Source organism: Diadema antillarum, unplaced genomic scaffold, assembly GCF_040938485.1.
Source record: "Diadema antillarum isolate AM-2024a unplaced genomic scaffold, OU_Dant_1.0 seq00000513_RagTag, whole genome shotgun sequence".
Lineage (NCBI taxonomy): Eukaryota > Metazoa > Echinodermata > Echinoidea > Diadematoida > Diadematidae > Diadema > Diadema antillarum.
The window spans coordinates 19,277-163,455 of NW_027271467.1; the positions used below are offsets into that span (position 1 = coordinate 19,277).

At 37.8% G+C, this 144,179-nt stretch overlaps 3 protein-coding genes and 1 long non-coding RNA gene across 5 annotated transcripts in view; all 4 read right to left on the reverse strand.

The window, feature by feature from the left end:
- Positions 1-17,773: 17,773 nt before the first annotated feature.
- Positions 17,774-70,348, reverse strand: LOC139734213 (guanine nucleotide-binding protein G(o) subunit alpha-like). 2 transcript variants are annotated; one of them, XM_071645016.1, is made up of 9 exons: positions 70,157-70,348; positions 63,243-63,385; positions 59,773-59,815; positions 45,907-46,048; positions 38,009-38,169; positions 28,199-28,327; positions 24,847-24,976; positions 21,917-22,070; positions 17,774-19,186 (listed from the first exon to the last, which is right to left on the reverse strand). In XM_071645016.1, exons 2-9 carry the CDS (start codon positions 63,358-63,360, stop codon positions 18,999-19,001), a joined length of 1,065 nt encoding a protein of 354 aa, XP_071501117.1. In that variant the 5' UTR covers positions 63,361-63,385; positions 70,157-70,348; the 3' UTR covers positions 17,774-18,998. The 2 variants fall into 2 exon arrangements, with proteins under 2 accessions (XP_071501117.1, XP_071501115.1); XM_071645014.1 differs by having other exon boundaries at positions 69,925-70,348.
- A 2,876-nt stretch (positions 70,349-73,224) lies between these two features.
- On the reverse strand, positions 73,225-76,266 carry LOC139734205 (uncharacterized). Its single transcript, XR_011711147.1, has 3 exons — positions 76,169-76,266; positions 74,468-74,556; positions 73,225-74,011 (listed from the first exon to the last, which is right to left on the reverse strand). It is a non-coding gene; the product is annotated as an uncharacterized lncRNA (long non-coding RNA).
- Positions 76,267-96,871: 20,605 nt separating this feature from the next.
- Positions 96,872-130,400, reverse strand: LOC139734214 (uncharacterized). Its single transcript, XM_071645017.1, has 8 exons — positions 128,426-130,400; positions 120,300-120,401; positions 117,318-117,385; positions 108,368-108,430; positions 107,397-107,527; positions 100,397-100,443; positions 98,506-98,579; positions 96,872-97,563 (listed from the first exon to the last, which is right to left on the reverse strand). Exons 1-8 carry the CDS (start codon positions 130,281-130,283, stop codon positions 96,958-96,960), a joined length of 2,949 nt encoding a protein of 982 aa, XP_071501118.1. The 5' UTR covers positions 130,284-130,400; the 3' UTR covers positions 96,872-96,957.
- Positions 130,401-142,592: 12,192 nt separating this feature from the next.
- Positions 142,593-144,179, reverse strand: part of LOC139734217 (deoxynucleoside triphosphate triphosphohydrolase SAMHD1-like) — a 22,038-nt gene continuing 20,451 nt past the window's right edge. The window contains exons 15-16 of the mRNA XM_071645020.1: positions 143,235-143,372; positions 142,593-142,709 (exon numbers count right to left, since the gene is read on the reverse strand). Coding sequence (XP_071501121.1) covers positions 142,593-142,709; positions 143,235-143,372 — 255 coding nt within the window. The remainder of the gene's footprint in view (positions 142,710-143,234; positions 143,373-144,179) is intronic.

Consider the following 144,179-nt stretch of genomic DNA (forward strand, 5'->3'; position numbering starts at 1 on the left):
TCTCTCCATAGACTAAACCGTCGACAGTTATCGTTTAGTGAGAAAAATAGTGATATATCCTTGTATTTTAGGCTTTCTTACGAAATCTTTCCATGGTAGGATGTTCTGTGATACAACTGACCTACACACATGCATCAAATGTGATATCATGAACATTTTTCAAATCACTGCTTCCCATGGTAGACAGTACCTTTGAGAGGGACATGCGAATCCAAACCCAAGTTGACATCGATGAAAAGAGAAGAGTCAAAGAAGGAAAACTGAAAATTCATCAAAGTCGAGCAGAATGTAAGAAAGTAATTGTAAAAACAAAAGAAAAAATCCAGTGTATTAGCGATGTTTAAATCAATCAGGTATCAAAGAGATAATCATATTAACAATCACAGCTACGTTTATAAAGATTACGTGATGACGTCATCGCCAGGCTACTCTTCCATTGGTTTGTCCCTATAAAGACGTATCTTGTTTTAATACAAAATAATTATGCATTGTTGTGTCAATAATTCTAGCCATTGTTAGATTTACGAAACTATTGCTGCAGCTCAACAATGGCGGGGAATATATATTTTTTTCCCTTTCAGTTCATTATTTTCAACAAATTCAAATTCAACTGGTTTGCCAGCTACTTCGAGACTTTTGAGGAGATAGCATCATTACCTCTCATCATTTATATATATTAAAGGCCGCTTTCACTCTGTCGCTATACGATGCTAAATATTAAAATCCCGTTAGATTGGTGCAGCTTGCACTGAACTGTGCCTTTCTAGCCTGCAGAATATCAAGATTCAAAAGATTCTTCATCGGCTTAGAGAAGTACAAATGAGCTAATAGATAAATAAATAGATGGATGGATAGATAGATAGATAGATAGATAGAAAGGTAGACAGATAGATTGATAGATAGATAGATAGATAGATAGATACTGTAGATGAATAAATAAATAAAGAAAGAAAGAAATATGCGCGCGCACACAAACGCACACACACGCACACACACGCACACACACACACACACAAACACACACACACACACACACACACACACGCACACCTATTGAAAAAAAAATTATCAAACAAACTTTCCCGGCAGCTGTAGACAAACACATAGACAACCAGCACATCTGCAATATTCAGATACATAAAAAACGTAAAGAATCGACTTCGACACTATAAAACTGGTCGCTTGGTATCTATGTGCCTGATCTTTACATTATTTCCCCTCTTTGCCTCTTCTTGTCATGAAAGTACGTGTACCAGCGATAGTCACATTGGTTTCAGACATATTCTTAATTCTACAAAGTAACTCCGTTATACTATCATCATGAGACTTAAAATGCACTAAACAGAGAAGACGACCATTATCGAATATATACCTATTGATTGAAAATGTTCAAACAAGATTATTTTGAATGGGGAATTTGTGTTATACCATCACATCGATGTATACAATGTATATATTTCATAGTAATGCTCAAATAAGTTTCTTTTGGTTGGAGATTTTCTTTTGTCAAACCACCGTTTTGTATATCATATTGCATGATCAGTCTATATACCTCAATTCTTATTACTTCCGAGCAACAGCAATTTATACTGGTTGTGCCAGCCCTGTTGTAAACTAGCGTGAAGCATTTTCCTCACTCTATTGTCCCATGTCCTTTTCATGTGTAATGTAGTTTGTATTTGTACTGATCGTACTGTATTGTTTCTTTGTCAACTGAATAATAAATGATAATCATGATGATGATAATAATGATAATAATAATAATAATGATAATAATAATGATAATAATGATAATAATAATAATAATAATAATAATAATGATAATGATAATAATAATAATAATAATAATAATAATAATAATAATAATGATAATGATAATGAAAATGATGAATAGCAATGTCTGATGCTGTTATTCTGACCTCATCACTGACGTCAACTACCCGAACATTGCCATAATATCGATCCATTATTGTACCTGGTGGGTCAAGAGGGACTAAATGGGTACAGCAGTTTGTCGAGGGAGGGAGCGTATGCTCTTGGTATGGGGATGGAACCTGGAATCTCTTGTTTCAGAGTCCGGCGTCTCTACCACTCTGCCGCAAAATCATGTTTCCACAACGTGTCCACATAACAGCGACGATCACAAGAGCGGTGACACAGATTTGCTCCTTGAGTCACACGCCAAAATGATTACCAGCAGATATCAAAATGTAATCATCTGGCCGCATTCTTGGGTTTGACTTGGACATTCTTGTTTTGTTTGTTTGCTTGCTTGCTTGTTTGTGGTTTGCGTTAGTAATATGTAAGACCTTTTGGTAATCCAAAAGTCACTTGTGTAGGCTTTAATCCTAATATCCCCAAAATGGGTCTCTGATAAGATAAAAAGCACATAAAGATACCGTCTTGTATTTAGGCTAACTTTGGTCAAGAAATTCTAACTTTTTCATGACTTTCATGCTCGTATATTATATTCCCACACCCAGTCATTATCTGATTGGTGAAACTTGGAAACTGCTACGGGCACAGGACAAAAACAGGAGAAAAAATATACTATCTAAACAAAGTGTGGATGCATCTGTTCGTATATTCTTCGTATTCTAGTATAAAAAGACTGAACATGCAACTTATTTCGCAGTGACTGTGTATAAAATCGCGCGTCTTTTCATGGAGCCGTAAGTACGATATACAGCCGTATTTTGACTTTACTGCCGTTGGTTGCATTGATGTAAAATAAAGCATTTCGCCTGAAGACGATTGATGGCTTACACATTGTGCATTTTGACGAAGAGTTAAGCACCCAAATTTCACTTTATTTTGCCTCAGGTCAAACTGTAATATAGACTTGAATACCTATATCGATGAAAGTCTGGGGAAAACTGGGGAGAGGTGTATTTAAAAGGGAATAACTGACTTTGAAGTTCTTTTCGCATCATTCTCCGGATGTTACAGTATCCTGGGGAGATCGTCATTTTTATTCAAACAGCCTCTTCATTGCGACAACATCAAGCTCTCATCTAATATGAACCCTTTGCACTTATAGCTATGCAGTTAGATGTCATAGTACTATTCTTGTTACTATTTTCTCCGCTCGTTTTATGTTCTTACTCAAGTGTTTTATGCTCTCACAAACCGATTGTTCGTTAACTGTACCATTAGTTAGGTTCGTTTTGTTCTTCTTTCATTGTGTGTGAACACGTAATGTAATGTATATCGACGCAGGGCTCCCTTGTAAAGCAGGCCTTTGTGGCTTTGAATGGGGCTACCCTGCTTTCAAAGAAGACTTAATGAATTAATTAATCGTCGTTAAGCCATTCTGAACGGTGTCCTTTACAGAATATTGTTATTTACAATCTTAACAATCTGAAATACGATGGATTAACATGCTGTTATTCTTCATCCGTTGCTCAAGATTTACTTGCGTGTTCTGACAAGCTGCGGGAAAAATGACCCTCCCATTCACCTCCTCGTCCACCTCCTCGTCACGCTCACCGGTAGTACCGAGATCGTAATGTTACCATCTTAGTTCTGTGTCACCGTCATTGTCGTTACCATTCTGTAGTCGTCCGATTACAGCCATCTTTAATTAACGCGCATTACACGCATAAGTAGTCTTCACTAGTCTATGAATGCGGTGCACGCAACCAAGTGAATGTCGCCGAGGAGAGATGAACGTTGATCAACATTCATCGACAGTGATCTATGTTCCCTTGATTCGACTTTTTTTAAGGAGAAACAAAACAGGGAGGAGTGAATGAATGCATAATCACTTATGGTTGACTTCATCCGCGGATCACAGGACTGATTTAGGAGGCTCTTCTGTGTGATATGCATCGTATGGCAACTCGATGACAAGCATCTACAGCGATGTTTTAATGTACGTATAGCATGCAGTGCGAAAGACAAAGCAGAGTGGAAGATTACGTAATAGAGCCAGATGTCTCACCGACGACTAACACTGCCTCCTTCATCGTTTTGACTTTTATTCGCATAAAATTCAGCGATGATGGAAGCTTCATGATTGTCGTCCCTTATTTTGTTGTAAGCAGCAGACGTGCAAACAGATCCACCGCACCCGGTTTTTAAGGCGGTTGCCATGACAATTACATTTGCATTGACGTCACAGCTGGCGGGCAGGCATCTAACAATGCAAGGAGCCTCGAGATCAGCACGAGGAGGCAAGATATGGAAAGGTGAGGGAGAGAGGAAAAGAGAGTGGCCGAAAGTGAGAGGGGGAGAGAGGGAGAGTGGGGGAGTGGAAGGAAAAGGGGCAGAGAGAGAAAGAATGCGGGAAAGAAGGCGAGGGGTGGGGGAAACGGGAAAAAGAAGAAAGAGGGATGTTCAATGGAAACCGAGAGAGGACAGTAAAACAGATTACAGAGGGGAATATTATTTTCTTGTGTATTTGTGTTGTGTGTGAATGTGAGTGTATGCGTGTGCATGTGTGTATGTGTAGCTGTTCCTGCGTATTTACAGGAGAGTGTGTGCTAATGAAATGGATGGTCCAGGAAATTTAGCATTCTCAGGCAACGGTTTGCAGATCAAATAGTAAGGGATAATATTCGGTGTTTAAGTCATTTTCCCGTACACTGTTGTAACTATATAACTCTATTCTAAATGTTCTACGAAATTGACGTCTTCCTGACGCGTTAATTATAAAATGTGCCCACGAATAAAGAGCGAAATATAGATATAAGATAAATATATAAATAGATAGATAGATAGATAGAAAGAAAGATAGATAGATAGATAGATAGATAGATAGATAGATAGAGAGATAGATAGATAGATAAACTGATTACTAGATTGATATATTAGATAGATATGAGAGTGATACTTGCCATCAAAGTAAATGGAAATTGCACATCCATGAAGCTAAATATACACGATATATATCATTCTCTCTCTCTTTTATTTGATATATATATATATATATATATATATATATATATATATATGTATGTATATATATGTATATATACATTTAAATATATTTATGTATTGAGCTATAGAGCAAGAAATACAAGATTCAAAGACAAATATATAAAGAGAGAGAAGGGAATAGATGGGGGAGAGACGAGGGGAGAGAGAGGGCAAGAAAGGAGGGTATGGAGAGATAGGGAGAGAGCGCCATTCAATGTCGTCGTCTGCCCGGGATGCGTGGGTGTTTAATGGTACCCTGGTTCTGGTTGCGTAGCAGCACGTCCTGACTGTGTCTACCTCATCTGTTTTAGTTCTCGAGGAGAAGACCCAGGTATCTTCTAGCTTTACCGTTCACAAGGTCGCTAAAGGCCTCGTGCCAGGACGAGAAGAATAGGTGAGATTTACCCGCTCGTTTTGACGTAACTCGGCGATACCCGAACATTCTCCGTCACCTTACAACACTCCATGTGCGCTATGCACATGATGTGAGATAGTACTTTCTGTAATACGGTTTCCATTCATGCACGACCAAGTGGATAACTCCGAGGAGTATATATATACACTGCTTGAAGCTTTAATGAACTCTGGGCATCATTAAATGCGCAATGCTTTCATTTACAGGGGTAACCATTATCTTAACAACACCCTGCATTTTAAAATCGTGGTATCGTTCCGATGTGTGATTAAATGGGTTAATGAGACTAAATAAAGACACTTTTTGGTTTCAAACAGAACGTATTTTGTCAGGAGATGAATTAGAAAACATAGATGGTGTCGCAAATTTTGCACCGCATGATTGTTTTTCTCCCTCTTTGTGATTCATGCAGAAGTCACCGACAGAGTGATTAATAATGGTGTGTCATAGGAAGGGTCAAAGGTCAAACATACCACAATATATCGCTGCTGGATATGTCATAGGGTATACAGAACATAACTTTTATAAACATTTTACGAGTTATATGAGGCCCTATGGCATGAAAAATTGTGTTTATTTCCATAGGATTAAAACTGAGTTCTATAGATAAGCTCGCAGAATGTTCGAATCTAACACTGATATACCTATTACCACAACGTGAAACGCATTCACACAGTGACATATATAGGAATAAACTGAGTTCTAAACGATGAAAGTGAAGCTTACAGGATTGTATACGATTACTAGTAAGTTCTCTGCTTAAAGTAAATCAGAGAGGGTCAATATAATAAACAAAGGCTCACTGGCGACTGGCTCGCCAGAGAATAACCCGCGTGCCTGAATGAATGTGAACTTGTCATTCGCGATAGGAAACTGCACTATTCTACACGTACATGTGTTTGTACAGATTTATAAACAGTTCATTGCATTTTTCTGAGGACAAGTGTAGAAATTGTGTTATCATGCTGAGGTAAAAAAAAAATTAATTCACAAGTCTCTTCTTTTTGTCTAAGTCATTGTCACGTGATATGGTGTATTTTCATGCGCACAGATGAAGACTGGAGAGTGAAGGATGTGAGGGGGGGGGGGTGTTAGCCGTGAGGAGAACAATGTAGATTCTGTAGGGGGGATTATCATAACAAACATCAGCCTCGAAATGCTGAGAATATTCAAAGCGGTTTCAAAGTGCGCACAACAATATTCACATTTTATTTCCCCGCGCTATGAACGCATGGCGATCCGCATTCTGCACGTCGTCCGTGTGACGGACGCGCGGTAAAAGATTACGACGTTCAGCTGCACCATATGACCCGCGTCACGTTCACGGCAGTTTAGCGACAACTCCCTGTATACACCCCTCCAGCGGCGGCAATGCAGTTATGATTGACACAAACGAGGCTGACAAAAGTGCTACCGGGTGCTCCGATATGACACCAGTTTTGTTTGGCAGGTGTTGTTGTTGTTGTTTGTTAAAGAAAGAAATCAAACAATCTTATTCTGTGAAGTCCTATGATGCATACAAAATGTTGAACATAACGAAATGTATAATATGCGGGCATTGCCGTTGTCGTGGGGGGGGGGGGGCAAAATAATAATTGTTCACGTTTCATGCTTTTGTATACACATCACATGGTGGAATCGATGGGTTATGATTCCACTCGGTATTTACATCTGGTATCGCCGTATGACTGCGATTAACAGGTGATTTCAAATTTTGTACACGACTTGTATACTTACAAATACTCAACAAACTGCTCAAAGAATGACAATTCTATTTTATGAAACACTCACGCAAGGGTCAATAATTCGTGAGATCAGTTGATAACATATAACTTTCCAAGCATTTGTAATTGCTACTTGTGCTGGGATTTTTTCTGATGCTGAAATATCGAATATAGACGAAATTACAGCACGTCGAGCTATGAACCATAGGACATTATACCATTACTTTATGTTTTCAGTCTGAAATGATGCCATTTTGAGGAGAGCCTTCGATAAACCGGTTTCTGTGTAATAATGTCGAAAACCCTTCGACGCTATGCCGTTGATATCCATAAATTAGGTTTCACACTGTACTACGGCCTGTAAGACTACGAAGTATCATTAACTACAGCTTATAAGATATTCCAAAACATAAATCATTATACTTTTAAGCGTTTGTTTTGCTTTTGCCACTACACCCCCCCCCCCCCCCCCCCCCCACCGTTACACATTGTCGGTTATGAAGAACGTATGTAAAGCGAGAGAGAATAAGCTGAATCGGGTTTTGAAGTTAGTGTAAATGAACTGGGAGAAGGTGTAAAATGTTACTGTCTCACAGAGAGGAACATAGACACAAGTAAGACAGAACCGCCGTAGTTTTGACCATGTTGACTTGTGAATATTTACAATAATCAATACAGTGAATATTTACAATAATCAATACACGATAACCATTTATGTTAACAAAGACACTGCCGGCAACCAGGGATAGCCTGGTGGTAGTGTCGCTGCCCGGAAAGCAGTAGATGACAGGTTCGAGTCCCGTGGTTCCTTTTTTTTTTTTTTTGACATGTTTGTAGTCAAATTACAGATCAGCGGTTGCGATCTGACAAACATTATTTGTAGAGGGAGACAAATTGAAGAAAAATTCACACCTCAAAGACACTCTATTATCAGAGGTTGGCAATTGTTTTACATCGCCAGGCTTTCAAACCTGTTGCAATGTGAATTTGTGTTACTTCAGGAATGCTGCTGAGTAATACCTGCCCTAAGTAATTCATGCTAAGTGCTAATTCCTTTACATGCTACTTGGGTTTTCATGATAACGTCCCGCTGAATATAACAAAGACAAGTTTCTTCTGTCAAACGGGAAAACAAACGCAATACATAGGCAACCTTCCATTCCAATGTATTTCATCATGTAAAAATCCTGAGTGAAAACGCCCACTAGTCCTGCCTGCTCAATTTTTATACGTACTTGCTATTTAACTTGGAAAGAAAAAAGCCAACGACCTGAAAATGACATCTCACAGTAATAATTATGATGGCGTTAATGTCACATCCTAACAGAGATGTGAAAGGCGCTAGCCGGACGTACAACTGATGGATAAATCTGTCACGCCCCCTCCCTCCATTTCGCCATGATCTGCCTCCCGATGCCCCGCTATCAGGTGCTACGCTGTACTTTGCGGCGCCACCCCGAGCGCGATCACGCGAGAGGGTCGCAAACCCACCTGTACCATCTGAGGTAACAGCGACGCTCTCCTCCCCCGCTCGCTCTGCGCTGACAATCTAATTATTGCCCTCACTACAACAACATCATGCAGCCCCCCTTACACCGTGTGCGTCCGTGCTCTGTCAGATGTAATAATATGCAGCGCTGACTTCTCTCGCGGTTGGCCTACCCGATAAAAAAAGCGCGCACGCTCTAGAATCCACCATCACGGCCATTGTAATGGACGGCTAAATAAAGAGACAATTAACGGTCCGGGTTATGGACGGAGTGACTAGATCCCACTTTCGTCCATTAATACTGGGTGCAGTCACTAACAACACACTCCACAAAGCAATTAGCGTCATTATGCATGTTAGTCGATCATCCTCCACCAAAAGCTGTAATACTCAAACAAATCTATAACAACAAACAGTACAATTGAACACATAAGGTTTCGAACAAAGAGTGGGCGGGCTGTCGGCTATCGGGATTTTTTTTTTTTTTTTTTTTTTTTGGGGGGGGGGGCTTGGAAATGTAATCCTTTATACAATTTCTTCGAAGTCTAAGCTTTTGGTGACGAGCTAATAAAAGTCGATGTAGTGCATACCCTTAATATGTCAGACGATTATCTGCGTGGGTTGGAATACAGAAGGCACATTGCTACTTTTGTGTTTGTTTAATATCTGAGGAGTAGGGAATCCGGTGTCGAAAGAGCTCACATCTAAAGTAGATTGAGACAGAAAAGTACTGGTAGAGTTATATTTAGTGGAACTAAAAATGCGTTGGTGAAGAGGGAGTGTAGGGTTCCAGATTCTAGGTTAAAAGTCCTGATCGTCTGATCAGGGAACGAGAACTGTATCACATGTTGCATTTTAGGGGGTATATTCGCGTCCTTCTGTACAATCTTTATTCAGTGGTCGGAAAGGATTATATATATATATATATATATATATATATATATACATATATATATATATATACATATATATATATACATATATATATACATATATACATATATATATACATATATATATATGTATATATATATATATATATATATATATATATATATATATATATATATATATTAAAAGAGAGAGGGAGCTAGGGAGGGAGAGAAAGAAAACGTTATTGCTATCGTTACAATTTTTTGTTATCGCTGTTATTTCGTTAGTGTTGTTTCTTGTTGCTGTTGCTGCGGCTGATGCGGCTGATGATAGTAGAAACAAGCAATATATCAATTACTATGTTTGATGTGAAGTGAGTATAATAGAGCACGCAGCACGAAACATAATAGTATATGCTGGAAGAAAGACACTTTGTCTTGTGGGCTCTTCCGAAGACTCCTAAACTTTTACCTATCTTAAAGGGGACCATCGGACTGATAAGAAGACTATTGTTTATTATTTTTCGTCTTTTTTTCTTTTTGCTTTAAAGATATATGCCAATGAATTTCTCTTTAATTAGAAAACCAAGAATTATTAAGGGCGTTTACGGAATCTATTGAATATAATAATTTCGCGTGCGCCTGTTTGTGCAGTTTAATGATACGCGTAGGCCCCTATGTTCATATAGCTTATATAAGCCAGTTCATTGTTCCACTTTGCTCATGAGCAGAAAAAAAAGGTATTTGTGCAATTAGGCATGTTGGTTTTTAAATTCACTGAGAAAAGCATCCGTTATGAAATGATTATTCATGCAATCCTTAGATATTGTGTTTGCTATGATGGCCATCGACATCAAGCCTGGTATTGGGCAATATGAATAGAAAAAAAAAAAGATTGTTGATACATTCATTAAAAAAAACAATGAAATGGATGCTTGCCGAAGTGTCACTCACTGATGGACCAGGGCCCCATTTCATAAAAGATGTTAGGATAACAATTCTTGCTGGAATGGCAAAACTTCCCACATAGCAACAGCCAATCAGGATGCTGGATTCATGTCGTTACCATGAAAATTGCCAATCCAGCAAGAGTTTCTATCATATCAACTTTTTATGAAATGGGGCTCTGGTCACCAGGTCTATGCTATACGCAAGTTCATTCTCTGTTTGAACATGAAATCCAAAAATTGTTACGTGGTTGTTATGGTTTTAAAGCGAGTCAGGTGCTTAACCAACTGGTTAAAAAGAAATGTCATTTGCATCAATGTGCAAACGAGTTAATTGTGAATTGGCTTATTCCTTTTAAATCATCGGGTCGACTGATATATCGATAATGGAAAAGTATCGGCCCTCAGTATATAGTTGCGACTGGGTTCATGCGATAACCAGCAATTGCATTTGGGTAATGTGTTTCTGCGGAGTGTTGTCAGCAGCAACAAAATGTGGTCCTTTTGTGGAGTCTGTATGAGTTTCTTTTTTTTTTTTTAGATGGAAGTACGGTTCTGATTATGTTTATGAGCTGTGCATCTGTTATCAAACAAACTCCTGGCGTGACGTTACCCTTTAACCTCTGTTTAACGACAAATATCTCAATGACATACATCCAATTTGAGATGGAAATGGCACCCCTCCCGTTTGAATAATGAGAATCGAAAGTGGTCCTCTGACTTGAATTGGACTTACTAATTCATTTTAAATGTTTGGGACATCGTCACGTTTCCATGGGAACGGCGGCTTCTGATTTCTCCCTGTAAGCTTGCCTTCTGATATTTGATTTCTTTTATGTTTACAACTTCTCCCAGCAAACTGCATGTCATGGGTATTTGCGTGTTCGAGAGCTCCGTAGATGTACAGCCGAAATGATGTATTATGATGCCTCCTTTCTGCACACAATGCGTTTCTCTAATGGTTAAAGAAAAATAAATGATGTCAACCTCTAGGTCCTTTTACAAACTCTCAAGATGGTCTAGTCCCGGATATCTGTGTCAATATACATGTATTAAGATTACCTAGCTTTCTCTCCCTTGTTACTACTGTTATCAACTGCTGTTGAAGCTACATACGGTTAAAGCCATGTACTGTTTGCGATTGGGAGCAGTGATTAGAAAAAAAAAATGTTTGAGTTATCACATTTGATGAATACGTATAGTTTAGTTGTATCAAAAAAAAAATCATATAAAACTTTTGCCATTAAGCCACAAATATATGGAGATATCACTAATTTTCTCAATAAACCATAACTGTAGTAAACTATTTTGATAAAACTATTGTTCACATTTTGTATACGTAAATTTATATGTAACAATACTTAACATTGATTATACTGATTGACATTTTTACATTGGTTGTTTTATATCCCTTACTTACATTTTAGGACTATTTTGAAGCACTAGAGCTCGATTTCTTTTTTTTTTTCATCTGCAAACGGTAGATAGTGGCTTTAACACACAAACCTTTTTATAGGTTGGGTACGATTGCAAAGTAAAAGGAAATCAAAGAACCCAAAATGAACGAGCTGCAAACACGCAAATACGCAGAAAAACTAACACACTAAATATGAACTGTTCAGGTGCATTCATAGTCAGCATATTATGGGCCAACGATTTCATCCCAACTCATTTCATGCGGCTGAGGAGCCATGACTTATTTTCACATTCGTAACGTGTAATTACACAGGCTAAATATACTTATACTTTTTCCTCCAGCGAATGTCTACGCCAACGTACATGATGTCGATGCAGGCATTTTCATGAAACGTTACTTACTTTTCGAGACTGAGGTGACGCAGGATATTATAGAAATATATACTTTGCCTTGAGAGTTTCTCATTAAAACTCGAAGTTAGGCAGAGTATATTTGTGTTATATTTTGGATCAAAAATCTACACAAAAAGGGGGAATGAGGCGAGAAGTCTTGTGGTGGATGCGATGTTGTGAAGGGATCCTTTAGTGGCCGCACGAAGCAGGGCGCAATGTCATAATTACTTTGTGATGTTATGTAAAGTGACCGTACAAAACAGCGCGCGATGTGAGAATTGCTTTTGGTGTCACAATAATTGTTTTGTAACATTTCACAAAGTGACCGAAACAAAGCAACGTGCTATATCACAGGTGCTTTGTGATGTCACATTTGCTTTGTGACATCATTTCACAAATAGTGTACTATTTGGAAAATGTCTTAAAAAGGAGACGTCATTTTTTTTTTCAAATAGTATATCATTATGTCAAACATGTCAACATTCTGAAATAATAAACTATACACATTATCACAGGACGCTCCATGAACCAATCACAATGAGATTAAATATCTTATACAAGAGATAAATCGCATTATTTCAGCATTGCTTGACTCGATGTGCAGTGGGATGGCTGGCGACGAGCCTCATCACAATTTGATTACGTGACAGCACACTGGTAGTCTTTCTAGACAAGTCACAGACATTCATCCTCTTGTGGCGAAGGGAAAGAAGAGTTCACCATTTCTTATGTGTTCGATGACAAAACCAAGCACTGTTATGCTCTGTAGATTTTACCCCGTTTGACAGTCACCTACAACTTTCGTAGTGAATATAATATATTATCCTTTCCTCTGATTAAACATAATTTGACATTGCTTTTAACATAAAAAGTATATGTCTTTAAGTACAAGGAAATTAGTGAGCGTAAGGGATGGCTGTTCATGATAGACACACACACGAAAAACTGTCATAGAAACATGCGCGCGTACATACAGACGCAAACACAAAATTCCACACACACACAAACATATAATATATACATCTATATACATACAGTATATATGATATCATATATTGATTTTGAACTGTGTGTGTATGTGTGTGCTTGCATATTGTTCCACAAAGAATACTACATGAAACAAGTTGTGATAATCGTACAGTAAAGTACGTTTTATTAGTTTGCTGTTCATCATCTTCTGTACAAAAACAACCTTTCAGGACAAGTAAAACAACATGGAATATAATTGGGTTTTTCCTTCACTAACAATCAATATCTAGATCTTGTAACTACTATAAAACATCGGTCAATCTGGTGCGGTTTGCTCACCCTTCGATTTCAAAGGGTGGGCTAAATCAATAAATGTGTACTTGAGGTTAGACTTCTTTTGTAGGCGCTACAAGTAGACTACTCATATCCAGCTAAGTATACTCGACCATAGCTTACAAAACTAATGCTGAAATGGATAATGTGACTGGTAGTTGCAATCTATCGTATTTTCGAATCACACCACAGTTGGTCCCTTCTCGCATATGCTCGATACAACGATGCTCTTTACATGTCGATGTTTGCGGATTTTACGACAAAAACATACCAATGAAGGGACGGAAGAAATGCCAATACGCAAAAATATTAACAATCGTGACGATATATTTGCCAGGGTAAAGTTATCTATTCAGAAATATTTGTCTGTCGATACCACTCGTTTCCATAAATTTGCATCCTGTGAACTAGCACGTGTAGCCGCCTAAATGCACGCGTGATGAAAACGGGTAAAAAGAAATATGCTCGATTCGATTTTTCTCGATCAAGCCCGATTAAGACTTTAAAGACACAATGATTTGCATATGAATTATCAAAAAATGAAATAATAAACGGAAACTGTTATTCAAGATCAAAACCTTAAGCGTGATGTTGGCAACCTGATCTGCTGATTTCACAAATTCATGGCTCACGACGGAGCACCGAACGATAACTTAGTGTGGTTCTTTTTTTGTGTGTTGGGTTTAATTGAGGCTTGCGTCAATATGCCTTGTAATATATTGTGTATGTCGTCCCAGGCACTGTTATGAATCAAAGCAAAAATACAAATAATAATGATAATAATAGACAGATAGATCGCCTATACAGATCCTTCAAATGCTTTGTATCAACACTGGAATATCCCTGCATTTCCGAGCTCTGTTAATATTTCACCGCATCCAACTACATGCAATGCTAACTCTGAACTCGTCGTTGTGATAATCAAGAGAACAGTGTGTGCGGCTTGTTGAATTCACGACTTCAAGAATGGACGAGTCTAGTTACATCACAATCTACAAGACATAAGGTAAGATTTATTCACTAGTGCATGGACCAATTTGATCGATTGCAGCATGTCTTTTATTCTTCTTCTTTTTCTTCTTCCCTAGAGTCGCAACGCACTCAGCGAGAAGTTCTGGCTAAATGATAATGGAGATGCAGTGTCGTCGTCATACCCTGTGATATTTCAATTTCTTATCATTACTCTGTTTGCAAATAAACTTTTTTATCTAATGCTTCCAAGAAAAACGTGGAATAAATAAGAATGGTGGCAATTTAAATCAACAGTTATTTGTTTTGAAAAAAGGATTGATCGCGAAGTCTACGCATGATTTATATAATCAATCGTTTAATGTGGTTAGTTGTTGGTTGACTTATTTTTACTTTCCTTGGCATGACGTAGGACGACCTTTGACACGACCTTTTAACGTAACTTTTTTTTTCTTGCCCTTTTCATGAAATCCACGCAAAGTTTCAAGATTTTTTTTTTCATTTTCTTTTTTTCACTTTCTTTCAAGCTCATATGAAAGTATAAATACATTTAACACCACGTCTTAACAAAAACAAAATATTCAGATCAAACATACGAAAAATGAATTTCTGATTTAACGTCTTCTGTTGAAGGAAAAAAAAATGGATCATGCACGGCTCACATACAACTATCATTTCCTGTTTTTTTATCAAACGAAAGGATCTTTAGATATCCTTCGCTGTTGTTTTTGTGTGTACTTTTTCGTAATTTCGGCTCTTCCATATCAGGGACACATTGCAAAACGCTTCATTAGACTTTTTTCTATCAATCAGAACGAAATTTTACTTCGCCAGTTTCTAACTCAATAAACGTACCTTCCTAAAACTATAGTGGATGTACTGGACCATCTGATCCAATATACTACACAAGCTAGATGCTGCATCATCTATACAAAGAAAATTAGGTGTATGCTGCCATAAGACACAGTCAGAGGAATTCCCATAGAAATAATGTGCTCTACAGTGGACCTACGGACCCAGTGACAAATATAAACCACTTTCGTTCCGTGTCCAAGTGCGCGTGGTTTCGACAGAAAGGCGGTTTCAAAAAAGAAAAACGAAAAAAGAAAGAATGACAATGGCAATGACATATACAAATGGAGATAATTGTTTTTGCACTCTTATCATTCATACCAGCACCATTATCTGATTCATCGCTGTGAGCATGGTATATGACTCGCCTGTGGTTTAGTTATAGTGACTGTTGAAATATCGATATCATTGGATTGAAATGAAACACTAAACAAAAACAAAAAAAGAAATGGCCATGGTACAGATGAGACTAGTGATTGCAATGCCCCCGTCTGCCAAACAAGAGTATAAAACATGACAGAAATATTTGTTCCACGTATACATTATGTGTATATGTGTGTGTGTTTGTGTGTGCATGCGTGCGTATAAATATATACATATATATATATATATATATATATATATATATATGTATATATATATATTTATATGTATATGTACATATACATATATATATATATATATATATATATATATATATATATATATATATCTCAGAATTAAAAAAATGTATCAGCACAATTTATTGTATGCATGTATTTCTGAATGTCTCTGTATGTAGTGTGTGTGTGTGTGTGTGTGTGTGTGTGTGTGTGTGTGTGTTCGTCGTTTCTTCATTCACATATTGCCAGTTCATCATAATTACTAACCAGCTTTTATTGCGCCGTGTGCCGCGCCCTGGATGACGTGGCCTGTCAGGTTTTATTGGCTGGCAAACGCGCGGGGAGTTGGTAGGGACAACCACCGGACGGGTGTACGACTATACCTATACGGCTACCGGGTTATATACTGCTTTGAGCGTATGCTCCGATGAACAGCCCCCTTGCTCATGAGTAGAGATTGGTTGGGGATACAGATATAGAAATACAATGCCCGGAGAACAGGTAGTCAGATTGACAGAGAGAAAGAAAGGCAGATAGACATATAGATGGATAGATAGAAGGAAATCGTTGGACCCACATGTATACTCGCTTATGCATACAAAGGTACACATGCAGATGGGCATGACTCCTTCACACACAATCATGCATTATACCCCAGCAACGCGTGGTCACATTCAAGAAAATAATAGACCGACACAGAAGAATTAGCCCGTAAAATCGCAAACTGAACAAATGAGAATATGTTTAAAATATACAGATACACAGGTAGATAGAAAGACAGACAGACAGACAGACAGAGAAAGAGAGAGATGGACAGACGGATAGACACAGACAGCTGGACAAAGATTGAGGAAAAATGGAGAAAGAGAAGGAGATAATGCAATATTGTAAGGGAGAGAGATTATAGAGGATTATAGAGAAGTAACAAGTTGACACAGAAACAGAACAGAGATCTAGGCCTATAGGTAGATAGATAGATAGATAAATAGATAACAAAAGACAGGCGGAGAAGGAGGAAGGGGAAGAGAAGGAAAGCCAGAGAAGGAGGAGGGGGGGGGGGGGGTAAACAGTTTGTTCAGTTACACTGTGTGTGGCAGGGAAGTGCGTTCGACATGGCCGCTGCCGTCAAGGCGTGGTTTGGGGATCGAGGTAGACGCTGGCTGCTCGTGTCACGAACACTTCTTGCAATAGGCTCTTCTTCTTCTTCTTCTTCTTCTTCTTCTTCTTCTTTCTTCTTCTTCTGATCTTGTGTCATCAATCATTTTATTGATGAACCGACTTGAGCAACAGGAAATATGAAAATTTACTGCAGCTTGGCATGACCTTTTTATATTGCGCACTCAATTGACACTTGAAGAATTCCTATAAGAATGCCCGCATGTGATTTGCCATAGGACAAAGATTCGTTTGTGTAAATGCACGTTGGCAAGTGAGTGAGTGCTATTGTGTAGTGATATCGTAATTTCCGTAACGTGGCCAATGTCACGTACATCCACAACAGAGTGATTTGATTCAGAAAAAAAAGTTTAAAAGCAACAAACAACGCTACATATTTTAAAGATACCTAGAAATTGAAAAAGTTTTATATCCAGACTGCAAAACACGCGCATTGCTGATTCGACCGATACTGCGCTATGCTGCCGAGGATGATATTTTAGATGAGTAAAATATCTTTGATGTAACCTTCTTCGGTCACAGGAATGTGCAGTTCATATAAAATCAACAATACAACAGCAACATGTATGATTGAGTTGATTAAAAAACATATTCACTACGTTGATATTGATATAATACAGGAAGGGTGGATTAAAATGAAAGGAAGAAAACAAGTTATCAATATAAAATTGAAGTCATGACCAACTACAGTTTTTTTTTTATAAGAATCATGTGATAAGTGTAGCAGCAACAGAAAAAAATATGAACAAATATGACCTATCGTACATCCATCCCATTGCAATATGCACCATACGAAATAGCTGACTTCATTGGTACACAATGTGTGTATACAATTATAACAACACCAACACTTATAATATGACCCAGCCACTCAACAAATAAATGTGTTTTTTTTTTTCTTTAAATCTTTAACCATCAAGTTCTTGGTCCAATACTACGCTACGGTCGAAGTTTAAAGCTGTCTTGTTGCCAGTCATGACGTAAAATGAGGTCAAGTCGAACGAAGTTGGTTTGGAATCTAGCTCTTTACAGCTCTTTCGTGTCGGAACTGGAGTGGTCCTAGAGAATCAACTTAAAGTCCCCTGGTCGATGCGAGAGTTAAGTTCTCTCAAAGTCGGTGTACGTGGCGCCAGATCGTGACGCCAAGGTGAGGTGAGGTGGTACACCAGTACATAACATGTCAATACGTTCAGTGATCTCCATAGAAGGCGTTAAACGTTAAAAGTCGTAGCAAAATATATACACATTTGTGTCCATGAGATCGTACGACATGACATAGTGTGACGCATGGATATGCTTATAGAAACAATGTTACAAAAGGTTGTACGCTATTTACCCATGAAGTCGCAGGCCCAATCACCAAAAACGAGTAGAGCGTCGTTTCATGGAGGCTTGCTAGTATCATGCTTCGTTTTCGCTCGTGAGGCTTTCATCGCGAGATGATACGGAACGCAGAGGTAACACGTGATCAGTATTAGCCAATCAAAGTATGGGACAGGTGAGTAACAGTTCTTTCCGCGCATTTTTTTTTAATACTATCCTTTGTGTCAAGCTGGGGCGACTGACAGTTGCCAACAACGTTGTTTACACGAAGCAAACACTCGTACATTCCATGTATCCAGACACGATCAAATGTATCACATCCATGTCTCCATTTAGATTCCTCGCACCTGATTAAACTGCGTTATGGTGCTGATTTCTCCTTGGAATTATTATGAAAGACGGATGTTTGCACCTGTCTCCGTTATGTGCACCATCTCCAGAAGCAGGAGCGACTGGGTAGAGTGGTAGCTGCATTCTCTCCGCTATACCTTTCCATTGGCCGAAGGAAAACAAAACAACAAAAAACATGATAAAGAACACTGGATGAAAGGCTGGCACAACTCACGAGCAAGCCACCACGGATGTCTACCTACTAGTCTCAGTACAAGCCACACCCTCGTAGATTGTTGGCTATTATCGTGTCAGTGACGGCATCAAATACAAATTGGATATTGTTGGTGTCCGTTGCACAGGTCATATGCGTATAGATTTCCTTGTTGGCGCTTTTGTTCAGGGCTTCGAATTGTAACTGGATGTATCCCGCAGCAGGTAGATACTCGTTAGCACCTGTAAGGACATTGCAAAGGGATTAAGAGAGGATGCTTTTAATGACATGTGTGGGAAACTTTGGAGTAAAGGCCCGTTTACATCCGAGGTCTACATCGAGCACGATACGGTCAACGGGCCGGGTTTTTTATGGTGAAACCGTTGCTCGTACCTTGCTCGGTGTAAACACGCCATAGGGGTGGGTACGGAAAAATAGCATGATCTGCTGGTAGAATATCGAGTTAGATATTAATTGTAATTTCTGTTAAAAACCAAAACAATATCACATATTTTCTTACAGCAATCAATCTTCTTACATTTTGTAAACATTTTGAAAACATACATTTTCGACTATATTTGGCACACTTGGGTCAATTCTTATATTCAACAATGACGACAACAGGTAAACAAACCTTCCTCTTTAAGTGCTTGACTAAACATTAAGTAAAGCTGAAGGTAACATAAGTACATTTTTCAGCTACCCGCTGAATGAAAGATAACGACTTACTTGACTGGCCTGAGGTTAAAGGACAAGTTCACCTTCACATGCGGATTGAGTGAATGCAGTAATATTATTGGAACACATCAGTGAAAGTTTGGGGAAAAGCGGACAATCCGTTCAAAAGTTATGAATTTTTGAAGTATGTGCACAGTCACTGGTGGATGAGAAGACTACTAGAGTGTATGATGTCACATGCGTACAACGATATAATGAAAATATAAAGAGAATTTCCCAAACTTTTACTTTTTGAAAAAAGTGCACATTTCCTCGACTCGTCATTGACGTATGTTAAGGGTAATTATTCCCCTTGCCTTCTTTGAAGGAGGGAAGTCAGGTGTTCTTTTATTATGCGAGAAAAGTGAAAATATCTTGAATTGTACTTATATTCTCTTTATATTGTTGTACTCATGTGACATCACAAGCTGTAGTAGTCTTCTCATCCAGCAGTGACTGAGCAGAAACTTCAAAAATTGATAACTTTTAAACGGATTGTCTGATTTTCCTCAAACTCTTGCTGATGTGTTCTATTAATATTGCTGGATTCACTCAATCCACATGTCTATGAAGGTGAACTTGTCCTTTAAGACAGCGACGAAGGGGGTTAAAGAAAAACAGGACATAAAAGTTGACGGAAGCCAATCAAAGGTTTTGGCAGGGCTTATGCAAGTGTAAAATTCCCGTTTCATTTCCAAGAAGATTAAAGGAGACTTTAGCACTTGAACGACTATGAATTGGTTATACTGGGTTTCAGAGTTTTTACAATCATTGCGATGATTAATGACAATGTCTTGAAAATTCACAAAAAGTCATAATGAAGGAGAATGATGACATAATAACAACGCAGCTTCACAAAAGAATGCCTGATCGGCTGCATGCTCATGAAAGTAGAATGAAAGAAGAAATTGTGCATAAATTCTACACAGGTTAAGTTGTTGAGCAAGTGGTATGGTAATGAATTACATTGCTACATTGCTGGAATATGTGAGCCTCCTATATCATCATCCTTGTTCAGTGTGTGTGTCCGTGAGTTGTTTTTTTTTTTTTTTATTTAAGGACGTTCCTCAGTTACGTTTGTGTGCATCCTAGCTGCGCAGGTTGGGCGCGTAACTTTCGGGCGCGTAACTGAATCTGAAAGGAACAAACTTGAAAATTCACCTACGAACGAACGTGCTTGTATACAATTTCTTTTAGCTCTATTTCTGGTTTTATAGAATATTTAAAAACAAAGCAACATATTCCCTAATTTGGAGGGGGGGGGGGGTTCTGGGTCACTCACCACAACGCATACAGAGACTATTACTGGTTTTGTTCCCCTCCCCCCCCCCCCCCCCCTCCTTCCCCCTCTCTTTCTCTCTTCTAACCCAATACACATACTGCACATACACAAATTAAGTCTTATCTGAAGAAACGAAGAACATGAATAACTTGACTTGAGGACTCGCGTTAAGTCTTCCAGTGACGTTTCGGTTGAATTCGGTTGCTTTAGTCTCAGTGCATGACGGTGTTTTATGCATCAGAGTTATGATGCGACACTATCTATATACACCGTTCATATATTTATATGAATATATATATATATATATATATATATATATATATATATATATATATACATAGGTGAGAGAAAGGATGAGACGATAGACGTAGCTTGCATCCTCACAGTTTGATTTTTATTCTCAAGCTTTCGGTCCCTGCCCTTTATCAAGAGATGTGATGTACAATTCACATTTGGGCTGGTTGGAAGCCGGCAATCAGTTGGCAACCGGTTGCGGGAAACATTTAGTGATGATGGGCGGAGGTAGACGTGCTGAAGTTACTGTGTATTTAACTTCAGCACGCCATCATTACTACATGTTTCCCACAACCGGTTGCCAACTGATTGCCGGCTTGCAACCAGCCCAAATATGAATTGTACATCACATTTCTTGATAAAGGACAGGGCCCGAAAGCTTGAGAATAAAAACCAAACTGTGAGAATTCAAGCTACGTCTATCGTCTCATCCTTTCTCTCACCTACACACTACTAAGATGCGACGGCCCAGGGGTTTAACAACTGAAAACACACCTTTCACACTCACTATATATATATATATATATATATATATATATATATATATATATCCACAGACACACACACACATCTTCTATTATACGAGATAGAATATATGTGTATATATATACATCTTCTATTATATATATATATATATATATATATATATATATATATATATTCAGCACTTGTTTCTTACCAGTGTATTCTGGAAAGCAGATGACAAGGGGCGACTTTTGGATCTTCTCCTCGAACAGGTCCTTCTTGTTTAGGAAGAGGATGATGGAGGTATCGGTGAACCACTTGTTGTTGCAGATGGAATCGAACAGCTTCAGGCTTTCTTGCATACGATTCTTCGCGGGAAATGAGGGAGCAAAGTGCAGACGGGAAGACAGTAAATATCAGCATGCACTTTCCTTTTTAACATCCCTATCAGGCAAGTTAAGCACACGCTCCCTCTCTCTCTCTCTCTCTCTCTCTCTCACACACACATGATGTGTCTGTAGATATATATATATATATATATATATATACGAATTAAAGTGATTTAATATATGATTCATGTAGGTGTAATATGATGATAATAATGATTTTAAAAAACAAAGGTGTAAATACATGTTTTTTTCCTTTTTTCATTCGACAAATCAACTTTCAGTTGTTGTCTATCTTACATTTGAATGTTCGAAGTTTACAAAAGAGTATTCTGATGAATTTCAGGTATTATTGTCTTCTCTAAATCATGAATTCATTTTTATTGCTGTGTCGGAAATTTGGTTTACTTCCTCAACTTCAACTGAAATATATGGTATTTATGCTTATGTTATTTATGTATGCTGACTAAACCGAACAGGTGGCGGTGTCGCCCTGTATGCATAAGAAAAGATGTTGAATGTGAAATCATGGTTAATTTGTAAACTGCTTGTCAACTGCCAAATGATTTTGATTTTGACTCGTCAATCAAATGAACTGCATGCGCACGCCGTTTTAAAAGCTCACTGCAACCAACTATATACACTCAGCAAAAAAAAAAAGTAAACACTTTTTCAAGTTTATATTTCTCATAGAATATTTGGCGAAAGGTTACTGTATAAATACCATATGAAAGGTAATTTAACTGGCTATCAGCCTAGTTAGGTCAATGAAAAGGGAAACTTTACGCATGAGTGAACACATTTATATTTCTCTTCCAAGGCGCAAATGTAAAAATTGCAAAAAAAAAAAAATGAAGTTGTCATTCATGTGTAAGTGCTCTTCCATGTAGCAATAAACAATAAAAAAATAACACAATAAAAAACGTGAATTAAGTTGTAAGAATAAATCTTTAATCTCTATCAATAACAGATCAATAAAAACTAAAAAATAATGGAGGAAAATGAAGAATCTTCTGTCAAATTCAAATTCAAATAAATTAATAGAAGAAGCAATATTAACAAAAATGGTAGGAATTTGAATTAATTTCTCAAATTAGGAAAATTGTAAATAATATTTGGTTCGTGACTTCGTCTCATGAATTCTTGAATTACGAAAATAAACAATGAAATATAGATATTCTGTTCATTTAATCAACTTTGTGCCCTTACTCCCTACTCATTTGAGATTTGAGTTGACAGAAAATTCTTATTTTCCCTCTTAAGTGTCCCATTTAAATTTGATTTTGTTTGAGGTTATAAAGAGATAAAAAGAATGAAAACTTATTTTTGCTATTCCATCTTGTCTCTCATTGTGTTAAACTGGTCTTTTGTTATCATTATCTTGAAGTGCATTTGCAAATAAAAGACAAGATGTCAATTTTTTGTAACTTTTACTTTTGTGCCTTGGAGGACAAAGGCAAATGTGTTCACTAATGCGTAAAGTTTCCCTTCATGTGACCTACTAGGTTGATAGCCAATTATATTACCTTCAATATGGTATATATTATACACTTGATTGATAACGTTTTCTTAACCAATGAATTAGACCCCTAAATATACACCCGTTGTTAGATATGTCTGGCATGCAAGCTGGACACTTGCTGAACAACTTTTGTTACTTGTTCTACATTTGTGATCCTTTTCTCCTATGGGTTGACATTAGTCTGGATAGATTTACTGTTGTAAACACACGCGTGCGCATACGCACGCTCACGCACGCACGCACGCACACACACACACACACACACACATACGGCAAGTTAACCAGTTAAATGTTTGCTTTAAACACATGTTTCTATAGCGAAGGCGGAACTACTACAACTGATTAATTTAGGATTACACACTCAACACAATGGAAATCAACACGTTCACGGATTAAAAAAAGAAGAAGAATGTTTTGAATTGTCGTTCATTGCCCCTTTAGCTACATTTCAATACCGACAAGTATACCGGATATTAGAATTTCCCTAGCCGTCAATTCAATGCATTCACCGCCAGAGGGTTAGCGAAGGGAACAATAGATGCGGCTATCTGCCGCATACACGATATAAACATATCCATGTACTATACGTAATGTGTAAAAAGTGTAAATATATATAAACGTGTGTGTAACTGTGCGTGTGTGTATGTGTGTGTGTGTGTGTGTGTGTGTGTGTGTGTGTGTGTTGGAAGTAGACGTGTCTGCTTTAAGAAGTGGTACAGTTTTATTTCTGACCAACTGCATCTACAGGTCCAATCGGTAAAAAAAAAAGATATACTATAATCATATCGCAAGTCAATAAGGAAATACGATACTGTTATACACATTTTGACTACAAAAAAGCGCGATAGACAATGCAGAATTAATTTCAACGCTATATTAGATCCAAGAGAATTTTTCCACGATTCTTTTGAAACAGCAAAAATCGATTTCTTTATACAAACTAGAGAAAACATGATGTCCCATGTTCTCTAGATCATGAAACATGGCGGGGGAAGTTGTGATGATAATCATATGGCCCATGCGTTGAGTCATGGTTAAGGTTTAGTCAAGGCCATGATTTACAATATTACATATTTTATCGATATTTTGACTCGGCAAGGACATGTATATCTTTTCAATTTTTTTTTTTAGGCGCCATGAACACCGAAAGATGGACCTGTGTGCTATACCAGTAGCCGCTATCACTATTATTATCATTAGTAGTAGTAGTAGTAGTAGTAGTAGTGTTGTTCTTACCGTTACGTCATCCTCCAACAGTCGTTGGTCGTAGCCGCTGAGGGCGACACAGAATATGATTGCAGTGACGTCTTCGAAACAGTGTATCCACTTTTTCCTTTCCGACCTTTGGCCCCCGACGTCAAATAACCTGGAATATGAAAGTTGGTCAGTTTCTGAATTGCACCAATGATGGAATTAAACTCACTCCAATACAACGCATAGATACGAAAGGCACGACTTCCTCCAGTGCGTACCCTTCCTCTTCATTGCGCAATGTACATGATCACGTGATTTACGAAGTGGGCGGTAGACGGACTTACAGTAAGATTATCGTTAAGATGACTCAGTCTGAATCTATTGTGTATGAGATAATTGAAAAAGAAATTACATGCATTGAAGACATTCAAAAGTCATAACACCCGTAGTCGCTGGTAACCAGTATTAAGCGTTTATGATATAAAAGCAGTAAAAAAACAGAAAGACTTTAAAGGGGAATTCCAGTCCAAATATAAGTTAGTCTGATAAAAAAGAGTAAAATCTTGCGAGTTCAACAGTAAAAATTTGACTGAAATCGGACGAAAAATAAGAAGGTTATGACATATTGAAGTTTTGCTAATTTCTGCAAAACAGTTCTTGTACAGTGGATATGAATATGCAAATGAGTGAGCTAACCATGTCATAACCTCACAATTTTCCATTGATCCTGTACAAAAAAAAAAATGACGAAAAATCAATATTTTTGTCCCTGAAGTCTGAAACATGACGTTATTCCTGATGAAATAACTGCAGAATAGTGATCAATTGGATATACCAAGATTTGAGCCTCGGGCATAATTGCGTTTGAATGAAAAACTGGAAATTTCAAAATTTTATGTACAAACTATATGCAAGTTGTGAGGGTATGACATGCTCACTTTGCCATTTCATATTGATCGTTCAACAACTGTTTCCTGAAAAATAAGTGAATCTTCCTTATTTTTCACCCGATTTTGATGAAATTTTTACCATTGAACTCGTAATATTTTACTCTTTCATATCAGACTAACTTACATTTGGACTGGATTTAACCTTTAAAGAATCCATTACCATCTGAATCAAAAACAAGTGTTAGCCTACTTGAAAAATACATGCCTCAACAACAAAAAAAAAAATGTGCTAAATTTGCCGCACTTTTATGTTAAAACTAGTAATTGCGACCCTATGCCACCACCGGTCTATATTGCATTTTCTCCCAATAGGTCTACAGTGCATAATACATCTTGACAAAAAATTGCGAGACGACAGTTTTACTTGCTTGGCAAGAAATTGAAGCGACATTGAAGGCACAACCCCAAAAATGTATTGAGTGGTTCTCTATACGTACATTCCTTGAACCTAATTTCATTTGAAATTTGACCCTTCACCTTTGACCCCATGGCCAGCACAGCTCTCTTCCAAAAATCACTATCAAATATGATATAAACACTTATTCTTGTGACGATACTTTAAACCATTTTACAAAATACGGGAAAAATAATGAATTTTTAAAAGCATTTTTACTTGACCTTTGACCGCATGGTTTAAATCTTTGCATACCAAGCTCAATCACATGTATACACTTTAATGGTCACTGCCTACTATGGAAAAAATAACCACACGTGTAATTTCAATATTGGATAGTAGTATTTTAGTCTGACCTTTGACCCTCGACCTTCGACTCCATGACCCAAAATTTCAAAGAATCATTGTCAGACAATACATGTAGCCCTATATTAATACGTTTCACGAAGATAACTTAAGACATTTCAAGAGAAATGGACAAAAAAGTGAAATTTCATCATTTTCACTTGACCTCTGACCTCATGGCCCAAAACTTTTACTAAAAATTGTTTATATGATATAATACATGATGTACGTATATATGATGAAATGATTTTTGGGAAAATACCTCTAGGCGTTGCAGAGGCAAGGGAGTGGGGAGGGTACTAAAATTTTAGACTTGACCATGACCTTTGAACGTTGATACTGACAGCGTGCGCCCGCATTGATAGGCACACGTTCGTCCACTCATACAAGGTTACATTATGCCAAGATTCATCTGAATACCTCAAACGGTTTTAAGTTGAGTCGCCCACAAAATCGATAAGGACGGACGGACAACTCGAAAACATTATGCCTTCAGCGACATTTCGCGGCGGAAGCATGAAAAATAACGACGTCTAAAGGTAGCTGTTGATAGGATAAAAATTATACTACTTTGTCGCACTTTTATTTTGAAACAAAGTAACAATGTCCAACGGTGAAGAGAAATAGTCAAATCCTGTTGAAAATGGTAACAAGAATTCCGGGCTTATTTGTTGCGCTTTTACGTTGAAATTAAGTAGTAATGTCCAAAAGTTAAAGGGACTGTACAGTACTGGTTGAGACCTAATTTCAGGTTTCTAACATTTTTAGGTGAGATAATAAGAAATCTCATACGAAATATGAAATAGCATGCAATTCTATGAGGAATTCAACGTTTATTTGATAAAAATTGGTTTTGAAATGGCCGAGATATCCAAAAAAGAGCGATTCTAATAAAGTGTGGGACCCACACTTTGTAACGATCGCTTTGTTTTACTTTGTTTTTGGATGTTTTAGTTATTCCAAACCCGATTTTCATCAAATAAACTTTGAAATGCTCTTAAAATGGTCTGCTCTGTGCTATATCATAAGTGTTTTCTGGTATCTTGCAAAAATCTAAAAGCCCAAATTCTCATCTGAACCAATACTGTACTATCCCTTTAAGATAATAATATTAGTCAAAAGCTGCTAACAGGGTGTTCATCTATATCTGCTTATGAAATGTGACAAACATTTGGGCGTTAATGATATGGTCACTGACTTCCTCTTATTTCTTTTTAATAACCAATAATTCTCAGGTCACAAAACAAATCAACACTGAACAGATTGATGATCTTACAATTATAGGAGGTTAAGGCTCTAACCAACTTTTGATACTTTTTGCTGGCTAGCTTTCGTCCACTCCTGTGGACTTCTTCCGGCCAAGTGGTTACATCGTTTCTCTTGCGCTGCCTAATTTTAAACACACACACACACACAAAAACAAACAAACAAACAAACAACTGCAGGTCCGCAGAAGCCTTAAACTCTTATTTTATGATCATCCCCCAGTGATGAAAGTTTTCTGTATCATGTTGATGATCTGTTCTTGATGAACTGCAAACCAATGCCCGCATATCGAACTTTTGTGTCACAAAGCATCTTCTTTTAAAAATAAAGAATTAGAAAAAACAGGTGTATTTATTAAGAAAATTCAGGTGTATTACATCCCTACTGATTAGTATGTGCTTGTGTTTTTTTTCCTAAATCACTGTATTGTGAAACTTACCTGAAGTGAAGATTTTTGAAAGTGAAATGTGTTTCTACGATTCCTGTAGTCTTTACTCGAGTCCTCAGGATGTCCTGTTCATTGGGAAGGTAGTCTGGTGAACCAATTCTATCAAGATTATCTAGAAAACTGGGAGAAACGTAAAAATGAAAAGCATTAAGAGACATGCATCATATTCTGCCTTCGGCATCTCGCATGTTTTTTGTTCTGAATCTTCGGCAGAATATACACATTAGTGAAGTCATTTTCATGCACAAAATAGAACCTACAGCCATATCTACATTTCCTCCTATCCTACCATCATGATTCCAAAATGCACCGTGTGTGCAAAATATATATGTTTCTCTTTTGTTTTGTTTTGTTTGTTTTAGCGAAGCCCTGCATACTAGCGACATGCCAAAGATCTATGATTTACAACTTCGTATATTTTTTATGCGATCGTGGCACGCTAGAATGTCGTAAACAGACAACGAAAGAGGAACAGCCACATACAAACGGTTCAATTAGTTCACGTGATATCAAATATCACAACTAAACCATCTGCCGTGTCTGTACGAAAACCATTTCCTTTCATTATGAAAAGAAAACAATATGATAAATTTCCTTTCCCCATAACCACATAAAAACATCGAGGTTAATGCTTATTGTGTCTGGTGTTTGTCGTGTGTGGATGATGGTAAAGAAATGAATTACATAAATGTTATCTGCAACGAATTTGCAAAATAACTGCGTGCGCCTATCAGAAAAGCTTTGCTTAGAATGTCATCAAGTATAGACAGGGGTACACCAGCAACAAATCTGCTCCGTAATGAAGGTGTGTCAATACCCCTAAATCTTTCAAAGAAACAGCATTGCTTTCAAAAGTAACAAATCTTTACTGCATTTAGGAAAATGCCACAGATCGATCAAGAGAGACCTGCATTTAACACCTCAGGAAATACAGCTGCATTTGTATCTCTATTTATGCCCTAAAACCAGCTCTCCTCTCTAAATGTATATCCCTGTGTATGACTGGTGAACAGAGGAGCTACTTGTTTCTGCAACTCGTCAAAAGGCCCATGATTTTATTCGACAATTCCGTAATTATGCAGGGGAAGCGGAGGAAACAAAATTCCGTCCTAGGTGAATATCTAACAAAAAATGTACGTCTGTCCTGTGTCTCATCAATAGAAGCGTGAGACCCTTTCCGACAAACTATCGCGTGAATTCCTATACTGCAAAGCATCTTAGGATTGACGTCATAAAGAGTGCCGTGACGTCATGTGGAAAGATTATCGCCATTTAGAGCGTTCTTCTCTGTTATGGCGCGATTTCTTCGGCAGGTGACGGCAACGAGAAGGGAAAGTTGATTAAAAAACGAGAAATTCGAGCCATGCGGATGTTAATCTTCTTTATGCACGGGTGTTAACCTTAGCGCATGGCGCATTCTCTGTATATGACAGCCCATAGTAAATTTACGGCTCTTCGTTAATTCTTTAGATGACAGCATCAGTAAGACAAATCACTGGACGGTCCTTAAAATTATTTAAAAAAATATGAAAGGCATATTCTCCCACCAAAGTCTGCTTCATCACGCCATAACCTCTCCCCGTGTCAAATAGGATTTTTTTTAGGACTTGCTTGGAATGCATTTGATATTAAAGATTCCAAGCCATTGTGTGCTTCAAAACGTCAGAAAAGGTATCATAGTGACATAACCATTACCATTCAAGGGCATATAAGTTGATATGGAATTAGTGTCAAAGTTTGTTCTCTTCAATCTTAAATCAGAATATATCAACAAAAGATTGAACTTGATAAAGTGCTACTTTAAAATAACCAATGAAATATAAAATATGAACAATTCTTTCTGAGCCTTAAATTCTCGCCTATTTTTCACTGAATTTCGTATAAACTTGTGAGACTCTTCTATATAGAAAACGAAGAGATAAAAAACGGATGAGAGAGGAGAGGAACAGTATGAAGCAATATTGTAAGTTAATCTACGACCAAGTGAATTACGGTTCATTCTACAAGAGTTACTGGTATCTGAATAGATGAAATGGTGTATAGACTCAATATTGAATTGTACTTGTTTGTCTAAGTTCACGGATCTGTATTATGTTATTTTACCAATGTTTTGCATACAATGTACATACTTTGTGTGAAATCATTTGTAATTCAACGTCGGGCTGAAATGAATGATTTTACTGAATGAAATGTAGATACCATTGAATAAATCAATCATCATCATTATTATTCAGGATAATTTTACACCCATCAGTTTTAATCTATCCATCATATAACAATCTGTGCATGTATATCCACTTTGGTCACCATAATATAAAGTCAAGAACGGAAGAAAACAGGCCTTTGTACTGACAGAGTCTTAGAATATCTTCACCATTACACGTTATTCAAAGATAAACATAAATTTAATAAACTCCATTTCTTTATCCTTTTTTTTAAACTTGCTGAGGACGTTGCAGGTAAAATTCGTATACTATTCTGGGTAAGTGTTACGCCATGCTTGTTAAATTATTTGTGCAATTAGGATATCTAAAATTAAGTTATTGATATATATATATGCATGCATAGTAATTTCAGTACGTGGTCCTGTTTATCTGCTTGCTCAGAATATTTCAGCTAAAATTTGCACTATTCTGGAAAAGCAACCGCACACATACTTTTTTTTTGTACTTGTACATGAATGCATGTACGATTGAATGCTTGCACTTATTGTAGATATATATATATATATATATATATATATATATATTTACATATATATATATATATATATATATATTTATATACATAATCTATAATAAAGATTTATTCATAAAACTTTAATTCTTTTTATACATAACATTAAACATCTAAGCACAATCATGTTAAAATGAATATAAATATGATTATAGGCCCTGTATACGATACGCAGGTCCCTATAATGTGTATGCGTTCATGTCAATGACGCAATATAAGGAAAAATAAAATATGTCTCTTATTTCGTAGTAACAAAGTATATATCCCAACATCAGGTACCTTCCTATACGAACGTTTGTGGCAGAGGAAATAAGCATTTTGCCATCAGAATTTACTGAACACATTTCTCGTTTTTTTAGCCACACAGCTTCAGACAGCTGGTCTGTCGGGTAGAGCCACGAGTTCATCTCTTGGCAAGGCGAAAAAAAAAATAGACATCAGTTCTGCCTTGAGGCAAGGCTATCAAGTGCGACACGACATACATAATGTCTTGTGTTTATATGATGCTCTTGCGTTTGCGACGAACTTACTAGTTTGTTTTGGGGTTTTTTACGACATGAAGAGCACTTGACTTCTGTTAACTTCAGTATAGCGCGAAGTAGTGACGTCACAAATAAACGTCTTAACTATATGAGGACATAGCAAATACTGAGAATTTTTCTCTCATACATTTCGGAAGTTATAATGTATGGCATATAAGCTCATTCTGTTCATAAAAAGAATCTCTATTCTTTCTTTTTTCTCAGCAAGCTCTAAAATTGCATTTTTTTTTTTACAAAGAAAGGAAAGATTTGATAAATACTATAGTTTAATTCCCATGAATGTCATGTACAATAATTTTCAAACAGGATATAGTAGTTCTACTTCGCGTGTACTCTAGTTCGGAGTAAAGCATAGCGCTCTGAGCCAATGGGAATGGTGCAAAAATACTAATTGTAATTATGTATCATAATATACATACAGTCATGATAAACATAATCATAATCATATACGTATTGTGTATACCCGTGTGTGTGAATATAACTATGTAAACGTAGATATAGATATACGCAGGTGTGTGTTTGTGTTTGCAGGTGGAGTGCAAACAGAGCATTAGCACAGTACAGATGTGTGTCACAGACAATTGGGCCTATTCCGTTATGCTTTCCTGAGTTCTGAGTTTATCGATCTAAACAATGCTGCGGCAAGAGCTTTGAGTTACGATTAATATTTCGGAGAGTTACAATCCATTTATATTTCTCAATCTATGAAATCAGAAGTATGCGTGATATGAAACATTTCTATGTATACCTATGAATAGATTTATCTACACGTGGACACACACACACACACACACACACACACACACATATATATATATATATATATATATATATATAAGTATGTATATATATATATATATATATATATATATATATTAGGACATAAATGAGCGTATATAAAGGCATTTGACATGTTTGTTCGTATAGATATATGATACAAATCCTTTTAAGTGTGTTTACTGTCAAGTAAATATGGGGGAAGAACAAAAAAATGGCTTCATCACTATTTAAAAAAAAAAGACTTTCCCTGACCTATCGTGAAGATCCACAAAACACAACACATCAAACATAAAGACATATACAGACACACACTCTCACTCGTTTGATATCATGCATAAATATGATTATATACGTATATATATATATATAATAATATGTATACACTCAGTAAAAAAAGAAAGTAAACACTTTTTCGAGTTCATGATTTTCATAGAAGATTTTGATGAAAATTAATGTATCATATACCATATCAAAGTTAATTTAATTGGCTATCAGGCTAGTAGGCCAATATCAAGGGAAACGTTATGCATGAGTGAGCACATTTGTTTTTGTCCTCCAGGGCACAAAAGTAAAAATTGCAAAAATTGACATATTGTCTTTCATTTGCAAATGCCCTTTAAGATAACAATGATAACAAAAGACCAGTTTAACACAATGAGAGACACGAATGAAATAGCAAAAATAAGTTTTCGTTCTCTTTATCTCTTTATAACCTCAAACTGGAGGGGGGAAATAAGAATATTCTGTGAACTCAAACTTCAAATGACATAGGGAGTAAGGGCACAAAGATGATCAAACGAACAGAAAATATTTATTTCATTTATTCAATTTAGTAATTTAAGGATTCATGAGACAAATTCAAGAACTAAATATAATTTGGAATTTTCCTAATTTGAGAAATCAATTCAAAATCCTACCATTTTTGTTAATATTGCTTCTTCTCTCATTTCATTTGAATTTGGATTTGACAGAAAATTCTTCATTTTCCTCCATTATTTCTAGCCTTTATTAATCTTTTTGGGCTTCAAAGATATAATAGAGATCATAGGTATATTTTTGCAACTAAGTTCATGATTTTATTTTGTTGAATTAATATTTTTTTTCTTATTGTTACATGGAAGAGCATTTACGCATGAATGACAACTTGTTCATTTTTGCAGTTTTTACTTTTGTGCCCTGGAAGAGGAAAACAAAAGTGTTCACTCATGCGTAAAATTTGCCTCTTTATTGACTTACCAAGTTGATAGCCAATTAAATTACCTTTCATATGGTATGTAATACATTAACATTTTTAATAGCCAAAAGTTCTATGAGAAATATAAATTTCAAAAAGTGTTTACTTTCTTTTTTTGCTGAGTGTATATATAATATATATATATATATATATATATATATATATATATGCATACATGCAGTAATCTGTACTGTGCAAATGCTCTGTTTGTACTCCACCTGCAAACACAAACACACACCTGCGTATATCAACGTTTACATAGTTCATTTACACACACGGGCACACAAAAGTACGTGTGATAATGATTATGTGTATCATGACTGTATGTACACATTATATGATCGACAAAAAGCGATACAAACATAACAAAGAGAAACAAGATGACACATAGATGACTGTGTTCCAGTAAGTGTGTATAATATAATTTGTAATTCATCTATGAAATTATGTACATCTCTCAGATTCCATGATCATAATATTCAGTATGATTTGAACTCAGTCATCCTGTTGGTGTGAAAAAAGCAAATAATCAGTATGCAACATAACATGTTCGACAGGCGTGCTCCAATTTGATATTGGCACATCTTCGTCTTCGCTTGTCTTACTCAGCACTTTGACACTTAGGCGTGATATGTTGATATTTGTGTGATGCCCTTGCCTGCATGCCTCTAGCACGTACGCTGTGGCGTCGGCCAGCGAGAAATGACAGTGTATGAGTCACTGCGCCGTTCGTGAGCGCGTTTTCTGGCTTTCGGGTCAGGCTAAGGTTGAATTTCGCGGAGCCGCCGCATTATTTAAGACATTCATATTACGTGATTTCCAGTGCTTCGCCGCCATGCGGAATACATGACCAGCGACACAAAGGCACGCCACGCGGCGTGAATTTCGGGTTTAGGTCCTATTGCATTACCATAGCATTTTTTTCTGTCTCTCTCTTTCTCTGTCTCTCTTTCTCGTATTTTTCTTTTCTTTTCAGGCGAACATTTTCACCGAGGTGCGGAAGTGAAGTGCTGATTGTCGGTGAATATTCAATCATTAATTTCAGACCCGTCGACAACAGGGAGAGAAACCTACAGGTCTATGACACCGTGGAAAACATGCTTCAGACGTCAGACAGATGGCAGCTAACTGCCCATAAAACTCCATTAGACTCAACTCGGCTTGTCATTATACATACTGTGGGAAGCTGTCATGTCTCTCTCTCTTAGCACCAGACCTATTTTGGTTTGACGAGTTTTGGTGAATTGAATTGATCATCTTACCTTCGTCTTTTCCTAGAGCGTACAAATTTACATGAGAATATTAAAATAAATATTGATGATACAACACGAGAAGGAAGGACCAAATTATAATGTTGAAATAATGTGTGATTCAAAAATGTTCGAGTTATCACATTTGATGCATATATATGTTTAGGTTACTTATATCACACACACACAAAAAAAAAAAAAAAATCTCAGTGCACCAGTACAAAAAAAAAAATCGCAATGAAGCCTAAAATATAAGGAGAAATCACTGTTTTTCTCAACTACCCATAACTGTACATGGGTTATTCGAGAAACAATTTTATTTTTTACTATTGTTCACATTTTCTATATTCAACAATACTTACCATTGATTATTCTGATCAACATTTTAAATTGGTTGTTTCTATCCCTGTAACTCACATTTTAGAACTATTTTGAAGCATTAAAACTGGGCTTTTGTTTCATATATATATATATATATATATAATTTATATGCAAATGGTAAATTATGCCTCTAATGTTATCAAATACAATATAAATTCATGTTTTCTTTTACAAGCATTGCACCAATCCCATCGGCTTCTTTTGACAAGGTCGAATGGGATCGTAACGAACGATTGTTGCCGATGTACAAAATGCTTAATATACAATTTTATTGTTAGAAAGGACTTATCGTATTACACATTTTGTTTTATTACAATATCTCTCGTTGAAAACCTCGATTAGTATCACTGACTCCACCGTAACTTTCTATTTACTTGGGACATAATATGAATGCATTCTTTTAAAACGTGTGTTTACATGTGACTCTATTTCTTGAAATATTATGTTCAGTATAAAAAGCGCAGTGATGTGTACTGTGAAGCAAATGTAAATACAGATATACAATGTTCTTCTACATAACAGAAAAAGAATAAAGTCATTGAAATCGAAAAGGATTTTAGCATGACTCAAGACGGAATTATGAACACTTGTGATCAAACAACACTGCAAATTTTATTTTTGGTACATCAAGTAATACGTGTAAAGATTATAGTTACCTAATTGGCTGCACTTCTCACATCAACCTTTTTTGCTTCTTTGATTATTTTGTGACTTATTAGCCTCAATGACAGAATGAATATATACATTGATTTCTTTTTCAAGCCTGTTCGTGGGTGTGGCTGTTTGTAGTTAGGCCTAATAATCAGAATGGTATAGAAACGTCGGATTAATTCTTTATTTCACGTATGACGTATGATCGCATGATATTCATATCTACAGAAGATGACGTTTTGTATACGCTAGGGAGGGTCGGGCAACGCGATTACAATTGTGAGAAAAACATGTCTTGTTGTGTTGTCTTCTGTGGCAGTAAACTGCTTTTTCCTTTCACGAGTGAAACAGTAATCACACTTTAAGAAAGTAATGATAACCAGGAGATGAAGGTGTGGTGCTTGACATATAAAGCAGGCATAATAAACCGTTTTCTTACCCTGTAAATGACGTTCGTTCAACATGCATGCAACAAGGCAACGCCTATATGAAAACAACATATACCCCTCTGAAATCTTCCGCTCGCATGACGTACACAATGTCATGAACCCTACACTTTTAGGTATGGGATTTTGACATCTGTGTTTTTTGGACCTGAGCAGATTATCTAGACTTTTATCTCTATAATTTTGCTTTTTTTTTCTGATATTTTTCTGGCGGGGGGGGGGGAGGAGGGGGCAGGGGCTGTGTGTGTTTTGATTTTTGTTTTCTGAGTAGACACTGCATGTCTCCATCTCTTTTTTTTTTTTCGAAAGATGGACTGATTTATCGCGGGATGTATATAAAACGTTACCATTGCATGGCTGGCCCGAGTTGTGTTCTCACTGCATGGCCATGGTGAACATACAATGTGGGTGTATTATATTCAAGTGTCTCTGTTCGTGTACTGGCACATACATGGGGCGTGTATATCAAAAGCCAAACGTCTAGCACTGCCCAATATCTTACTGCTATATGTTGAAGTGCATAGCTGCAATGATATAGATCCATATGTATTCATCCATCTACATGTCGTGTAAAGGCTGGACGATACGAATGGTGATCCATTTATAAGATCGTCTACGCAGTTTCTAGAAACCTCAGCGGAGCTTCATTATGGGATTTTGTTCATGTCGTTTCACACAAAGGAGATTGCAATTTGTTTATACATGGGTGATGTATAATACGAAAAATAGTCACTATTTCATTCCACAAAATGCAACTTATATATTACAACACCGTTCAGCAATGGACAATTCAATATCAACACATTAAGTCAACTGTGCATATAAAAATACCTTCAAAGCGACCGTGTATAGAATTGTAGTGGTGCTCTAATTATCAATTTAAATGCAAGGGCTGTGCTAAATTTATTCATTCAGTTCTAAAATTCTTTTGTTTGAAAAAAAAAAATAATCGTTACAAGTCATACAAGTATAACATCACGTTTTTGCGTTGCACGAACAAACTATTAAAAAAAGGAAAAGGGTTGTGAAGAGGATGTATTCAACCAAACACAAGCCATCGCACCTATACAGTGCCGATGATGTCTATATTGTGCAAAACACACACACAAAAAAAAAAGACAATGTTCGATAATAATATGGAAGACGTATCATATTAGCGATAATCTGGGGTTTCATTCTATTTTTGCCGTAAATGTTTTATTGTTGTTGCTGCTGTTGCTTCTGGGTTTTTTGTTTTGTTTTGTTGTTGTTGTTGTTGTTGTTGGGTTTGTTTGTTTGTTTGTTTGTTTTGTTTTGTGGTTGGGGGGGGGGGGTTGGGTCCCTTATTTTCAGGACAGCCTTCTGTTTAACTGTCAGTACATTATTTGCCTACCCAAAGTTGCCATACTGAATTCTCTGGGATGGTATAGAGCAACAAAAAAAAGATGTACATACATGTGTAGACTCTCTATGGGCATTACTATTCTTTTTGATGGCCGGGATCATTATAAACTAAGAGGAGATGCCTTTAATAAGCCATATAGAACTTTACTAATTTCGTCCAGGGCGTTGACCATAGACCATCTATACAATGCGTCTGAAGTGATTTATAATGCTCCGCAGGGTAGAATTCCAGAGGAAGTGGATAAAACCACGGCATGCATGCTTGACCGATCCGGCTGAAGGGGTCTGGTTGTTGTTTCTTTGTTGTTTATTTATCTATTCATTTATTTTGTTGTCTTTGTTGTTGTGGTTGTTTATATTGTTGTTAATCTAAATTAAAGAAATATAAGGTTACTTACTATTTGGCTGAATCGTTGAGTTGATATTCCCGAGCTCTGTTGAAAATCTCTTGGAGCCCGCTGTCTGACCACAGTCTTTGGAGAGCTGATGTAAGTGCCGGAGTGTACGGCTCAGAGTCCTGAAGTTTACTGACTGTATCATAGACCAGTTTGGCGTCCTCCTACAAAGTTTGATAACACAAGAGGTAACTTTTTATCGCCTGATTCAATTTCATGTGTGTGAGGTTTTTTTGTTTGTTGGTTGGTTTTTCTTATAGTACAAACTCCGTTCCCCTTTGTAGTATTCTCCCCCTTTTTGCTTAATACCTAGTGCACTTGACACTGTTAATATAAAGTATTTTTGGTCTTCATTGAAGAATTGCAAACCTAGCTTCTTCCTGGCCTTTCTTCTCATATGTGCCTTAATTGTGAAGTCCAAAGTATCTGTTTGTTTGTTTGTTTGTTATGTATATGTATGATTTTGTTTCGGTTGGTGAATGAAATGTCTGAATTGTGTACTGATTGTGCACCACAAAAGAAGCAGAGTATCCAAACCCAATGGGCGATATAAAAATATGGAACCAGTCTATTCAGTTATATTCGGGTCATTTTCATATAGACTATAAACATGAAGTAAGAAAACAAAACAACTACCTGGTACATCATTGCATTTCTTCGTGTAAACTTCAGAGATAATTCGTTTCCCGGTAACAGGCAAAGTTGTAAAATGATTTTACATCGACATTACAACAGCACGTCCAACAAGTTCATGTAATCATAATCAAAGCCTCATGTATGTCTTAATCCCTCTATACCATTGTTAACATTTCTCTAATATCCGGAAAGTTTTTCTTTGTTTGTTTCATTTTCCATCTGAGAAGATGGCTGAACATGGCCCATATTCAGCTGCACTATGGCAACGATGACTAGCTGGTCTTCCATTGGGTCCAGTTGGATGTGTGGCGGGAGCACTTCACAGGGTTGTGCACCCTGTTCTTTGCGATTAATGAATGAACGAAGCGTTTTTTTTCTTTTTTTATTTTTACGTGCACAAGAGTTGTGAATCTTTTCCACACACGGGACCGTTATTTTATAATGTTCTATCCGAGGTTTGCCTCTTACTATATAGAGTCAAGATGTTTTTCAATTTCAAAATCAAGCATGTGAGAAGCATCCGCATTGCGAGTAGCAGGAGAATAATTTGTACAGTTTGAAACATGATCTTCACAGTGATGACGCCGTCATAATTTAAGCAAGAGATTTACCACTTTAGGGTCAAGCTCACATTTTCAAACAGCATAAAACACCAGAACAAAGCTAAGATGACGCAGCGACACTTTGTTCGTGCAGGCTATAAAATGCGTGCGGCAAGATACGGCATATAAAAACAAGCACAGATATAATCGTTAACTTTTTATTAAGCGCTGTAAATATAATTTATTACTATCAATTACTATTATCCATAATGTTGTGGACTGTTCGTCAAGGATAACAAAGTTTTGTAAATTGCAAGTTCTTATAGTGTTTATGTAGCCTTCGTCATGCAGGCGGAAGCATGTCACACAAACCTCGTCATAAAAAGTCTTCTTCAAATACTTATTGCGTGGACATAAGCCTGGATCCGGCAATGTGTGCTATTTTAATTGACACTCTCGGCATGCTGATGTATCGATTTGTACAACTTAGAATCTGTATACATTATACGTTTCGCGAGTTAACTGAACACAAATGTATCGGGAGTGAAATGGATTTTATGAGTTAAGAAACAGTGTGGAAAAAAAAAGGTGCCGCACTCGATTAGCATTTCTCTTCTGGTTCTTATTTCTTCATCGTAACTATATTTAGTAATGTCAGTGCTATAAACGTTTTAATTGAGTTAAAGTTGCGAGAGACATATAAAGTTCAAGGTCAAATTCCCATAAAGCTTTTATGAACATACTGATTCTCTGATACAATGAAATAATACACTAACCTATTAAAATACTAATTACTGCATGTCAAGAAACTTGATCTGATATATACCTTTAGGGAGGGACTGTATATATCCTCGAAAATCGGACTCTATAAAAACAATAATTATAGGCCCTTTATCTTTATATAAACATTTAGATATACATAAGTATACTCAAGACGCGATATGATAAACTTATAAATAGCCTTGATTAGTGTATTCTTAACTTAAGCTGTGAAATATTTGAAAAAAACAGACATTGAAACACCAGTCTCTGATGCACCTAAGTTATACCACCATGATAACCATGACTGAATTCCGAATCAAAATAATCGTGGCCCTAATTGCAGCAGCTTTCTTTGAATTTTAGTTGGCCTTTTTTTTTATTTGGCCTGTAGCATGCAGAAAAGACGTTTGACGTCGCAGAACGTCCTTCTACATCAGTGATTTACGTTCCATTGGTCAGGAACGTAGCATACATATTCGTGACAGCTTGCTCATAAAAAACAACAACAAATCATAACATCATAATGGATAAAACTCAATGATAAATGTTGATATTTAATTTCAATGTGTTCCTTAAAAAACAAAAAACGAAAAACCTGCATCGCATTGAAGTTCGTTTTAAGTATCGATGAGTCAGATTCTCCGCTTCAAATTGAGAATGATTGCGGTACTTTAAGCGAACGCCGGTTTGACAAACGTCATTATTCACCCAGTATTGATTGTGCTTTTTCACCTTCAGTTTCTCTTCAGACATATGACGTCACGTGAACGTTCACAAATACTACACAACGTCTCTGTGCTCGACGTCACTAAGGGATGAGTTGAAGATGACGTCAAGATGTTTACATCGTCATGAGATGACCTGAATACTTGTGCAGGACAGCACCTGCAGTATACTTTTTCCAAAGCTGAAAACAAAAACCAACAGCACGAAGAGCTGATTTTCCTTTGTAAATTTGAAATACTTTCTTGCCGCTTTCTGCAAATTTGCAGATGCGAAGATATGTCTACCTTGCGACGTTCGCTAATGTAGGGCTTTTTGCTCAACACAGAGAGCCTGGCTGCCCGCATCCTTGATGAACTTTCCGCATTGCTTACACGTACGTACAGGGGGAAAACGGCGAGCTAAATATATCCGCGGTCATTTATCAGTGTGCAGTAAAGTCTGCATCGTTGATAGATGACCTACTACACAGAGGATCGTGTGTGTAAGTGGGTGTGTGAGTGTACGTGTGTATATGTTAGCTTACGACCATACCACTGTGTGAATGTGCGCACGCGTGTGCGCACACACATACAGGTTGCATGCCCACAAACGCACGCTCCGAAAACAAAACAAAAAAAAAAGACACAAGCAGCAAACACACTGACATAGACACACATGCAAACAGAAGGACCAAGAACACACAGACTCACACTACACACATACAGGCGAACACACACACACAGACACCAGAGCTGGTTATTTCTGGCGAGCATTAATGACGAGCCTAGCCAACTCACGATGAAAGCGAAGGTGTGGTTACACACGGCGCTATTCTTGACGCAGAGCAAACATGGCGACCATCGATCGTCTGCTGTGTACACAGTGCATAAAGACGAATGAGATTGAAAATAAGATGGTGCTTAATAATCGCTGAAATGGATCGTTTGATATATTTTTTTTCTGAAGGTCATTGATGTTTACGTGATGTGTATTTGAGAAATAAGATGTGTTAGCTATACGTGGCAAATTGCGCCTGTTTTGGATCTTATCTCGTCATGCATTGATTTTCGACATTTAAACGAGCCACGGTGAATTTTGGGCGCTAACTGAAGAGATCTGTTGTCGTCCTTGTCTCTAAGCATTCTACAGTGAAAGAATCATCCCACCTCTATTTTAATTTGTATTTTGTTTTACTGAGCTCCATAAAACCATCTGTAAAATGAACTTGAGCTTTGAAAAAAACAAAACCCTTGAAACAAGAAATTGTACAATTTTGTTATGAGTTGCACCAGCTTATAGAGACATGACTGCAAATTCATGCAGGCATCTCTGAATACGGACAGAGCAGAGACCAATAATACGCGGAATAAAATACATCATCATCTGAAACAGCATGCCGCATAGCCACGACACATCGCATGATTCAGAGATAATTTGCAATTCAAGCGCAAATATTCGGAAAAAAACTGCAAGGTATGGCTAAAGTGTGTATGATGACCACTTCCTACATTATTATAATGGGACAAAGCGTGTGCTAATGTACACGAGTAGGTGCCTATATGCCTCTCCTTTATCATCGTCACAAAGTCAGGATTGGTTTCGTAAACGAAGTGATGTACAACACAATGACCACTAACCTTAATGGGACAAAATGTTCAACATAATAACAACTTACTTGGCCAAAATACTGCATCCATTTCACGAATATATATTAACGAGTTTAGTATCATCATATAGATTAGTGAAATAGTCAGTGACTGCATTGTTGTTTGTTCTAGTCAAAATAAAAAAAACATGCATGTGAACATGCATGTGTGAAATTAAAATTCTCACTCAAAAGTATGAAACGACACTATTCATCGCTACACAATAATGTAGGGCAAACATATATTTCTTTGTTTTTACATTATAAATTACTTATTCTTCTTTATTGGATTATCTTTATTCTTTTAGTGTTGTTTCATATCCAGAAGGTTGATTTGCAATTAATTCATAAATCAGTTTTAAACCAGAATCTTAATTCTTTTTCACTATAGCCTCTACCATTCCAAGTAGAAACACGAGGAGCACGAACATATATTATTATGTTTGCAAAGACACACACAGTCTATTCTCTTTACCAAAACGACACATGACTCACATACACACATACGCGCATACACGCACAAACTATGTGCACATACCGTTTTATATTGCAAACACCATGTACACATGCACATCCACCTACACTCACATATACATACACTCATAAACATTTACAAACACAAGATTTCTATGGATATGAATCCACACAAAATACTCTACTAAAGAGCTGCACATCCATACACGCACCCTGACTCACCCTCGCATCATGCTTTTTTTTTCTACTCATTACTTTCCCCATACAATTTAGTATGATATGATTTGCAATAAAAACTTGAACATAATTATGTATCTTTTTCAGAGGCCTTCATCAAAATCAAGTTCCCGCTTAAGATGGCCGTCTTCTGCATTTGGTTTGTTCGTGATAATTTCATTGAATTATTTGTTAACATTGTTCGTGTGTTTACTATAATTTAAGTGTACTGCATGATTATATTGGTATATATACATATATATATATATCAATATACAATAGCATTGAGATGTTCTTCTTTATATATATATATATATATATGTAAATATATATATATATATACATATATATATACATATATATATACATATATATATATATATATATATATATATATATATATATATATCAATACCAATGTACTTTTATCCCAATCTATACAGTAATTATTTTTGGAAGGGTTTTTTTTTCTTTCTTTTTTTGGTAACGTTACATTTACTTTGTATTGTTTTACACTGCATATCAACACCAGATCTATGTTGGCATCATTCTATAGAAGAACATCTCAATGCTATTGTATATAATTGAGCGTGATGAAAGAACTTTCGTTCAAAGTATTTATAGGCCAGTATAACGGTTGCTTAGGTATACAGCTGCAGTACGTATCAGCGTTCAAATCTGTGTACGGGAGTATGAAAAAAAAAAAAAAACAATACACGAATAATCCGGATAGGATGACCTTCTTTGTAATACTTTAATTAGGCAGAGAAGGGACCTATCAATGAGATATATTAAGCCGAAAACCATGCAACTTGTATAGATATGGGACCACCGGTAAATTTGCCGACATGACTTTTTAATCATATTATAGCTGCACCATTCAGAACGACTAAAGACATGCTGAAAGATGAGTTACAGGCAGGACATGGTACTTGTAAACAGGCGACTAGTGACAGGGGAAAAGGTTCGGTGTAATAATTATGAACAAAATAAATTGCGTGATACCAATTATCGGAGATCTTTGTTACATTAACCTTCAGCTGATACATGATTTCATGTCTCCGATCAAAGAAAGTTTCGGTTTCCTTACTGGAGGGTTTTCTAATTAACTGCTATGACTATTAAAATAATGGTTAATGAACATCACTTAATTTTCATGGCACCTTATTGTGTCACGCTTATGAAGACTCATTTGTTGTAGTCTCAAAATCTCAGCCACGCTCAATGTGTTCAAAATATCTCAGGAGTGGTTATACATAATCATTTGAACGTGCAAACATAATTCGAAACTTTGCAAACCTACAAGTCTGGATATGCAGACTACTGGCATAAATCCCCCCCCCCCCCAAAAAAAAAGATGAAAATGAAAATAATTGTCATGTATTCCAACAGCAGGATTAAAAGGCACATACCCTCTGAGACACTTGAGTCAATGACTCTCAATCTATAGCCGACTTTTTCACATACATCACAATACTTCAATTTAGTTCAAGTCTTTAGTCAACGACACGCGATGTAAGGCACATGAATCACGCAACCAATCATATACATTATGAATGATTCAGAAGCCTATACTTCCGGTAGGACATGAAGTGGAGGTCCCGTGTGTGGGAGAGTCACAACCTATATACGCAAGTAAAAGATCCCGCTTTATTCATTCATCGCAAAGTGCAGGGTATATACAACCCGGTGAAGTGGTCCGCCCTATAGGCACTCACAACTGGACCAGCTATAGTAAAGCTGAATATGGGCTATCCAGCCATCTTGTCAGATGAAAAATAAAAACAACAAGAACAACTCTTGACAGCGAGCCTACGGTAGTCATGGTTTAGCATTCTGTGATTTACCACAATTATAATCCCACCAAGCTTTGAAACATATTTCACATTTTTCCATCATTTTCTAATAACTTTTTGTATTCCATGAACAGTCCAATATACCTGACCACTTTTAAAATGGTTTCATTGAAGAGTGAAATGCTATGATATCGAGGTGGAGCTTCTTCGTTACAGGAGTTTGAGGAAATCAGATAAAAGTTATGAATTTTTGAAGTTTCATTGCCGTCATCGCTGCATGGATGAGAAGACTACTACAGCTTGTGATGTCATGTGTAGAAAATATATTGAAAACATTGAGAAAATTCAACATATTTTCATTTTTCTTGCATGATGAAAGAGCAATTGACTTGCCTCTTTCAGAAGGTAGGGGAATGATATGAGCCTTACGTCATTAACAAGTTGAGGAAATGCGTACTTTTCTTTTTCAAATAAATGAAATTCTGTGGAATTCTCTTTATAATTATTTTCCTTCTATCGTTCTACGCAAGTGACATCATAAACTGTAGTAGTCTTCTCATCTGGCAGTGACTGCGCAGAAACTTTAAAAATTCATAATATAACTTTGAACAGATCTATTGTCTGATCTTCCTCCAATTTTCACTTATGATAATGTGTTCTACTGATATTGCTGCATTCACTCAATTCAAAGAAGATGAAGATGAAGATGAACTTGTCCCTTCGTTTCAAACAAGAACACCACGGCTCCATTACATAAAAAGTTGTTATGATAGCAACTCTTGCTGGAATGACAGTTGTCATGGTAACGACAAGAATCTAGCTTCCTCATTGACTATTGCAATGTGAAGTTGCCATTCCAGCAAGAGTTGCTAACCTAACATCTTTTATGAAATGGGGGCCAGAAGATTCTTGAGTAAGTTAGGGTTCTCCGTTTGCTCTCGATACGAGTGGTCTTATACAAGAATACTGGCGGAGTAATTGACGTTCCAAATATTTGTGTATATATATATATATATATATATATATATATGTATAATATATATATATATATATATATATATATATATATATATACATGTGTGTGTGTGTGTGTGTGTGTGTGTACACAAAGATAGTTAAACCTACCTCTCTTTCTCCCTCTTCAAAGTCGGTACCAAACTTCTCTCTGGCCCGAAGCATCGACACCATAGATTGCAATGTGTTGCTGTAGACGATTGGCCTGTATATCTTTGAATCTTCTGCCGTGAATCCCTCTTCGTGTATAATCCTGCGTGGGGATAGAACAAGAAAAAACATAATACGTCATTTACTTCCATTTATTTCCACGGAAAATCTGTTTATACACAAGGTTAATGACAGCCTGATGTTTTGATCGGGAGAGGGTAAAGCAGTAAGTCTTTTAAGTCTGTTTGCATTAGCTGCTAAATCACTTCATTCATAGTACATTCACAAACACATCCCCCCCCCCCCCATGGTACATGTATTTATTTTACTTCCATTAAAATAACATCGCAACAAGCCTTAACTTTAATAAATCCCCACACAAAGACACAGTGTCAATTTTTTTCCGAAAATAAATCCTACATTGGATAGTCCCATGATGCCTCTATAAACTATTTCATTCCTCAGATCTTCCTTTGCGGAAGATGCACACACACACACACACACACACACACACACACACACACAATCATTAGTATTCATATATCAATAGATGTGTTTGTGTGTGCGTGTCGTTTTTATTTCTTTGCTGATGAACCCGCATCAACACTTTCATGTCATCAAAAGATGACTCCCATTAAGAGGAAAATCACATTCTGACATTACTGAGCAAGTTTGAGTTCTTCGGGAGCGTTATCTGTCTCCATGGTTTTTGCAAAAATATCCCTTGTTGACATGTAAAGCTACAAGACTAGGTATACAGGAGCGTTTTCTCCGCGTCATCGTAATCTTGAATATCTGATGCAATCGAGAAACTATCATCTATGATAATAATGGCGATATTTACGGTTGTTATAGTTGTTCAAATGTAAAATTCTGAAAATCATCCGGAGGTCTCCTTCAAGTTCCCAAACGAAAAAATGAAATAATGTACAGAGCTAATTTGTTTCGAGAATAAATCAATTTAGAAAGTGCCATGATGCTTCCAAAAATGAACTCAAAACTATGTAATTCCTGGTCTCCGCCGATGGCAAAGCTTGCTTTGAGGAGGATGAAAGTCATAAATATATAGGTGAGAGGTCGAAAGGTGTTAGTAGTGTTCTTGATAGCAAGTGCTTTGATTGCTGTAACCCTATACATCCTAGTCTACTTGAGTGCAATATGATGGTATCGAATTTTACACGTTTATGAGAACGGCAAGAGTGCGTGAGCGTAATTATAGGGTGGATCCTATAACGTGTATGGAACATTACATGTCATATCCGACAAACTGATATACTCTCTTAAGAAACTCTAACCGTCCTCCATATGGAGACAACAATGATGGATAGTTTTAGACCATTTCAAGGGACACAACATAAACCTCTTTTCGATTTAGTAATGAAATTTAGACTAACAAATTGATAAACACACGTTTAAATACTAAATGAAATGTATACACGCAAATTATTGAAGGGAATACGTGTATAAACAGGAAACTCACATACACCTAGCTACACCTGATACACACACACACACGCACACGCACAGAGACACACACAATTATAATATGTTTTAATATTCTAAAATAAAACATGTATGTGACATGAATTGTGTATACAATCGAGATTCACATTATTTGCCATGAAAACAGCGTGTGGGATGGTCGCCATGCATGGCGACTCCATCCCACACGCTGTTTTCACGTGATTTCTGAAACTCCCGCTATTTTTGGTGCACCCATGGACAAACATTATTTTTCCTTCGCCCTTACGATGGTATACAGATATCTATTAGCACACAGTTCGAAAACAAACCCGTATGCTTCTCACTAACGAATGCATATTGCTGACAAAACTTCAATGTTTGTAACTTCAGCAATACATCGTCACACCCGCGGTGTCATATATATCATGATACAGAGCAAATTAAAATACATATATATATATATATATATATATATATACATGTATATAAATATATATATATATATATATATGTGTGTGTGTGTGTGTGTGTATGTGTGTTTGGTAGAATAAGTGTTTATATGCATGCATGTACATACTACATAAGATTGAAAGATTTAACTGCTACATTATGACGAATATTCATTTGGGGGGGGGGGGGAAATAGGTTAGTGCTCACGTGAACGCAAAGGTGAATAATACACATCTCCGTTCTGTGCCATATTACTAAGGATTAAGACGATCCATAATATAAACACAAACAAAAGGAGATAAGGGTACTTTTGAAAGATTATATTTGTATGCCATTTTCCCTTTCTAGACGTTGGTCTCATCTTGGCGGAAGAGAGCGAGATTGTCGGCGGAAAAGGGGCGAGAGTGTTGGCGGAAAGTGCGAGGGTGTGGGCGTACTGGCTCCCGAGGATTAACTCCGCCATAACTATCGGCAACTTGTTTGTAAACAATTACATTGGCATTTGGCAGTGGTGGTCTACAGAGGGTTAATCACGGATGTGTGTGTTCATTTAGGGACCACTGCATCCACCTGCCGCATGCTATGCTTACTTCGTCTCGCAGAGAAAGCCGTTAGGACCATCCATTACCTCACACATCGCCAAACGCTCGTTGGAAACGCGCCTATCCACACAATACTATAAATACACGAAAAAAGAAAAAAAGAAAAAAGGAAGGAAATCCACTATCCTTACAGCCACCTCAAGGGGCATTTTAAGGAAGCGCAACAGACAGTAAGACAGGAATTTCAGGATCTTGGCGGAGGGCTGTTGAAATCATATCGCTTCTTACAGCTCCATATAAGGAAGGGTACATTGTATCTAATGTCACATGATTTAGTAGAGATAGTGTCAAGTAACGGAAAGCCCTCTGAGGTCAAAATCGTCAAAGTGGAAGCACTGTTCTTATTGTATTTTTCTGCACACTATAAGACCCATGTCACTTTTGCAACTGATGAGCAAACATATCACACTATTTAGGTGGTACATTATAGTTGTTGGTTTTGTTTAGTTTTGGGGGATATATTTTTGATATTGCTTGTGTGTTATTCACAGATTGGAAGACTTTGCTTTATCAACAGTATAGAACTAAATGTCAATGATGTCAATTTTTTTTTCATTAAGGAAGTTTCGTCACCCACATTATAATATGTCTCATATAGGTGATTTTTATTCCACTGTTCTTATCATCATGTTGTTAGATAACCCGCGTTAGATAGTACGTTTGACAACTATATCATATACTACATCTATACCAATACCAACAATATAAACATAATGTTATACTGATTGTGACAACGATTGACAAAGAATTGCATCGTAAGGTTATTTCCTCACTTTATCTCACTTTGCAACAATCTTATAGAATAACGATTATGGGCTCATGGACTTATGGAGAATAGAGATGTTAAGATGGAGGGTAAAAATTTGGAAATAGTCCAATTATGTGTTGATATACAAAATTTGCTGGAGAATGGATTCCATTCCATTATACACTGACAATCTTTGCAGGGCAAGGAATATATATATATCCGGAGGTCTCGGGTTCGAATCCCGATGAAAACCCATTTTCTTTGCTCAAAGTTTTCACTTTATATTTATTATTTGTTTCTGGTCAGTTTTCCCTTTCTTGTTTACATATATATATATATATATATATATATATATATATATATATACATATATATATATATATATATATATATATATATATATATATATATATTATATCGTCGCTGGGGTGACAAGACCTTGTATCTGCAATTTTGGTGAAAATGACTTTTTTGGATTAATGGTCAAATAATGGGTTAAGTGATGTCCTGTCCAAATCCCAACTGTCTTACTTCAAAAATGAAGCCACCACGGCATGTCAAAGGAAAGGCTATCCCATTCACCACAGTGCTTTGGCCGCCATGTTTTTTTGGCTCTCCTGAACATTTGACATTTTGTAGATACGAGGTCTTGTCGCCCCAGCGACGATATATATATTATATTCAATCTTTTATTCGAATTTCGTTCAATCACAATCATATCACAAAATTCACGTTCACAGAAACAAATACAAAACATTGTACAAAGACAAAATGCAGTATACAGTCAATATTGTGCAAAATAATGTCAAACTTACATTGTGACTCTTTTTTAACCAAAGAATATACCGAAAGCACACACCTACATCCACCGCCCACACACAAACATATATATATATATATATATATATATATATATATATATATATATATATGTATATATGTGTGTGTGTGTGTGTGTGTGTACAACTCTCAAGAAGATCATGCCGTGCACTTTTTGTTTTGATTCTGCTTATTTAAACAACTGACGAATGTAAAGCTTACTTTGAACGTCAAGAAATGTAAGTATGAACTCTGTACGAGTTAATTACGTCAGATAATCGTATCATTATATTGATACAAGAGACCATACATTAAAGTTCAAACTTCAGTTTCAGATTTAAAAACAAGATTGATTAAGCCTTCCTTTCACTATGTGAAATATTTCTTTTTAAGTTCTAAATGGTTTTCATCTGTACCAAATATATTGTACCTGCTTCATTACGACCAATATTAAAGACAGATATCTGTCATAAGATTGAAATTTTGCAGTAATCATTCACAGCTGATATTTACGATTTATCAATATAGTAGTACAACTGTACTGAATAGAAGACCAGCAATATCAAACAAAGATTTTCCAGAGCAGTCAGTCGACAAGGAATTCTTCAAATACAAAGAAATAACAACAATGATATGATGCAAGGGGGTGAGAACAGCGATGAAATGCGAGTTGGAAGATAACATCAAGCACATTATAACAGAAACGCGCGCACACTGGATAAATAATATGAAAATATCCCGGGAAAATATGACGAATGCTTAGGAAGGAGAAAGGAACGAATTCCGGAGAAAAGCGGAAATGAAAGACAGAAGAACGGAATAGAAAAGACGGTAGGTTGTTGTAGCACGCCTAAGGGTACAGCGTCGAAGGCTGTCAATACAAAAGTGATGTTCAGCGCGCGGGCTCCGTCACTACGCCTCGCTTTTCGGGACTGTGTGGGCGATAGGTCATTCATGACACACTGCTCTCATACACAAACACGCGCGGCCAACACACACCAACACCAAACTCGTGATGACGTTTATGAGCAATGCATAAATTAACAAAAAGCCGGCCAGCGTTGCAAATATGGTTCATTCTACTATTCATCTCGATGTTCCCGGAGGCGTGTTTTTTTTAGACGGCGCAGATTGGGGAAACTAAAAATTTATCGGGGACCCTATTCCTAAACCTAACCCTAATCCTAATCCTAACCCTAACCATCAAACCCTAACCCTAACCCTAACCCTAACCCTAACCCCAACCCTAACCCTAACCCTAACCATAACCATAACCAAAAACCCTAACCCAACGTTTTTCCCATAGGTTTAACACGCGCCATGCCCCAATCTGTGCCGTCTTAAAAAAAAACGCTTCCCGGAGCTTACATGAACAAAGTAAAACTCTTCGCAGATGGATTGATAACATTATGGTACAGTTATCTGAAGATTATCAGGCTATAAGTTAAAAGCTGCTGTAAGGGGGGGGGGGGGGGGGGTCAAACAAATTTGAATGTCCATTACCGCCTTGTACACCCTTCATTCTAATGAAATGCTCATTACACTCTTGGCTATACTACTTTACTCTAGCTTTAGCAACATGTAGATTTAAAAAAAACCAGAAACATTCAAGCTGTGTACAGACTTGCTGGTAGGCCATACATTATTCTTTCTTTCTATATCATTTCATAGAGCTTTTTATCAGTAGGGCCTACTGGTGCCACGGAAGAATCATTGATTTCGAAGTCGAGAGAGTGATAAATCATCACCATGTCTGTACATTTAATGTGCATATGACAAACGCGGCAGGTTTTAAGCCGTCATTTCCATCCATCCACTAATGGACGTATTCACTGCAAAACCGCAGGATTAGAATATGAGGATTTATCGAACTTGTGCGCCTGCGCCGTTTTCAAGAATATACCCGTATTGCATTGCACTGGGCAGCATTTCTACCAGTGCTTCCTCCAGCGAGTGCTGCAAGACCCATAACACAGCTATTGATCTTACTCCGCCGATGAGCAGGGGTGGCTCCGCTAAATTTGACCTTGTGAAATATTTTTGCATTGATGGGATGATACATTCGTCCCCCCCCCCCAAAAAAAAAAAAAAAGAAGAAAAGAAACAAGAGACTAAATCAGAGCTCCATTCGGGCTCTTTGTTTTGTACGTGGCCTAATGGTCGCTGTATTCAGATGCCATATGGAGCATCGATTTTTTTTTTGTTGTTGTTGAAGTTTGATTAGAATCGTTAGGACCAGCAGTAAAAGGTCGGAAAGGGTCAAGTCCATTTGAATACAACATCGCATCTCCCAATGTTCAATATGATTATGTAATACTCATCGTCATTAGCAGATCAGAGGCTTCTGATTTTAAATTTTTATACTCTGCTGGGTAAGCACCGTAAAAAAACGATATATCTGAATATAATGAATTATTCCGATGTCGATGGAACAAAACCATTGCCTGCTATCATAAATCTTTCATGGAGGGGATGCACTCATTGAATGACGTTATTTATGATAGTTCCGATTTATGTTTAACCGTAATATCTTGTCGTGTATAGTTTCCTGAAAGCTTCTCGAATTTGCCGACAATGGAAATGCGAAAAAAGCGAGTTAGTACCTACATCCTCTTCATACTCGGTTTGAATTGTTTTCGTCTCTGTTGGACGTTAGCTTTTTTTCATCATTCCATCCGCCCAACTGATCGTAACCCTTGACGCAATTTCTTAAACTCAAGATTTTCTAGGAGAATCATGAGGAAATCCAAAGTATAAACGTTCTTCGTATACATTTCATGGCAAAGCAAAAAATAATCAGGACACCAGAAGAAAAAAAAAACACCACATAAATCGTAGGCCTATATACATACACATCTTCATCTCATTCCCTTTAGGTATATGTATATAATATATTATGTAATATATTTGTAATATAAACTATATATATATATATATATATATATACCTATATCTTATAGATCTTATTATATGAATACATGTTATATATTTCTTTTTTAAGAAAAACCCCGAGTATCATGTCAAATTAGCGACGTTATGCCTCTCTGTTGTGAAAATGAAAATATCTGCAGCAATACGTCATATCCTGTCCTTTGTAATACAAGGAGCTATACATGCCTATTCATCAATCAGTCTTGCACGCTTACCTCTGATGATGATTAGCAAATTAATGAGTCTATGTTTATAGAGACGGCTTGAAAAAAAAAAACCCACAAGAGTTGTTTCACCTCCTGTTTGTGAGTTCTTTGTCTTTGTCGCATGTTTCTTGTGGCACGATTTGTTTTCATTATCTGATAGTGTACTAATGTTCACAACTCCTCTCACTTGAGCAAAGGCAAAGTCGTTATGAGAGTTGCATTAATATGAAGGATGATGTAAGAAGACAAGTTACACAATGCAGGCCAAAATGATAGCAATTAAGGTATCTATTTTTTGATTGCAAACTGCTGTAAGCCCTTGAGAGCGATTTCGATCACCCTGTTAAACAAACAGTCATTAAACCTTTGGCGATTTTCCCTAAACAAGTTCGAGAATCCCTCGGGTAACACAAATAGTTGTTATATTGTCTCTAAATAGGCATGAGCATCATCCGCTTTTGGTTGGCAATTAGAAGGGAAGTCATTAGTTTGAAGTCATGCTCTTATTGAAACTTTGGTGTTTTTTACGGGCCTTTAGCCGTAGATTCGCCAGTCTCCAAAAAATGAAAAGTCGTGTTGTAAACAAATATTAGGTTGTTTCCAACTTGGTCACTCTGTTCCTGACTGTGAAGTTATTTTGGAAACAAAATTATATTTTCATCCTCGTCATGATTTTTTTTTAAGAATTAAAAAACGAGAGAATTAAAAAACGAGAGATTTTCCAGAGATACCATAATATATCATGAATTCAAGGACTCATTATTTCAGGTAGCACGCACACAGGTAGGCCTAAATATTCTGTTTTGTTCATCAACCGTGCTTCTTAATCTTATTGTTGACATCAATGCATGTCCATTTCGACGTCTTGAACTTTTCAGGTAACGTCTTCCTTCTCATTTTCCATTAATTTTATAAAATCCTAAAGAGGCGTTGAAAATAATGCTGTCGTAACTGTAGACTGGGACTGGTCGAGTCAAATTATTGTGCAGTGGCAAAAGAAATGACGGCGTTACTTGTCCTCATAGACTCAAATAGTGTTGTTCTTGTGTATAACTGGCGTTTGAAGCAATCCCGGTCGTTTCGTAGGTAGCTTTGTAGAGCGTTCACGATTCTTGGTGTTATTAGTTAAGCATTACTTGAAATGAATCATCATTTTGTTTGAGCTTGCATTGATGAGATATAAATGACAGTCCCTGAGACAAATAGCGCTTAAACTAAAGAAGCTGTACCCTGGGTAAATATTAGGTATAAGACCACGCTGTCGTTATCATTTCTTACAAAGGATCGCTCAAATTCAGTAACTTGAGATCAAAATGAATCACAATCACCTTCTCTAAATAGTCCGGGTCTGTAATGTGCATTAGTGGTGGTGTTTCCGCTCGTTACGACTTACGAGCCTTGACCAGTAAAGCAATACGCGCCATCACCAAATTTGGTCGTCTTAACCTAGGAAAGCTTGCCAGTTAGGGAGGCGAGGCCATCAGTCTAAAATCGTCGGACTTTCACCCTCCGACAAGATGCTAGAACTATCTTCAAGTAAACTGTCGCGGTCCAGGAATCCACGGCCAGTTCGAATACTTTTCTTCACTGATTTTCATGGCGATTAACTTTTTGTTTATCACAATATAAAAACAATGTGGAATGCGGCCTCATGTCTACAAGATAACCAACTTAAAGGGGAAATGTGGTGGCAACAACACTTGTATTGGGAATGTGTGATTGGGTCATTTCTCTCTCCGAAATCTTGCAAAGAACTGAACGCCTCAATTCATGAGGATACAACTGCACATTAATTTTTCGGTTCGAAGATAATATACTATTGCTAACCATGTAAGTCAAGGTATAGGCCAACAATCAAGTTAACAAAACTATTAATTTGTACATTTGTAAAATTTAGTGCATTATTCGGAAAATCTATGTATATACGCGGCGCTAAGGAAGTTAAGATTATGTAACATTTTTACCATGTTGACGTATGCGCCATTTAATACTCAACTGCCAAACATGTCTTACTTTTACTAACTCTTACTAAAGACACATCTACCAGCGAAACGTATCACATTTCAATGAAGAAAAGTTTCAAACAAAGCGATAAAATATATGCCATTGCCTTACGTCAAATGTGATGGTAGCAATGAAATAAACAAACTTTGGAAGTGTAGGGTGTAGTTTGTTTTTATCAATTTCTTATCGATATTCATCGTTATATTGTAAGAAGCATTATGTAAACCAAAGCATTTGTGTACTTATGACAGCACACCACACGATGATATGGCTATTATATGTTTATCACCGTTACACTGGAAAGGGTATATATTATGTGCGTGTACCCCTGACGGTGTTCTACGATATGTACAGCACGCTTGCTCATCTACTAAAAGCCTTATAGAAGTGTGAGCTCTGTATAGAAGCGGATCAATGTGATTATTGATCCACACTTTGAATTATTGTTTGCCCACAACTTGTGGCGGGCAAACAGAGCACATCGTACATGCTGCTCGCGGAAATGTGAAACTTGGAGCAAATATTGACAGAGAAATAAGAGGAATGAAAAAAAAAAATCTAATCGTTGAAAATTTAACTCGAGCAAATTGGCAACACAACAGAGATTACATTTTCAACAAAGGGACAAAAGCAGTTTAAAGCAGATATTTTAAGAAGTCTGAAGCTTGCAATAAAAAATTCAACAATCGAAACCAATTTGCAGTTCAATGACTAAAAATATGTATGTAATTTACCAAATCACTGATTTTCTCTTTTTTTCATAGAACAAATTCATCCGACTCAGTAATCTGTTTAATGACTTCTCGAAGTGTGGTTTCAGTGTCCCAGCGAGGAACTTCAGATGATAACATTGTTGTACTATTAAATACTTTGGATTATTGAATTAATCATCAGTTTGAATCGTTTTGAAAACATTAAATGATTGTTTTGCTCTGCATGTCGTGACTTTTATTTGCGGCTCATGATTCTGAACTATATAGCAGTGTGTAACACCTATACTCGCAGCATGAAGATAATCAAACAGCTTACCAAATCGACGAAAATATAGTTGGTTTAGTTGTGTGGTAAAGTGCCCGATTCCTTGAAAAAATAATTCCCCCCCCCCCCCCCCCACAGAATTGAAAATTTTGGTCATATTTGTATTACTTTTGTTGCATCCATGTAAACGTGGTTATATTGAACATCACATTTGGTAGCAGCTTTCATGTCAAGAGAAAGACTACAAAATACTCATTACTGCCTGAAAGAAATGGAACAAGTCGGGCATAATTATGACAATGAAGGTTTGATTTCCTGTTGCGTCATCGAGTTTGGCGTGTACCAACGAAAGTGGCTGCATTTTTATGTGATGTATCCACACGTATACTGTGAATTGGGTGTGACAACATGGTATACACTGTATTTTCTCTCTGACCACAGGATCACCTGTCTTACTGACTAGGACACGTCGTTTTTCTATTATTACCATGCGGTGATGCACTGCAAACAGTGTTCTACTCCTATTTCAATAATTTCTGGCAGTGTGACATCAACGCAGTATATAATCCTGATAATTCCACTTTAAAAGTATAAAAAAAATTGAAAATGATTCTCCTTGCAGCTACTAGTCTGTATAGAATGAAAGGTGTCCCAATGCTAAAACAGAATTTCCAATGGCAAAAGTTTGGAGGTTTTGTTTGTTTTTGCCATTGCGCAGTATGACGCAGTGGTCCCTGTCCCTGCTTCTGTAATATAGAGGACAGTGGAACACCGAGAATTATGTTATTTCCAACAGTTTCTTTGGCACTGCTCTCACGGATGGGTATATCACTTTCTTCCAACTGAATTCCGACTGAATTGACGTGCTATTCAATACCCACCTCCCCCCCCCCAAAAAAAAACAAAAAACAAACAAACAAAAACAAAAACAAAACAAAAACAAAACAAAACAAAAAAACGCACACACACACACACACACACACACACACACAACAGAAAACAAACCAGAACACTCTTCATCCCTCGATAGCAATACCTAGATGTGATGCAGAATGCCAGTAAAACTTAGATGAAGTCTTGACAACCGTTTGGCACGTTGAAAAAGTAATCAATCCAACAACAAAAAATCGCTTATAAGTGCACGTCAACCTCATGTTGGAACTGACTTTGATGAATTAGTAAAATCATGCCAACAGAACGGTGAAAACTTAAGCAGTATCAAACTATCGATGAATATAAAGTTACGGACTTGTCTACACGAAATAAGGATATTATTCGCCGTCTTACATGGTTTATGCAAATTACATGAGATAATGATGGCATGACCTCACAGGACTGCCATTCTCCTACGTTATTATGTACATGATCTTCAAGACATTTTTATACTTGAGATGGACTCAAGAAGACTTTAAGATGATATCATTCCTGTCAAACTGTTGTAGAGTGTCAATGATCTAGCAGTGCGGACTTTGTAGATGGAAGGGGTCAAAATTGCCGATTTATTAACAAACAGATGATTTTGTAATATCTGTATATTCAGTCTACTAGATTGAGTATCGGGTAAGCTGTTTTTACACGATCATCATGTGTAATTTACATATCCTACGTGATTACGGCCGATGTATTGCCTCTCAAAACATGCTGACATCTAAAATTTCGTAACTTTCCAATTCTTTGTCTGATTCTTAAGAAACCATTATACTGTCCCTACCCTTTCAACACTTTACTTTCTTACTATACAGTTAACTTTAATATGGAATGGAATTTCTCTTTAATAGGGTGGTATGGAAGGTCACTGACATCTACGAGGTTTGCCCTTGATGCAAACTGTCGGTGCGCACTTGAATCCGAAACGGGGAAGGAATCGAGCCCGATGCATTCCATCTTGAATTGGATAACGACTCCCAATTTGCACAAGGAACAGACTTCGTTTCGTGCTCATTAAATGATTAGTGCAGTCGATCCAAGGGGTGCACACTGGGTCTATACGCCATGTAATACCGCATCATGGTTAAGTATCGCATGACGTTCATTAAAGGATCTTTTATGTAACCAACTGTTTCATACAGGTACAGAAACAGACTTTCTTTCAGAAGAAACTTACATTGAAAAAAAAAATACATATACATATCACTTGCAGGTTTGCATGGTGCAGTATATGACGGAGAAAGATTACGTTAGCATCACGCGTATGTAGTCCTTGTCTTTTACATAATAAGTGTGTACATGATACTAACAGGTTCTTACATTTAATCATTTGTATACATACTGAATACAATGCAGTATCACAGCAACTACAGGACGTATATGACATGTGAACACGTTCACAAGCATACATACATGAAATAAATTTTTGAATGTTGTGCTCTGATACAGTATACGTGTTTGGACTTCAACTATAGAAAAAGCACATATTAATTACGCACACGCCTCTCCCGATCAACAGAAATAATGAGACAGAAAAATAGATCCTGTCAAATCGTGGAATACAAATATTGACTGATGTTTACAATAATTCAATGTGTAACGTTCCACGAGCGTGGGCGTTCGTTTTCTTTCGTCATCGACTCGTTGTGCGATGCACCCGTCCTAATACTGTTTGATAATCAACATTAATTATAGAGTATCAACTCGTATTTGCTAGAGGCACTTGAAATATCTCTACATACAAAGTAATATCTGTATATATCTATGTATATGCGTTCTATACATTCACTCACATCGATATACAAGTAAGATATACGTAAATGAGTGTATACAATTACAAATGTATATCATAGTTATATACAATGTATGTATAAATGTGTATGTATATAAATTTGTGTGTGTGCGTAATTACGTGTGCAATACCTGTGAAATTCTTTATGTCTCTATCTATTTAATTTAAATTGACCGGACACATTGCGGTACTGGTTAAATACATATAAGTCTGCAAAATATCTCAGCGGAATAAATAAAAATATATCACAACTAAAATCTAAGAATAGGATCATAATGACTTGGTGACATTGCAATTCCTGCATTAACCACATGACACGAAATTCAGGGAATTAAGAGAAAAGGGCCGCATCAGAATCTGTTGACTTCATCTTATTTGTTCCTGACATGGAGTATGGACACGTACATCAATTCGTATTTTGCACTGCACAGATGGGCGTGAAAGTTATGTTATCGTTAGCTTGACACAAAATCAACAACTACAAGGACGTACCTAAAATGTGAAATAGATCCATTTCGCCAGGCGATATTTCTGTATCGATACTATACCGATAATAACAGTTTGGATGTATGCTGCCTGCACTTTGAATGCGTGTAGGCCTATACGCAAGGACACTTTTCTAATGACAAATCATGAGCATGCCACTACTTGGATGTGTCAGTGAAAATTTGATGTCGATTATTTTGTTCTGCTTATGTAATGATTATCGTAAATCAATCCAATGATAATACATGCCTGCTTCTCTCTCTTTCCCTCTACCTCTTTCCCTATACATATGAGGTATATATATATATATATATATATATACATATATATATATATATATATATGTGTGTGTGTGTGTGTGTGTGTGTTATAGATTCTCATCTTTGTTTACTGGTAACATCATGTGAATGAAATACTTACTTCATCTGTTTGACTATTGTACTCTTTCCAGATTCCCCTGCACCTGTGTGGTGGGGAGAAAAAAAAAAGAAGAGAAAATATACATATTATGTTCGCATAATTTATGTTTGTCACTTACACAAAAGCATAATATCGTTTAACATTGTCACAGACATCTTTGTCATATTATATCATAAAAATGCCCCTATAGAGAATCAATCGCTACATCATAAAACGAACATCGAATTTCACTTTGAAACAAATATTTATGAATGTAATACATTTGCTGAGCATCTGATTTGTATATAGTGTGCACAAATAACATAACTTATACATCTTCAGGTTATGCAACGTGAACAGAAAAACAAACTCTGCATTTGATTTAACCAACGGCGTGCCGTACACTGAGGTGAGAAAATTCCAAATTCTACACGGGGATGTCAGATTCTTGTAGGCTAACGGATATGACGGCATACGATTGGCAAGAGCCGCGTCGTTTCGTAGTTTCTTGATAAATTGCTTTAATAGCTGCAACAATTAACAAAACACGAAACACTACTACCCGTTACATGACGCAGTTATTCTGAATAGTGCTCTTCGAATAAACTTTTACACGTAAATCCTCTTGCGTTCAGGCAAACGAATGTTTTCTTACAGTTCTTGTACAGTTTTTTAATGATCATGTCCGACCAGCAATATTGTCACATTTTGCAATTCACTTTGCTAAACCCTATACATGTATGTATTTTTATGTTATGTCTCGATGCTATGTCGTCTTGTTGATTTTTAGTCTTCGTTGTATGTTGACATCTTTAGCAATATAAAATGACAGCCTTGGAAAAGAGAAATATTCTTTGATTTTGAAAGCAAGAATTTTCACAAGCTGATTCCATTTTCTATAGTTGTTGCTATTGTAATTACTGTTTTATACAGATGGGCTAAGTATAATTACATGGTCATCTTTATTGAAAACATTCTGAGGTATACATTATTAGAACAAGAATTTTCACCATGAGTAAGGTAGATTTTCATGAAGATTTTCACGAAAATAGATGAAGTGCTAATTAGAATTTCACATATCACTCTCATTAACGATTTTTTTTTTAGTTCGGATGTGACGAGACAGCATTCATTCTACGTATACATTCATGATCGCTGTATTGTAACTTCGGTGGCTTCCGAGACCTACACTCGGTTGGTATTTGGAGAAACCTTTTGACTATACATAGAGTCATTTGGATACTGTTGTCCTTCAAAATAACTCGATACACGACAGCCTTTGAGTGATCTCGAAGGCATATCAACAAGATCGTTTGGTTTCCTGAAAATATGTTGAATAATGAATACCATTTTTTTAAGTGAGATGGAGGGGAAGAATGGATGGCGGGAACTGACGGTTGGATTCACAATTAGTACTGACTTCTTATTGATGTTTCATCTACCCATCCGTATATATGCTGAAGCCACGTCAACATCGCCCACTGAGGCGAAATTAATAAGACTTTCCGTGCAGTAAAAGAATAACACTGGCAGCAGGAACTGCACTAAATCAGAAAACCATATCTGAAGGAAGTGTTGTTGGCATATTTCGTGACCATGGACTTAGCCAATTTAAATCTAAGTTGTTCGAAAATAAGCTTTCCATGGCACGGTAGGTTACGGAACAGGATCAAGTTTTAATTATGTCTCCTAATCATCTTTTATTTGCTTTACTTCATTGTATTCTGTGTAGCGATTATCCTGCATCAGGCCTGGCCTATTCAGTTGTATCTTTTTCCACATGCGCAGTTTTAATGGATTCATATATCATGAAAATACATGGGACATATGTACATTAATTACACAAATCAATTCTGTAAGTTAAATATACAACTAACGGGTGAATCAAACCAGAAGAATGTATATCATGAAGACAGAATATCAAATCAAGTCAAATTCTAAAGCTTTGAAATATTTTTTTTTTGTGGTAAGTATGAAGGGACGTGCAGTTCTGAACATTACGAGGGAGTGCATTGTACAAGATAGAAACGTATCGTAAATTATTTTCTTTTATACTCCGTCCTTGGATGGAGTGTTTGGAGGGAACAGTTTATGGAATATTGATTTCTATATGGTGATGCTACGCTATTTTGTTTACCAGTGTTAAAAATAAGTTGGTACTAAATCATCGTGAATTTTACAAGAGAACACAATATTGGTATTTAACACGCTCTTCCACTGATTGCCATTTAGTGTGGGCAACAAGTTATACACCTTCACAATATTATGTATTGGTATATGTGTATATATATATATACATATTATAAATTATGCATATGATAACGTACAGATAAATATATATTTCATTCTTTGAATTCTATGTCACTGAACTAGTTATGTTACACTGTAATTTTCAAATAAATACCTTTAAATTGAGTGAACTGTCTCATCGTACATGGAATTAACAACATTATATATCTGATTTAATTATATATATATATATATATATATATATATTCATATACACCTACACACTCATAATTATGTATTATATACGTCTGTGTACCTGTGTCGGCGTGTATATGTGTAGAGGGATCTTGACATTCAGAGGGATTCATACATCTTTGTAAAAGAAGAAGAGTATTGCGGAAATGTTTGCTGAAGCATTAATCCATGCATGGGGTGATAGCTAAAAGGGAAATATATCCAGTTACGGTACATAGTTAATAATCAGTATCATTAAGCAGCTATTTTATTGTACTAACGCATGTACTAATAGCCATCGATTGCCGTTTCCAAAATGTCATTTTTTTTCAGTATCAATTATCTTCTAATCGGCCCATATGGACAATGCTACCACAGTGAAAGATTGCTTTTATCATTCCCTCATTCCGTTTTCAGGATCGCCCAATTAGATAATTTGCCCGATACCGACTATTCACCGCCAGAATATCATGATGGCGTGACGAAGGTCGAAAGTGATATAGTACCCGAGATAGTGATTAGTGTTGCATTATGCGTGAAGGGTTAGGAGAGCGGACCTGGATTTGCAGGTTATAGTGTTTAAAACAAAACACACGAGTTGCCTACCACGGCCGGCTGGATGCTAGAGTAACGTGAGCTATGCATGACCGAGTGTAACGTTTCGATGCATGAACGGGTGGTTGAAGATGCTTTCTCGCTAACGAGTAATTAAATTCCATGGAGCAACATTGCAGAAAGGGATATTGCTACTAAAAAGGGGGAACGAAACAGATGTTAATGGGGGATGCGGTAACTCAGTGGAAGAACAGCTACTTCGTGTCATCAGCCACTCGTAATGGACATTGGTGGAAGATATGCACCAGGTAAAACGAGTACCCATTATTCATGGTGGCTGACTATAGGAGCTGCTGTGTAAAGTGATACATATTCAACACACACGCCGAGGATTATCTGCGATTATGATGCCCACGGGGATTTGCAAGGAGTGGTGACAATGATGGAAATTATTTGACAGTCTTGGTGCTTACCTAGCAGAAGGAGCTTGACATCCCTGGCAGCTTGAAGCCCATCTTCTTTCAAGTTTTTGTCGATCTGTTTACTTCTTTCCTGCGCCTGTCGATCCTCAGCGCTCATGGCACAACCCATGTTTACCCGTTATCCCAAGGCACGGCTGCCAAGACAAAGTAAAACACAACTCGTCTTTAAAAGATACACCTGTTTTACCAAAAAAAAAAATATATGAAAAAAAAATCCAAAATGAGTGTTATTGTACATGCACGGGAGTTAGCTTTTTTTTTTTCGTACTCGGGCGTGCCGAGTTGGAATGACGTGTATGTATATTGGGTGCGTGCGTTATCCCCAATCCTGTGTGCTGGTTTTTACACACACAAACCTACACACATACACACGCTGTTGAATAGAGTAGGGCTTGGTTGTGCTGCTCTCTCTCCCCTGGTGACGTATACACACTCTCAATTAGGTCGGACGTAGTATAGTAGTGGCTGCCAACACACGGCTGCTTACAACAATGGCGGCTGCGTGGAGCGCAAAATGCCTAAGTGGGACATTCACTTCTCACACGGCAGCATGTACCGCTCTCCCCTATCGCCCGTAGATGTAGAACTCTCGCCGTATGAAGCTGTCCAGATGGAAAGCTTTTACACCCATTCTGCGTAGATCCATAGAATCCAAATGTAGTCCAGAGATGCGGGACGCGTTAAGATGCTCTGTAAACGAATCAAACTGGTGGTTTGCATAGACGCGGGTTGGAGAAAATAAAATAATCAATGGCAAAGCAGTGCGTGGCACTCCCACCCAGCGAGCCCAGTGCGCAACGGATGGCGGTCATGTGGCATACGGCACTACCAACACGTTCTCTGCCGTCATAGACATTGTCGTCTGGTCAATGCCGAAAGACACTGGTCACGGTATGAAGGCATGGTTTACTCGTCGACAAAAATAGTCGTAATGTAGCGAAAGTTTGTGCAAATAAATCCATTGATTATCCAACACGATTGCTGTGAATAGATCGTAAGATCTTGACTCCACCACCTGTATCGCTGAAGAGGGAGTTGAGGGGTTTGATACTCGTTTGCCCTCACACAGGCTGCTGGTAATTACGGAATATATCTGTGATAAGCCTAGCCAATTAATCAGCCTGCATCAGGTGGCTCGCATTCTCCCCTCTTCGTATCCAAGCCACGAATCGGCAGCTTTGTTTCACATCCACTCCCGCGGAAACTCGATTGTAGTCTGGATTCTTCCACAAACGGTGTAAAGAGCCCCGAGGATCGAAGCGCGTGATGAGATGGCGGGAAAACAAGTCGAGCCTGGTTCGTCGCGTGGACACGGCTGCTCGACCGCTTTTGGCTCCGAGCTCGAATCTGTTTCACGCGCCGCGCTTCGAGCTAAGCCTAGCTCCGGCCACGCCAAAGCCCTCTCTACTCCCGTGCCCGTTCAGCGGTAAAGAATCTCATTACGATGCGTTTCATCTCATTCCCTCCAATTTATCTTCCATGCGAGATAATCTTATGCAAATGGAGCAACCCGGGTTGAAACTGGCTATTCGCGCCGTGAGTGGAAGGTGGACGTGCCGTACGCCAATCACAACAAAATAGCACACTGCACACACACACACGAGTATATCGCACGGCGTTGGGAATAGTAGATCATGCACAACACAAACAGGAGCGCAAGCCAGTGGAGAAAGATGCGTCGCTTCACTCTATGTACCGTAGCTTTTAGTGTAGGAATTAATATTAACATAAGATTTTAATACGGGTCTTCTCAAATTAGATTTCCTTCATCCCTCGTTTCGCGTGTACATCGCATTGAACCGAGAACATAAGTGCAACCACATGGGGGCGCTATTCATCTCATACTTGGTTAAAGATTAGTGTTTTCAGCTACGTTTTCCTTCATGGGTATACTTCCCCATCTCCATATTGTACAAATATAATATACTTTGCCTTGGCAGTTCTGATTTAAACTGCGGTGCCTGCAAAATAGTACTTTCTTGGAGACACTGATCCCTTAAGATTTGACCAGAAACTCGAAACTACGCAGGGTGTATTTGTTTCCTATTTGGGATCAAAGATTTAAACAAAAGAAGGGGAAAATATAAAGCGAGAAGTCGTGAGGTGGATCCGATGTTATAGATGGATCCTCACGTAACCATACGAAGCTGCAGGGTGTGATGTCGTCATTATTGCTTTGTTACATTTTACAGAGTGTCCTTACAAAGCAGCGCGCGTTGTCAGGAATGCTTTGTGATGTCACAATTGCTTCGTTACATTTCCCAAAGTGGTCGTAAGAAGAAACGCGCGTTGTCAGGAATGCTTTGTGATGTCACAATTACTTCGTTACATTTCATAAAGGGGTCGTAAGAAGCAACGCGCAATGTCAGAAATGCTTTGTGATGTCACAATTACTTTGTTACATTTCACAAAGTGGCAGTACGAAGCAGCGCGCAATGTCAGAATTGCTTTGTGATGTCACAATTGTTTTGAGACATCAATTCACAAATAGTGAACTATTTGGAAAATGTCGTCATAAACAGTGGACGTCATTTTCCAATTAATATGACACGGAGTGTCAAACAGGCCAACAATCTGAAATGGTTGAAAATATATATCACGTGAAGCTCTTTCAACCAATCGCTAGAGGATTAGTTTTGTTTTTTTTTTAATCCAAAATATAATGCAAATATCTTTCGCGTAGTCGGTAGTAGTGGATTGCTATAATATTTTGCAAGAAAGAAGGCATTTGTATTTATTGCAACAGCTTGTCAAACATAATAGTGTCTGTTTAGATAAGAGGCTTTAAGTCTAAGTCGTATTCACTATAGAAATCGATTGGGTATGAATGACGGTGGAGCAAAACAGAAGAAAATGCAATTTAAGGGTTTTGCTATCTCCGCTAATAGTCGTAAGGAATTCAAAGTGCATCTTTACAACGCAACAGAGACCATAAAGATCTCCAGCATCAACTTTAAAGGTTCAATAACACTTCAAGTCGCTCAATCGTGTCGCTGATAATGATAAAAAGATAATGCAAAGATTTTCCACAACCAACTTCTCTACGAAAGATTAACTCCCCCTACCCCCGGCTTCGAATCAATTATCATAAAATTATGAGAACATTATAACTACGGAGTTATACAATCAGTGCAGCGAGAGGCTATCAATAAAGCCAGACTGGAGTGGTACATTGTGAATTTCAGGACAAGAGCTCTTTAACTAGGCTTGTTTCAAGTGTTCCCTTTGTCCACTAAAATAGATACCAATTTCAGTTTATATATATATATATATATATATATATATATATATATATATAAGCACAAGGATGAATCATGAACGCGAGGTCATATTGGTGCAAAACATGGTTTGAAATGACACTATTATCTCAGCTGTACAGGTACTGTGTAGTAGCCATGCAAAGTTTTTCTGCATCTTGGCAGTTTTCCAACAGTTATGTTCGATGGTGGCACTCCAAATGAGAACGAGCACGTCCTCGTGTCATAATCATCATCCTCAAAGCACCTGATCACTTCGTGTTAAAAAAATAACTTGTTTTACAAAATTTCTCTGTGTTCCAAAGAGGCATATCAATGGTTTTATTTCTGTCGTCTAAAGATTTACTTCAATCATAAGAGCCCACTTGGAAAGACATTCATCCATTCTAAACAAGCTCAACGAAAACTATTTGAATTGTACAAATCAATAAAAATCAGGAAAAAATTAATTTCGTTTAGCCCAACGCGTTATAGGAATGATACAGGGTTATGAATTTACATAGCCTCGGTTTAATGCGTGAGCGAATAGATGTGTAGGGAAATGAAAAGGCAAATAATACATAGGCTTCCTAGAATTATCTGAATATTCAAAGAGCGTATAATCTATGTATGACGTTTAAATTGTTGAAATGAGTCATATTGATACAGAAGAACACAGAAAGTAATAAAACACCCAAACCAAGAATGACGGAGAGTGGTAAATGCACTTGATAGATACCCAAATAGCAACAAATCATAATTTGTGAAACAATATGAAATGAAATGCTGACTGCATATCGTCTTCTAAATTCATCATATATATATATATATATATATATATATATAGTGTGTGTGTGTGTGACAGCAAAGGACTTAACCACAACATGGTGGGGCGGTGCAAGGACAGTTGATATAATTGGCAGCAAAACTTGCACATAGACGTGGCAGATGTTGGGTTGGGTTGGGCAACCCAACATCAGCCACGTCTATGTGCAAGTTTTGCTGCCAATTATATATATATATATATATATATATATATATATATATATGTATATATATATATGTATATATATATATGTATGATATATATATATACATATATATATACATATGTATATACGTGTATATATATATAAATATATGTATATATATATATATATATATATATATATATATATTAGCACATACAATTAGAAAACTGAAACTAGAAAGTCAGACACCAAACTCTTTTCTTTTTATCCTCCCAGGAAATATGAATACACTGTATCATGTGGTTATTTTGACAGGAAATGAAAGGAACGTGATTTGCGCGTTCTTTTTTTTTTTTAATCAAGCCTTTGGATGGATGTCATTTACATTCTGAAGGGAAATCATAATCTGCTATTGTTTCACCCGAGTTGCTCTCGCTATTGTTGTTGTTATTATTGCTGTCCCTTTGAAAGGGGTTTGTCTTTTTTATTACTTCTTTTGCTATCAGTTGAGGACAGCCTCAACGAAATTTCACGCACGTGCCAATAGCACCTCTGAGACTTGAGACCCGGAAGGAACGGCCTTCAACCGCGCCGGATGCTGAGGAAAATTGCGGATCCGCGAACCACCTTGATCCAGGTTTCACATTTCTGTTCCTTTTTTTATTGCGCTGTTTCTTCACGTACCCACATTCTATACCTTAAAGAACCGCTGTCATTGTTTCGGGGCTTCGTGCATCACCATCAGCACTAAAATGCAGAAGTATCACTAGTGAAGGTACACACAACTGATCTAAAATAAAGATCATTGCAATTATGATTGTAATATCTCTTCACAATTTCTGCACGTTCCTCGCGAATCGTTTAGAGAAACACACACACACACACACACACACACACACACACACACAAACACTCTCTCTCTCTCTCGTGCGGGTCGCGGTGTGCGTTAAGTCGAGAGTTGGCATCACTCCGTTTATGGACATCATAGCAATCGAGCCATTCTCTTGCGGGATATAAGATATAGCTGAACTTCCGCGAACATTACACCCTTTCCTCCTTTCTATACCGAACAATAGTTTCCTGTGTCAATGTACATTTAGGTTCAGAGTGTCCTATTACTGTATATATATATATTATATATACAAAGGATTTCCTTCTCCAGTAATGTCATTGGGGGCAAAAACAGATATAACGTATCAAAGATGTGGAAGAGAACAAGATTATCGATGGATCGACATTATTGAACGATGTGTTCGTATATTGTTGTGTGTGCTTTTGGCGGAATAATTTTGGTCCCGCATGCTCATGGTTTAAATCACGAGTATTTTTAACTGTTGTGGTATCACCAAAGCGCGTTTCATATGATATACATATATATATACTCGCGCGCGCGCGCGTGTGTGTATGTGTAAATTATCTTTATCAAATAATGTTCCCAGACCTTAAAACATCTGAAAGCTAATCAAGTGCTCATAAAGAGCACACAATTTAACGATATACTATTTAGCGAAATGGAAAAACAAATTTGAAATGCATGAATTTCGTGAAAGATTAATTCGCTGACATATAAGTGACTAGAAAATGATTCATTAGTCTTATCTCAAAACCACCATCATACCGCTTCATACACGATCTCATAACCCCTCTTTATATGTATATATATATATATATATATATACATATATGTATATATAATATGAATATAATAAATATAATACATATTATATATATATATATATATATATATATATAATATGAATATAATATATATAAATATATATATATACATATATGGGAACATTATTTGATAACGTAGTCCAAGTGTTGCCAAAGTATATCAATGGCAGGAGAACAGAAACAGAAACGTACACCATGAAAATGAACTGATAGTGTACAGCATGATTAATTTCTGGAGGAATGTTTATGTTCTCCAGACGAATATATATATTCTGTCTCCTGGTGAACTTACTGGACAAAACACGTAAAGTTGTCAAAAGAATGAGATGAGAGTATACAAATGCAAATGAATTTGGTTCCTAATGGTTACTCATAGATCACAGTGGGATAAATTCATGGAGGAATCTAGCATTATTCATTATCTTTGAATCTACCTATTGTCAAAACATTAATAAATATACGAAAGGACTTACATACTAGGACGCATATATACACATATATATATATATATATATATATATTCTTCTCGCACTGTGTATATATATATATATATATGTATATAATATATAGATATAGATATATACACAAATGCAATCGATATATACATATATATATATATATATATATACACACGTGCAATCGATGTACCAGTACACGCATGGTTATGTGTGCGTGTATCGCTTTGATGTACACACACTTTTTTCTTGTTATATACACAGTTTTCAAACACAAGAACATTCAGTACATATTTCTCCTAACATTTTTGAATTTCTTGGGAGATCTTCGTACCTCTGTCAGCAATGACCTGGCTAATGTTACGTCGGCAAGAGTATAATCCAGTTATTCCAGTGGACTCAGAACTTCCCAGGGTAAACGAGGTGCTTAGGAAATATTTATCGCAAATAAATAATCAGGATGAGACCATGCAGATTATATGGTTCCACACAATATTACCACGGAGTCACAACGTGACACGGTTGAGTACCGCAACAAGTCCCATTCAAAGAGCCAAATAGCCTACCTTCAGTACAACAGTCGAATGCACACCAATTGGCCGTTGATAATCACCACAAACATATGTTATTTTCTCCCCTGTGATACGTTTGGTCCTGTGCCGATACTTTCAAAGATCTTTACAAACGGTAGACGCCTTACTAGCTAATTGGTGGACACCCACGCAACGCCAGCAGTACTCTAAAATGAAGCAACTGGGGTTGGTAACACAAACACAAGCGCACACGTACTTCGTGCGATGTTACATTCGGAAATAGCCCAGCCTGAGCCAAGTACAACAGAAACTTTGCACTATCATTGCAAAGTGGCATGCGAAACCAAAAGCCTCTGGTGTATTCCATCGACTTGGCGCATAAACGAGTTCAATACAATTCATAATCGATGAACGTCACGTGGTCGCGATGATAAAGTGAGATAATAAATTTTTGTCGAGTGTATAGAGTCTGATGGAGTAGAAACATACTGTGATGATATGGGCAGTTACAATACATTATTGTTCCTGTTGTTGTTGTTATTATTGTTGATAATGATGATACTGATATCAAATGACAGGAACGTAGGCAAGAATAACAATATCAATAACAGTCGATAGAAGATCATATAATTATATTATAGTAATTAACAGAAATTTCGATATAGGCCCAGTCATACATACATATATGTACGTATATTCAATGCATTACAATATTCTCTCAATATTTTCTTTTGATAAAGGCTTGCTAAATGAGATCTGTTAAGCTAGGCCCATTACGTCAGTTTCAATGTACAGCAATATTCACATGAATACGACAGCAACAAATTAATTCGATACAGCCGATTAGACTTTGGACAGCTGTTGCCATGGTAATGGCGAATGTATAACAAAATGGAAATCAATATTTGCGATAACTTGTGTCGTGGAACCCTCGTCTCTCACCAGACCTCAAACTACCATCAAAGTGAAACAAACTGATAGAGTTTTCGCCTTGACAGACGGAAGCATTTATTACGTTAGATCAACATAATAGAACTGTCGTGATAAAATAAAAATCACCAAACGTTGTTAAAAAAAGAAGTATGTTTGTATAAATATTATACGCAATTGCGCGTTATGTACCAATAATGGTGAAGTGACGATTAAAGTGGTTACTACAGTAATGATGCCAAGATGCTGGTATAATGACAATAATAACGATAATGACAATAAAAGTAACAATCGTATATATAGTAACACACATTGGTTCGACAAATCAATATTCTGATGGTTTGATGTACTATACATTCTTCAGCACCTAGGTATAAGATTCGAATTCAGGATGTTTGCTTGAAAGTGGTGATATCCACACACACACACACACACACACACACACACACACACACACACACATACACACTCATATATATATATATATATATATATATATATATCATCAAAAACAAAACTGAAACAAAGTTAAAGCTGTATTCGCCAACAGTTTATTTCGACACACAAATTTTCGAACGATTTCCTCTTTCTCAAGTGTTGAGAAAGAGCGAGTCGCTCGAAAATTTGTGTGCCGAAATAAACTGTTGGTGAATACAAGAAGTATAGGTTTAAGTATGAATGAAAGTATAGGTGACGTTAAATTAGAAGTTGCAGTGAATTGTATCCAATAATATGATAGTATAACGTGACTCTCTGCTCCATGAAAATCATATTAGTGTGCCTGCATTACAGATTCTTTACGAAGAAAGACGAAAGCAGGGCAAACGACGATAACAAATGATGCCGGTTGAAATTTACAGATGAAGTTATCTGGTTGTAGGTGAATTACATATCAGAACCATCATTTGATATCAATGAACAGATATAATCGCAAAATTCCATAATCGCTGTCTCTTCCCTTCCCTATCTAACCACCCCTCTCTCCTTTAACTCTACCCGCCATTTCGTGGTTCGTCTACCGCAGCTGACCGCAGGAGGCATATAAGCATTCTTCTCTCTACTCCCGATCTGCCAGGAAATTACTCAATAGTTGTTTTCATTTTCTCTTATCACAGTCACGATGATTACCACGTGTCATTTCTCCCACCGACTGGTGATACATGATCTTAATCAAATATGCATATACAGTCACGAGCACCTTCGAATATAGAATGCAAATACGGTACACGAGAATATTATTGCGCAAAAAAATAGACTGCAATATTGCACGATTGTGCTCCTACGTAGCAGGGAGGAGGGCAAGCTCCCACCTCCCCAGTTGGAGTTGGGTTCGCCGCGACAATTCGCATTCATATCTATTTTGAAGGGAAAAAATACATCTATCATTCCAACACCTGTTTGCTGAAACATTCAATAAGAGCTTATCGCTTACCTTTACTCAGTGGTTGGAAAACAGAAGCTGTTTTGATGTAGTAAACAGACACCACGCTCGCACCAATGTCTTGATAAACCCAACAAGATGAAGAAGACATGCATATCAGGCAGTCTATATTATAGTAGGCATTTTAGGTGATTTTTCAAAATGATATAAGGCCAGGAAAAATTAGTGTAGAATGAAAGCCCTACTCTTCCCATTCACAAATCTTTTTGAATTTTTCAAATCGGTCAAGCGGTTGCAAAGATATAGGCGTTTTAATGTCACAAGACATGCCCATTTTTCAACCCGGGGTCAAAGGTCAATCTTTTGTTTTACTTTGTTTTAACAATGGCACCGCCTGAGCATGTACACAGACAACTAAATTGCCTATAATTCCTTTACTGTTTGAAGTATGACAATGAAACTTGCAGGATATGATGATGATAGATTGTGTCACAATTTTGCACTGTTTTTAAAGAAATATGATTCATATTTTGAAAATTATGAATATTAATATTCATAAAAATGCATATAAATACTTGTAACAGAGTGATAAATCACAATAACTCAACAAAATTTGCAGGATAGCTTTGTATAATATTTTCCCACAAGTCTACAATAATTTTTTCATGAACATTACATTAGAAATATTAATATCAATATTAAAAAGTAAAATATAATGTATGTTAATTGGTAATGGTTAACAATACCAGGAAAAAAATGCAGATTTGCTAAATGACATGTTTTGCCAGAATCCTGTCAGAAGGCCACATTAATATTATTCATACAAATATGAATACTGATATTCAGATGAAGATATGAATATTAATATTCATATTGGTCCATATATTTCTGGCCATAAATGTTCGCAATATCTGGGTGGAAGTTGCCTTTCATCTTCATATCACTTTCTGCCACAACTCTGCAATAGTATCAAATTCATATTTTTCATTTTTTGACAAATATGAATATCAATACTGTACACACACACACACACACACACACACACAATTCATGGCACACATACATCTTTTGCAGTTCGCAGGTATAGAAACAAAGCACTACAAAACGCAAGTTCAATAAATCGTTGAGAAATTTATAGATGTATTCTGCCATGTGATTTCAAATTCACTTTATGTTCACTCTATTGGAGTTGCCTTCAAAGAAATACAGAGCAAAAACCTATATCAAGTCTCAGTCAGGTTTTAAATTTTGGGTTTGAAAAATGCATACTGATGCAGTACTGGGAACACATGGATAATCAGCACTATCCAAACATTATAACAGTTCCACTTACATAACACATGTGGAAGCACACATTAAGTGTGAAGAACATGTGTGACTTATATGTTATATATGACATCAAACACCAATGATCGGCCTCTATCAGGGAGCTGAATGTGAGTGGGGCAGCGATGAGCCTGCAGAGGATTCTTCTAGCAGCTGACTTGGCTGGACGGCAGAAAGGTTTGTTGGGCCTGTTACATGTCGTTGAGAGGATCCACTTCCAGCTTGGCCAGAGGGAAACACAGAGTCATGTTCTGTTATAAAGAAGTATGATCAATATTTGATTACTTTACATTGATTTTATTAGATTTAAAAAATAGTTCAGAGTCCTGGCTACATGTACAGTAATCACAGATTAACAATCTGTTTTGCAAAACGTTATCCAGATTATGAATTTATAAAGCCTGTGAAAATCTTGAGGCAAAATTTTAACAAATTTCTTAAACAAAAAAACAACAACAAAATATATAGAATTGCAGTCTGTAAAGTTCAAGTTTGAAGTGTCACAATTTTAGGATAAGACCTTGCATGCTTATTTGTCTCGCCCTCACTGGCCTCAGATTGTGTGTGCATGCATGTACGTGCATGTTCACATGAAAAACCAGAAATCTAAAAATAATAATAAAAATAAAATAAAATAAATGAGTCACAATTTTGGGGGTTAAAGATGGATATATATAACATAAGGAATGAACTTAAATTTTTCTAACCTGAACTTGGATTTTGTTTGCTGGCTACACCACTGCAGTCACCTTCAACATCCATGACAATAAGAAGGCACACATACCCGCCCAGTCACCTGAAAATAAAGTCATAATCAAACTGACATGAATTACTCTAAGAATACGAAGATTGAAGGCTTCAGGCTACTCTGTAGGAAATACTAATGAATTGACAGTCAAGCGCTTAGTGTCTCATATAATCATCATCACTAGTCTGATCAATCTTGGTTCTTCTTCAAGCACACTGTCTAAATATCGAGCCAAGACTCATGAATGTTTCTGCTCAAAACTTGAGTTGAAACAAAACACTAAATATCAATTTGTCAGTCACAGAAAATTAAATGTAAATGGTGTAATTTCTGCTTTTTATATTTACGTAGGTTGACGTTAGTGACATAGCTAGGCCTAGTGCCCTCTTTATTAGCACGAGCAGCACTAAGTGCTGATATTTGTCATACACTTAAAAAATTACGGTAATTTCCCCTTCCTCCCAGCTCAGTGGTGTTCAGTACGAAGAATCAGAGAATGAATTCTGTAATTACGTAAAATACTTTCACAGTAATTTTACTCCTGTAATTTCACAAAATATAACTATACTTGGAATACCAGGTTACAAGTAAACTATTGTACTGAAGTTTGAATTGTAGAAACTGAAGAAATTTTCCAAAAATTCTTGCAAGTTGCAAAGAAGTCTTTTCAAGTTGCTACTGTCTGTAAGTAACTCTAGCCCGACCAGACGCTAAAAAAAAAAAATCATCGGTGTTACTCCTGCCTCCAATCTGACTTGTATACTAGTACTGTAACTCAATCTGTCAAATGTTCATAGTTTTTAGGTCGTCCAGAGGGAATATTTGAGAGAGACACTTCATAACAACTAGGGATTTTGAAAGTTGCTGTCAAAATAATCCGATCGAATTTCGATCGAAGTACGAAGTGGAACAAAGCCTGCTCTGCTCTGCAGGTCAGGTGTACACAGCACAGTAGCTCACATACATAACGTGTACTGTAGTATTGGCAAGTCAGTGTGCACGATCGTGACCACTACATTGATCAAAACATACGGTCGGTAACAAAAACCTGATCATAAATCTGACATTCAAACCCGAAATTTTCGTGAAGGATAGTATAAACTAAATATGGAAACAAATTAAGTCACTCTTGGGGGGTCGTGCCACAAGGGATTTTGATTAAAACATCGTCGATTCCTTCGTACCAACAGCAAGGGTTATCACACATCGCATTAGTTGTTTACCGTACTTGTTTACAACACATACCAAACGGAACGATCCATTCGCCATGCAGGTAAATCAACAGAATGAGGTAACTGAAAATGCAAACTTTGCCACAATGATGACCGGATACTGCCGTATTTAATCGATTGGCATTAAGATTACTCTTCACTATTAATAAAAATGATCAGCAGGCCAGCATCGTCTTTTGCAAAGCTATAAAAAGACCACACACACAAACATCGCAACACTACGATACCTGTCCGTAATGGATCGTTCACGTAAACAAATCACTGCTCGACATGCTCTCAGCTGTCGACAGCTGCGTGATTGCAGTAAAAACTCGCTTGGAAATTGAACGGACAGTGCTGCCTAAAAATCACTCTAGCATCAAAATGAAATCATTTTTCACCATGAAACTTCACATAAAGTTTCTTGAAACATGATATTATCTACTTACGTGTGAAATGGACGGATCTTGGCGCATCTGGATAATGAAATCTTCGAGCAAACTTTTCTTTTAGCTCAGACGTCATGAAGCTTCACGATAGGTGATCCATTTCACATATCATCGGAATTGTCAATGTTTACTCTGTCTGTTCGGATACTTTTGGAAATTCATCGACCAATCACATTGATGCTACGACCCTCGGAAGTTAGCGAGGTATTCCGAGCAATTTCGGAGAGTTTCTGAAAAGACGGTGCCGTCGACCCAAAACTCTTCTCGGCAGCGCTGCACACACAAACCCTATGGAGTGACCTTCACACCCCATAGACTCAGTGTGGGGCAGCGGAGCGGTTGAAAAAAAGTGTCACGTGACTGAAAGGCCTAGACTATATGACGGATTATCAAACTCCCAGCCCAGTTTGATTCAAAACTTATGGCTTTGAAAGAGAACCTATAGTGCATGGGCGTCACCAGGGGGGGTGCGTTGGGTGCGAACGCACCCCCCTTCAGATCCTTAAAAAAAAAAAAAAAAAAAAAAAAAAAAAAAAAAAAAATCAGTCTGCGAGCGACCTCAACGCCGGACGCAAAATAATTATTCTTTTCTATTTTTTTTAGATATTTGACACCAGGGACACACACACACACACACACACACACACACACACACAAATCGTCGGCAAAAACAATTCGCACCCCTGGTTCTGGCAGCACTGATTTTATACATATCTATTAGTATTCTACAGTGTTTACTATCTATCGACCGTACCGTACATCCGTGCGATACGGAGCACTTATACACGTTTGCATGTACGTGTGCTACTTACAAGTATGTAGGGACTATGTACGTTACTTCTGACCAATCCATATTGCCAGCCCAAGAGCGAGCCTTAGCCTCATTAAAAAAAATGAAAAAAAAAATGGAGGGGCAAGCATATCATTTTGCCCACCCCCCCCCCCTCCATAATTCCAGAGACGAGAAGATTTTCTTCTTTTTTTTGACAGAAAAACAAAATGTTACCCCCATAAAAATATTGGAGGGGCAAGCATATTTGAATTTTGCCCCCCCCCCATAATTAATAATTCCCGTAATGAGAAGATTTTCTTGCTTTTGAAAGAAAACAAAAATGTTGCCCCCATAAAAATATTGGAAGGCAAGCGCACCATTTGCCCCACCCCACATAATCATAATTCCCGCGATGAAACGATTTTCTTGCTTTTTTGTTAGAATTTAAGAAATCTGTCCAATTATTTCACCCAAAAGCAGTGGCGTAACTACGGAGGGGGGGGGGTGCGCCCCCTCCCAATCCGCTGGTTAAAAAAAAAAAAAAAAAAAAAAACCTACCGAAATAGTAGTTCAAGTGTTAGTAAACTGCTTTTTGAATGAAAGGGTGATCAAGAAATCAGATATTTTTTCTATGATTTCTTTTAACCATAATTAAATAGGTATATAGTGTGAAACATTGTTCAAAAAACCCGAACGCGACAAAAGATTGTGATTTAGCGTGATTCCTGGTTGGCATTCTGCATATTATAAGCAGGATGTGCGCAGTGTACTCAGTACATCCGAACGAAGAGTCGCTACAATGTTGCGCAATGTGATGTAGAATGTACACCTTTGTACCTCACGCTTCGTTATATCAAAGCGAGATCATTGATTTTGCAGTGTTGCTTTACATACTAAATGTCTTGCATTGCCAATAAAAAGACTTGACCTGGGCTAATTCCTAACTTTTCCATGTATATAATACACACACACAAACAAACACAATTAGTTTAGGGAATGCTCTAAAGTGCAGATTTTGGACATCCTTTCCACGACGCCACCTCGCTGGTCATAGCTCCCCCAGACATGAACATAAACCCACACCCTTGACTACAGTGGCGGATCCGGGGGGAGGGGCGCACCGGTCCCCCCCCCCCCCCCTTTAATTTCCAAAGCGAAAAAAAAATAATATAGCTTCAAACGACAGTTTTTGGACAGTAAAATGTCAAAATTGTCAAGCTCGCTCGCTCCTCTCGCTCGCATTTAGTCGTAATGCCATTCTCCTGAAGTTGCTGCCAGTAATTGCCGGCAGTTGCGCCTGGTGCGCCCCCCCCCCCTTTGATTTCCAAAGCGAAAAGATATAGCTACAAACGGCAGTTTGGGGACTGTAAAATGTCAAAGTTTTCAAGCTCGCTCGCTCCGTTCGCTCGCATTTAATGTTTATGCCATTCTTCTGATGTTGCTGCCAGTAATTGCCTGCAGTTGCGCGCGGTGCGCCCCCCTTAATTTCCAAAGCGAAAAAATATGGCTTAGAACGGCAGTTTTTGGACTGTAAAATGTAAAATTTTCAAGCTCGCTCTCTCCGCTCCCTCGCATTTAATCGTTATGTAATTCATCTGATGTTGCTGCCATTAATTGCCAGCAGTTCCGCCCGGTGCCCCTCCCCCCTTAATTTCCAAGACGAAAAAATATGGCTAAGAACGGCAGTTTTTGGACTGTAAAATGTAAAATTTTCAAGCTCGCTCGTTCCGCTCGCTCAAATGTAATCATTATGCTCTCCTGATAATGCTGCCATTATTCGCCAGCAGTTGCGCCCGATGCGCCCCCTTAAATTCTAAAGCGAAGAAATATAGCTACAAACGGCAGTTTGTTTTTTACTGTAAATGTCAAAATTTTCAAGCTCGCTCGCTCGCTCGCATTTAATTGTTACGCAATTCTCCTGATGTTACTACCAGTAATTACAAGCAGTTAGGCCCGGTGCGCCCCCCCCCCCCCTCCTTTATTTCCAAAGCGAAAAAATATGGCTACAAATGGCAGTTTTAGGACTGTAAAATGTCAATATTTTCAAGCTCGCTCTCTTCGCTCGCTCGCATTTAATTGTTATGCCATTCACCTGATGTTGCTGCCAGTAATTGCCAGCAGTTGCGCCCGGTGCGCCCCCCCCCCCTTATTTCCAAAGCAAAAAAATATGGCTACAAACGGCATTTTTTGGACTTTAAAATGTCAAAATTTTCAAGCTCGCTCGCTCGCTCGCATTTAATTGTTATGCAATTCTCCTGATTTTGCTGCCAGTAGTTACCGGCAGTTGCGCCCGTTGCGCCCCCACCTCTCCTTTATTTCCAAAGCGAAAAAATATGGCTACAAATGGCAGTTTGGGGACTGTAAAATGTCAAAGTTTTCAAGCTCGCTCTCTTCACCCGCTCGCATTTAACTGTTATGCCATTCACCTGATGTTGCTGCCAGTAATTGCCAGCAGTTGCGCCCGTTGCGCCCCCCCCCCCTTAATTTCCAAAGCAAAAAAAAAATATGGCTATACAATCGGCAGTTTTTGGACTTTAAAATGTCAAAATTTTCAAGCTCGCTCGCTCGCTCGCATTTAATTGTTATGCAATTCTCCTGTTGTTGCTGCCAGTAATTACCGGCAGTTGCGCACGTTGCGCCCCCACCCCTCCTTTATTTCCAAAGCGAAAAAATATGGCTCCAAATGGCAGTTTTGGGACTGTAAAATGTCAAAATTTTCAAGCTCGCTCTCTTCGCCCGCTCGCATTTAATTGTTATGCCATTCACCTGATGTTGCTGCCAGTAATTGCCGGCAGTTGCGCCCGGTGCGCCCCCCCCCCCCTTAATTTCCAAAGCAAAAAAATATGGCTATACAAACGGCAGTTTTTGGACTGTAAAATGTCAAAATTTTCAAGCTCGCATTTAATTGTTATGCAGTTCTCCTGATGTTGCTGCCAGTAATTACCCGCAGTTGCGCCCGTTACGCCCCCCACCCCTCCTTTATTTCCAAAGCGAAAAAATATGGCTCCAAATGGCAGTTTTGGGACTGTAAAATGTCAAAATTTCCAAGCTCGCTCTCTTTGCTCGCTCGCATTTAATTATTATGCCATTCTCCTGATGTTGCTGCCAGTAATTACCAGCAGTTGCGCCCGGTACGCCCCCCCCCCCCTTAATTTACAAAGCACAAAAATATGGCTACAAACGGCAGTTCTTGGACTGTAAAATGTCAAAATTTTCAAGCTCGCTCGCTCCGCTCGCTCGCATGTAGTCGTTATGCCATTCTCCTGATATCGTTGCCAGTAATTTGTCGTTTCACACCGTCATTCCATAATCCACTTATAGGGGGTACACCCCCCTCCGGCACTTCTACACCCTCCCCCACCCTTGCTCGCTCCCTCGCATACTAACCCCCCTCCCCCACCCCCCCCCCCCCCCCCAAGATGAAATCCTAGTTACGCCGGTGCCCTTTCCCCGCTTGGTTTCCCTAAAAAAAAACAGTAAAAGTCTAGGGATTGAGAGCTTCCTATATTCCAAATGTCTGTCCAAAAAAAATCTCGTAAACATTTTACTGTCAAAACGCACCCCCCTTGAAAAAATGCTGGTGACGCCCCTGTAGTGCGTGTCGGATGTGAAAAAAAAAAATCCATAACTTTGCTTTTAAAGATGAAAATATGCAACTGACAATACGAAACCGAAAATTGACCCTAAACCCAATGCCCGTTTCCTCGCAACAGCCAGACTATCAGACTTTGCTGACGATATACACCGAAAAAATGTCAAGTGAATAACTGACATGCATACACTTTTTTCCGGGTGATTATTATGCTGTACTATACTTGTGTAACTCGAGTGGAATTATCTCGTAACAAGTTACTAGTAGTAGTTTTTTTTTTTTCCACACCATTTGTGTATGCATTACATTTCAGGGGCATTTTGAGGTTGCATTGGCGATATACTGTTCAGTTGTGCAAAGTCAAATTGCACTGTAAGTAGAGAAGGTCTCCCTGAACAAAATTCAAGATTCTCGCTGCATGTAGAGACGACTTTGAACAAATACGGTTCGTTGAACAATCAAAGTGTATACTCATTAAGATTTGCAAAGCGCGCGGCTTCCAGATAGCTATTCTTGTGCTATGGTTACAGTTGTATTTACTGTCCCCTCATCAGAAATCTTATCTCCGAAAGGTTATATGGTGGGATTTGGACGGCCATAAAAGCAACAGACTGCCTTCATGGGTCATACACCCTGTTTTCTTTCCTCGTGTATTCGATGTAAGACGTTCTCCATTTGATACACTATTTGTATGAACTATCATAAACTGTGGTCACTGTTCATGCTCTCTTGTTTGGAGAATCAAACCACAGCTTAACTGCGAACATCACAAATTGTGCATGTGAAGCTCACGAACAAATCACAACCTATATAGGATTAGGATTGCCCCCTATAATACATTGTTTGTTACTGGCGATTAAATGAAGGAATCAATTTTAACTCCTTAGGCCTACTCACAGCCACTGGATGCGTAATGAATGAAATATACGAAGATCTTTCACAACTCATCAGCAGCAGGTCAATGAGTTGTTCGGCTTCTGGGGCCTATGTTTCTAAAAACTCCGACATGTTGATTTTTCGTAATTGTACCTTTCTGGCTGCTTGTTAAAAGAAGCCTTCCATCTTGTAAAGCAGAACGTTAATGCATGCAGTTCACAGAGTCATTCTATTAATCTCCCTTGCCACCCATTGTTTATCACAATTCTTATTTTCACCCTGCAAAGTTAAGTACAGATACTCAAGTACGGTTTTCCTCCCTGATGTAAATGAATCAGTCCTTTTAGAAGGCTAACAAGCAAGTACCATTTCCATTGATATCGCCAGACTAATGTGAACTGAACTGATTAAAAGAGAATCAGAAAGCGATGACAAGGAAAGTATTCAGGGGCACCATGTTGCTAGGGCAACGGAGTCCATAGCAGCCTGGAATCCTGAATTTATTCGCCACACTTGTGTTTACGCTTGGCGCCCCCTACGTTTTGTCATCACAAAAATCCATGACAACACAACAGCTGTGTCGATGTAGTCTGGGTGCCAAAGCCACTTTTTGGGCCTAACCTTGTTTTACCGTCCACCCAATGTTTTTTGGTGATTTTACCCTATTTCGGGGGTGCTGAATCCGAATCTGGATGATGCAACTCTTGCATCCTTGAGGGTTTTGAGATATTCAAGATGGCCGCCAAAATGGCCGCCAAAACCGGAAATTCCCACGTATTTCCTTCTAAATGGTGAGATATTGAAAACAATTGATGGATTTACCCTATTTCGAGGGTGCTGAATCCGAATCTGGATGATGCAACTCTTGCATCCTTGAGGATTTTGATATATTCATGATGGCCGCCAAAATGGCCGCCAAAACCGGAAATTCCCACGTATTTCCTTCTAAAAGGTGAGATATTGAAAACAATTGATGGTTTTACCCTATTTCGAGGGTGCTGAATCCGAATCTGGATGATGCAACTCTTGCATCCTTGAGAATTTTGAGATATTCAAGATGGCCGCCAAAATGGCCACCAAAACCGAAAATTCCCACGTATTTCCTTCTAAATGGTGTGAAATTGAACATAATTGATGATTCTCCCTATTTGTAAGGTGCTGAATCCGAATCTGGATGATGCAACTCATGCATCCATGAAGTTTTTGAGATATTCAAGATGGCCGCCAAAATGGCTGTCAAAATGGCCGCCAATTAAAACCGGAAATTCCCATGTATTTCCTTCTGAATGGTGAGAAATTGAAAACAATTGATGGATTTACCCTATTTCTATGGTGTGGAATCCGAGTTTGGATGATGCAAACCTTGCATCCTTGAGGGTATTGAGATATTCAAGATGGTCGCCAAAATGGCCGCCAAAATGGCCGCCAATCAAAACCGGAAATTTCTATGTATTAGCTTTTAAATGGTGAGAAATAGAAAACAGTTGATGGTTTTACCCTATTTCGAGAGTGCTGAATCCGAATCTGGATGATGCACCTCGAGATAGTCAAGATGGCCGCCAAAATGGCCGCCAAAACGGAAACTCCAATGTATTTCCTTCTTATAAATGGTGAGAAATTGATAACAATTGATGGTTTTCGTCATACACAGTGAAACCAGCTCTACTGGATATCTTTGAGTTGGTACGATACAAGTGTGCCAGAAATCAACCCTTCAAGACTACAGATGCGGTTGAATAATTGCAAGATTACACTGTTTCCTCTACATAATATAATGGATAAGTTTTGAACACTAACAATTAATGGACAAGACATGTTCATCTAAATCATATTGTGATAGTGATGTAGAGAAGTGTACTGAAATTACCCAACATTACCTGCCTTAATCCATGAGCAGTTTTAATCTCTTTATCCATGAACACTCAAATTGGTTATTTGGTGGTCTTGATGACATTGTTGAAGACACGAGTGGGACATTTTTATTGTTATGCTTTAATTTTTTCTTCAATATGATGTAACATTATGTATGTGTATATGTATATATATGTACATATAATCTATTACAAACACACACGAGGGGACGGACAAATCACAGGTAACGCGCCGTGAAAAAAAAAAACTAAATAAAAATCAAACGACAACATGGAAGGTAATAGTTGATAATCCAGTATTTACGAATACCATAATCGCGCAGAGTGTTTTTGAAATTACCCTTATTGATATCTACTATAGTGGTCGTGGATGCAACCATTTCCAATGACCTAATCAGAATATGCGACAAGTTTCACAAGAATACGAGGCGAGACTCGTAAGAATACAAGACAAGTTTCAACACCAAATACCAACATGCCATAATTTGATTTTACTCTATTGGTAGCCGAAAAGGATTAACTTTACATCTATGGAGCCATATTATTGGCGACCACAAGCATTATTTCATAACAATTATGCATAAAGACATTTTTAGTCGTATCTTTCTTTGCGTTAGTACGTTTCAGTATGATGTCAATATCACTTCTTTTTTTTTCCAGTAGGTATTAAAGTTCCGTTTGAGACATATCGGAATATCTCAGTATATTACAATACCATTGTGACAGTCATTTTGACTGTCAATAAATTTTAGCTGATTTGACAAATTCGCTCAACTGAGTTGAATTGAAGAATACGAATTATTGATTTTCACCCTGCATGGGTTTAATCTCCCGCTTCGCGTTGGAGCACAATACTTCGCCATTTCAGTATAAGAACATGTTAAGGAGTTTCCGTTCATACAGGACATTTATAGATGTCCGAAAACCTTCAAAGACCTTCAGCACCCTCGAAATAGGGTAAGAACATCAATTTATTTTAAAATTTTTACCATTACGAAAAAAATATATTAACATTGGAATTTCTGCCACTTATTTTGGCTGTCATCTTGGACGTCTAAAAACCCTAAAGAATGGACGAATTTCGACAACCAAGTTTCGAGGGTGCTGAATAGGGCCTAAAATTTTCCAATTTTTGACAGTTATTTTGGCGGTCATCCTGGACATCTCAAAACCCTTTAAAAAAACACGAAAGTTGCATCAACCAGGTTCGGATTCAGCACCCTCGAAACAGAGTGAAACCGCCACTTGTTTTCAATTTCACACCATTTAGAAGGTAATATAGGGCTTACATGGAAATTTTCGTTTTTGACGGCCATTCAGGGGCCATTCTGGCGGCCATCTTTATTATCTCAAAACCCTCAAGGAAGTAAGAGCTGTATACTGGAGCTTCAAATTCAGCAAACTCAAAATAGTGTAAAGCCACCAACTGTTTTATATTTGACACCATTTAGAAGGAAATACTGGGTCTACATATGAATTTCCGTTTTTCGCGGTCATTTTGGCGACCATCTTTATTATCTCAAAACCCTTAAGGATGCAAGAGATGTATCCTGAGCTTCGGATTCAGCACACTCAAAATAAGATAAAAACCACCAATTGCTTTCAAATTGTCACCATTTAGAAGGAAATACATGGGAACTTCCGTTGTGGGCGGCCATTTTAACGGCCATATTGAATATCTCAAAATCTTCAACAATGCAGGAGTTGCACTATCTAGATTCTGATTCAGCACCCTCGAAATAGGGTAAAACCATCAATTGTTTTCAACATCTCACCATTTAGAAGAAAATACGTGGGAATTTCCGGTTTTAATTGGCGGCCATTTTGGCGGCCATCTTGAATATCTCTAAAACTTCATGGATGCAAGAGTTGCATCATCCAGATTCGGATTCAGCACCCTCGAAATAGGGTAAAACCATCAATTGTTTTCAACATCTCACCATTTAGAAGAAAATACGTGGGAATTTCAGGTTTTAATTGGCGGCCATTTTGGCGGCCATCTTGAATATCTCTAAATCTTCATGGATGCAAGAGTTGCATCATCCGGATTCGGATTCAGCACCCTCGAAATAGGGTAGAACCATCAATTGTTTTTAATTTCTCAACATTTAGAAGGAAATACATGGGAATTTCCGGTTTTAATTGGCGGCCATTTTGGCGGCCATCTTAAATATCTCAAAAACTTCATGGACGCAAGAGTTGCATCATCCAGATTCGGATTCAGCACCTTCCAAATAGGGAGAATCATCAATTCTTTTCAATTTCACACCATTTAGAAAGAAATACTTGGGAATTTTTAGGTTTTGGCGGCCATTTTGGCAGCCATCTTGAATATCTCAAAACCCTCAAGGATGCAAGAGTTGCATCATCCAGATTCGGATTCAGCACCCTCGAAATAGGGTAAAACCATCACTTGTTTTCAATATCTCACTATTTAGAAGGAAATACGTGGGAATTTCCGGTTTTGGCGGCCATTTTGGCGGCCATCTTGAATATCTCAAAACCCTCAAGGATGCAAGAGTTGCATCATCCGGATTCGGATTCAGCACCCCCGAAATAGAGTAAAACCATCAAAAAACATTGGGTGGACGGTAAAACAAGGTTCAGCCTCTGGCACCCAGACTAATCTAGTTCTCATGCTCGCCAACAATTGAAATAGCTACGTCCCGTATGTACAATCCACACGGCAACTAAAAAAAAAGAAATGAACAAACGTGAGAAATCATGCAAAATGAACCATGGAGGTTTGGACTTTTTCATCCGACAAGGACAATGAACTGCACTGCTTGAATTGAGTACTTATAAAGCCTTTGAAAATCTCCGAATAATTTTGCCACGAACACAAAGGACTATCCAGGTACAGATTGACAAACACTGACACATTGACAAATAAAACGAAAACAACGTCTTTCTGCATTTTCCGGCATGCTCCTGTAATTCACCATCATGCCATGGGACGGTCGTATAGTTACAGCTAGCGGAAATGTATTCCTGCTTACTTCGAAGGCAAACAAAATCACAAATAAACTTAGCTCAAGACATGTCATTCATTTCTATCAAATACCAAACATACATCACGCACACACCCTGGATCTTTATGGATTTCATTCTCAAATCATACATGTTTAATAAACAATCCGTTCTGGATTCAAAGTTAAACATACAACTACAGTTGAAGACAAAATCAATGTCATTTTGCAGTATTTACTGCCATTTTTCTCACTTTAACATCAATAATGTAATAAATCAATTAAAATCCCACTAACTTTAACACCGACAATGGTGATAAATTAAGTCCAACCAACTGAACAATACTATAAAAAAAACTTCGCTAATATGCATTATATTCAACTTGAATATTTGTATATTCCATTTGAATATTTTGACTTGAAAAAACGATATTTCTCTTGAATATGTAAACATAAATTATTACTTATATTTCACCTTTAAATGTGCAAAAAAAATACGATGTAACTGAGAGTGAAATCTTTTATAAAAGCCCTGTCACCCCCCCCCCCAAAAAAAAAACCAAATCATTATCTAGCACATCCTGACTAATTATTCCAATTCAAATTCCACCTCCCACACACACACACAAAACAAGCAAAATGCACAAACACACACACACACACATACACACACTCACCTAATACCGCTTTCTGTTTAGGCCCATGTTCCAAAAATTACCTTTTCCTATTTCATCAAATGCAATCCTAACTCATTTCTCTCATAAACACACATACCCACACATACATACATACATTTGCACAGACATGAAAAATCATTTAAGTTAAGTTACGGGAATCTAAGACTGCTAGGAAAAACTTGTTAGTATTATTCCTTAGAATTAAAACAGCATCACTTTGTCCGGGGCATAGTAATATTATGTCGACTATCTACAGAGGCAACTTTTACTTCTGTATTCGTGGGCCAAAAATTTGATGAACTTCATGCGAAGATGATGTGCTCGCGGCCACTTTGCACGTTTTACTGAATTGGTGGCAACACCAAGCTTTGAATACTTTGATCACATAGACAAAGCAGGACCAATCTATACAACTCTGACCATCTCATAAACTAGATCATTCCGACTGCAAAGTTGCAATTCCAAATCAAACCAGAGCAGCAATGTGCGCAAACATGTATTTACGACACACACACACACAAACACATCGTGAAGAGGAAAAATCATACGATCTTTCGCACTTAATTCCCATCGACTCATTCCTAACAGTCAGCAAATGGTCTCAGTCACCCACTCCCATGGCACCACACGGAGGTAAAATATCAGTCTAACCATGCAGACTCGCCAAAATACTGTCAAGTCGAGTGTGGTATCAACAAGTTTCAGAATTTTATTGTTACAAAATGGTTAAGCATCTTTCGTACATTTTTCTCTGCTCGATACACCCCATAGCAACGTATGTACACTAGTGTGAGTTTAAAATCGAATAAAATTGATGGCAACAGAGAGAGTAATATTACATTGCATAATGTATTTCACCTACCAGTAAGTAAAACAGAAAAATGAAGAAGAAACATCCTAGAATAGTACAAAAACATATTTATACTGTAGGATAAGTGCTGAGTGTAAGATTAGGTATGCTTTTTCTTTCTTTCTTTTTTTTGCAAAGGAAATGAGACTCATCTCATGTATGAAATTATACAAACAAAATTGACGATGACATAAAACATGCCTTGGTAGCTAAGGCAACAAGTTGCAAAAACCAAATTAAAGGGAAAAATCCTCTACAAAAGCATGAACAATTCCTTAATGTCTCTTCTACTGTGCCGTGCGACTCTTTCATTAAAAAAAGAAAAAAGTATTTCACTTTATAGAGACATAGAAATAATAGCGTAAATTTAAAATAGCTATACAAAAATAACACAAGATTGAAATCAAACACCCTCCATGTATGTTAGCATAAAAAGATTATCAATTAGCCATTGATCGAGAGGTCATAATATGTCCATGGAAGTGGACTGCACACTTGGTCACTGTGCTGTTTACTAGACATGGGTGTTTTGAAATGCATCGGATTCTGCTTGCAAATAAAGTCATGTCCAATGAAAAATGCACCGACAACAATAATACAGTGTAATTGTCAGTGACTTTAGCAACTTTGTTTGTTTGTTCTTGGACCATCCCCAGCTTTTTCAAAATGTGCCATTTGCAAAGCTGTGGTTGCCCTGGTAATAATTAAAATACGCACAGGTGATTGGCTGCTGCGTGGCTGTTGTCAGAATAAGCTGCAACCATTGTGCGTTGCTCTCACTCCAAGTGCCGGTTTTAAGGGAAGAGCACCAGTAATTTTACTCTTCATTCCAAGCAATTACTGTAAAACATGATATTTCAGCGGCATGAAATTTTCACAAACTGGAGCCGACGGCCTTTTTCACGGCATGAATTTTTCGCGAAGTGCCTCTGGCATTCAATGCGTATAGTGTAGACAAGAGCCTTCGCGTGCATTTTAATTTCGCAAATCTTGGCTCTCGCGAAATTCGCATGCACGTGAACATTCCTTGTTTTACAGTAATAACCGTGAATACAAATACATGAATACAAATACAACTCAATCTTTAAATATCCTTACAAACAATATTTGAAAATAAAGTTTTAAAATAGAGAGGCATTATACTTTGCAACTGCATAGCATACCACAAAAAATATACCAAGGCTTCCATAACTACAGAAATCTAAATGAATTCTTTGGTAAAAGTGAGCAATATTTCTCCTACTGTTTTTCAAAAAAAGACTAAGCAAACCTTTCAGTTTAATCACAATGCCTTCTGCGTTTAAATAGGAGAAAGATGAAGAGAAGCAAAGAAACAGAGAAGACAACCTCCATATCACCAATCTAATACTGCTCAAGTTTTCATCTGTAGCCATATCATTATTATTAATGTCTCTACTATGAGATAAACTGCCTCTTCCTATTACAATGTGCACATAAACATATATGCTGGAGGTAGGAGTACATGGCAACAACCTCTGCCTGCCCTTGAAACCTTAGGGAAGAGTATATAGGCTGCACACATATGTTTGCCATCGGCAGTAGATACTGATGCAGTCATGATCTGTGCATAGCTTTATCACTTCTGATCTTGTATCACAAAATCAACAGTCATCACATAAAATTATTATTTTTTTGTCCTAAAGGTCAGATTGTGACAAAAGAAGCCTCAGTTTTGATAATTAATATATTAATTAATGAAATTATCTTACAGTCTCATAACAAGATAACAGGTAAAAACAGAGTGACTAGCACCATATGGTATTTGACGAGAGCAGAAAAGAGACAAACACTACCACTTTATAAACACCAGCATCAGCACGCTGTGTGACACCAAGCTTCAAATCACATATCATTGCAATATGATGTGTGTGTGTACTGGTATAATATAAGGGGGGGGGGAACAAAGCAAGAATCTCAAGGTGCGCCAAATCAAGTCTGCTACTGTAAAAGTGGAAATTTTCGCGGTGTTGAAATTTTCGCGCATTTCGCGCAACCAGAAACTAGCGCGAAAATAAAAGCTCGCGAATATTTTTGCTTGCCATATGTTCCTGTGCGTGCCGTCTTGATTCCGCGGAATTAAAAACACGCGAAACTCTTCTGACCCGGCCAATCGCGAAAAATTAGTCGCGCGAAAATATCCACTTTTACAGTAACTACTGTTCAAGGAAAACATAATCAAATCAATTGCCTAAAAGTAGCATTCACAACAGAGGTATGGCATAAGGTGGTGATGGCATGTGTACAAAAAACAATAAAATCAAGGCTGCCACATGATGAAAACACGTTTACACAGTGCTGACTTCTAGCTACTAACTTAGCACTTATTACGAAACATCTATATGACTACCGGTACACAGTGACATATGTGCTACAAACTCAAAAAGATATGCCACTGAAGAGCGTAACAAAAAAAAAATGCAGTCTTCTTTGAACATCATGTTTATTATCACGTGACCTTCACAGGACCTATACCTTACATCCACTTAAAGTTGTAATGGCCCCAAAATATGCAAACTTATTAATCATGTTTGTCTTTTCTCCACATGATTGCTAGGAAACATTTTAACACATTATATAACACGTAACAGAACCCCACAAAATAAAAGCAAATAATCCTCAACCCTTTGTGGTTGAATTTGAATACAGGGAATTGGATGCTTTGTAACTACAGGCAAGCAGCAACAAATTTTTAAAATCAACCCAACCAATTACGAATGTGTGAAGTTTAAAAGAAGTCATAAGTGAATGGTTGTTAACTTACACTTGAACTTGGGGAATATGAGTACAGAATGTGCAAACTCATCTAAGCATATTTTGTCTGTGTGTATGTGTGTGTGTGTGTGTGTGTATCATCATCACACATGACGAATGGGTGCCCCCCCCCCCCCTCTTTGAATGGCATTTTACTTGTCAAACTCCAGAAATACCACACCAAATTCCACATAGAGCTTGATATGATAAATTACCGGTAACACATCTGAAATTTTTAAGAACCCAGTTAAGGTGGATATGGCACTGGACAAATTTTCATTGTTATTTTTTTTTTTCACTGATACAACATGTATTTGCTGACTACAGTTTAATGAAAAGAATGTCATACGGAGCAAAAATGGGGTAAAAAAAACCCCCAAATACACGCCTTAGCTGTTAAGTGAATAACTTGAATAATGCCTACTGAATACAGAACTGCGGTGCCTCGTTTCCTGGCAACAAGACACATTACTGTCAGAGAAATTGAATGTATTCCTGCCTACTGGCATTTTGCACTAAGCTGAAATGAAATGAACTAAACATATATTTCAAATGTACTAAACTGTTTTTTCAAGGTGTCTTACATCTGTGTATACAAGTACTGAAAATGTATAATGATAAAAGGAGAGTGCATAAAACTTGGCATTCAGCAAATCAAAAGACAAAGAAACACAAACACTATTACTAATTATAATCACCATTACTACTGCATAACAACTTGCCTCTATTTCAAAGGCTTATATGTACTTTCTCATGATGGATACAGACTACAAACTTGTATGACAAGGAATGCAAATGACAAAACTGCAGGAATTTCAATGAGAAATTTCGGTTAGTAACCGGTTTGTTTAGATTAGTAAGGTGTGATTCTGAGTTTGATTTTACATGGACCTAGCCACAAGGCACAAGTACTATTTCATTCGTGATGAGCCTCAAAATTTCATTTTAATGGCTTAAATGAAAAAATGCTTAATCGGTATTTTAAATACTGGTCAGCTCTATCTCATCAACTGCCTTAAATGTGCTCAGTGTCTTTTAGAAGATGCATTTAGAATATCAAGAAAAGGATCATAGAGAATTACAAGGAATATATTCAACCCCCATTTCCATACAGTGAGACTTGAATAGTATGGTAAAACAGTTTCATAAATCCTGGGTAGCATCATCACCATTATCCCAACATTACCAGACATTCATTTATACATCTGGGTCCAGAACGAACCATGAGTAGAGAACCACACCCAAAGATGCAGGCCTACCAACAGTCACAAATCCAATCAGAGAGGTTTTAAAGAGCAAAGCAATTTAAGAATTGGAACTGATTGACAAACGACCCTACATCGATGTAAATGTACATCAACATAGGGAAATTTGCAAATCAGTTGCAATAAAAAACATCTTGACGGAAGAATTTCATGAATTTGAATCAAAGAATTGTATGTTTGAGGTGCATATCGTAAGCAGAAACATAATTCCAAAGTCAGAGAAGCTTCTACAATCTCTCTGTAAGGACATGAAGAGGTATCAAAGCATTTGGGGCGCCTCATGCAATATCGCGAAGATTTTGCGGCTGAGGCAAGATGTTCGCACCAACGTGGGACTTGAACTCAGGACCTACTGCTTCAAAATTCCACGCCTTATACCCATCTGACAAGTATTGAGGAATAGAATAATGACCTGCCTGTAGATATTTTGACAGTACATAAGCATACAGTCGAGCATGTACAAAGCGATATCATAGATTTTTATCAAAAACTAATAATTGCTTCTAGATCTCTACAAACTTTTCTTTTTTCCAAATATAGCTCTACGGAAGACAAAACTTATTCTCTAGTTCAGAGGCATTTACATTCCACAAAGATCATGAAAATACAATACATTTTGTAAGCATGACAAAACTCATTTGAACATGAAAAGCATAATACTTCTATGCCACACTGGAAGCCCATTATACTATTATAGCATGACCATACATACACGCATCCACTTGCAGCTAATGCATTTTTCTCAGCATATCTGATTTTTTACAGATACAGTAAACCTCGGATAAGTCGACGTCGAGTGAGTCGAAAATCACTTAACTCGAAGCAAAATAAAAAGTCCCGATTTTTCCCTATGTATTTTCTCTAAGAAATATTTGGATAAGCCGAAGTACGAGAGTCGAATTTCGGCTGTGTCGAAGTAAAACAGTCAGTCCCTTTTGTACAAAATACACGTAGTTTACATCACTTGAGCCGAAGAAGATTTGTCTGGCATTCTCATTACATTTAGAGGAGAACAAAATAATCGGCATGTCGCAGAACCCCGTCCCTGGCCTGCTGCAGGTAAGCATGCACACTCACCGTACCGCTCTGCACGCATGTCGAATACATACACATGTATGTATACACACAGCACATCGATCCATGTACTTTATCCATACACACAGCACATCCATACTTTATCCATGTCAAGCCAGAACTCCTTGGTCAACCAATCGCTGCTTTAATATTTTAGTGACAGGCCAAGTGGGTGGAGCTTGTTTGTGCGTGCCCGGCTGGCTGTATAGTTTTGTTCAATGGAGGTAGGATGGGCCTGGGAGAGTGTTTGTCTCAGGGTAGGTTGACAGAGATGGCTACCTATGTTGCACCATAGACATAGCACATGCACATTGCCACATTAGCGCAGACATTCTCAGCGAACTACGTTTAACTACTAGGTACTAGTATTGATACAAATTCCATGTTCAATTTAGAACAAAATAAGAACATTATCTTCAAGTACAGACAAATTTGAATGCAAACACACACAAGCACGCACACACACACACACACATGCATGCAAATGTCCTATACTACATGTACATAACTGTGAGTCGAAAAAAAATCGACTCTCGCGAGAGTCGAATTTCACTTAAGTCGACGCATTTTTGTCAGTCCCGAGAGCTTCGACTCATGCGAGGTTTACTGTAATTCACATTTGACTATGGGACCACCAATTTGTATACAAAATACAGTTTTCTGTCTTTAATCAGAAAGTTATAAAAAGAAAGCAAGTGACACAACCTCTGTGATGTAAAATCCACCATATTTTACTGACTACATGACCTACTGGCAAAGAAATAATGGGTCTAGATTATACAGAGCACAGGGTGGTCCACGAGGGGTTTTAGCATGTCGCTGCAACATGCTAAAATTCTTGTGCAACATCCTAAAAAGCCAGCAACATGCTATGCAACATCCTCAAGAATTTGCAACAAGCTCAAAGTAAAAGTATTCAAAAATGTGCAAAACATGTGCATAACATAAGAAACATCAAACTACCAGGTACTTTAGATATTTGTGTGCAAAACATGAGAGAGAACATTGAATGTAAGCAGCACAAAGAGAGATAAGCAGCAAAACATTGCGTACTATGTACTCATTGTGTGCGCTCCTCGCATATTCAATTCCTGCAATATTCTCAGATTCTGAGCTTGCAACATGCTAAAATTTCAAGTTGTGGACCACCCTGGAGCATGTCTGTAAATTTCTAAGAAATGATGATACCAAACACATGCAGGTCCTGGCACGCCCTGGCTGTAGTGGAAATCTACAGCTGAGATACCAACATGCAGCTGTTACCCATTCCATGCTGAAGTCATCAGGGTTTTGCACTGCTGTTAGACGAGACCAATTTTGGTATTGGAAATAAAAACCAAACAGGCAAACAAAAAACCTTAAACAAACTTCTTTGAAAGGAAATGTCACATGTCCATATAAAACTACTTCCGTCCAGGTGCTGCTAATGCATGTAACTACCCTCTGTTGTTTTGTTTTGTTTTGTTTGTTGACAACTACAGCACTACGGCACTATAGCACTACAGCATTGCGGCCTCTACTTTCAACAGACTACGAAGTTCTATACATGCATTAGGGAAGTGTGAATTTGTCATCACCTTTGAGACCTAGCATGTTTTCTAATCTCTCACCTTTTTTTTTTTTACTCACATGGATGCTGACAAAATAAACCCAAAAATATATAATTCTAAAATTTCCTTTCTAATTTGTCACTCCTTTACACTTTCTTGTGCAAAAATGGCAAAAAAAAAAAAAAAATCCAGTATACTCATATTCATATTTGTTCCATCATCTATACCTGAGCTTATCAATCATCTTGCAACTGTGGGCATGGCACACTACAATTCAGTTCTCAGTTTTCCATATATCTCCAAATAACATGGTAATTAGCACAAATATTGCATATCAATACTAGCATTTTGAAAAGTAGAAAATTGACACAAATCAGCTTTTTAAAATGAAAGCAGAAAAAAAGGAAGGTGGTAAAAATTAATTTAAAGAAAAAAAAAAATCAAACAAGCATCAAGGACAATTAAACCATGAGTGTGTGTGAGCCAGTCTTTCAATTTCTGAAGTACCATATGAAAGTCTAAACAAGCAGCCACCACATGCATGTGACTGCACGTTTGGTAAGCACACCACTCCTGTATTTTATCATTGATGAATAGCAAATAATTTAACTCCTTTGGTATTTCAAATAATTTTCTCAATTTGCTTTGTGGTAGACTTTGTGTCCTCAACCCTTCATAATAAATCTTAGATTTTTCAAGACAAGGAAAGTGCACTTTCATGCAAATCCACAAACAAAGATATTTCCAATTATCGCTGTAATTGTTTACATATCTTTTTTTTTTTGTGGGGGCAGGGGATTATAATTGAAATTTGCCAAATTTCAAGCACAGACAGAATGATAATTACTACGCAGGTGTGATGTCATAATTTTGTGACAATACACCGTAGGAGCTTTATTTATATACCTGCCCTAGTTAGCCTGCCCATCTCAGTCCACCTATCCATTTTCTACTGGTCATATTTTTTCGATACAAAATATGGTATAAATACATATATATATGGGCCGTGACGTGAGAAAAGGGCCCTTAGCACCGCTGCGCGCAAACGCCAGGAAACGGCGCGGAAGTTTAACCCTAACTAGGCCGGGCTATTTAGGTAGATGATAGAGCCGGGGGGGGGGGGGGGCCTCCCAGGCCCCCCCTCCAGATCTCCGCCGTCGACCGCGCGATCGCGACGAAAATTGGCACACACATTGCCTATGATGTAATCTAAAGTGCCATGAAGTTAATTTTTTTTTAAAATTATCATTTAACACTAAATTATGCTAATTTATGCATAATGATGCATGAAATCAGACAATTTGGTATAAATAACTAAATAAAGCTCAAAACAGGCACATTTTTTGTGTAAATATTCTTTTTAGTGTCCTTAGCAAATGTAAGAGAAAAAAATTGCACAATCAGAAAAAAAAAAAAAGTATTTTATTGTTTTTTGAATTTATGTATTTCTCTGTTTTTTCGACTTTATGTTTTCCATTGTTTTTTCGATGAAATTTGTCCACGACATTGTTACGAACAAGAAAATGTGTTATTTATTGATTTTAATCAATAAAACCCTAAAATAATCATGCTTTTATGAAATTTGCCTGTAAACACAGTTTGCATTGAAATTGTACACGAATTCACGTTTTTGAGCAATTTTTGGTCTGACATGCACGTGCATATTTATGCGCAACTTCGGAACCGCGCGCCCGGGCGTCGCAAATTTGGTGTCAAAAGATGCGGGAGACTCAAAAGAAAAAAGTCATTTAAATGTCGCGGCGATAGCTTCTCGCGATAGCGATACATCGCGCGAAACGTCGAGGGGGGGGGCCTCGGAGGCCCCCCCCCCGGCCTAGTTAGGGTTAACAAAGCAATACGCACAAAAAGATCAACTAGCTAACTACGCGGAAATGCATAGACGCATCAAAATGTGACAGGATTTGGACAAAACATGCTGTTTTGAATGTCGTAATTGGGGTGTTTAGGAGTGGAATTTCAGACAAAGGTTTGCATATCCAAATACGTAAGAGTTTCTTCTACAATATGGAGGTGAAAACTCATTTTCGGTATATAATGCCCTAAGGGCCCTTTTCTCACGTCACGGCCCATATATATATATATATATATATATATATATATATATATATATATCATATTTTGTGTTTGCTCTTATCTTCAGAGAGCATTTGCTTACTGCAGTCATGACAAAAGAAACATAATCATCAACATAGCATAATGTCTCATCCGAGGCTTGAGTTTAAATAAATTTCTATGTACAGAATAATGGAAGAGAGACAGAGGGGGGAAAATACAAAATTCTGTCTCTATTCTATGGATTCTCTACACCACTGCATTGTCCAATACTGGTGGGCTAAAAACTGAGCCACCATCAATATGTACATATCTGAATGATATGACAATACTTGTAAGAACCAAACAGTAGTCTGGAACTAGGGTAAGAGTCACCCTTCTGATATTTTCAGTGTCACAAGAGACTCATCCTCGACCAGGATGGAAGGATGTCAACTTCATTGCTTTGTCACAAGTCGGTCACCATGTATCCACCCAGAGAATTATCCTCTATGGTCTCAGGTTGCCTCGTAGGGTTGCCATAGTGACTGCTTCCATTGGTGGATCGTCCTGACGATAAACTAGACCTGCTGCCGTAGCGGTAAGAAGCATGGTCAGCGGTCGGGGAGGACCGTTTGGCCTTGAGAGGATCATGCGGGGAGTAGGGAGGGGGATCTGAGGGGGGAGGGGAGGACCGGTAGGTGGGCTGCCCACCACCAAAGGGCGGGGCTGGGGTGTACTGAGGCGGTTCCGGAGGTAGCGATGCTGATTTCACAGAGGGGTCGTACGTGGCCCGGCCGGAGAATGAAGCTTCTCTGCCGTGGTGTGGGGAGCCAGACTGCGGCGAGATGGGTGGGCTGGCAACGGGATAGGTGGTGCTGGGGGATATCTGAGGCGAGTAGGTGGCGGCGTCTTCTTCAGACAGGGGGCCAGATCCTGTGAAGGGGAGGCTAGAGTTGGACGCCACTCTTGAGCTGGGGGCAATTCTGGCTATGTGACAGTTGTAGCAGAGGAGCTTGTCACCAAGAGGGTAGCAACGGCGGCTGTCATCGTCAGACAGCTGCAAATTACAGTCCTGTTAAAAGAGAAAAGAGCATGGCACATGTATATCATCGGGGCGCCGTCGTCTAAATTTTGTACCATATATGCATCTGGGAAATGATATCAAATAATGCTGTTTTGTTATGTTAAAGGTCCTGTTTACCTTTGGAAGCAGTGATTTAAAAAATGTTCAAGATATCACATTTGATGCATATGTGTAGGTCTGTTGTATCACAAAACGTCCTACCATATAACATTTTCGCAATAAAGCCTAAATTATAAGGAGATATCAGTGGTTTTTTTTCAATAAACCGTAACTGTAGAAGGTTTAGTCTGGAAACATTTTTATTATAACTATTGTTCACATTTTGTGTATTTAACATCACTTAACACGGATTATACGGATTCAAATATACAGTGGTTGTTTCTATCCCTAACTCACATTTTAGAACTATTTTAAAGCACTAATGCTGGGCTTTTGTTTCATCTGCAAATGGTAAATCATGCCTTTAAGACCCTTGTCTGCAGAACAGGTTTTTTTTTTTCCTCTGAATGTCTGCATGGCAAGAATCAAAAGTTCTCTATCATTGATGCAGTGGACAAGATAATGTAGAAGCAATAAGCACTAAATATATGAGTATCATTAAAATGTACAAACAGAAGACAGTCATACACTTAATAAGTTCTGTAAAACATCATTTCTTATTTCTTGATTTTTCTCTTCACAAAAAAAAAAAAGTCATAGCCATGCTATACATATTACAAAGGCATATGTTTTTAGATCACAAACTGATAAATATCAGTCATCCTTATCCTGGCGTTCCCCTTTTAACAAAATCACCTTCCTTCCAGGAAGCTGATCAAGAAATGAGACTGGCTCTCTAAAGGTACGGGGGCCTTGAACAGTGAAGAAGGCAAGGGAGGGAGGCCCCTAACTCTGGCACAACGCAGAGCAGCACCCCTACAAGGTACTTACTATACAACGGTAGCATTCAACATGGAAGTCTTTGTCCATTGAAACCACTCTCACGGTTTCCATTGTGCCCTGTGGGTGAGAGAGAGATGGAGAGAATAGATAGAGAGACATAAAGAATTAGAGGGAGAGAGAGAGAGAGAGAGACATTGAATGAGTGCCAATGTACAATATGGACCACTTTTATCGGTAGGGAAGGAATCATACAAAAGGAAGGGGGCTAGAAGGTACAGAGGTTGAGGTGCTGAATAGGGGTGGGAGGGGTGAAGGGCTGTACTGGGAGAGGCGTTGTTTTGGTGTTGGCCTGACAGATAGGGGGGGTGACTGGAGTGGGTTTGTAGAGATGTGCTGAGAGTGCCTTACTGTGGCACTGAATGTACCTTTAAATATTGTGTGTATGTGTGTATGTGTGTGTGTGGGTGTCTGTCTCTGTCTGTCTGTCTGTGATGCTGTGTCGGTGCACACAGAGACAAATATACACTGCTAAAATGAGACTGAAGAACACTGACTGCATGAGGAGAAGAAGAAAATAAAAATATATTGTATGGGTGGAGAACACGAGAAGGCTATGAGCATAATGGCGTGAAAGTTGTGTAGGGCAATGAGGAAGTCACAGCCGTAAAATGTAGGATGGCATTGGCTGATAAAGGACTGTGGAAGCATGGCAACATGTGACACCCATCACAAAAATTAAACAAAAATGGTATTGGTGGTGAAGGGGAAAAATATATTCAGGCCCTACACAGGTCAGTCTGTTAAGCATCAATTAAGTTTTTTATTGTACATAACAAATGCACATTTGAAATATAATGACGTCCAAGAGGAGTCAACCAAGGAGTGCCAAAATATCAAATCTAAAAATGGGAGTAAAAATATTGTTGGTTAGTTGAAACTGGAATACCTTTTGCCAAATCATCAAGAATGATATACATATAGTCACAATAAACCCAAATGCTGATCATCTCTTTATTACATTCTCTGCAAGAGCCCACTGCACAGACATATGAATTTTTAGTAGAGTTGGCACATTTTTCTTGTGGGTGAACTGGTATTGCATAGAGGGAAAGTGATTAATGCCAATTGGGAGAAATTTGACACACCGATGGAAATTGACTACAGAGCACTTAATTGCCACCTGCTGCTGTTTTTGACATTCAAACCACTCCACTACACTCTATTTCCCCTCTTCCCCTCAGTTAGCACTAAAAAAAACAACACAATAACATGTGATACAGGGCTCTAAACTTCAACGGAAGGAGACCCGTGGATAGCGGTACGAGAACCCGATCACGTACGCATGTGGGAGTCTCGTATTTCCATTTAATTATGGCTGGTATTCGTAAGTACCAATTGTCATCCTTTGAAATACAAAAAATGAAGTCACTCAAAATACAACAGGGGAATGTTCCCTCTATCCTCAGTCTAAGTAGCCACACACATACACACATACACACACACACACACACACACACACACACAAACTTGTTGTTAAAATGCTACCATTCAGAAAAAGAGAGCATATACAAAACATTTCATGACATCAGGAATGTGGCTTACGTGACAGTAGTATGGTACGTGTAGAGGCAACTTTTAACATTGTTCATAGTTGAGGCAGGTGGTCTGGGCGAAATGCATGCATTTTGGTCTGCAAACTCTTTTACAAACTCAACACTTCTAAATATGAAGATGAATATCTTTATGACAGATCTATGCCCAACACCAGCAATGTCTAAGAACTCGCTTTCTACGTTTTGAAAAAATTTGGTTATTTGATTTTTTTTCAAAGCTGTAGAAGAAAAAAAAATAGGCGAGAAATAGAATCACGAAGAAAGAAGATGTAGTATGAATCTGCTGAAGAATTTGAGTCATAGCACCATGATGAGAAAGATTCTTACCGGTGTTATTGGCTCATTACAGGCAGCACACTTTGGAGCGTAAGTCCTGGAGCAGCAGATACAGACAGGAAAAGAAGAACAAAAAAAGAAGGCAATTTGCTTGAAAATGCTATTTGAAAATACAGTAAGAAGAAAGAGAAAAAAAAAATGTGTATTTCAAATGCAGCAAACTAAAACTAGTATTCATGCAGGAAGCAAAAAATGAACAAATTGCTTGTTGAGATCATACTAACATACTTCCAAACATTGGAAAGCAACACTGGGAATCACATAAAAAAAAAAAGAAGAAGAATTTTATAAGAGTCTGCAGCTTTGATTTCACAATGTTGGAAAAACTTGATTTCACAATGTTAAGAAAACATCATATTAAATGTCAAAATGCTCCCAAAACATGAATTTTTTTTCAACAAAAAGCATGATAATGATATCCCACACAATTAACACAAAAAGATGATTTCTGTGGATTTGTGTTTTATGTATATTATCATCAGCAAATTTGGGCATTCTTTCCTCTTTCTTTAAAAAAAAAAATCAACACTGTCACCTTAAGCCATGGTATTCTCGTGGGAAGTTACACAGGAATTTGTACAGAATCAACAAAATGAAACAATCTGGTCAATTTCACTCTTAGTACTTAAATTGTAACCCTAATTATCGATGACTTCGGATAAAAAGCTTTAGGTATTCTCAAGAATTCGACATCTGCTTGCATGATAAAGCCATACACTGACACATGTGCAACATAATGCCTGCTGTACACTGTACCTGTTTGAGAAAGAAATGTGTCCATGTACCTTTTCAATAATAAATGGATTTCCATCAATATACAAAATGTACCACTCTCTTACAGCTACATGTACCATTGCAAATCACGGTGTATGAAAACTTGCAAATGCTGTGACATAGAGGACAGGCAATGGGAGGGTTGACTGCCGTGTTGCCAGAAATGCAGTAATGAGGTGTCTGTGAGTCAAAACTAACCGAAAATGCCACCACAACAAAAATGCAGAGAAAAAGCCTTCAAAATTGTTGATGATTGTGCAACGGATAAAGAAGGTACCAGAAGATGCATTGTTCTGAAAAAAAAAAAAGAATCAGGGTATAAACCGCTACCAGGGTTGAGTGAGCAAACTATGAAATGTTGATGACAAGACTGCAAGAATGCTACCTTTGGCAAATGTATCTCTTCTGCTGATCACTTTCAAAATGAACAAGAAAGTAAGCACAATGTACATGTATCTATAAAGCCCAGATAAAAGAAGAATTACAAAGAATGATTGATATAAGCACATGAACACACTCTTACACACCTACAAGCACACACACACACACACACACACACACACACACACACACACACACACACACATAGATACACATGTGTACATTGAAACTCTCCTTCATTAGCATACTTCATGTAGGCTGGATTTATTTCAATCAATCTATTCGGTCAGAAAATCTCACATATTGTTGTTGGTGAGACTTCCTATTCTCGAAAGATATAAATGAAATCTATCTTACTGCCATGAGATATGAATGAAGAGACAACTTTCTTTAACCAGCCTAGGCAGTCTGGATATGTCTTACTGCAACCTGAGGCTGGTTTCTTTTCACAACCCGAGGTAGTCTAGATTTCTTATAACACAGAGAGGAGGTACAACTCTGCATACATGTAGCTTTTCAATGCAATCTTGACAAGACAATGACTTCTGAAAAAGATATAGTGTTACATTGGAAGAGAGAAACTAGCATATAAATAGCAATATTAAACAATCTTTGCACAAGACTTATAGAATGGCACTTGGGTATTCTTGAAAGTACCCATCTGTAAAGAAGAAATCACTATTTTTAAGTGCACAAACCAAACCATACATTGCTGGACAAGTTGACAAAGGTTTCAGTAAATGGTGTCTGTAAAGACAGCAATACTGAAGCAAAGAGGGCTACAACTGAAAAACGTAAATCACACATTATGAAGAACATGAAAATATATATATGAGGATGAAAACAAAAATTTGGTCCATCTAAAGGCTCATGCAGTTTGCAAGTAATCGCACAGCTACATAAACTGCACAAATAACATTCCAGCACAGCTTTAACACACACTTGGGTGTCATTACAGTAAAAAAAAAAAAAAAAAAAAAAAAAAAAAGGGGGGGGGGGGTTGATGAGACAGCCAGACGGGGGCGCTTTCAGTTCTGACTCCTTCCTGTTCACTTCAGTCACTCCCATCCCCACCCCCCCAAAAAAAAAACCCTTAAAAAAACAAGAAAATCAGAGAAAAACAAACAGAAACAAAAACAAAAACAGACTATAAAGCTTGCCAATCCAGATATTCTCTTTTCATACTATATTTTTGGCAAGGTTTTATATCTAGACTAATCTGTACACTTCCCACTCTGCATCCAATTTAAGTCTGTGGATTCACAAACAATTCATCAATCATAGAAAAAAAAAATGGGTGAACAGCTGTGCTTAATAACATCTGTGAACAGTCCAGTATAAACAAATGCAGCACTTCAATATCATTTAGGTTGAATCACACTGCGTAGAAATATATAATATCCTGAATTTCACAAATGACTGCTTTCTGCAAAATAAATCTTCCCATTTGATTAAATACCATAGCTATGCAATCAGCCTATTTACCTTTTTTTTAAATGAGTGTGTGTGATCTTAAAGTGGGCACTTTGGGCAATTGCTAGTGTCAAAATTTTACGGAGTTCAACTCTAATTTATTGTCTTCACTACAGCTTCACAACATTAAACTCATTCATGTACACATGTATCTTGTAGTGACTGAAGCGTTAGATGAAGTATGTCAGTATTTTGTTACATTAAACCCAGCTCAACAACTTTGCTTGCTCCCATGCCAAAAGAAATAACTAGTGGCGAGTAAAAGGGTCATCTCAACTTGCCCCAAGCGACAAGATTTTCTTCTTCTTTTTTTTTTGTGTGTCATTTTTAGGCAGTCCACAATCCTAGTAGGCCGATCATTGCAAAGCGTGTTTGTTTTCAGGGCTCTGGTGAATATTCAGTATGTTTTAATATGCAAGGCACACAAGTATGAAAAGATTACAATAATACTTTACCTTACATACCAAACTAAGAAACATATCAATCATTGATTGTTTGTTAGTTTGTTTCTGCTTTTTTGTTTGTTTTTTTTTGCAATTGTTATTAAACCCTGTACTACAGAATATAATGCTAACATCGAATTGGACTCTACTAAACTTTCTGTACAGGTACTTGCCAATCTTATACATATTACTTGCCCAGAAAATAGTATACCGGCCATATAACCCAAGACAAGCTTGATGAGCCACAACACTAAGGTGTCCAAATAACATAAAAGGTGTATTTAATGATATCATGAAAAGTATATTAAAGCTGCTGTAAGGCAATGGATGTCTTGATCCTGTGAGGTCATAAACATCTTAAAAAACAATTACAGAGACTCCAACCCCAAGCACCTTCTGATCTGGAGATTCTCCCGCCTGAAACCCCTAGCAAACGGGAGATCGATCATGATCCAACTTCGATGTGCGCAAGGCGTCCATCATGAGCACAAAGACGAAGTTCCTCGGCGGCTGGAGTCCCGCTCTAGGGTTTTATGTGCTCTCTCGTGTCATCTCATGCTTATTTTTCAACGTACGATGACACTCAGTAAGAAATCATTTCAAGCGGGAGACACAGAGCCAGGGCGGGAGAAATTAAATCTCAAGCAGGAGAACGGGAGATTTTGTAAAAATGGGCTTTCGGCGGGAGATCTCCTGTCGAAAGCGGGAGAGTTGGAGTCTCTACAATTACTGTTATGTTCAACACTTCAATATTGTTAGTAGCTTCTTTAACAATGCATACATGGTACATGTACTTTAGATCACATGTCTGGACTGGATTTCCCCCTTTGCCAATGCAGCCAGCTGGCCGACAGCAAAAACCTGATCATGTACTGTGCACCCATACCATAATATCCATATACATGTATACAACAGCCACCATGGACTCACACAAGCATAAAAACATTGTGATGAATAATACAGGAATTTGTATAAATCTACTATGTTAAACCACCATGGAATGCTGAATTTTTGGATGAGCAGGTTTCTCTCAGGAAGTGCCACAAAACCACAAACAAATACCAAATCCAACACCCAACATCATGCAGTCTATGTAAAGTGTCAACAAGAGAAAAAAAAGGAAAAAAAAAACAACAACAAGAGGCTTGGTGTACAACCCACAATGGCATTCATTAACAGATATAACAAAGGTAAAACAACTGACTACAAATTTAAATAATGCCTCCGGCACACTTCAGGCGGAGGCATAAAAAACTGGTGATACTTTGGCCCCCTAAAAGGCAATTCTTTGCCATGTTCAAGTTCGGTTTGATAAACGGGGTACTACAACCTCATGAAGAACATTGGAGGTTTCATCAACATTTGGATCTAATTATCAGAAAATTATAAGATTGTAAAGCTTTCACATATTTTCCCACATAAACATTACAAAAAAGACTGGAGGAGGTGATGATGTCATCAACTTAGAAACTTGCCTGACTTGTACGTAAGAATTCTGCAACTTTTCTTCTCTGACATGAAATCAGTCATGATAAATTGTATAATTCCCATCAAATCCTAGTTCTTTTTCAATAGCAAGTACTACTTTTATGAGGAAAAGAACCATAGTTGCTTAATTGTGACAGTTGCTGAAATAATTGTCACTGACCACGCTATAATACAATTGCATTAAAATGACTCTATATCATCATCTTTATTTTTCAAATTTGTTTCACCTCATTTTATCAGACTATCTCCCAAGGTGCATGTACCTTTCTGATACAATCATAGCAATTTCAGAACACTGCTGATGAGAGAAGAGATTTTCATGCAATGCTGATGAATCCGCAAATAAAAACAAAGCTCCACAGTTCAGCGGCAAGACACACATTTCCAGCGGGATGAATTACGTGCGGCAAGAAAAAGTGTGAGGAAGGAAACCACGCATATGGAACAGGATGGAATGAGTGTATGGTTGCTTGCTCTGCTCATCAAACAACATTCATTCATCTCGATAAAGTAGATCAAGAGAGCAACAGTAGGTGTTCAATAGCCAGTGAGCTGGAAAAGAGGCGCATTTGTGGGAGTAACACAAACGAATGCGGAAGACCTTCCATATGGATGGAAACAGCAAGAACCCAACATGGTGTACGTGGCATGCACACATTTACCTTTGCATTCTTCAAACATGACGGGCACAAAGAGGAAAACAAAAAATTGTATTTACGTTTTCCCAAACTCGAGGTAATTCCACCATATCAGTACACCGTTTTGCAAAGATGTTTACTCAAAGTCTACCAAGCATGAAATCCGTAACAAAAATCCGATCATGATGATTTCCCTCCTTTTTGCTGATTCTGCTTCTTTTAGATAGTCGAATGTCATATGTATGTATATATATATATATATATATATATATATATATATATATATCCCTAGTTGGCACCTTAGGGAGACATATTGGGGGGAAGTGTCTTCATTAGGGAGACAACTGGTCATTAAGGAGACAATTTTCGTGTCTCCATTGCGTAAATTGCCATTGAACATGTATTTTAAAATTTGCATATAAAACAAATGGAAATGTTTTCCAAATGACCCATCTAGGAGTATATATATATATATATATATATATATATATACATACATATATATATATAATATACACACATATATATATTTACATATGAATACACATGAATAATACATACACACCGTATACTTCTACTAGGATTACTACTATATGTTCGCTGAGTGTAACATGATTATTTACTTCCAGCGAGGAGGTATGTTCTCTCATACCTCCTTGCTTCCACTCCCTTTATCAATCCATACACTGCACCTGTCTGATATAAAATTCAAACCTGATATTACACCTACAAGAGCTTGTGCACAAATGGCAACAGAATTTGATTCCCTCTGCACCAATTTGAATGAAAATTTAAATGGGCTTGCCTATAATTCACATTATCTACTCTCAATATTCACTCTCAAGACCCCCTTCTTATTTCCCTACAGTACATGCGGTGATATGTGCAGATACAATGAAAGTCCATAATACACATACACTGCATTCTGCTTTTCACAGATTGGAGGGAAAAATATGATCCAAATTGTACAGCAAATGATCACAAATTCATGCACATGTTTTCTACACAAATGACATACTGCAACTGTATGCTGTTATTTTTGCGTACAGATATTTTCACGAATGAGGAGTCCGCGGACATTTTCGCGACATGTTGTGTTTGCGAATTGACACAGAGGCCGTCATAAGTGCATTATTACCTGAGCGCATGGTGACATTTACGCATGTTGTTAAATTCGCGGTCCAACTGTGATTCGCGAAATTCGCAAGAATAACAGCTTACATAGTATTCTACTCTGTCTCAAGAAACATTCAGAGTGATGAGCACCCTTTATATGCTAGGTCTATGACCTCTAAAAACTGGCACAAAATCACACAAACACACAATGGCACCAACTGGCATTAAATGGCACCAAATACATGTACTTCACACAGCTACACCTTTGATTGATGTTACCACATAGCTTTGTCATCTCCACAAGAAATGTTTCTGACAATCCATTAATTACATAAAATCTATTTTTGAGTCATCAGTCTCTGAAACTGTCAGATCTTTCATCAGATTTACTGAGCAGACTCAACTGAACAGTCTTAATAATAATAATGATAATAATAATAATAATAATAATAATAATAATAATAATAATAATAACAATTATAATGATAATAATAACTAATATTATCTAATGTTTGACTTATCAACCACGAGTTTCCACCTGCTACGAAACATGCATATCAGCAGCACCACATCTCACTTCAACCCTTCCATGATCACTCTACAAAAGGCTATTGCTTATGGTACACGGCACTTTGCCTGTGGCAAGGAAGGGGTTAACACACATGCTGCACCCTTACTTGTGGTAATCCTTGACACAGTAGATCTTCTGATCCACATCGATGGTGAAGGGCACTCCATCCAGACACTGGTTGCACACAACGCATCGGAAGCAGCCCGGGTGGTAGGACTTTCCCATGGCTTGCAGGATCTAGAAAGATATAAGTAAGGCATAGATACAGACTACAGCAAATCATGTTGATCCCTGGTATAATACAGACTACAACTTTTTGACATTTTTATTCATGGCAAATCTAAACAAGATCCGTGGTTTAGACTACAGCACCTCATAATTTGATCCAAAATTTAGATACAGATTAAAGCATCTACATTGATCCAAGATTTAGATACAGACTACAGAATATCATAAATTGATCCATGATGTACAAAGATAAACAGTGTACTATCATTTGATTCATGGTGTACATACAGACCACAGCACTTTACAATTTGATCCATGGTTTAAATCAGACGCCAGTACAGTATCTCATCATTTGATTCATGGTTTACATAGACTACAGCACCTCAAAATTTGATCCAAAATTTAGATACACAGTAAAGCATCTACGGTGATCCATGGTTTAGATAGAGTACAGAATATCATAAATTGATCCACATGATGTACAAAGATAAACAGTGTATTATCATTTGATTCATGGTGTACATAACAGACTACAGCACTTCACAATTTGATCCATGGTTTAAATATAAACCCCAGTACAGTACCAGGTACCTCATCATTTGATTCATGGATCAGATATAGACTACAGCACTTCATAATTTGATCCATGGTTTAGATACAGACTGCATGCAGCACCTCATAACCACTGGACAGCACATCATAGTGTTAACACCGTGCATTTTATGGATAAATTTTAATCACTTTTAGACTATATTTTTTGGTTGCCATCCTGCAAGTAAAAAAAAGATATGTTCCTCAGTGCTGTATCCTTAGTATCAAATTAGTGAAAAGCTGGCTAAAGCTGCTCACCGTGTCCATAATGAGGTGACCACAAACGGCACACTTTTCAGCTGTCTGCTGGAAGCCAGAGTACTGAAATGAAGGAAGGGACAAATGAAAAAACACACAGAACACATATTAATTTATACTGACTTTCAAGAAGAAAATACAGCACTGATGTAATAAAAAAGCAGCAAACATATGCACCCTATTATTGGTGCATTACAATTTACATATAATGAGAAGTAATGATCATGAACCAGTAATTTCGTTAAGAAAGCACAACTGATATCTTTCTTCACGAGTCATCCCAACAACTATCACTTCAAATCACAAAATCATTTTTTTTTTCCAATTCATGCTACTTTCTCCAGAAGTGAGGAAGGCAAAGTCAAAATGCAGAATAACATTCTGGCCTGAATAAGGGTTCACAAATCTTAATACTGTTGTAGATATTTCTTGTTGGGGTTTTGTGCTATGAATTCACACCTCTTTCAGGGTGTGTTGATGATCAATTTGCGAAGGCAGAATCAACGTTTTGAAACGCTGACTCAAAATGCTGAATCAAAACACTGTTCACAGGAGCACTGTTCATGCTCACTTTCTTCGACCTTGGAAAGAGCATTTGCGATATCTTCGCTGATCTCAGCAGAGGCAGGTCAAATCGTGGTGCACGCTTTTTTGGAAGTTCTGGCCTAAGTGTGTGTATTGTTCATGTGCAGTAGCATGTCTAATATAATTTTGATTGCTTTACTAATACACACGTACATAAATTGTAGACAATGATAGGAAATACGAGTATTCATTTCATCGACGAATTGTTGACAAAATCGGAATGTATGATGTAGTGAGTTCTTCATGCATTAATATGTCTGTCACCATGTACAGTAAAGTAATGTACAAACAGGGAGCTCGAGGGATCAGCACCTGTAAATTGTGTTGCACAGCACAGTAATCGAAAGGTCGGCTGGCCTGGCACGCGCATTTTCAAGTGTTAACCAGAAAGGCGATGGAGATGACATCATTTAAACGCGTATGTGATGTGAGTTGCGTTTATACTTCCCCGTCAAACGTGATTAGTCACAAACGCCGATCGTAAACGCACTTATTTGTGCGTTTTGAAACGACGTTTTGAAACGGCGTTTATATCAACATGAGCAAGGACGCAACCGCGTTTTGAACTAAACGCGTATCAAAACGCTGATTCTGGCCCGAAAAAGGGAAGCATAAACACGGCCTTAGAATGCACTCATCTTGACTTGTGGTATTCACAGATCTGAAGAGAGATACTATCAGAATACATTGTAAGTTCTACACACTTCTGAAAAGTTTGCTGTTGTTAAAATAACGAAACCAGCTTCCTGTTTACGTCAGATCACAAATGCATTCTACCCCTAAATACAAACTCAGAATTCAAGTAAGGAAGATTGGTACCATCTGGAAAAAAAAAAGATAATAACCTTTGGTCGACAAAGGTTGCAGAAATATGTTTGGCTGGCCACAGACGCAAGAACTGGGATTTACAATAATTCAATAGATCCTGTATGCTACTGGTTGCTGGATTGCAGGAAATTAACTCTTGAAGAATTCTCTGGATTTGCCGGTACAAAGTGCAAAATATCTTATTTTCCCCCTCCTACGACAACAAGGAATAAGTCAAAGGTCATATTGGGCCAATTTCACAAGAGCAATACATTTTTGTATGCCTCACATATAATCTTTGAACCTGGCAATAAATCACAACTCTTCAAATTCAGTCTGACAACAACCAGACGTAAAGGGAAGTATTTGCGGACTGCTTGGGTCACAGTCTCACATACACTGTATGCAGTCACAGAAACCCACCCACCCACACACACACACACATACACACACACACACACACACACACACACACACACACACACATGTAAATTGTATCCAAAGGCACTTGGCAAGAACACATTGCTTTCAATCTGATAAATTCACTTCTCCATCAACAGTGAACCCAAATTTCCAATGGTACAATATGCGAAAATAGAAGGAAAGAGAGATAGATAGATAGAGAGATAAGAGAGAAAGGGGGATAGAAAGATATGAAGGTTCTGCTCCTGTATATTTTTGAGTACAGTAACATTTCATTTAAAATAAGAATATTAACCCGTTCAGGATGGGCAGATTTTGCTACAATACGCATTTCCCATAGACGTTTGCCCGAATATACCCAGGACTCGTCTTCAACAGGTTAAGATATTACAGTACCACAATAACTGTAATGTAACACCAAAAGACATGATGAAACCTCCTTCCTGTTACAATGCAGCACCCTATCGCAATTAAACATGCAAGATAGGTTGGAGGAAGTATAGAGGAGAAGGGTACAAGCACAAAAAAATTCCCAAAAGTGAAGCAAACACAAATACATTCATTTTTTAAAATTTCTTTTCATAAAGTATGGTGTGCATTGTAGTACAGGCTTTTCCACCATTTCATCTTGTGCTTAAATTTGATGAGAAATATTCACAATATTGTTGTTAGTAACTCTAACCATCATCTTCTACATGAAAAAAAAAAAATCTGACATAGACCCTACCATGAGTACGGTATACACAAAACAATTTTATCAAGCTCTGAGTTTTTAAATCTAAAATTGTAAATTACGATATTTGTAGGTCTATAATGTCTCTAAAAAATAATGCACATTATCTGGTGGGCCTATGTGGTCAAATACTGTAATAACAAATATACACACACACATGCATATACAGCCAGGCATACATACAAAACTAAATAAACAAAGTATATGAATCAATATCTACAATTTATTGAATATCAATTAATACATACTGTTAAAGAGGATCCCATCTGATAAATCTTCAACCAGCATCATTTACAATTATTAAATTCTCATGGTAAAGACATTTTTAAAATGCTCAAACTTACTGTTTTTGAAAAATTTACTGTCTTGACTTTACAATTATGGTATATACCGCATTAAAACAAATGCAAAACTCTCTGTCAACAGGCCCAAGTAGACTGTAAATAGCCAAAGGTTCAAGTACCTTGACATGTGAACTGTATGTATAGTAATAGTATGCCTTCAAGGAAGAAAGCAAACACAACTCTATGAGCAGTTACAAAAAAAAATACAGTACGGTGGTAATTGTAATAAAAATGTTAATACTTTTACAACAGAGAGGCATAAATGCACTTGCACAAAAGCATACAATGTACAATATGCACTCACGACACACATACACGATTGCCTGAGAGCATGTTTCCTATACACAACTACAATGTATTCCAACATGTACAATTGTGCGTGTGCTGTACATCATCTTGTGCTAATGATTACCAAATTCTTGCCATATACAGGCAATAGTTTTCTCATCCAGTAAATATAAATTCACAGTTTACTCCAGGCAGCATGCGTAGCTGTCCATTCCTAGATCCTTGCCTACAAAAAATATATGTTTATATTTCTCATGTCTCCTGCCGCATTAAACATTTCAACATCAATGTTGGGTCTTGAAGGTGACCATGCTTTAAAAGGTACATGCCTCTGCCTAAACTACACTGTAGGCATACCAAGAAGGTGCTTCATTAGGCCATACTATGTAGTTTCCAACCCCAGGGTGCTACTAACCTATGCACTTGCCCACTGGCCCAGGGCCCCTAGAACTCACTGTTGGGCAAATTAAACTGAATGGTGTGGTCCCCTCACCATAATTCCTATTTGGGCAAGTAAAATTTAATTTTGTAATTCCAAAAATCTCTCTTGGTTTTATAGTGTGTGTGTGTGTGTGTGTGTGTAAATATATGTGCATGCTTTTTTTGGAATGCTGCAATCAACTGATTTATATTCAAATACATAATTATTATACCAATTTCTTTCTGCACATTGTGAACCCTCATGGACCAAGGTCAGGTACAGTTGTAATTTACAAGTCTTGTATTCTATTTAAAGATTATACTTGTACAATGTGCACAAAGTTGTAAAACATCCCTCTTTCTGAACGACCTGCTATCTTGTTTGCTCTCCAAAGAGTAAGCATCTTGCTAACTTTGCTCTCCATGATAAAAACCCACACAGTCGACCTCTCACTGTAATCAGCCCTGGAAACGCAACATTCCAATGTATCTTTGTTTTCCACGCTACTGCTGGGAAAATATGAGGAAGAGGGCTTGCCTAAGACTCTTTTTCCTTTCCTTTTTGTAGCCTATTGGTGACAATAACTAGTCTTTTATGCTCCCCTGTACCTTGGGAGAGTACAGAGTAAACACATATAATCACTGGTCAAACAGGGCCGTATATTGGGCGATGAGTGCAAAGAAATGAAACAATGGGTTCTGAAGAACCGGTACCAGTACAGTATATGCTACACCCTGAAAACACAGGTCTAGTCTTTAATGGTACACACAAACCACAGACCTCATGAGATACTGTACGAGCTGAAATTTTCGCGTACAGATATTTTCGCGAATTGCTACTTGGAGGACATTTTCGCGTGTTGTTAATTTCACGGTTGCGAGGGTCTAACTGAACTTAGTTATTCGCGCATTATTTTCACGTGTTGTTATTTTCGCGGTTCAAAGGCGATTCTCGAAATTCGCGAAAATAAAACCACCGCAAAAATTTCAGCTCGTACAGTATATGTAGTAAGGTGTTTGAAGTTTTTTTTTCTGTGTCTGTACATTCTGGCAATGGTTCTTGATTTTTGTTCTCCATTACTGTGACTAGTGTTATGAGATCATGACTTTGATTAGAACGGGAGATTCAGACAATTATGAAGTTAATTCAAGCACACTTATTCCAGAGAGGTAGCAAGTAACAATCCCCCCCCCCCCAAAAAAAAAAAAAAAAAGAAAGAAAGAAAGATAAAATACAGTTGCACAAAACAGAAGCCTTTCATGCAATGGGAACAGCTACATCTTTGAAACTTGGTAAAGATATCCTTTCACACGTTGGAATATATAGACTTTGGAATAAACAACCTGCAACTGCCAACTTTTGAAATCAGACAAATCTAAGACCACTTGTTCAAATTTACAAACATGATCACACAATGATTTTTTTTTAGCTTTTTCATTTTTTTTGGGTTCTACAGTATCTACTTGTGTAATCATGCCGCACTGTTGTCGAGTACGGTACCTATGTGAGGTGACTTTAAAACTGAAATAAATCACTGATATTACCGTTGTGCTTTTTCATTTTTTTTTTTTGTTCCACAGTATCTACTCGTGTAATCATGCCGCACTGTTGTCGAGTACGGTACCTATGTGAGGTGACTTTAAAACTGAAATAAATCATTGATATTACCGTTGTTATCATCATCATTGTAATTACTATTACCATTACTATAATTCACCGGTCTATTTATCTATCTATCTACTCATTTATTCATTTCAATATAATACTGACAGGATAGCAAGATCAACAAGAGAATGCGGTGTCATACCAAGGCTATGGTAATGTCATTTACAATCTACTGTATAGCAGATGCCTTGATGGTATATGAAGACTTTTGTCATGCGCCTTGTGCATACTCTTACTTTACACTAAACAGAGGAATACCATACGGGCCTATGTCTACACTAATTCCTTTGTCAGTAAACATACCAAATACTGTTATACGTCTAATATTTCATGAAGCTTTTATTTTCATGAATCTTGCAAGTCAGTCAATTAAAGACACCCGAAATAATGACTCTGATCCCGATATGAATGTGACGCACACGAATATTTCTCCGTTCAATACATAGTCCATGATCGCGAATCTAACCACTCGTAAAATCGTCAGGAAATCACTATTCGCAAAAATTTAGATACAGTATACAGTAATCAGGGCTCCACACTAACTTTTATTTTTGGTGGCCCAAAGGCAAACATCCGACCTTTTTTGGTGGCCCGATCAGGCCACCAAATTTTTTATTACTGTAATTTTGGTGGCCCGACGTGCATTTTTGGTGGCCCCAGGCCACCGTTAGTGTCGAGCCCTGCAGTAATCATACATATTACACGTAGTACATTGTATGTTTTGACGTGTTTTGAGGGAGTAAAATTTGTAGTCCAATATGTGACAATTCTGGTAGTGTTGTCTAAAGTCATCTCGCTATCAAAAAAGTATGAATTTCCTTATACATGCTATGAACTGTCTATATGCCATGCAAGTCAGCAATTTTGCCATAAATAGGCTACTGTATTATAGCTTTTTCCAATCCCTTTTAATAGTCCATTGTAACTCTACCAATACATGCTCGTCCATCATTTCTGTATAACTAATGGTACTACAGATTTGTACAGTGCATCTGAGATTATACTCCAAATATATGTGTGCATAAAATCCTTCATGCCATCTCAGCAAATTATTGTTCTCAAACGAGGCATGACTTTAATATATCCCAGAGACAGTTTCATGGGTCCTGTCACACCTACTCACACACTCAACGATCCAAGCAATCCTCAATTTTCCAAACTTTTGTTTCCCATGTGTGCATGCCATATATTGGGACTGCGTGGCAAATAATGATGGATTTTGCATATTCTGAAAAAGACACTATCTCCTCTTTTCTCTTTCTCTCTCTTTTTTTTTTAAACAGTTGTTATTAACCAATTGAAGACTAGTCCCGAGTATAATCCGGCAGGTGTCTATGGGAAATGTATGTTATGAGATCACAGCAACCAGCCCGTCCTCAACGGGTTAAAGAAAGGGAGAGAGAGAGCCAGTTCATCCCTCAGCATGATCTGTACTCACCAGCTAAATGCTATTACCACTCTCTTATGAAAGAGAAGCACTCCACTCTTGTAATTAATCCCCTACCCTGCCACTACCCCCTCCCCCCCCCCCCCCCCCAAGGTAATATAAGGAATATGAGAAACTAACAAAGAGATGCATGCAGAACAGGTTTCCTCTAATTTCACATTTCTTCATTCTTGAATAAGGCATTTTATCTGAAACAGATTTGATGTTATGTTTGCGTCATTTAAGATGCTTTTGATAGGTATAAGATTTATTGATACAATGTAATAAAGCATGTATAAACAATGTCATCCTTCAGGTAGACGTTAAAGGTAGGGGATACCTTTTACAGAACTCCCAAAATGCAGCAAAACATTAAATATGAACCTCAGGGGACTTGTTTAGGCCACTGCTTAGAAATTTCTAAGTCAGCAGTTATCTACAATTTGAATAATGCACAAAACTCAACTACTCAGTAGTTCTGTGTGTCAGCCACACTTAAGAATTTTTGTTGCAGTCCTCTGTATTTTTTTTAATCTATAAACACAAATCTAAAAGTATAAGAGCTGATGTAATAACATATAGAGTGTGTGGCAAGAATGTATATAGAAATGTTTGTAAGTTTTGATGAACTTTATTCACAAAATATACATGATGGACACACATGCAGTGCATGGGTCTGCAAAGGTAGCCTAGTAATGTACTGGAATTTACGGTGAGCCCCGAAAAGAATTCAATTCAAAATCTAACGGTCAATAAAAATGTACTAAATGATACCTTCCACTTTCAATACTTTATGGGAGTTTCTAAAATGATACTCTCTTCAGCATACCACTGTGTTTATACAACTCTTCATTTAAGGCATGCAAATGGGATTCCCTACCTTTAACGTTCTGATTAAGAGGACTTTAATATGCTCACTCCACTGATCAGATGTGATCTGATCCTGATCATAATCTGACACATGAATTAATGTTCTATGTTGGCCTCTGTCTGTTGTTTCAAATGCTACTGTGATTCAGTATACACATAGTGAATGGTCATGAGTGCGATGGTACATATTTTTAAAGATTTTGCGCTAACTGGAAGACAGAGGCGCTCCATTCAATAAGGTGACGCTAAGCTGAAAAACGCGCCTTACCTTTCAGTGAGTGCGAAGTCTGTTTTCTTGCACGAGTAAAGACCATACACTTTTCATTCTATACAAAGGCTGTGGTCCGCACTGATACTCAAATTTAGTCCAGAAACAGCAATCATTTTTTCATGAAAGGCGATTAAAAATCACAGCACAGTACATGTGCAACACAGTACATGTGCAGATCATACAAGGTGATGATTCCATCACCTCATACACAATGCATCATGTAAGTCTCACAATGACCCGCACACAAGTCTACATTTCCTACTTGCCATAAGAAAACCCCTAAAAGCTTGAAACAGTTAGATCAAATTATTACCTCCGCCAAGGGAGGAGGTTATGTTTTCGTTACCGTTGGTTTGTTAGTTTGTCCGTGTGCAAAATAACTCAAAAAGTAGTTAACGGATTGGGATGAAACTTGCAGGAAAGGTTGAGAATGACAAAAGTACCACACGATTAACTTTTGGTAGTGATCCGAGAATTTTGGGGGAATTTATGAAGGATTTTTGACATTTTGGCAGGTAGGGTCAATGAACTTGGGAGTTCAGGCTGTGCGTATTTGAGGTTTGCCTGCGCGCACTAAAGTGCGTGCTCTAGTTTCTGCTGGGGTGAGGCGCGCCGTGCAGCTGAGTGTTTATGACGTAACAAAGGCTTCTATATTGGGAAATCTGGCAACTTTCAGCACACAATGCAGTACGTATGGGTGGAAATCACTGATATGTCTACGGAAGAACAAGATCAGTGGTGAAAATGATTTGCATGCTTGGCGGAGGTCTGCGCTCTCAGAGTGCTTTTCTAGTTGTGACATTGTAATAACATCATGGTATTATCTTTCAGGGAGATTGTTGTGTGTGTGTTATATTTGGTCCAAAAAAAAAAAAGATTTTACAAAGCTTTGTTTGCAAGCTGATAAGAGTTGTAAAGGTATGAAGCTGTGATTGATATGTTTCATAGAACACATAAGGGTAAGTTCAAATTAAATAACTTCATGATTTTACATCTGACATATACATCTGACTAGATGAAACTACTACCATTAACTTATACTTTCATCTTACATTATTAGTTATTAAAATCAACATGGACTGGAATTGCACTTCAAAGTGCATCTATGGAAACTTACCAAATAGTCTTCCTCGCAGTAAACTTTCCCGTGAACATTGTAAAATGCCTTCCCGCGTAACGTCCGACCTGAGGAGATAAAGCATGTTCAATGCCATCACAAGGTATAGTACATCTTACATTCCCATAACTTGATTGTACATCATATTACAAATAATATCAACAACATGATTACGTAGAACATATATTGCAAACAACATACAAATATTTGTGTTGTTGTTGTTGTTGTAGTTTTGTGTTGGGTGGCATTTCCCATTCTCCTCTAGAATATTTACGCTAAACACTGCTCTGTCTATTGTCTTTTCTTCTTTTTTCCTTTTCACTCAGTCAGATCTAGCTTTTGTCTATGCACTCTTAGAACTAAATATTGTTTCTTCATCTGTGAATACAGTGGCAACATTGAGATTGTTAATGTGCATGCCACTGAGCAATCATTTTTTTCTGCGCAGCTGTTGTATCCACAAAACACAGTAATACGAGAAGTGCTATTTGCCCATGAGAACAAGTAATTAGTCACGATTCAAAGCTGTTTACACCTGACCAAAAATGCACAGCTGAGACCTCCACTATTAATCTTGAGCTCCAAAGAGTAAAAAAAAAAAAAAAAAACCCACCCAGCAAACTAACTGAAGAATTCCACTATCTATTTAAAGACTCCTTGAGAGCATGCTCTTTTCTCTGTCTATTCTGGTGTCTCTTGTATACTAATAGGCACAACAAATGCAAGTTACAATCAAAGCCATAGACTGAAAGTACTATGTATCTGTATGTGGCCTTGAGAAGAAACTAAGGTACATTCCAACAGACAAGAGAAAATGTAGTCTCCCCATTTCACAACTCGTGCATATTTCCAATTTGAAACTTAGGGGTGGAGTATCGATTATTATTCACTCGTTAGTACTGATATCATAAATCAAACCACATCTCACGGCCAGGAGAAACGGAGCTTCGGGGTGAATATTTACAGCCCGAGTTTGTCCTCTTAAAGGTTTTGTTTTTTTTTCGTTTGTCCTTGTAATGCATCGTTCCTACATGTATGTTTTTTGTTGTCTTTATAAGTTTGTGCTTCGGGGGGGGGGGGGGGGTTCCAGTCATCAACATTAGCTGCTTTTCATCAACATGCAAAGTTTCCTTTTATTGTGGCATAACAGGAGAATAAAACCCAAATATATAGGCATATCACATGGAATGAATGAATGCAGCAACATTTGAAATAGTACAGAATGTAGAACACATCAGTGACAGTTTGAGGAAAATCAGACAATCACTTCAAAGGTTTAAAGTTTTTGTGCTACCATGCTGGATGAAAAGACAACATTTTGTGACATCTCGTTTGGACAACAGTATCAAGAAATATAAAGAAAATTCACAGGCCTCGAATTTCACCAGTTTTAGGGGCAGGCAATTTTTGGTTTTTGGGGCACTCTCTCCCAATATTTTTTTTTAAGGGCAGCAAGGCAAGTCAGAGGGGCACCAAGGTAAAACGCAAAAATGTGAAAGGGCACTGAGGCAAACCCCCCCCCCCCAAAAAAAAAAAAAAAAAAATGAAATGGCTTCCAAACTTTCGCATTAGTGAACATTATTTCCAATCATTCATTGCTGTACTTTACATGGTAAGGGCTCACCTCAGTTTGAGTTTAATTAGTGTAGACCAAATTTGATTACGTCTTTCAAGAAAGAAAGAAATATGATTAAAATTGTCCATTTAGAGAAGAGAGAAATACCATATTCATTCACAGGTACATGTCCAGTACTAAATTCAACATGATATTCACTATTCTAGCATGCAATGAAAGGGCAATTGCCTCTTTCAGAAAACAAGGGAATGATATTACCCTTACATGTCAGTAACAAGTCAAAGTGTGTACTTTTCATAAAAACTTCAAAAAACTAAAAAATTCTGTGGAATCATTTTCCATACGCGACATCACAAATAATACATGTATTAGTCTCCTAGTTCATGAGCAAACTATGACTCAAGAACATGCTATGGAAAATAACACTGACATTGATAATGATGATATGATATTGGAATTAAAAACAGTTATACACTGTCAGAAATTTGGCAAACCTTTATTGAGCTTTTATGCACCCAAGCATACTTCCTTCAAGCTGTGTGTGAATTGCACGTAGCGAGAATTCATTGAAATCACTTCAATGTCATACTCATTGCTATGGAAAAATCATCTCCATGGCCAGCTTCCCAGTTGGGTTGAGACCCATTCTGGTGGAAAGGTACCATGTAAATTTTTCATTCCCTTGTGGGATGATGGACTGCACATTGCTTGCATTCCGCCCTGCCAGCCGGCGCAGAGGGGATAGCTCATTTTCGGCTCAGGACTGTCGGTCCAGTGGCAGTGGAATTCATATTGCTGGGGAACAAATGGACTAATTGCTATACATCTGGAATGGGCATCCCCCACGCCTGTTAGACATCCTCCCTGACATTTAATGCTCAAGTTCTGGAATGGCGATCCCTGATTACTATTTTTAGCTCCACTGAAGACCCCGGGGATAGAGACGAGACATAGGAAGGTTTTCAGACAAGAGAGAAATTTGTTGTGTCTAGTTGCATTTCTGATCATATTTAGACACTCATGGATGACGATTGGTCTCTTCGCTGCTGCCAACTGCTATCGACAGTTCATGTAGTAGCAGAGTCACAAATTTCAAGACCTGTCAATTTGATATGTAACTTTCATTATATTTACATACAAGAGTGCATTTTAATATCTATAGACATCCTAGGGCAGAAGTATCATTAAAAAAAGAAAAAGAAGAAGAAAAAAAGCTTGGTTCCAGCTCATAATGATTTTTAAAAAAGTGCAAGGGAATTTGTCACACCTTGGTGTTTTTAAAAGCAAGTACATGTATCAGGAAAATTGAGAGTGGAAATACTCTTAGTGTATAATGCACAATCATGTATACATTTCATTTTGTGATACCGATGAGAATCAAAATGAATTTAGTTTATTGTACTTACCACAGGAGCAGCACGTAAAGCAGGCAGTATGGTACAGATTACCCATGGCTTGACATGCCTGACCTGCACCTGTCACTTTCTCTCCACATTTCACACAATAACCTGTAGTCATGGACAAAGAGATCAATTACAACTGATTAATAGAATATCATTCAAAGTACCATTATTCCAGGCATTTGTTGTTGTTTTACTGTGATGAATGCATTTTGCAGAGGATCTGTTTTCATGTTTTCCTCATATTACACTAGTGTAGTGTGTGCCCAGAAAAGATTTCATACTTCCAAAATCTCTGAGCTTGAAAAGAATAGCTATAGTTGAAGATTTGTGCATTAAAAATGATGCGATTAAAGGTGTTAATACATGTAGCATATATCTTCACTTTGTCAAATTCCATATTCTTATTAAAGGACAAGTTCACCTTCATGAACATAAGGATTGAGAAAATGTAGCAACATTAGTAGAACACATCATTGAAAGTTTGAGGAAAATCGGACAATCCGTTCAAAAGTTATGAATTTTTGTAGTTTTTGTGCAGTAACCGCTAGATGAGAAGACTACTGCAGTGTACGATGTCACATGCGTACAACAATATAAGGAAAATATAAAGAGAATTTCACAAAATTTCATCTATTGAAAAAAGTACACATTCCCTTGTCTCGTTACCGACATATGTTATGGGTAATATCATTCCCCCTGCCTTTATAAAGAGGCAAGTCAAATGCTCTTTTATTGTGTGAAAAAAAGTGAAAATATGTTGAATTTTCTTTACATTTTCTTTATTCTTGCGGTCGGCTACACGTCACTTCCGGTTGACTGGAGTGAAAACAAACAGCTTGCACGTGCTAAGCCTGCATATGCTATGCATAATGCGCATACTGCATGCTGTGCCTGCATGTGCGACGCATTTTATGTGCAACTCTACGCAGACATGGGGACTGTTTTTCATTACTAGTATTCATTTTGTCATTTATTCATGAGATACATACATCATGTCTTGCCAGCAATATTCTAAAAATCTGGATCCTGTCGATCAATCGGTCGGATCCCGGTATTTTGCCAAGTTGAAGGCAGCCGGACTGGACCTGTGCCCGTATGAAATCGCGGCAGGACTCTGGATCAACGACCCGAAAATGGCCAGATGTGCTGTAGAACCTCATTGAGTAGGCCCTACCCCGATATCTACGTTTACTTAGTACCTCATAGAAACTTCAGGTAGGTCTATAGGCCTATATAACGTTAGTACTGTAGTAGGCTTAAGGTAGGGCCTAATTTAGGGTAGGCCTAGTCTAGGGCCTAATCCTGCTGCCCGCACAGCTACAGTAGTACAGCTTGTGCTCGCGGGGCGCCCCGGCAGAAAACACGTACAGCGTTACCCCTCCAGGCTCACGCGACTGTTTGTTTTCACTCCATCGCTATCCATGACCCCGTGACACGCAAAATACCCGGATGTCCGACCATGAGAATACTGTTGTACTCATATGACATCACAAGCTGTAGTAGTCTCCTCGTCCAGCAGTTCCAACACAAAAATTTCAAAAATTCATAACTTTTGCATCGATTGTCCAATTTTCCTCAAACTTTCACTGATGTGTTCTACTTATATTGCTGCATTCTCTCAATCCTTATGTTTATGAAGGTGAACTTGCCCTTTAATTGAAATGCAATGCCTTTCGATCCTCATGCTGACTCCAAGCAAAATCAGTATGTAATGGTAGCATTTTCATCAAATTGATCATAAAATACCGAAGTTATGGAACTAAATAAGGTTTGCGTGTCTTGGTAGCAGTGATATTGGTTTTAACTGTGAGCAAAAATTAGATGAGGCTTGAAAGAAAGATGTTATTCAGAGGTGTGAAGGCTCAGGTTTGAGTTTCTTCAGTTTGTCTCCCTCTACAAATGATAAATTTGTTAAGATCGCAACTGATGATCTGTAAATTAACAAACATGTCGGAAAAAAGGAAAGGGAAAAAAAGGAAAAAAGGTTCCTTTTTTCCGACATGTTTATTAATTTACAGATCAGCAGTTGCGATCTTAACAAATTTTCATTTGTAGAGGGAGACAAACTGAAGAAACTCAAACCTTTAGATGAGGCTTGTCATTGCCAGATAAAACACCTAGCGACCTACTTGGTTTTAAAACTCTGTAACTTTTGTTGGTCATAATTGGGGGCTTCTAAAATAAGAAAAAAAAAGATAACTCATTGGATTATGCAATTAGCCAGGGTCATTGCTATGTCAGTGCCAGAGCTACCAAGTCTCACGCATTTTGCGTGAGACTCAAGCATTTAGGGGCCGTCTCACGATCTCACGCATGGCACCCATTTTTCTCACGCATCGGGCGAAGTCTGCAACTTGGGCCTATAATAATGAGCATAGCTCAAAATATTAAAGTGATAGTTGCAACTGAAGGTATATTTTCCTTTTGTCTTTCAAAATAAGTAAAAATAGTCACTTAAGTATGCACCTGATCGCACCATTAAGATCTAAAAATTGAAAAAAGCTCCCTACCGTGGGAGGCCACAGGGGAGAAGACCCCTCCCACACCCTCGCTCGCACGCATATTCGCCAGCCGAGATGCCGAGTCATGAAAATCTCACTCATAAAATTTTTTTGAACTTGACATTCCTGCAGTGCATGTACATCAACTGTTGGCAGGCATAATAAAGCCTACCCCCGAATATCACCTAAACTGAACAGGTGTATAGTTTATTCACAACAATATTATTCAAGTCAATTCTTGTCAATGATTACAGCTACTGCATCCCTCTGCCAATAAAATTGATCATTACTCTATTATCATAACAAAACAAACTTTTCTCTACATGAATTTTGTAATTATTGTTCAAAGGAAATTCAGTAAACACTAATGTGCAGGTAAATGTGAGATTTGCATCAATTGATATGACATTATGACAGAATGCACATACATTGTAAGTTGCATATCATGGATGAAATTGAAAATACAGTACTCTCCGCATAATCAGGTAGGCTCGGGCAGAGCGTTTCTTACCCAATTAAGCGAAGTACCCGATTAACAGAAGAACACGTCTCATTCACATTGGACACACACAATGTGTATGTAAATGCATTGTACACTGCACCAGGCACCTACACTGTATCACGCGTGCTTGTAAGGCACATTCGGAGCGCAAGTGAAGTGTGTTGAACTCCTGTCTGTCTGTGCAATTGTGAGTGCCAGTTACATGTGTAGTATTCGTTTACGTGTGGCAAGTCGGTACTGGTACATGTGTTTTCATTTTTAATCACTCCCCAAGTGATCGTCTTCTTTGCTTAAGCAGAGAATGCCATTAGCCGTGGAAAATTTGACATTCATGATTTCTTAATCTGCGATAAAATGTGGGTAGAAATTAGATTAGAAGAAAATTATCTACCCATTTATGCGGAGAGGCAACCCAATTATCAGGTAATTTTAATGTGCATTGGAACTGATTTTGACATTACTACCCAATCAAACGGAGTACCCGTTTAAGCGATACCCGATTATGCGGAGAGTACTGTAATAATATCCTAGTTCCACAGAGAAAGACCCCCCCCCCCAAAAAAAAAAGTTACCATATAGAACAAAATAAAATGCAACATATAACAAGAACCCCATGTTCTTACTAGACTCAAACACACACATACAGTGTATAGACATTATAAAATATCGACCATACTTGTATTTCTAGCAAGGTTGTAACACCTTGCTGTGGTTTTGGTGGTTTCTAGAGTGTTTTTGTATACAGACTCACACAGAGAGCCTCAAAAGGGAAAATCAGGAAGCTTGCTGTTCACTACTGCGACAATTCTGACCTACGAGTATGGGGCCATTTCAATGATTGTTTCCCAAATCTCAACACACTATCTGCGTATATCCAAGGTGATTCTACTGTAATCTGTACAGTTTGCGAGGAGAACAACCCCCTCCACCCTGAGAAAAGCTCCACTGAGGTGACACAAAACAAAATTGATTAACTGCTTGACTGCCCACTAACAGATTCTTGTACAATAGTTATGTGGGGAATGAATGGTCTGATTGTTTGGCCCTGGAGTCAGCTCAAAAAAGGGTCTATTTTCAATACACTGCAAGAGCCAGCCCAACTCACAAAGAGTGTGAGTGCAGGGAGTAATGAGCAGTGTTGCAAATGAGTACAGCATACACCCACCCCATTGAGGATACATCATGGTGTGTATTGCTGTTCCCACACATCTACCCCCTGCCTCTCCATGGCAATAACACAACTGCAAATGGAGAATGTACTCTTTTAGCATACTAGTACATGTTGTATTTCTAGTATACCTCAGCGAAGGCATGAACAAGTTTTAACTATATTTTAATGTGCCATCTCCTTTTCATGTGCATGGTGTCTATGGCTTCTCTGAAATAAAAGAGACAGGAAATTATATTGATTTCATTAGTTTACCAGGTAAAAAATGCTACAGAAGATATATTTGTGTACAATTATAGCATGTATATCACATTGATAAAAAAAATATATTATTTGCAAACCTAAGAAATTTCTGTTGTTCATATGTGATATACATGTAATATGTATATTCACATATTTAACACATGGATACATTTGCTTTCATCTATTCATTAGAATATTATACGAATAATTTATGAGTTGTGAGTGCATAGGGCACGAATATCGCACGAGGCGCGAGATGAGCCACTGGTCTATTCAACAAGGCGCGTAGCGCCGCGTTGAATAGACCAGTGGCGAATCTCGCGCCGAGTGCGGTATTACGTGCCCCAATGCACGAACAAAATCATAAATTATTCGTTTTATACAACACCTTGTCCACAATCACAATACAAAATTAGTGACCGCCAACTCAGGAAGGCCCAAAAATAAATGTAACAATTAGGCAGAGAATTGTAAACCACCCTGTGTACTGCTTTCAAACACTCGTCATGATTCGACCACACAGTCACAGGAATCACGAACTCCGCAGGGTCTATACCCATTCTACGCTAACGTTAGATCGAGTTAGGCCTGACTGTTAGGTCGATCTGAGATGTCGGTAGATCTAGTAGTAGGTCTAGACTTTGTCTATTTCCGAAAATGATTTTGTATAAAAACACAGAAAAATAATCAAATTACGGTTTCTCAACTTGAAATGAAGTCTTGATGTTGGGATCACTGTAGTCCACGTAGCAGATCAGAGTCAAAAGTAAAAACACAGCAGTACCGCTAGGTGTATACACGCCGCGATACATGCAACTAGCTAGGTAAAGTAACTGCGCGTATACGTTAACGTTGCAGTACTCCGCCGCGCCTGGTCTGTGAGACTTACCGGCAGCGCAGCGCAGCCGGCCAGCACGTACACTGTACAATGTAGTTTGCTGGCGCTTTGCTACGGGTGTGAGCCACAGAACTCTGTGAGCGGCCATGCATTAGTAGCCCCCCGCGAAGCCGTGCTATAGTACCTTCGAGCCGTGCTATAGGCCCATGCCAGGGGCCTATTGTATGGCTGTCACTCTCAATGAGTTTGATAGGTATTTTCTATTGAATGTCATGTGACATGTTCTTGGCCAATCACAATTCGACATCATTCTGAGGTGTTGTATAAAATGTACTATTATACAGTAAACCTTAAGTTGCTGTTGTTGTTATTTTCATTTGAAGGTAATACTAGTTGCCTAACTTGTGATCTAAGTTTGAGGAGTTCTCTCTTACAAGTCACATTGTATCTCCGAGGAAAACTCATTTTGTGTCCACAAAACTAATGACTGCTGAATCACAGAATCCAGATATCCTTACTAATTAACTACAAAACTTTGATCACTTTTCTGCTAGAACTTGCAGTGCCTGAAAATATGAGTATTAAAAGGTTTGTGGGCAAAAATGATAGTCATGTTTGATACAGAGAATCTTAATGTTCATTGTTACTACAGAGATAACACTGCCATCAACATAGTTCATATACAGTTTTGTACCACACTTTCATCCATATATCGTCATCGGTCATCCGAACCGTCATATATGCAATTTTCGCGTAAGAATGACAATTCGAGATAATCGCGTTTGAAGTTAACCCATTTTTTCGATCATGATTGCTATACCTTTATGTCTGCCATTTGCAATTATTTTTGTAATACGTAAGAGTTTAATTCTTACTCTAAAGTGTGATGTATTCATCTAACTGTATTGCTAGGAATTATGTGAGAAATCGCAAGAGATCTACATACTGTATGTTTTTTCGGTTTGCAAAGACCATTGCCGTTTACCATGTATACGACAGTTTTGCTGACTGCGCGCACTGTACTTGTGGTTAACGAACCGTCATACTTGTATATATCAAAAGATTACGCGCAAAGTCAATGCGTCTGATATACGACGGTTCGTTGACCGTACGCACTGTGTTTGCGGTCATCTGAACTGTCGTATGTGCGAGAGGACTGTGTATTGCTGTATTTTAACACACAGACCTATGGGGAAATGAACAAAATGAAATGACATTACTCTATAAAAGTGGTAATTACACCAAAATTACATCAAGTTACAAACTGAAAATTTCAGAGTATACATTGTACATTGTATATAACGGAATGTCCACTATCGAAATGACTGAAAATCTGAAAATCAAAAATTTGACCGAAAATCGGGGTACACGACAGTTCCGAAGACTGCCGACAATATAATACCCGTTATTCCTTGAGAAAAAAAAACAAAAAACCCTTAAATATACCTATTGATACGCAATCTTATGAACTGCAGGATCTCAACATTTCCCAGTATTACTTGATCACTAAAAGGCAAACATCGAAACACTGAATGTTTGCTATTTCTTGGTAACTGTTGCTTCCCTTGTTGTTTGCCATTGCTCAGTTATCCCTCTAGTTTTATACTCCTTTCAGTTGCAGTTTTACACCAAGCAAGATTTGATATCTCCAAATGTCACAATGTTCTGCAGTAATGACAATGCTTGATTATATGATATAACAAGATATGAATACCAAACATGAGGTTAATGCATATTGTAAATATTCTCAGTAGTTTCTAGCATATAGGCCTTATCATTTTTGGGCTCTTCATGTTCATCTGTAAATTAGTAGAGTAAGATTTGTGAAGTAAGTATTATCTTTCATTTCTGGTCTAGACCTACTTACAATGTACACTTTTTCTTTTCCACTTACTGGTATACAGTCAACCTTGCTTAAGATGACCTCGCATAAGTCAAATAATCACCTATGTTAAAGGTCTTTTCAAGTCCTCTTCTCTGTATATTTTATTTATTTTAATCTCCCATAAGTCAAATTTTCTCTATAAAAGTTGAAGCTATTTCTGACTTAGGCAAGGTTGACTGTATCCGAGTCTTATTTGATCTAATTAAGGAAGTGTTTCAGAGCAGGAGATGGTACAATGTAGGTGATGAGCTTAGGAGATGCCTTGTGTACAAACTGTAAAAATAAAGTTCACCTTCAACGGAACTTTCACACTATATAACCATCCACAGCCTAGACATACGGAGAGCGATTTTCCTTCCTGAATGACTTGATTGAATATTACTCCACTGGTTGTTGTTGTTGTTGCTTGAAGGCACATCATTCTAGGTTGGATATTTACACCTTCATCTATGTCAATTAATTCACTTTCAAGCAGTAATCTTTAAGAAAGAAAATGCAATTAAGCAATTACACATTCTGGCACAGGGAGCAGTCTGCTCACATACAGTGTATGGGGGTAGCTTGGCATCCTTTATACATTCGCATACACCTACTAGTGGCTGTGTTAGGTAGTAGTTTTGTAGTGTTGTATAAGGTGGTATTAAATGTGGCATCCTTTTTTATACAAATGTTCTACTTGACATCTTCAACATTTATTTCTGTAACTGCTTAAATGAAATATTGTGTACAGTAAGTGTGATAAATGTGTCTAAATGTCACGATTGCCATGGCACAATATTTCATTCCAGCAGTTACAGAAATAAATTGCTGAAGATGTCAAAAATACAGGGAGCTGAACATTAGCCTTATCCTTATCTTTCTCTGTAATCTACCTAATGTCATAAAATATCTTAACATTTGTACAGTAACTTGCACAATCTCATTTGATATCAACAAAAACATTAAAAGAGACAATGACACATGACTTGGCTGCAGCAGTATTGCTTCCATACCAAATTCTTCTCCTTCGGGATGCTCCTCCAGTTCTTTTTCTAGCTGCTGCGTCAATTCTTCCAGTTTCTTCTCCGCTTCCGATGGTCCCTTGGCTTTGGGTGGAACCACTTCGTAGCGCAGGAGGGGGTTTCGTAATCGTTCACTGCTGGGATTCGACAGAGCACTGTGTCCGGAGCTCGTCTTGGGCCTGACACTGGCCTGTGGCTGTGACTGTTTGTTGTAGCCAGAACTGACGACAATTGAGTTTTGTGTGGGAGTTGCAGGAGTAGCAAGGGAAGGCGTCCTGGCTGCAACTCCGGCATCATACCCTCCCTCTGGCCGCGGCATGCTGTAACTGCTGGACTTGACACTCTGCGGCTGTGGACGTGCGCTTTGTGACATGTCACCCTGCTCCGTGGCATGTGACTGGGCAGCCCATAGATCCTGGTAGTCTGTGGCAACACGAGATGGTGGAAAATTCTGCTCGCTCGAGCTTGAGTTTGAGCGGATTTTTGGGGCAGGGAGATAATTCTCAACGTGGTGATGTGCAGAGTATATGTCAGGTGACACAGCTTGGTCTCTACTTACAGAAGCAGAATGATAATGTTGCTGTCGAGAAGATCTTTGTGACAATTTCCGCTCTGACCCGTGACCCCCCTGATTTCTACTTCCATGTGAAGAAGCAGTGTCTCCAGAACTGTTACTTGATATAGACGATCGCTTTGAACCGGCGGGTGAACCTCTTGGTCCAGAAGAAGACAAGCTGGAAGAGCGATACTGGTTATAACCAGGTGGGTATGGAACTTCTCGATGGCTCGTCAAAGACGGATCTCTCCTCTTGTCGTCGACAATATCGCCTCCCAAACTTAGCTCATGATTAGACAGGGACGTTCCCGTTGTGTGCGTCGCCTGCAGTCCCCCGACGCCGCTGTAACCACCGCTGCTGGCACTAGCACTGATATGGTCTCGCGCTTCTTGTTGTACAGGCCTATGCGATGGAGAAACCAAATCATCGGTGATCCATGTAGATCGCGCTTCTAGTCTCGTCTGTGAGGAATTTCTCGAAATCAGCGACCTGTCATGCAAGTCTTTGCCACTAAACTTTGACTCCAAGGGTGAAGGATCATACACAGATGTCGATGTTTTCCCTTCGTTCGCTCCAAAATTACGACTTTTCGGCTGATGATCGGTGACTAATGTCGGAGGTATTTCGGTGCTAGTGACAGAAAGTCTTTCGTTCGCTTGCGGATTGGCCGCCGCATTTGACCTCACAATCCCATATTTGGATTCTTGGCTGTATGGCGGGTAACTAGACTTGACATTGGAAGGCGACTGCCCTGCATTAAAACTGTTCCTACTCTCCACTTTGGAACCAGGTGGTGGGCTATCCCAGTTATGGCGATCGAATTGTCCGAGCGACGAATGTCCGTTGTGATTGCGGTCATTCATTTCATTGGCGAAACCCTTCGATCCCGCTGTGTGTTTGCCTAATGCTACACTGCTCATACTCCGTCTTTCCTCCTCAAGATCCAAAAATCCAGCATTGCCATCCATGATTTCATAATCTCCAGCCCCAAAACCAATATTCTCAGCTCCAACTGGTTGTCCAATCCTTCCTCGATATTGATGGTTTCCATAAAATCCATCACTTGCTAACATCACATCAGTAGATGAGGGAAGATGCCCATGTCGGAGGTCCACTCCTCTGTTATTGGCTGCATATTTTTCAGATGGATATCCGTGTAATTTTTCCTTATGAGCTGGATTGACAGTTCCCATTTGACCGTTTGAATTGTGGAGTTTAAAGTTTTGCATCAGATGGGTTGTTTCGTCGCGAAAATGCTTGTCATTCCCGTCGTAATTTAACCACGATTCCATGATCCTAAAACTTTGTTTCTCTCCCAAGCATTCCCACTGCGGGAGATATACCACCTATCTCCCACGCTTTTTCCGCAACATCAGGCACTGCAGCGCTACTGCAATAGTCGACTGATACCACCACGCCGTCGTGCGTCCAGTGTGTGTGAAAACCGTCTTGTTTCCTCCTCCGAAATACACCTGTTCGCATGGCATGTCAGTCGCTGCGCCCGTCCTCCTCCACTTTGTCATGGCGCGTGGGCGGATGAATACGGATAAACAACAACACGGACTCAGTGATATGGAATTTCAACCAAGCTGAGGGAGGACATTTTACTGAATAGCTAAACATAATTTATTCAAGTTTGGAAACAATCTTATTGTAACCGAGAGCGTCACAGTCAAATATGGAGAAAAAAATCTTTCCCATTTCGGTGCTATGTTTTCTCCTGATTCCAGTGCGTATTGATACCAATCTCCTGTTTGGTTCAGTGCACTTTGGTCAGGGTGCTTGCGGGAAAAACCTCAATCAATGACTGGACAGAGAGGAAAACAGTAAACAAAGCGCGATACATGAAAACCCTTTTATCGGCGAGTTGTTTACCGCTGAAGTTTACATGGGCGGCAATGCACTAATGTAAAGTTACTGCGAAGAGGAAAGAGGGAGGGGGTCCTTGATTCATTCAGATACCAAAATTGAGGAGGTAAAAGACATGCAGATAATTTGATTATCATGTGGAATACACTATTCTTGTAGGTATATACAGTAGTCCCCAGCGAATACTACATCTTGTCGCATGCGAAGTCACAGTTCAAACTTTCCAAACTCATTGCTCTATCATCTGAGAGGCGTGGGACTAAGCCTCATACACACAAAAATGTATGCCCTTTTGGTCAACGGATCGATACTTGGTCAGTCGCTGGGTTCACAGTGTGTCACCGACCCAAACAGCCTCACTAATGACCGTGTTTAGATCTTAAGTTGCTATTTGTACAACAACAACAAATCTATTATCTATTTCAACCTTGTTATTCGCTTAATCTGGCGTTGTTCTATACGCAAGGTTGGAAAAACAGAATACAAGTGTTCGACAATTAAAACAATATTGGAAAAAGCAGAAATTGCGTCCACAAAAATAACACACGCATTATAAAAAGTAAGATCAGGGAGGTACCACCTCCCTGGTAAGATATAGCTTAACAACACTTCATGCCAGGTGTTTTTTTTTTTTCCAACTGATTGTCCTACTTTAACGTGTTAATTTCTATAGTGAACAAAAACAATAGCATTGCATCGCTTGATGAGGATATTCCATGTATTGAGTGGATAGATAGATAGATATAGATATAGATAGATAGACAGATAGATAGATAGATAGATAAAGAACAGATAGATAGATAGATAAAGAACAGATAGATAGATAGATAGATAGATATATAGATATGAGTCTATTTTGTAGCTGGATATTGACGGATAAGAAGTTCATATAGGGACTCTCTTAGAGAGTTATAGTTACAAAACTGACCATAGATAGATAAGTTGGTAGGCAAGCAAGCTGGTATAAGATTAAAGAAGAAATTTACTCCAAATGTCTAGCAATTTCATAACATATAAATTCCCTGCAGAAGAGCGAAAAATGAGTAAAATTGGATAAGAAATAAGGAAGTTATGACATTTTGAAACACTTATTGACCAGTCGATATCCAGTTGATAATGTCATGCTCTCGCAATTTCTTATTCATTTCATATAAAGAAATGACAAAGATCTCATAGTTCAGCTATATGAATATACAAATTGCCTGAAAACCTAACACAAAATAAAAAAGAACAAAATGCTAACTCTGATAAATTTTGGTATGGAATTATGCTATTACCTGTATTAGCTACCTGCAACAATATTTTTCGAATTTCATATACATAACATACATGAAAAATTGTGAGGGCATGACATCATTAACTCGCTCATTTGAATATTCATGACTGGTCAGTATAGAAATTATAAAATGTCACATCTTCCTTATTTCTTATCCGTTGTTTTGTTTTGTTTTGGGGGGTCATTTTCGGACCACTATGTATTTTTTTTCCCTCTTTCTTTTCAGCTTAATTCATTTTGGGGTGGGTTTCCTCTTTCAGAAATTATAGTGGTTTGAAAACACTCAGAGACACACTCAAAGAAACACACATACACACACGTATATACACTGAACCACACAAGTTAATTATATAAAAACTCGCCTTGTCTGTCCTCGTGTGGCATGAAATTACACGCATTTGTAACTGCCGTGATAATCTATTCGTGTGGCATGAAATTACACGCATTTGTAACTGCCGCGATAATCTATTTAGTCCGAGTCCGGGGTGAAGTGTCTGTTCTTTCCACTTCCCGTCTCAATAGCTCACCTTTATTGTGCGTCAGAGCCAATTGTGCTCCTGTCGCTTTTCTGGAATAATCTATACTTGTGTCGCTGACATCAAAGGCATTCACGCACTATTCCAAGTTTAGGTTGGCGTTGACAAAAAGTGGAAAGTATTTAAAAAAATGAAAATATAAAATGCCCCCAACCCTCCCTCCATAAAAAAGCGATATGCTAAATATCACATATTCTATATTACCGAACAGTGATCTTGGGCAAAGTCATACAAGCTATAATTGGAATAGGTGTTATAGGAATGGTATATTAATTTTATGGTTGAGATGGGGATTCAGATTAAAATCTTTGCGAGATAGTCAGAAATCACTTATATTAAGGCAACATCTATGAGGAACTAAAAGTTTATTTGATGAAAATCGGTTTTGAAATGGCCGAGATCTCCAAGAACAAAGTAAAACTAAGTGGTCCTATGATGTAAGGTGGGTTTCTATATATCTCTCAAAAAGTTAAAACCTGAATCCCAATCTCAACCAAAACTATACCATCCCTTTGATACAGGGGAATAAAAGGGCCCTATTGCACGGTAACTTACATGGTAACTTTACAAAACGGTAATTCTGGAGTCTAACCACACAATAGCAACACTACTCCATGTCAATCAAAGCCCAAACATCTCTGTAATGGCGGCTATCGTCGATTGCAGAGTTACCATTAATTGTATAAAGTTACAAAAGTTAATCATGTTTATGCAGCGGGGACAAGATTTGTAAACAAGCTATATAGCCATCTGGAGATTAGCGATTCATTATGAATCACACCTCACTTTGATGTAAGATTTTGACCGATATTGCTCCTCCGTGAAAGGATGAAAGTTTTTGCCATTCCAAAACTTTCTTTGTTTCTCTAAAAACGTTCACCCATTCGTCTCTTTTAATATGTTACTATTACTGATGGTTACAGTAAATGCCATATGACTATATGAAGCCAATTCCCCCCTCTCAGGCTATAACTGCACGGAAAGTGGTAACGCTTCCACGTCCAATATTGGAATATAAATGACATATTTCAATCGTTATAAAGTCAGCGCAACGTTCTCTATTAATTGTGTATACATATCCATTGACTGGGAATTGTGTTTGATACTTGGTTTGTATGTGTGTTGCTTCTAGTGTGTGTTTTATTTTCTTTGTTTTGTTTTGTTTTCCTTTTACACGAAACGTTCATTCTCTGTTAATTGCAAGACTTCTTAACCGAATTATATAAAGCGTTTTAGTGGTGACACTTTGACAAAAGTATAATTGTTATCAAAGGTTTGACGGGTAGCACTAGAGAAAAAAATGAAAAAGAAAGAAAAATCCCCAAATATTTCCCCAAACTGGACGGCAATAACGAGTGTGAGACATACGCTTTTTCAGACTATAGCTTTGGGGAGAAAAACAAACAAACAAACAAAGCAGATGTATGGCCGAATATACAATTTATGACCAGCAATTATGAGAAATGAGAGAATTTAACTCGTTTTCCCACATGATAAACATGGTGTACACCATGTCACGTGAGCAACGTGTAACTCAGTTGATATATATAATGAAAGAGAAGCACAAAATAGCCACAGGTGAACAAAAAAATATATATATATTCAGTACACATTTAGTAAATCAATAAAGTCTAACATTATTGGTACAACTCATTACCTGAATATCTAAAGGGCACTAAGTCTTCATTCATTTTTAGGTCGTTTATGAAATGAAATTTCAATGTCAATTTCAAGATTTGTTCATTCTCATCTTGCTCGTTATTTCATGTTCTATGTGATGTAAGCATTGCCGGAAACTTATACCATTCGCTACTATTCTCTTTGGAGTGTTTCTCTCCGCCCCTCCCCCCCCCCCTTCTTTCTCTCTGACAAGTATACTGGGTATTTCTGTACATTCCCACAACCCGTTCTCCGCCACTCGTAAATGATCTGTAGGGTCATCCAGTCACACCAACATACCACCGCACAATTCAACAAAACCAGCAAGTTGTAGTGGTCTGAATTTGCAAAATATCTGGTTGCTTACAAGCTATTTGCCAACCAGATACGTTTTGCCAGATCTTTTTACATGGTTGCATGATATGTGCACATGTACATCGAGTGAATGCAGTAATATTATAGTAGGACGCATGCATCACCGGAGAAAGTTTAACGAAACTGGACCGTCCGTTCAAAAAATTAGGCATTCTTAACCCTTCAGCAACTGAAGATTCTTTACATAATATTGCATATGGTACAACAATATTGCTCTCATTTCGACAACTTTCTAAGTGATGTAAACTAGCTCACTGCCGTGTTTACTTTTGTGTAATCGCAGTGTATAAGTTATGTTAATTTGAAAGCCCATAACGATTTTACCAAGAGAATGGCGTGTTACGGAAACTTATTTTGATATACACTGATTTTGCTGACATTTGATCTCTTTCAAATTACATAATTATACACTCTATATATGAAAACAAAAAAGAAATGGTAAAGCAAAAACTATGCAGAAAAAACGGACAGACGTAATAAGACGGGCGGTTTCAGGCGTTTCAGTTACTAATGGGTAAAAGTTTAAGAAAATTCCTCAAAGCTTCATTTTCTTTAGAAATTATGCATTCCCTTGAATTGTCGCTGATATTATGTTCTAAGTACGACTTATTAGTCCACTGATTTCTGAAAGATGTAAGTCAAGTGCTCTTTCATTGTGTCAGAAAAGTTAAAACATGTTAAATTTTCTTTGCGGCTTATACCTTTAAATCGTTTTCCACATGACGTCAAAGAGTGTTGTAGTATTCTCATCCAGTGACGGTTGCATAAAAAACTTTAATAAAAATTCATAACTTTTGGACGGATAATCCAATTTTTCTTTAAAAATCCACTCCAAAATGTTATCAATTTCATAAGAAAGAGTAAAAATTCCCTGCATAACAGTGCAAAAATGATCAAAATTGAACAAGAAATAAGGAAGTTATGACATTCTCAAATTTCTTTTTTTTTTCCTTCGGAAAACACTTCTTGATCAGTCGTTATGAATATTCAAATCAGCAAGTTGATGATGTCATGCTCTCACAATTTCTTACTCATTTCATATACAAAAATGACAAGTCTTTCATTTCAGCTGTATAGATAAAAAACTTGGCTCTAAACCACCCGAAATATTTTTGGTATGGGAGTATGCTTATACTTGTATTAGCTTCAAATAAAAATTTTTCCAAATTTCATACAATTATACAACATAATACATGGAAAATTGGGAGGGCATGACATCATCAACTCGCTCATTTGAATGTTCATAAGAACTGATCAAGAAATGTTTTCCGGAAAAATATGTGAAATTTTAAAATGTCATTCGTCCTTATTTCTTATCCAATCTTTGTCACTTTGGAACGTTCTATGAGGAAATTTATCTCTTTCTTGTCGAGTCTTTCTATATAGGGGGGTGGATTTAATCTTCAAACTTTCACTGATATATTCTATAAATGTTGCTGCATTCACCGAATCCACATATATATCTTTTGGCTGGGGTAGACGCAAATTATTAAATAAGATGGTGATTGCTCCACCTTTTCCTGAACATAGCTTCTCCACACATAGATAAACTGAAGTGTGATAAAAAAAGAAACACCTACATGTATCCAATGGCCCAAATTCACAAAGGTGGTACAATTGAAACAATGGTTTAAACCATGGACAGTTTGTATGGAGTGCCAGGTGTTGCATGGCCTATTTCGTTACAAAATCAGCCATTTCGTTGAGGAAATGATCATTTTGTAACAAAATGACAACATTTCGTTGACGAAATGATCACTGCATTAACGAAACGAAAATTTCATCGACAAAATGACCGACGAAATGACTGATTTTGTAACGAAATAGGCCATGCGACACTTGGCGCCCCGTACAAATTGTCGATGGTTTAAACCATGGTTTCAATTGTACCACCTTCGTGAATTCGGGCCAATAAGTTTACATTGGTCTGTCTGTCCTTCCATCATTCTCCTCCTCTACCTGACATTATATAGATGATGACTGACGGGGGAGGGAACATACTGAATGTTCCACCCAAAGGGTTTGAAATGCTATTGAGGGACTTATAGCCTCCCGAAATAGCATTTCAAACCCTGAGGATGGAACGTTTGGTACATGTTCCCGACAACAAAAGTCATCATCTGCTATATTATATGGATTAGTCAAATACAAAGTGTACGTCAAATACGTCAACGTCAACGTCAACAACCAGCACACAACAATGCACTCGATCGCTATGCAGAGCCAAATTCACTGTGCGCATGCGCGCGTGGTCCTAGGCCTTCTGTCATTTGTTATGTGAAAATGTTTTCCCATGGGACAACATTACAAAAATGTTCGCCCACGGGTGAACACAACGAATGTGCCTCCATCACGTGACTGTGTTTAGCCAATCACTAACCAGTATTTGACTAACCCATTTAATATAAAATACTGTAATGTAGCAGTTCTGTAATGTATCATTTATCTACACAACCAACACACCACAATAACCACATATCCAGTGTGTCATTTGTTATTCAAAGCATTTTAATAATGCTCGCCGAGTTACTCCACCTGCAGCATGATCTGCAAGTACATATACAAGGTAAAAATCAAGATACAGTACATTCTTTGAACTTCAATACACACCAAACTTCTTCGCTTGGCTGATTACAAGTATGGGATAAAAGACATTTTGGGTTGATGGCACCTTGTTTTCCTGGCATGTGAACAGACTTTGGTTTCATGTTAAAACAAACAAATGAATTTAAAAAAAAAGAAGAAAAGTGCTATGGAATGTAAGGAATATAAAAACTAGACTATCCTAAAATTCATCCTAATATATTCAGGCAATTAATATTAAAAATATCATTTTTACCATTTGTCAACAAGACATAATGCTTGTCAATTAATACTTCTACATCTACATTTAGTATAATTCTGAGTCTTAAAAATGTCTGCATTGCTGAACCACTTTATTCTCTTCTAGAAAAATATGTATATAACATGTATATAGAATATTTAAAATAAAACGAATAAAACTTGATAATCACCAGCTGCTAGTGAGTTCATACACCATGGCCCTTTACCAGAAAGTTAAATAATTCTTAAGAAAGAAGTTAAGTAAACAGCAAGTGCCACGTTGCAATAACACAATCTCATGCGGACTGTAAAATAGTGGTTAAGACTCAAAGCATCCTCATATACAATTGATCAAACTATTTTTACTGGAAATCACTACATAGAACATTGGCCAACCTCTCCTGATTTCAAAATGCATTTGCATGTTAAACAATCCAATACACATATACGCACATGTGTATGGCTGCATAGAAATCATTGATACAGTGTATTTAATTACAGTACTGCATGATGAATAAAAAACATGACTTACTAAATGGATGTTGCTCTAGTCTCGAGATCATTAAAAATCTGAAGAGTTTCTCATATCTTCCCAGAACAATTTGAGTTCCCTTTGAAGATCAAGTAATTGATTTTGTATTGTGTTAATTTTGACTTGAGCCACTAACAACAAAATTTTGTCCAAAGTGTGCAGTCATTCCCAACTGTACCATCCCTCTATCTCCTCTTCCCACTTCCTCCAAAGACAATGCACATGTCAGTCATTATTCCTTTCTCTCTTTTATGCTGTGTGTAAGATTTTTCATGCCCTTTGAGCACTCGGACTGAGTGGTAAAGGGTATTATAAATACTCTCATTATTATTTTTATTATTATCAAATCATACTAATATAATAAGTGCACTGACGTTCAGTGGAATGCGTGAATAAGAGAGTGAAGGAGCACTGCCAGTGATGTTTGACTGGTCTGTTGACAGCCTCCAACCCTACTTGAAGAGCATCATGAGTAAGCAAGCTAAAAAAGGCCAAAAAAACTCTTGGCTTTGATTCTACAGCGGCAAGACAGTAGCAAAGTATTGGCCATACTCAATCAATGCTCAAGCATTGAAGTGCAAGCATACTGTTAAAAGCCATGGCATGCATAGTTCCTAAAGTGAGCGAGTCAGCCCTCTTCTAAATACACTGAGGAAAAAACAGAAAGAACAAAAAAGGAAGAACAAATTGAAAGTAAACTGAATAAAGTGCCTTGCTTATGAGAACTACCCCTTCTGCCAGACGACTGTTGGACCTTGGACCTTGAGAGTGAAAGTCCTCAGTTATATCCACTGAGACATAGCAGCTTCCTTATATTCTAAAACAAAAGATCCAAGACCAAACTATATAACTCTTCGTCAATGATATCTCCTGTGATTATAATAGTTGGCGTCCATGACTGCATCACTTTAAAGCGCAAAGGTGCAAACTGCCCGTTTTTCTTATGTAGGACCTGTCAACTGACATTGTCTTGTTATGAAGTGATACAAAATGTGGGAAGTGAACCACTTCCTAAATATTGTCGATACAGTCAACCTCGTTTAAGTTGAATCCAAAGGGAATGCAAAAATCTTTCGACTTACAGTAAAAGTGGGTATTTTTGCGTGAGTAATTTTTCCCGCTTGACCAGGTGAGATGAATTTTTGTGTTTTTGATTCTGCGGAATCAGGACATTAACTACTGGAACATATGGCATGCAAAAATATTTGCATGCTTTTATCCACATTGTGAAAATTTCCACTTTTACAGCACATGAATTTGACTTCCGCAATTGAATGAATGCAGTTGATATCCTTTTGGGTAGAATTTTTCCTCCCCAATTTCTAGAGTAGTGGGAGGTGGCCCTAGGTGAGGTTTACTGTATTACCAATTTTGTCTACTTAGTATTCATCATCATGATATGCCTCAGCAACATGTTCGCACCTACATAATATCTGAATTCAGACACTAAATGTAACAGAGAACATCATATGTCATCGTTCACTGTACCCTTCAAAACAATATACACAAATTATAAAGCATCATGCAGAACTTCTAAAAAACGACGCTGATCAATGCATTCCCAATGCATTTGAGTGCATGAAAATACCTCTCGCTGTCACAAGCCTGCAAAGTCCATAGACAATATGTAGATGAGCTTACATATACAACAAAAGTCATGTCTTATGATAATCTCTTAGAATCATAACAGTATACGCTCTTTGTGATAAAATGATTTTTTTTTTTTTTTGCAATGAAAACGAACAAACATAGTACAGAAAAAAAGGAACACTACTGAATTTTAGAAGTGTATTCTTGTGAGGTCTGTGCTGTTCAAGGACTCTTGAAACAAAATGGCAGCATGGATGAAAAAACATCTGACCCGTCATGGCAGACACCAAGAACAACAAAACTTTTCTCTTTTTCATGTCCTCCGCGCAAGTCCATTCCATTCCAATTTTTGTGCTATTCCATGATTAAAGTGACACAACACCTTTTGGGCTTGGAACTCATTTTGAAAGACTTTAGACTTTACCTTAAGTGTGTTTCTTAATGACCTAAGATAAAGCAAAGACGACGACATAGATACCAATAACATACAGAAATTGTTACGCAATCATTCATTAAGCAAAAATAACCATAAAAACTGGCAAACAACCATGCATGTTACGGAGATGGATATGTGTGACTTAGGGCCACCACACAATACACGATCAGACTGTCTGGGTCTTAAGACCAGTCGTACGACCGGACACCGCACACTATACGACCGAACCTTACGAGTAGGCTTATGACTGTAAAGCGCGCGCAGTGCGCACTGCGTGCGCTTGCATTATACTGCATTGTGAATGGCTGAAAGCCTACGACCGGTCGTAGAAATTCAACATGTCAAATCTCTATGACTGGCGCTAAGACCCAGTCGTACGACTGGAAACTGGCAAGACTGTGACGTCACACTTCTAGTCTTAAGGTCTTAAGACTGGTGAATCGGGGCAAAATTGCGTAGTGTGCGGCGGGCTTTACACCACGAAGCAATCAAGTTAATAAGATATAGCCCTTTGAGTGTTATTGTTAAAACGTCAGCCTTGCATCTATTCTATAGGAACAATGTAAAAGATTAAAATGGTACAGATGCTATAGTTTAACAGTATCACATGAACAAATATAAACTACATGTATCACATTTATCTGCTACAGACACCAACTGGTCTAAAAAAAATGAGAACCAGAAGTAACACCATTCCCTCTTTCGCACATCTGAGTTAATTCACCAGAAACTTTTTTCTTTATTTAGTTTTGACCTTGTTTTGTTTGTTTGCGTGCTTGTCACTTTTTTTTTTGGCTGAAGATGAAAATTGATGATTGAGAAAGACTTGCATACCCTTTCTGATACGTCGTATCCCAAATTGGTGATGTAAAGTGAGATCATGCAAGCGCTACACTAAATACTGTCTATTTTGGGGAGAAGCTCTACATGGCTAGGGCAGCTGTAAATTTTTTGTTCAAGACCAGCCATGATATTTTGAAAGCTAGAGATGCTACCTATACAGGGAAACACGGTTATAACAAGGTGGCCAGGACCACTGGTTTTTATCTAGTGGTAACTGTAACCTTGTCATCAACATAAAAAAGAGATCAGCAAAAATGAACAGTAATGCAAAATAGAGACCGCTAAATTTCCCTTATTCAATGCAGAGCCTCATTGTACGTGAGGTCATTAAACAGGGTTTGATGTTTAATTTAATGGCACTGGTTAAAAGGCAATTGTTTAGCTTAATGGAATTTTCCTGTTCACTACTTCAAACATACATTTAGGATCCATCTATCAAGCATAATTCTTTTTGTACATAAATTACAAGTCTCTGGAGGCAAGCATAAAGTTGCATACTGTAAACGTGGAAATTTTCGCGGTACATTAATTTTCGCAGATTTCGCGGTACGTTCGGCTAGCGCGAATTCAAAAACGGGCGAATACATCTTCGCAATTTTCTATGCACATTTTGAACGGCCTGAATTGTGTGCGCTTCGTCGATGATACAGCTACGTAGTACAGACATATTTACGCATATAGCAGTATCATCGCACGCACCGCACGCACCGAGCCCATGGCCGATTGCTACATCCCCGCGACTACAGTACTAGTACTAGTACTACAGTACATGTATCGAGTAAAATACACATGTACTACGTAGTTGAGCGCTTGTACTCGCACTCGCGCCGCTCGCTACGTCGCTTATCGTACGCTGGCATCGCTGGATGAAAATAGAGACTGTGTATTAACCCGCTGCGGAGCGCGAATTTAAGAACCCGCGAATATGTTTTCGAGCCGCTCAGCGCGAAAAATTAATCGCGCGAAAATATTGACGTTTACAGTATTTGAATCTAAACCACTGTCCAATGTAACAGTGTCATCCTTGCTCATATCAAAATCAATAGTTGCTCTATAGGTCTATATGATATTTGCCTGTATGACATGATTGTTACATGACTCAAGCTCTAATCCATCTGTTCACTTGGCAGTTCCAAAAATTCCAGACATATGATCTATTTGTGCATTTGAAATGGACAATCTGATGTGCACTGGCATGGCACATAGATCCTGAGGTACACTACTATGAGGTAAGCGGTTACATATTCTAGCACGTTCTAACACTAACGCAAGACATTTTCTCCTCCTCCCTCACTTGCAACAGAGTTTTCAGGATCACATCTGTAGAAAGCCTTTGAAATGTACAACTAAGGCTTATCCTTTGTCACAACAAGAGCCTGCTAATTATTTTCCTTTCTTGCTGTCATAGAGAGGTGATTCTAACACCACTATAATGCCGGTGCATGTTGCTGAAACATGCCACCATGTACATGCAGTGGAAGAAAAGAAACCAGAATAACCATCACTACAACAAAAGCAGAACAGAACTTAATCTAAGTTTGATGGCAACAGAAGTAGCACCATACTAATTGAAACTTTGAAAAGGAAAAAAAAAAGGTGAATGAACAGGAAGACACAAATTACAGGAGAAGGAACAAAAAACACTGGGATAAAACAACACAGCTAGAATCTGTCCACAAGGTTCGTCTTTGACTTCTTTGTAGGAGGTGGATCATCTTCGCCGTTTTTCTCTCCCTCTTGCTTGAAGGGTGTCATCGCTGGATCCAACATATTTCCAGGCTGGAAGATTTGAGATAGACAGAGAAAAATGCAAAATGTTTAAAATCAGAAAATGTTATGAGATTGAACACAATTTGCTTCACAAGCTGGTACCTTGTAACGTTAGGCGCACAATAATACCCACTGCATGGTATGTATAAGTTCTATGAAGCTCATTCTAGTTGATTTGTGGAGAAGTAAACTCCAGTTCAAAAAAAAAGTTGATTGGACAAAATCAGTGAAATATAAGAGCCCCTGGGTGTGTGATAATCATTTAAGTTTCAAGACAACTTTAATCCTGACACAACCTTCTTAGAGCACCATGTGATGATATGTCATTAACTGAATTCAAAGTACTTATTCAGGGGCTGCACATATACAAATACCTAGAAGTATTTTTCTCCCAAATGGTGTGTCTGCACACAATAATATTCACTTGTTCCAACCCTGCTGCTGTCACAAACAACATATATTCCCCCTGTATACATATATTTGTATATCAGTGGAGTGGAAGACATTAATCCAAGTGCAGTTGAGGAATGGTACCTTTGGCTTTCCGAAGCCTTGGTCTTCACACCACTTGTAAAAGCACCTTTCCGCCTTTTGTAGGCTCTTGGCATCGCGGTGCTTGCAGTAGAGGCGGATGTAGCGGTCTACAAAGTTCTCTGGCAACATCTGAGACACCTGCAACAAACATAGAAACAAACGTAAAACGAGATGTGAGACAGACGCACAGATGGACACACAACCGGATGGACAACCAGGATAAAAGCCTGCAGCATCGTTCAGTGCTGAGGCATTACAATGAGGTAGTGTGGTGTGAAGGTTTAGTTTCTTTTTTCTCCAATATTCCTAAATTCATTGCTAACTAGAAAAGCACTCTGAGAGCGCAGACCTCCGCCAAGCAGCTACTTTCCACCGATGATCTTGCTCTTCCCAAAGAGATTTTTCTCCTCTCCACCACTGAGGAAAAGCTCTTTGGGCTCTTCCATAGAGATTGATTTCCACCCATAGGTATACATGCTGAAAATCGCCTGATTTCCCAATTTAGAAGCCTTTGTTACGTCATAAACCCTCAGCTGCGCGGCATGCCTCGCCCTAGCAGAAAGTGGAGCACGTACGCACTTTAGTGCGCGTATGTTTACCTCAATAATTCGCAGCGTAGACTCCCAAGTTCATTGACCCCACCTGCCAAAATATCGAAAATCCTTCATAAATTCCCCAAAAATTGTCGGATCACTACCAAAATTTAATCATCTGTTACCTGTGTCATTCTCAACCTTTCCTGTAAGTTTCATCCAAATCCGTTATCTACTTTTTGAGTTATTTTGCACACGGACAAACAAACTAACTAACAAACCAACGGTAGCGAAAACATAACCTCCTCCCTTGGCAGAGGTAACAAACTCTGTGGTCAATGGTACAGTGGATTTTTAATTCTTTCTAGTAATAATATTGTCACTGAAATACATGTATCCTTTGACCACTTGC

Bases quoted from the DNA above. Each gene is read 5' to 3' on its own strand.
- LOC139734213 (XM_071645016.1), bottom strand. From the start codon at position 63,360: ATGGGTTGTGCCATGAGCGCTGAGGATCGACAGGCGCAGGAAAGAAGT. The intron at 28,328-38,008 runs GTAAGTAACCTT...CGTTTCTCCCAG, and splicing joins CTCAACGATTCAGCCAAATA to TTTTCTAGATAATCTTGATA. The intron at 22,071-24,846 runs GTAAGAACAACA...TTTCCCGCGAAG, and splicing joins TGTTGGAGGATGACGTAACG to AATCGTATGCAAGAAAGCCT.
- LOC139734214 (XM_071645017.1), bottom strand. From the start codon at position 130,283: ATGGAATCGTGGTTAAATTACGACGGGAATGACAAGCATTTTCGCGAC. The intron at 120,402-128,425 runs GTATGGAAGCAA...CCATGACTACAG, and splicing joins TCCCGAAGGAGAAGAATTTG to GTTATTGTGTGAAATGTGGA. The intron at 108,431-117,317 runs GTAAGTTTCCAT...CCTTCATTTCAG, and splicing joins ACTGCGAGGAAGACTATTTG to TACTCTGGCTTCCAGCAGAC.